Source organism: Muscardinus avellanarius (genome assembly GCF_963383645.1).
Source record: "Muscardinus avellanarius genome assembly, chromosome: 1".
NCBI classification, from domain to species: domain Eukaryota; kingdom Metazoa; phylum Chordata; class Mammalia; order Rodentia; family Gliridae; genus Muscardinus; species Muscardinus avellanarius.
Window position 1 is genome coordinate 87701019 of NC_137786.1, and position 144179 is coordinate 87845197.

General features: G+C 39.1%; 2 protein-coding genes across 2 annotated transcripts; one reads left to right on the forward strand and one right to left on the reverse strand.

The window, feature by feature from the left end:
• Window positions 1-4851: 4851 nt before the first annotated feature.
• LOC308271750 (methionine adenosyltransferase 2 subunit beta-like) lies at window positions 4852-10532 on the forward strand (the record flags this gene model as incomplete). The annotated part of the gene is made up of 2 exons (XM_080708290.1): window positions 4852-4990; window positions 10057-10532. 2 exons carry the CDS (start codon window positions 4852-4854, stop codon window positions 10530-10532), a joined length of 615 nt encoding a protein of 204 aa, XP_080564416.1.
• Window positions 10533-16744: 6212 nt separating this feature from the next.
• LOC308275927 (solute carrier organic anion transporter family member 4C1-like) lies at window positions 16745-95679 on the reverse strand (the record flags this gene model as incomplete). The annotated part of the gene is made up of 13 exons (XM_080714389.1): window positions 16745-16905; window positions 24685-24822; window positions 26928-26992; window positions 33205-33395; window positions 34981-35134; window positions 38941-39136; window positions 39520-39664; window positions 40202-40320; window positions 41451-41572; window positions 44621-44717; window positions 48025-48207; window positions 85566-85829; window positions 95343-95679. 13 exons carry the CDS (start codon window positions 95677-95679, stop codon window positions 16745-16747), a joined length of 2172 nt encoding a protein of 723 aa, XP_080570515.1.
• Between the last annotated feature and the right edge of the window lie 48500 nt (window positions 95680-144179).

The window sequence follows — 144179 nt, forward strand, 5'->3', positions numbered from 1 at the left end:
TAAGCCCTAGGAATGAGAGCTCCGAAAGGGTTAAAGAAAACCCTTAAAAAGCAAACTGGACACTTCAAGTGATTTTGGGTGTGACTTTTAGCCAAATAGAAGCCTCTGCAGCTGCAAGGCCAAAGGGGGCTGGGCTCCGGAGCACAAGGCCCACCTGAGATAATGGGACTGATCTCAATCACAAAGACCTGGGATATCCCAGGCCTTACTTTTGTCTTGTTCAGGGTTGGTAATCTGCATGTGTCTCTCTTTTGTACCTTGGGTGTTTTGCACTTTTTTTTTTACTAGAAATTCACTGGGAGAGGGGAATATATAAAAAATCTTGTGTCCAAAATAAAGTGTTCAATTGCACAAGAAGCATTGATCCATGTCAGGTTCTTTTCCAAAAGCGCCAATCATAGGATTATTTTCCTAGGAAAGAACTGCTACAGATAAGAATCTGTAGTACGTCACTCTATCTTTCCCCATCTTTACTGAGACTCTCGACCACAAGCAAACTCGCGCCCCGAGTGGACTGAGTTGGCTTTTGACACTCTTTGGCACTGAATTTCAATTAGAAGTATTCATACACGTGCACACATATAGATAAGTAGAAATGTTACCAGGTGATGATCTCTCCTTCTCTGTTCTTTCATTCTGAGAGACAAATTTCAAACAGAAAACAGGAATAGGGGAATTTAAGAGGTTTATTTAGAGAAGTGGAAGTACAGTTTAAGAAAAAGCCATGATAGAGGATTGTTTCCCAGAGAGACGTTCTGAACACTTTATTCCTGGTAATGGATAACGACATGGAGTCTTCCATGGGGCAAGTTTTATTCAGCCTGGAAATACTTCCCCTGAAGCACATGCACTTGGAGAGATCACTTTTTTTTTTTTTTTCAAAATCACCATCTCTTTTTGCACTGCACCTTAGTCCTTGGGCTCCACTTAGTGAGTCTGCTATCTCCTCCATTTTCTACAGTAACATGTGGAACATGTGGGTGGCTGAGCCTTCTGAGAGCCCTGCAGTTTTCTAACCTCAGCTGTTTTTACTTATTTTTTAATACTTTTATTGGTGCATTATAGTCTCATATTATATACTGATAATGATTGTGAAACACACACACAAGGCATTTGATGAGCTTTCCTCCTAATCCCTCCTCCTCTGCCTCTCCTCCCCCATACAGGGTATTGAGATTGACACTGGTATTCTCACATATGTACATACTATCAGTGAAAGTGATTCTTTCATTGGTCCTTCCTTTCTCTCCTTCCCGTAGACAAAGTAGACACTTCACAAAAGAAGAAATACAAATGGACAATAAATTCATGAAAAAAATGTTCAGCATCATTAGCACTCTGAGAGATGCAAATTAAAACTACACTGAAGTTTCATCAGACCCCAATCAGGATGACAATCAAGTCAAACAATTGTAAGTGCCAGTGAGAATGTGGAGAAATAGAAACTCTTCTACACTGTTGGTGGGATTGCCAATTAATACAGCCACTATAGAAATCAGTGTGGAGATTCCCTAGAAAACTGGAAATGGATCCACGGTATGATCCAGCTGTATTACTCCTGCATATCTTTCCAAGGGAACTGAAATCAACATATTATAGTAATACATGCATATTTCTGTTTACAGCAGCACAGTTCACAATAGCCAAATTATGGGATCAATCTAGGCATTTATCCACAGATGAATAGATTATAAAATGATGTGATATACACACAATGGAGTTCAACTCAGCAATAAAAAAGAACAGAATAATATACCAGGAGAACATTATGCTTAGTGAAATAGCCAGTCACAGAAAGCAAAGGGTTATGTTTTCTCTCATATACTAAAGATATGGAGTAATCTGGATACCAGAGTGACTTCATATAATGGAGCTATTTTCATTTAAAAGGGGCTGATTAAGCCAGGCGTGGTGGCACACACTTGTAATCCCAGCATTTTGGAGGCTGAAACAGGAGGATAGTGATTCATGGACAGCCTCAGCTATTTAGTGAGACCCTGTTTCAAAATAAAGAAGAAAAAATAGGACTGGGATAAAACTTGAAGGTATGATGCCCCTTTGTTCCATCTCTAGTACTACAAAAAAAGAAAAGGGGGCTGTTTAATCTCTTCTCTCAGGTGCTTCAAGTTTTGTCCCATTTTAGCCCACCTACTCCTCTGTTTGACTACCTAACAGACATAAATGTGTGTATGTGTATTGACATAAAAATTTTGTTTCTTAGAAGCCATTTTTTAATTAAAAAAAAAAGAGCTAGAAATCTTTGTAGAAGGAAAAGTACAAGAGGATTAAGAAACTTCTTATTGTGCTAACACTATGGATATACTCAAATAATAATGTGCAGGGAGATTCAAAATGGTGACTGCAAGAAACAGCACATCTCAGTAGTGGAAACAAATAAAATTTAACTACTGAGAAGGCAGAATCTTGACAAACAAAATAAATACAGCTCATGAACCAAAACAGAACCAGGAACCATGGGTGGAAGGAATACTGTACTCTGAACTGCGAGATCTATAAAAAGCCCGAGCATGTGACAGACCTGCTGTGGACACAGCCCGGTTTCTGGTGTCATCATGGGCTGTGGGCCAAAACCATGAGTTCCAGCTCTGGCCGACATCAGTGAAGCAGCCAAAAAAATTCAGAAAAATAATCCTAGAGCTTGAAAGTGGCCCCAAAGCTTCAACACCTTAAGTGGCAAGCAGAGCCCAGCATCATGCTTCAGGGAAGTAGAAGACCCAAAAGCCAGCACACTCACAAAAGTTGGCACCCGCAGCTGCACAGAGACCCCTCAAGAGACCTGGAGCAGGGTATCCAGGTAACCACTTGTGTTACATGGTACTCGGTGAAACACTGCCAAGAGAAGCTAAAGGACCAGCAGGCTAGTCCAGTTAGAACCTCCAGAGACACAGAAAAGGTGCTTAAGGCATGGTACTTACACAGGGTAACAGGGTCGTCCCAAGACTACAATGGATGCCCTTTACCCCTGTGGAGGGGGAAGCACAGGCACAGTGAGAGTAGGAAAGCTCAGGCCTGAGCCTGGGGTAAGAGTACAGATTAGAGAAACCCAGCTCTAAACTAAAAAATTAGTAGAACTCTTTCTTTTTTTTCTTTCTTTTATTTGGATTTTATGTTTGTTTGTTTGTTTGTTGTCTCACACTGTCATTAGTTCTTTTTTTATTTTTATTTCACAAAAGAAGAGATACAAATGGCCAATACATGAAAACTAAATGTTTAACATCAGGGAGATGCAAATCAAAACTATGCTGAGATTCCATCTAACCCCAATCAGAGTGACAAGCATAAAGAACTCAAATAGCAACAAATGCTGGTGAGGATGTGGGGAAAGAGAAACTCTTTAACACTGTTGGTGGGAATGCAAACTAGTTCAGCTGCTATGGAGATCAGTGTGGAGATTCCTTAGAAAACTGGGAAGGGATCCACCATTTGATCTGGCTATACCACTCCTGGGTATCTTTTCAAAGGGTTTGAAATCAGAGAACTACAGTATCATATGCATACCCATGTTCATAGCAGCACAATTCGTAATAGCCAAAATATGGAACCAACTTCGGTCTCCATCAACAGATGAATGGATTGCAAAATTATGGGAAATATACACAAAGGAATTCTACTTATCTATAAAGAAGAAAATCACTTCAATTGCAAGAAAATGGAAAGACCTGGAGAATATTATGTTATGTGAGATCAGCCAGGCACAGAAAGAGAAGGGACATAAGTTTTCTCTAATATGCCCAAACTAGGGAGTATTAGGAATACCAGAGGGACTCCAGATAATAAAGGGGATACCTCAGAAAAGCTAGAATGGAAGGATAGGAGAGAAAGAAAGCTGAAGTTGATTAATGGAGGAGCTACAAAATATGTGGAAAAGTATGAATATAACATGATTAACCTGGACACTCATTGTTGGAAGGAGGAAGGGGTGAGGGGGGAGGGCACCAAGCACAGTCTGAATGTATGCCATTTTTAATATGTTCCACATAAAAATAAAAAAGTAAAAAAAAAAAAAAAAAAAGAATTGGGGCCGGGTGTGGTGGTGCACACTTGTAATCCCTGTACTTGGGAGGCAGAGACAGGAGTATCGCACAGGTTTGAAGCCAGCCTTGCTGGCTTAAGAGACCCTGTTTCCAAATAAAAATATAAAAAATAGGTGTCTGGGAGTGTATCCCAGAGGTAGAAGGGTTTCCAGGAACCCTAGTACCACCACCAAAAAAAAAAAAAAAAAAAAAAAAAAAAGAAAAGAAAAGAAAAAAGAAAAGAAATTGGGGAAGGGCTAAATAAAAAATAAATACTAATGTACGTATCTTAAAAATAAAAGATAGTTATCAACTGGATAGTGCTCTCAATGACCCAATATAAAACAGTTTGACTAAAATTTAGTAATTTTAAATAAGTGGGGAAAATTGAATAACTCTTTTTTTCTAATTTATAATACCAAGAAAGTGTTGGAAATAGAAAATCAGTCTCCAAAAACACTTTAATGATTGCATGAATCATCAAGTGATACCAAAAAAGTTGGTGGGTTTGCAGAGAATTGAAATTTTTGGTGGGGAGTTGGATTGAACCCAGAGGCATTCTACTTCTGAGCTATATCCCCATTTTTTTTCTTTAGAAACAGAATCTCATTAAGTTGCTGATAGTCTTGCTATATTGCTCAAGCTAATCTTAAACCTGCTAACCTCTCTTGTCTTAGCCTAAGTCTGAGATTACAGTCATACACCACTATACCTGGCTAGAGAATTAAAATATTTTTATGATCTTCAAGTATATATCCAAGAGATATTTCTTAATAGCAAAGGATAAAATAAAGGTAGTGCTGTCATTCCTGGAGACATGTACCTTAACCAAGAGATCAAAGCCCTATCACATGGGGCTGGGGGCGCCAGCGGCCACTGCCCCGGTGGCGAGAAGACTGCGGGCATGGTGGGGCAGGAGAAGGAGCTCTCCATCCAGTTTGTGCCGGGAGCTGCCGGCTGGTGGAGGAGAAAGTAAACATCCCCAGTAGGCGGGTTTTGGTTACTGGTGCCACTGGGCTTCTTGACAGAGCTGTGTACAAAGAATTTCAGCAGAATAACTGGCATGCCATTGGTTGTGGTTTCAGAAGAACAAGACCAAAATTTGGACAGGTGAATCTGTTGGATTCTAATGCCATTCCATCGCATCCCTAAGGCTCTGACCAGCAGAGCCTAGGGAAGAAACAAACGAACGCCGACTCTGTTGATGAAGCTACTTCCTCTTTTAATGCTCCTTCTCAATAATAATGCTGCTGCTGCTGCTGCTGCTGCTTCTGCGCAGAGCAGGCAAATATATATCAGTCTCATAACCCCTCCCTCATCACTCCACCAACCGCTAGCTTCCCACAGCTAGGGCATGCGCATTTCTAACCCTCTCATAGGCGGGCTGGTGGTAGCACAAGGCGCTGCGTCACTGATCATCCGTAGGGCGCCTGATAGGGCTCACTGCGCAGGCTCAGGGCACCGCCATCCTCGTGATCCTCGTGACTTGGCTGCAAGCCTAGGCGCCATCTTGAGTCCACGCTGGCAACAAGCCTGGGTGCCATCTTGGTCCAGCCGAGTGGGCCCCGACATCTCCCCCTTTTTGTTTTATTAAAAATAAGGCTCGGGATCGTGCCTGTCTTAGGTTGTCGACCCTCAAGGATCATTCTTACCAGTCTTTGGGAGAACAATAGCATGATTGTTTCCCTGTCTTAGGTTGATATGATCCCGGGGACGATCTTACCCATCTTTGACTACCGATCCAGCATATTGAGCCAAACCTGAGGAGATGAGCCAACATCAAGGGCTGCCATATCTTTCACCAATATGCGCTGTTGTTGCAGTGTGCGTTGTCGAGTTCGCCTGATATATCCAACCAGGAAACAGCATGCTACCACCAGCAAGAATGCCCAGAATGCCATGCCACCCCAATCTTTTAAGAAACCCAATGTTCCATGTATCAAGTCCATCCATTGTTGTACTGTGGCAACTTCTACATGGGTAGAATTAATTGCAACGATAGATGCTCGAAGCTCAATCATTGCGTGTTCAAATTCACGGCTCCAAGTTCCTAGAAGCATCTTGCTTAATTGACGAGACAAATTGCCTGCATGGGAGAAATTTTGATACTGCACATACGTTATACATAATCCAGATAATTTATGAATACATGGTACCATGGCCATTTGCCCCAGAATGTCAACCTGTTCTTGTAACAGGTCTACTCTTTGATTTACCATTAATATGCCAGCTTTAAGTTGTCCATTTATTTGAGCATGCTGAGCCATGGCAGTAGCCACATGTGAGGATAAAGCATTCATAGTGGCTGCAGTATTTATAGATGTCGCCAAAGCGGCAGCAGCTGTAACTGCCGCGGCCACAGAGGCCACAATTACAGCAATAAGAGCAGAAATTCCAAAGTCTCTCTTTTCTCATTTCAGCAAAACTAGAAGGGAATTTACATTCACTCATATTGGCCAAGGAACTGCTATAGGCAGTCACATTGTTACTGCCCAAGGGTGCATAGAAGCATTCCAGCAGAGAGTTAGAAAACAGGTATCAATAAAACAACCTAGACTATCATTAACCAAGGAACTATTAGAAACAAGCCAAAAAAATGGAGTAGTTACACAAACAGGAGTGGGCCCAAATGGGAATCGTGGTCCCATTGAACAAATTACCTTGACGCTAGCCTCAAAAGTATCGGAAAAATTTTGAGAAGAGCTGCAATTTTTTACAGTTCACCCTGAAATCATAGAAAAATGGTGGCAATGGTGGACACAGGTAAAGGAAGAGGGAAAGCAGAAATAATTCCCCAAAGATCTTTTTCACCCATTCCAATATGAAACATTACCAACAGAGTTAGCAATATCCATTTGTTGCTTGCCATCTTCCATTGGCTCCTGTACATGGCGCACCAATCTTTCAGGAACCCAAAACGGCGAGTCTTTGTCCTGTAGGAAAACACACACCGACCCTCGAGCCCACCTTAGCACTGGATCTGGACCATTCCATGCTCCTCTAAGAATATCTTTCCACATTGCCCCTGCATAGCGCTCATGAGGCCTGTAATGTCTTTCCGCTGCCGTTCGTCCATTGGCATCCAACGTTAAAAATTTAGAATAAATAATATAAGATTTAGTTTATCTTTTGTTGTGCTCCATTTAGCCTCTATTCCCCCTTTTTGTTTTATTAAATCAGACTTAATAGTGGCATGGGTTCGTTCTACTATGCCTTGGCCCTGTGGATTATATGGTAATCCATGATTTAAGTGTATAGCCATTTGGGCACAAAAAAGAGAAAATCTCTGAGAAACATAAGCAGATCCATTATCAGTTTTAATTTGGTGAGGGATGCCCCAGGCAGCAAAAGCCTGCAAACAGTGGGAAATTACATGTTGGGCCTTTTCTCCAGTATGAGTAGAGGCAAAGATGACTCCGGAACATGTATCCATGGAAACATGTACATATTTAAGAGAGCCAAATTCAAGAACATGCGTGACATCCATTTGCCATAGGTGAAGAGGTCGCAGACCTCGAGGATTTACTCCTGTAGTAGGCTGTGGCAATAATGTCAAACAATTTTTGCATTGCAATACAATGCGTCGAGCTTGTTCTTTAGTGATTTTAAATTTTAGTCTCAGCGTTTGGGAATTTACATGAAATTTATTGTGAAATTCTTGAGCCTGTAACACTTTGTCCTCATTTGAAAAAATAAGTACAGTTCGAGTATAAAAATCTGCAATAGCATTGCCTTCAGCAAGCGGTCCAGGAAGTCCTGAATGAGCTCATATGTGTGTTGCATAGAAGGAACATTTTCGGTTCCAAATATATTGTTGTAACTTAGCCAATAATAAAAGAATAGTAGATTGTCCCTTAATATGTCCTACACATTCAAGGCTATTAAGTGCCTGTACTACATATAAGCTATCTGAAATTAAATTGAATAGAGTGGAATCATAGAGCATAAATACTTGAATCACTGTCAAAATCTCTGCCTGTGCTGATGAATGGGGAAAAAGAAAAGTTTGTGGATCTGAGCCCTCTTTGAATATCACTCCCATACCTCCTTTGGATCCATCTGTAAAAATATTTGGTGCTCCAGCAATCGGTGCAGATCGAGTGATTTTAGGAAAAATAATAGGATGAGCCAAAACAAACCTGAGCCATGGATGTTGTGGATAATGATTATTGAATTGTCCTGTGGCCATTACATGGACAATGGCCCAGTCAGAATTGGTGGCAGCTAGAGTGGCAAGCTGTTCTTTAGTATATGGAGTGATGATAAGATCAGGCTGCATCCCAAATGCAGTCAGAGTTGCCTTTAGTGCCTTAATAATTATTTGTGCAACACAGGCTGGATACCATGGCAACACTTTTTTGGGAGAATGAGGGAGGTGTACCCACATTATGGGACCCTCTTGCCACAACACTCCAGTGGGTGTGAGATCTGTGGTAAGAATACATAAGAGCAGTTTTTTCTGATAATCTATACGATCCACTTGTGCTTCAGATAATCTTTCCTCTACAAGTTGAATACATGTTTGCACCTCAGGTGTTAAAGATCGTGAAGAAAGTAAATCTGAATCCCCTTTTAGCAAATCAAACAAAGGTTTTAGGTCAGCATTACTAAGTCTGCAATATGGTCGAATCCAATTTATATCCCTTAAAAGTTTTTGTAAATCATTTAAAGTTTGTAAATTGTCCACCCTCAAGCTAACCTTAAGAGGACGAATAATAGTATCTTCTAATTTGGTGCCAAGGTATTGTTTAACATTTCCCTGTTGTATTTTTTCTGGAGCTATAATTAAGTTCCATTGTTTAAGACATAGTATAGTTTTTATAAGCATTTCATCCAAAATTTCTGGGGTTTTAGCACATAATAAAATATCATCCATATAATGACAAATCATGGAACAGGCAAATTCTCTCCTAATAGATTGTAGGGCTTTATCTACATATATTTGGCACAACGTGGGACTATTAGCCATATCCTGTGGTAGCACTGTCCATTCATATCTTTGATCCACCTGCTGATGGTTAATGGACGGTATTGTAAAAGCAAATTGAGGGGTATCTGCAGGATGCAGTGGGATAGAGAAGAAACAGTCTTTGATGTCCAACACAACAGTGGGCCAATTGGCAGGGAGGGCTGATATGACTGGTAGCCCCAATTGCACTGGTCCCATGATCTCCATACTATTATTTACTGCTCGGAGATCATGTAACAATCTCCATTTACCTGATTTCTTTTTGATAACAAAAATAGGGGTATTCCATGGAGATGTGGAGGACTGTAAATATCCTGCCGATAACTGCTCCTGTACCAGCTCGTGGGCTGCTGTAACTTTTTCTTTAGGAAGGGGCCACTGAGAGACCCACACTGGCACATCTGTTTTCCATTTAATCTTTAATTGTTCAGTGGCCCCATAGAAAAACCTAGTCCTCTTTTATCTTTAAGATTGTTTCTTCCCATCATGGGAACAGGGGACTTTTGACCTTGTTCAAATCGGCCAAGCCCACCTGTCCCTAAATAGCCTGCATCATGCATAAGTTGTTGACTTTGAGGGCTATATACAGATTCAGTAGTCAATTTTACTCCCATTTGTTTTAACACATCCCGACCCCACAAGGATACAGGAAGCTCCAGAACAAAAGGTTGGAATGTCCCTGAATGACCTTCTCGATCTGTCCAATTAAGGTGAACAGCACTGCAGCTTGGACTATTTGCATATCCTAACCCCTTAAGTAATTGATCTGTCTGTTGTAATCCCCAATCTTTTGCCCACAGCTAGGGCATGCGCATTTCTAACCCTCTCATAGGCGGGCTGGTGGTAGCAGGAGGTGCTGCATCACTGATCATCCGTAGGGCGCCTGATAGGGCTCACTGCGCAGGCTCAGAGCACCGCCAGCCTCGTGAGCCTCGTGACTTGGCTGCAAGCCTAGGCGCCATCTTGAGTCCACTCTGGCAACAAGCCTGGGTGCCATCTCGGTCCAGCCGAGTGGGCCCCGACACCGTTCATCACATTGTTCATGATTTTCAGGAGCTGCAGTGTTGAGGATTCCTGTTCTTTATGAAGAAGTTGAGAAGCTCGAAGAAAATGCCATGACTGTCATGTTTGATAAAGTGCAGTTCAACAAGTCGGCCAACATGGATCACTTGCAGCAGAGGTTCCCCACTCATTTCAGAGATGTAGCCACAGTCTGCCGGCAGCTGGCAGAGAAGAGAATGCTGGACCCATCAATTAAGGGAACTTTCCACTGGTCTGGTAATGAACAGATGACTAAGTACGAGATGGCGTGTGCGATTGCAGATGCCTTCAACCTGCCCAGCGGTCACCTAAGACCTATTACTGACAGCCCGGTCATAGGAGCACAACGCCCACGAAACGCTCAGCTTGACTGCTCCAGATTGGAGAACATGGGCGTCAGCCAGCGAACACCGTTTAGAATCGGGATCAAAGACTCTCTCTGGCCATTCCTCATTGACAAGAGACAGAGACAAACAGTCTTTCACTAGTTGTGTTGTTTTTTTTTTTCTTGTTTTCTTTTTATGAAAAATATAGCATGTGGCACTTTTAAAGAAAAAAAAAGGAAATCGTTTTGTATGAGTAATTGTGACTCTTATGATCTTTCAGGTAAATGATGCTCTTGCACTAGTGAAATTATCTAAAGAAACTATATAGGGCAATGATGCTTTGTTTGCAGTAAAGATTTTTCCGTTTATCATTTTGTCCTGGCGTAACTTGCATTTTGAGTACGTTATGATTCCTAAATATTTGAGAACCAGGACAAAGACCTGATGTAGACTTATTTTGGATGAAATGCATTGTTCATTCCTGTAACTTCCATATTTTTAGTTTCTTTTTAAGCTGTTGACTCTTGTGTGTTGTTTAAAAATGTGTGAAACCATAGGAAAATCATTGTGTATGTTCTTTGCTTTGCTTGAGCCGAGATCAAAATATTTGAAGAAAGAAACTTTATTTTTGCAACTTAAGTACAGCTTTTATGCTTGAGATCCTTGGACATGTTATGTATATCAGAACTGCTCCAGCTTGATGCCTCTTTTTGTAGCAGTATATGGTGAACACCGGAGAGAGTGTGTGTGTATTCTTTTAATGTAAATATATAACTGTCCTTTTCACTCCATGTTATGTGGTATTTCATAAGTGCAGTTGTACTAAATAATAGACCTTGTCTTTTGACCACTCACGAATAATATGTACTGCTAGCATGTAAAAAAAAAAAAGTCCTATCACGTATAAGCATGTACTCAAATAGATATGATGTACTTAAAAGAACATGACGTTTCTCTAGCATCTATGCCTAAAATGTATGACGGTAACATAAATCATAAGAAGTATCAGGAAAACTGAAATCAAGGAATATTCTACAAATTAGTTTTCCAGTATTTCCAAAACATCAAGGTCATATATAGTAGCTAGCCTCTAAATTGACCACAGTGATCTTGCCTCCTGCTATTAATACAGATTTTGTGGTTTCCTCCCACATTAAATAAGTCCTGGAAGGCAGAATTTTATAGATGTCTTTCTCTTCCTGGCTGATTCAACAAAACATGAATCAGGTGCTATGGTGAGGCATCTTTGTAGATATGATTAAGACTCCAGGGTAGACAGGCATGGGGTGCACACTTGCAATCCCAGCATTTGGGAGGATGAGACAGAAGGATAGAGGTTTGCCGCCAGCCTCAGCTACTTAGTGAGGCCCTTTGCAACTCAATGAGACACTATTTCAAAATAAAGAATAAAAAATAAGGCTGGGAGTATAGCTCCGAGGTAGAATGCCCCTGAGTTTCATCCTCAGTACTGAAAAAAAAAAAAAAAAAAAAAAGATTCCAGGGTTGTCTTTATTATCTGCAGGATGTGGTTAAGATGGTTGCTACTTTTCCTTGTATATTTATTCCTGCTTCCTCAACATGCCCTCCTAAAAACAGGACTACATGCTGAGTAATGAAGTGCTTCTGGAATAGCCACAAAAGCACAAATTTGCTGTTTGTTTTTATGGTATTAGGGATTGAACCGAGGTTTTTTACCGCTGAGCCACATCCTCAGGTCTTGATTGGTTGTTGAGTGTCTATTGCTGAGACAGTTCTCGAACCTGCAATCTTCCTGTCTCAGCCTCCCAAATAGTGGGATTACAGGCATATGCCACCATGACCAGATACCTTTAGATGATTATAGTCCCAATCTACATCTTAACTCTAACCTCTTGTTAGATCTAAAAGCAGAACCAAGCCGGGCATGGTGGCGCATGCTTGTAATCCCCACGCTTGGGAGGCTGAGACAGGAGGATCGCATAGGTTTGAAGCCAGCCTCAGCTACTTAGTGAGACTCTAAGCAACTTAGTGAGACCCTGTTTCCAAATAAAATATAAAAAAGGTCTATGAGTATAGCCCAGAGGTAGAAAGCCTCTGGGTTCTACCCCCAGTACTACTACTACTACTACTACTACTACTAATAATAATAATAATAATACCAGAACCACCCAGCCAGCTGCTCCTAAATTGCTGACCCCCAAAACTGTAAGAAAATAAACATTTGCCTTAAGCTTCTAAAGTTTGGAAGTATTTGAGACTGAGCAATAAAATAGAAATACATCATGGAGAGAGACAGAGTGCCAGTCCAAGGAGTTGTTTTGGATTGGAAAAGACTAAGAAACTATAAGAAATAAGCTTAATGATCCTTCATTATTGGCTGGGTCCAGACCATATAAAGAGCACTAGTGTACAATATGACTTATTTACAAGCATTGTAAATGAGTATTTGATAAACCAAGGTAAATTAAAATATAATCCAAAACATATTACTTTTTTAGTATCAGATATTTCACAATAAACCATCTGCAATATGTAGCCTATTATAAATATTGTGTGCTGATGTATAATCCACAGAAACTAGCATGTTAAGAATTATCTTAGTGTATATATATATATATATATATATATATATATATATATATAGTGATTTATATTTAATTAAATATATCTGGTGATACCCAAAGTCATCAGATTCATTAAATTATATTCAAGTTCAAAAATACACCAATTTCTTTTCCATCATAAAACTACTTATATTAGCCAATAGAGGTAAGTCAAATTTCAAGATCTGTGTCATTTAATAAGGTCAAACATTAAAAATAATCTAATATAAACATTCTTTTTAATAAAATATATACATTTGCATAACTGTTTACAATAAAAATCTGAAAACATAGATGAAATGTTTAATTTAGATTTTCTTCAATTTACAGTGAAGTCAAGTATATACAATTCTTATGTAAAAGCTTTACATTGTATTTTCTGTACTTAATGAAGTCAAAAGTTTTAAAATATACATCCAACTTTGTACACAATAGGTCAATTTATAAGTTTAAGCCTTCTAAAATTTGTAAATTGTGAAAAATATATAAAATATTTCTTAAAGTAGCATATCAACCCATATCTTCTAGGTGAAACCCCCAAAAATAATGATTATAAATTATAGTAGTGTCTGTATCACCCTCTTTGAAAGAAAGTATTCTAACTAAGTATAAATAAGAGTCTCATTTTTTTTTACTCAGGCATGGTGGCTCATGCCTATAATCCCAGTATTTGGAAGGCAGAGACAAGAGGATTATAGGCTCAAAGCCACCCTCAGCAACTTAGTGAGCCCTTTTTCAAAAATAAAAAAAGGCTAGGGGTGTAGCTTAGAAGTAAATACCTGATTTCAGACCTAGTAACACACACACACACACACACACACACACACACACACACACACACACACCTGACTTTTTATTGTGGTGCTGGAGATTGAACCCAAGGGCATTCTACCTCCAAGCTATACCACTAACCCTGTTTGTTAGTCTTTATTTTGAAACAGGGTCTCACTAAGTAGCTGAAGCTGGTGGCAAACCTGAATCCTCCTGTCTCAGCCTCCCAAGTACTGAGATTACAGCCAGCCACCACACCCTGAGTCTGAATTCTTTTAATTGCCAACATTATTGGTTCACGTCAACCATTTTCATTAAAAAATTTGTATAAAAATATAGCATTTATTAAACTGAATATGTTGAATACAATGTAGCCCTTGATAACTAACAGTCTTTATGAATGTGAATTAGTTAGTGACTTGTTTATTAAACTATTTCTATGTATGGGGTGATTTTTTTCTTCTAAATTAAGTGGACCTAGAAATAGTATGTTTACAAAGTTACTGTTTCTTTCCTTGATCTATTTTCACATTTCTATCAGTGTATTTCTCAGGATTTGCCATTAGTTTTTGAAATTCTATGAACTTTCATGCACTCTGTTGCTCCACATGTAAGATACAGACATCCTCACTTCTTCGTTAACCTTGTTCCCACAGAGTAGCAGCATTTAAACTGTTTCTAGCTGGGTGGCAGAAAGATTTTCAAGAAAGCTATCACATGTTTACCACCCTTTTTTCATGTCTGACATTTCCTGCTTTCCAAATACAGCTCTCTTTTTGGCTTTAATTTTTGGTGCTTAAATATTTCTACTTTAGCCAAGCATGGTGATACATCCCTGTAATCTCTGTATTTGAGATGGAGATGGGATGATTGCAGATTCAAGGCCAACTTCGGCAAAAAATATAGCAGCACACCTATAATCCCAATACTTAGAAGACGGAGACAGGAGGATCGCAGGTTTAAAAGCAGCCTCAGCAATGTAGTGAGACTCTCAGAAGCCTATTGAAGCCCGGTTTCAAATTTTAAAAAATGGAAACAGCTGAGGGTAAAACTCAGATCAAGTCCCAGTACCACAAAAAAAAAAAAAAATTATATACATTAGGTCTAGTAGTATAGCTCAGAGGGAGAATGTTCCTGGGCTGACTCCTCAGTTCCACAAAAGAAAAGAAAAGAAAAGAAAAGAAAAGAAAAGAAAAGAAAAGAAAAGAAAAGAAAAGAAAAGAAAAGAAAAGAGAAAAGAAAAGAAAAGAAAGAAAAAAACACCTGTTCCTAGTGTAAGGTGGGCTGCCTGTCTGCTTCCTGGCCCACCGTTCCTCTCTTCTAATATGCAAAAGGGCTTGCCTGCTAACTCCTCATTCCTTCTCTTTGAACCTCAGATTATAAGTGCTACGAGCTTCTTGAATAGTCTGACTACAGATTACATTCAAACATAATCTCTCAAATTCTGTGAGTTTCTAGTTTTTCTGATCCTCACTAACTTCCTACCAGGTCCTTATTCTCAGCTGTGTCATACTGATCAGAGTGTACCTAAGATACCACTTGTAAAACACTGGCCAAGGGAAAGGGTGGTGAGGGAAACCTGATAAAAAAAATATTATTAAACTAGTCTTTATTTTGAAAAACAATTATATATAAGTGTAAACATCTCTAGGTTTCGGCTTCAGCAACACACCCTCCCCCCCAGCAGTACTGGGGCTCAAACTCAGGGCCCTGTGTTCTCTAGATAAGCACTCTACCATGGAGCTATACCCCAACCCTTCATGCTTTTACTAATCAGAGAATTTTTTAACAATAAAGTTTTGTTGATGTCAACTACTCTATTTCCTCTATATTATAAGTAAATAAGATATAAATCTTATCTGAATAGTTAATTAATGATGTAATGAGGTTTCTGAAATATTTGAACTTTCTAATAAATGCAAAAAGTAGAGCTTAATTTTTAACCAACTAACAGTAAGATAAATACTGTGTGTAAAGCTTTGTTTTAGGGGCTATAAATAATGTACTAGGTGATCAGTCTTTAAATAAGAAAAAATGAACCAGTAGATAAATATTAATGATGCATTCAGAAATGTTTTCATGTCTAATTGTCACTTTTCATTACAGAACCTGTTGTTTCTTTTGTGTGTGTGTGTGTGGTACTGAGGATGGAACCCAGGGGCATTCTACCTGTGAGCTACACCCCCTGCCCTGTTTTTTCATTCTTTATTTTGAAACCGGGTCTCACTAAGTTGCGAAGGGCCTTACTAAGTAGCTGAGGCTGCCCGCAAATCGTGATCCTCCGGTCTCAGCCTCCCAAATGCTGGTATTACAAGCTTGCACCACCACGCCCACCTTGGAAGCTGCTTCTTTCCCCTCAAATATATGAAATCGAATAATACTCTCACAGGATCATGGAAGTGTTAAAAATCAGCAATATCAACACCATTTACCTCAGGTTAAAGTGAAAATACGTGTATTCAATGCTTATGTTTCCTTCTTTGCTATAAAATGGGACACAAAAAAGATAACCTATATTCTGATAATTCAGTAATTTACTGTGATAAATAAGGACTAGACTAAAATGCATATATATATATATATATATATATATATATATAATTTTAAAGCAAATTGCATTATAAACCTATCTTTAAATTCATGGATTCAAAAATCAACACATAATTAGGTTAATTTTTAGACCTCTAGCTTTTCCACATAAGCTCAAATTACTAGTAATAGAAACTAAAATGCAAACTTCCATTAATTTTTGCTGTTTGTTGGGGACTCCATACTTAGAGAGTGAAAATGAGTGGGTGTGCATGATTTTTGAGGCTTTGTTGAGATTTTAAGGCACAGATCTGTTTCTTGCATTAAGACAAAAAGTAGAGTCCATACATATAAAAAAAAAAGACACTCAACTATAAACATCAATTTTCAAGATATCATTGTTTGTATTAGGTAGATAATGCTGCCATGGCCTTGTGTACTTAGAAATGAAAGTCAATTTCTCCAGCTGTAAAATAATCTCCTTTTTCTTGTTTACTCTTCATTTCCTGCTTTGTTAAGATCCCCTGCTACAGACTCAGCAGTCACAATCGCATTCTGGTTATGAAATGCCACATCTGTGCCCGGTGGTGGTGGTTTATACAAAAAGATTGCAAATCCATTGAAGAACATGGTAATGATTTTACAGGTAACACCTAAAGATAAAAATAAAATTAGTCCTGTATTCGGGCTCTTCATAAAGTGAAACACACTACTTTAAAGAGAAACAGTATATAAGCATTATTGCTCACAGTTAGATACCCATGAGTTCAATCCCCAGTATCTCAATCAATCAATAAAACAACAATAGCTAGGCATGGTGGTGCAAGCCTGAAATACCAACACGTGGGAGGCTAATAGAGGAAGAATGCAGGTGTGAGGCTAGTCTCAGTGACTCAAAGAAACTGTGATTCAAAATAAAAAATAAAAAAAGGCTAAAAGGTAGAATGGTAGAATGCCCCTGGGTTCAAACTCCTGTACCAAATAATAATAATGACAATCACTGCAAGCATGCACACACGCGCGCACACACACACACACACACACACACACACTCAAGATTTCCCTATTTTTAAGTATTTTAATTTCTTGGGTTCTTTTTGAAGTTTTAAATTTTAAATTTCATTCTATTGACACAAGCTAGCTGTGTTGCTCTACTTTTCATTTATTGTTTAACCACAACTACATAGACTATAAAAGGTAAACAGTTAAACATCATGAGTAATACTCTACACTATATGATTTCTTATAACAACATGTCTTAGAGTCACAGGACATCTGTTTCAGCTTTATGTGTTTACAAAAGCCCAGACACCTAGATAACCACCATTCTAGAGTACAACTCTTGGATATACTCCAAAATAAAGGTTGAAAGAAGTTTTTAGAAGAAAATTATACAATATATGATATGATGAAAGTTAAAATTTCATTCTCCAGCCGGGCATGGTGTTGCCTGTTTGTAATCCCAGCATTTGGGAGGCTGAGACAGGAGGATTGCAGTTCTAGGACAGCCTCGGCTACTTAGTGAGGCACTTTGCAACTTAGTGAGATCCTGTTTCAAAATAAAGAATAGACTTCCGGGAAGATGGCGACGGAGGAAAGCGGCACTTACAAGTCCCGCTAACAATACAACTCTACTACCACAAAACCAGCGCCTTTCAGAGCAGGAAAACACCACCAGCAAAGAAATAAAAACAGTAAATACAAGGGACAGAGAAAAAGGACTGGAAAAACAAGACACCGGAAAAAAACCAGCCCGAAGTGCTGAGCCCACGCGGCGTGGAGCGGCCGGAGCAGCCGGAGCAGCCGGAGCAGCCAGAGCCGCAGCGTGGATTGGGGGGAACCGCGGAGCAGAGCGGCCTGAGCAGCCGGAGCAGCCAGAGCCGTGTCGCGGAACGGCCGGAGTGGCCAGACCCGTGGTACAGAGCAGCCGGAGCCATGGTTCAGAGCAGCCAAGCAGAGCGGCCAGAGCAGCCGAGCGGAGCGGCCAGAACAGCCGGAGCAGCCAGGGCCGCAGCGCGGATTGGCTGGAGCGGCGGCGCGGAGTGGACGGAGCCGCGGAGCAGAGAGGCTGGAGCAGCCAGAGCGGAGCGGCCAGAACAGCTGAGTGGAGTGGCCAGAGCAGCCGAGCAGAGCGGCCAGAGCAGCCGGAGCGGAGCGGCCAGAGCCGCGTCACGGAATGGCCAGAGCAGCTGGAGTGGCCAGACCCGCGGTGCAGAGCAGCCAGAGCCGCGGTGCAGAGCGGCCGGAGCAGCTGGGACGGCCAGAGCCGTGGTGCGGAGCAGCCAGAGCCACAGTGCAGAGTGGCCGGAGCGGCGCGGCCTACATCTCCCCTAGCAGCACCAGGCTCCAGAGAGGAGGGAGACTCAAAACAGAGCTCAAATCCAGAGAGGAGGTACTCTGGCCTCGCGGCCTAGGATGCAGAAGCAGCGTCTTACTGCTGGTGGCATCAGCGAGTTCACCGGATGGCCCTAGACCAACCCACTCAACCAGCCACCAGGCGCCTGAGAGGAGGGGTGGACAGCGAGCCGAGGTGAGCAGGTGCAGAACAGCCGGGCGGCAGTCAGCAGTTTTGTTGGTGCAGGGAACATCTAAAGCTCCCAAGGGCCGGGCACAGCACAACTGGCAAGGACTCAGAGCGGAGTTCAAAACCAGAGAAGAAATACGCCTCATCATGGCCGAGCGCATTGTCAGTGGTGCCATATTGCCAGTGGCGGCAGCAGCGAATCCACCGAGTTCACTACAGCTCCATCAGCGCACTCAACAACTGTGAGTCAAATTGCGGCCCCTAGGGGATAAATCCCAGTACTGCACTCCCAGGGACTTGCGCAGATGGTCTCCCTGGGTTGGAGATTTTAGCAGTGCAGCCCAGTGGGGGAGTGGCAATGGCAGAGATATCATACCATAGTCATAACTCCCCGCTGGAGAACGCCCAACTTGGCAACCCCCACGGTCTAAGAAGCCTTGATTGACTCCCTGGGTCTGAGACTTTGTGATACAACCCAGTAAAGGAGTAGTGGTGACTGAGATACCACAGACTCGAGATCCAGAGCATCTTAAGTGAACTCGTAGTGACTCAGGGAAGAACCCAGAGAAGGCACAAACTTCCAAAATCATGGGAAAGAGAAATAACAATGGAGCAGTGAATGCCGAACAACCCCACAACATCAGAATCTGATAACACAGAAATCCAAAGATCTCTAGAAGATCAAATTAGGAAAATAACTTTAGAAATAATAGAGGACTTTCGAAAAAAATTTAGAGAGAGTGAAAAAAAGATAAAGGATGCAAGTAATGAAGTAAAGGCCTCAATTCAAAGTATAAACAACAGATTAGACAACATGGAGAATAGAATCTCGCTTCTTGAAGATGATCATTCTAAAAATGAACGCATAGTTTCTAATTTAGAAAAAAAACCCGACAGCAGGAATCTGACATTGAAGAAATATGGGCCCATTTCAAGAGAGCTAACCTAAGAATAATTGGAATAGAGGAGGGAAAAGAAGGTGAAACCAAAGGGATCAACAATCTCTTCAAGGAAGTAATAGCAGAAAATTTTCCAAACAGAGCAAGAGGTCGATACACAGGTCCAGGAAACTTATAGAACTCCCTTTAGACAGGATCAGAGAAGAGGATCCACACGCCACATAACTGTCAAAATGACTAATGTGGAAGCCAAGGAGAGAATCTTAAAGGCAACAAAAACAAAAGGCCACGTGACATACAGAGGCAAACCAATTAGAATCACTCCAGACTTCCCAAACCAAGTTATGAGAGCCAGAAGTGCTTGGAGTAACATATTCCAACTCTGAAAAAAAACAACTTCCAGCCAAAAATTTCCTACCCAGCAAAACTATCCATCAAATTAGATGGGGAAATAAGAAGCTTCCATGACAAACAGCAACTGAAGGAATTTATGTCTTCAAAACCAGCGCTAGAGAAAATACTCAAGGAGATTAACTGCAAAGAGGAAATGGGTAATACACGCCAGAACCAAAGAAACAAGAATTCCCATCCAGCAGACAACTAAGCAAAGAAGAATAAACAGTATCTCAAACAGAAATAAGATCTTAACATGTTGGGAATTAAAAATTATCTCTATAATCACACTGAATGTAAACGGCCTCAATTCCCCAATAAAAAGACATAAAGTGGCAAAATGGATTAAAAGCCAGAATCCATCCATCTGCTGCTTACAAGAAACACACCTTACAAGTAAAGATAGGAACAAACTCAAAGTAAAGGGCTGGAGCAAGGTAATCCATGCTAATGGTATTCAAAGACAAGCAGGAGTAGCAACTATGATATCAGACAAGTTAAACTTCAAACCCAAACTTATTAGAAGAGACAAAGAAGGTCACATTTTACTGGTAAAAGGAATAGTCCAGCAAGAGGAAATAACAATAATCAACATCTATGCCCCAAACATAGGGGCAGCTACTTTCATAAATCAAACTCTTTGTGACATGAAGTCACACATAAATCCCAACACAATAATACTGGGAGACTTCAACACACCTCTCACAATACTAGACCGATCTTCCAGACAAAGGGTCAGTAAAGATGTCTCAGAACTAAAGAACACCATTAACCAAATGGACCTGTTGGACACATATAGAATATTTCACCCAACTACAGCGGAGTTTACATTTTTCTCAGCTGCTCATGGAACCTTCTCCAAAATAGATCATATCCTGGGACACAAAATGAGCACTAGCAAATTTAAAAAATGTTACATACTTCCCTGTGTCATTTCAGACCATAATGGAATGAAACTAGAAATCAACTATAAGAAGACCCAGAGAAACAACATAAACATGTGGAGACTGAACACCACATTTCTGAATGAAGAATGGGTCATAGAAGATGTAAGAGGTGAAATCAAGAAATTTCTAGAAACAAATGAAAATAAAGAAACAGCATATCAAAACCTCTGGGACACTTTGAAGGCAGTATTAAGAGGAAAATTTATAGCACTGAGTGCTCACATAAGAAAAACAGAAAATCTTCAAATAAATAGCCTCATGACACACCTCAAAGCCCTTGAAAAGCAGGAACAATTGAACCGCAAAGCCAGCAGAAGATGGGAAATTATTAAAATTAGAGCAGAAACTAATGAAATAGAGAATAAAAAAACAATACAGAAAATCAACAAAACCAAAAGCTGGTTTCTTGAAAAAATTAACAAGATTGATATACCACTAGCCAACCTAACTTAAAAAAAAAGAGAATCAACCCAAATTATGAAGATAAGGGATGAAAAAGGAGACATTACTACTGACAGCGTAGAAATCCAGAGGATTATCAGAAACTACTTTGAAAAACTATACTCCAACAAAATGGAAAATCTGGAGGAAATCGACAACTTCCTAGATAAATACAACCTTCCTAAACTGAGTCAAGAAGATATAGAACACTTAAACCAACCAATAACAATCAAAGAGATTGAAACAGCAATAAAGAGCTTCCATCAAAGAAAAGCCCAGGACCAGATGGTTTCCAAGTGAATTCTATAAAACCTTTATAGGAGAACTAATCCCAATACTACTCAAACTATTTCGGGAAATAGAAAAAACCGGGACTCTCCCAAATACATTCTATGAAGCCAACATCACACTAATACCCACACCGAATAAAGACAGTTCAAGGAAGGAAAACTACAGGCCTATATCTCTGATGAACTTGGATGCAAAACTATTAAACAAAATACTAGCAACACGCATTCAAAACCACATCAAGAAAATCATTCACCATGACCAGGTAGGGTTCATCCCAGGGATGCAAGGCTGGTTCAATATACGAAAATCAATCCATGTAATTCATCATATAAACAGAATCAAAGACAAAAACCACATGATCATCTCAATAGATGCTGAAAAAGCATTTGATAAAATTCAACATCCATTTATGATAAAAACACTGCAGAGAATTGGAATAGAAGGAACATATCTCAACATTATTAAGGCAATCTACAATAAGCCCACTGCCAACATCATATTAAATGGGGAAAAACTTCAAGAATTCCCCCTAAAAACTGGAACAAGACAAGGATGTCCACCATCACCACTTCTCTTCAATATAGTACTAGAGACTCTAGCCAGAGCAATAAGGCAAGAAAAGGAAATCAAAGGAGTACAAATAGGAAAAGAAGAACTTAAGCTTTCACTATTTGCAGATGACATGATACTATATTTAGAAAACCCAACAAACTCAACCAAAAGGCTTATAGAACTGATCAACCAATTCAGCAAGGTATCTGGATACAAAATCAATCTTAAAAAATCAGAAGCTTTCCAGTACACCAACCATAAATCCACTGAAAAAGAAATTCAGAAAACACTTACACTCAGGATCTCCCACAAAAAAATAAAATACCTAGGAATAAACTTGACCAAGGAGGTAAAAGATCTCTACAAAGAAAATTATAAAACACTGAAAAAAGAAATCGAAGAAGATCTTAGAAGATAGAAAGACCTTCCATGTTCATGGATTGGCAGAATAAATATCATTAAAATGGCCATCCTCCCAAAAGTGATATACAGATTTAATGTAATGCCCATTAAACTACCAAGATCATTCCTCACAGACATAGAAAAATCAGTCCTTAAATTTATCTGGAATAACAAAAAGCCCAGAATAGCCAAGGTAGTTCTCAGCAACAAAAACCACGCAAAAGGAATCACAATACCTGACTTTAAACTATACTACAAAACCATTGTAATAAAAACAGCATGGTACTGGCAAAAGAACAAATATATAGACCAATGGAGCAGAATAGAAGACCCAGAAACAAGTCCACACACTTTCAGCCAATTGATTTTTGACAAAGAGGCCAAAAACATACACTGGAAAAAAGATAGCCTCTTCAACAAATGGTGTTGGCAAAACTGCTTAACCATATGCAGAAAATTGGATGTTAATCCCACTTTTTCACCCTGTACAAAAGTCAACTCACGATGGATCAAAGACTTGGAAATTAAACCAGACACCTTGAAGCTCCTTGAAGAGGGCATAGGTCCAACACTACAACACATAGGCACAGACAAACATTTCCTCAACAAGACCCCAAAGGCACAACAAATTAAAAGAAGAATCAATACATGGGTTTGCATGAAACTGCAAAGGAAACTATCAAGAATCTCAATCGAGAGCCAACAGAATGGCAGAAGATTTTTGCCACCTACACCACTGATAGAGGACTAATATCTAGAATATACAGAGAACTCAAGAAACTCAACACTAAGAAAACAAAGCATCCAATAACAAAATGGGCAAATGAACTAAATAGACACTTCACAAAAGAAGAAATTCAAATGGCCAATAAATGCATGAAAAAATGCTCAACATCACTGGCAATCAGAGAGATGCACATCAAAACTACCCTGAGATTTCACCTAACTCCAACTAGAATGGCCATCATTCAAAACACAAACAACAACAGATGCTGGCGAGGATGTGGAGAAGTGGGAACTCTAAGACATTGTTGGTGGGATTGCAAATTAGTGCAACCACTTTGGAAAACAGTATGGAGAATCCTCAGAAGAATGGGAACAAATCTACCATTTGATCCAGCAATACCACTGTTGGGTATCTACCCAAAAGAAAAGAAACCAAACTACCAAACTAATGCATGTGTATCTATGTTCATAGCTGCACAATTCACCATAGCCAAACTATGGAACCAGCCAAGATGTCGATCAACAGATGAATGGATTACAAAACTGTGGGATATGTACACAATGGAATTTTACTCAGCCATCAAAAAAAAAAAACTCAATTACATCACTTTCATGGAAATGGATGGAACTGGAGGACATTATGCTAAGTGAGATTAGTCAGGCACAAAAAATAAGAAATCGAATGCTTTCCCTAATATGTGAGAGTTAGGGAGAAAAGAGGATCAAACAAGACAACCTAAAGGAGGAGAAATGAGGGGGGGAGAGGAAAATCTCTAAAGCTCACAATGTACTTAAACATATCAAAGTCAATCACTAAGCCAAGCAAGGGAGGGAGGGACAGGGAGGGAATGGGGTGGGATTTGGGTAGGGGTTAAATCAGCGATGAGTACATGTTTGTACACACAAGTTTTTTTACCCCAATAAGTTGTATGAATATAATTCACCAATAAAAAAAAATTTAAAAAAAAGAATAAAAAATAAGCCTGTGGGTGTAGCTCAGAGGTAGAATGCCCCTGGGTTTCATCCTCAATACTGCCAAAAAATAAAATAAAAATTCTCCATATTTAATTTCAAGTCATGTAGATTCTATTCAAAGTGTCTTATAACATGGTGTGATAATTGGCCTCTATTTCAGGACTGGAGGATGGTTCATCAGTGTGGAGTAAACACTCAAAAAGAGCTATGACCTAAGTAAAAAACAGGAGTTTTTGACTTGACATTAATTTGCTTCTCTAAAGTCATCAAGAAGTCACTTACTTATAGCTACTAGCATGTGGGCCATCTTGATGTTATCATAAATCCAGCAAGCTCCTTTAATTCCACATTCATTAATATCCCAAAGAACACACGTGCTGTCTATTGTGAAACCAAATATAATTGGTCCAGGTATTGTTCCTAGAGGTTTTTTAAGCAAAATACAAATGGGTGAAGATTAGTTGATAATCTTAAATTTTTAATATACAGTTATGCATATATTTATATAGATATAAATAGGCATTAATCTGTCCACATGCAAATTAATTCATTCATTTACATGTTGAAGGGATGTAAAGACACACAGATAAAATGTTTTTCAATAGTCGATCCTGGTGGTACATGCCTATAATCCCAGTACTTGGGAGGATGAGATAGGAGGATCACAGGTTTAAGGAAAACAGCCTCAGCAATGTAATGAGACTATCAGTAATCTAGCAAGACTGTATTTCAAAACAAAAAATGAAAAAAGGCTGGGAGTTTAGCTTGGAGGTAGAATGCCCCTGGATTCAATCTCCTGTATCACATAAATAAATAAATAAATAAATAAATAAATAAATAAATAAATAAACTATTTAAATAATTATATGTAATTATACATTTCTAATAAATTCAAAACATTTTTAATAAAATATCTAGCATACATTGGATTATTAGTTTTAAAATGTTATTAGCCATTGTTTTTAAATTGTGAATGAATATTCCATTGAAATAGATATTACAGATTTGAAAATCAAAATAAATTATTACTAGACCAACTTTGGTGGCACACACCTATAATCCCAGTAGTTAGAAGGCTGAGAAAGGAGGACTGAAGATTCAAAACCATACTCAACAACTTAGTAAGGTTCTCAGTAACTTAGCAAAATCATGTTCCAAAATAAAAATATATTTGGTGGTGTACCTGGGAGGTAGAATGCTAGAATACCCCTGGGTTCAATCCCCAGTGCCATAAAATAAAATAAGATAAAATAAAATAGTAAATAAATTATTCTTGATGCACAAATAAATCTTCTGAAATACGGTATATATGTTCTGAAAGTGTGCCATGTATGTAAATGACTATATTCTCATGTGTGTATATAAGCTTATGAATATATGTGCATGAGTACATATGTATGAATATCAAGAGGTTAAGTTTATATTAATGCCAACATACATAGGAGCATTTCTTAGACACACCCAACATACTCCTCTATGAGACAAGGCGCACTATGCTTCCACTAGAATTGACCTCTGTCTCTGTAGGTTCCACATTGCTGGAGTCAACTACAAATTGACAATAATTTTTAACAAATGCATCTACACTGAATAGATTCTGACTATAATTATTGTCATTCTTACCCAAATAATACAATGTAACAACTATTTCCATACCAGTTACATTGTTTTCTTGTATTATAAATAATCTACAGATAATTGAAAAAATGGGAGGGAAGAGAATGTGTATAGATGAAAATATCTGCCATTTTGTTTAAGAGACCTGAGTGTTTGAGGGTTAGAATCAATCCCCCAATGACTCTGAGTGATAAATGTCATTGAGGAACTTCTAGTTGTCACAAAACACATTCATGATTTGAGGTAGTATTTCTTAAAAGATTTAAGCTGTATCTGATCATAGACCTTAGTCATGTTTCAACCATTAGTTGGATAACTATGGGCAAAACCTGAATCTTGGCCTTGGTTTACTTATCCAATATGTGAGAGAGTTGACTAGGTGATCTCTAATGTTATAACTTTTGTATTAATGATTTATCTTAGTAATAGGTTTATTATAATCATTCTTCCTATATCTGGAACCATATAAAATTCTATAGTATAAATTATTTATGGCACCAATTCTTAGCTTGTGACAACATCTACACCAGAGTTACTCCTTAACTGTTTAACTCATTAATGTTCACTGCAAATGCAACACAATAGTGTCACAAATGGAGATAAAGAAGGGAGAAATAAAATTGTGTGGAAGGTCATATTTATATTTCTGTTAAATCAAGTGCACCTCATAAAACTGTATGTACAACAGGATTAGAACAAATAGTAACTAACTGCGAGATGAAAAGTTATCATTATGTTCTCATGTGATATGTAAGTAATGCTACATTTTGAACATTGGAAAACAGCTTTCAATGACAATGTAGTCTTTCTTTCTAATTATTTTCTTGGAACATACCATATCTAAATAAATCAACACTAATGAACCACAGTAGCCAACAGCTACCAAGGGACTTTTTAAAATTACATACCCAATAATCGAAGCAACATGAATTGTATTCCCAATGCTAGAGACCGTTGCCTCTGGTTAACACACCTGAAAATGGTAAATGCGAATGAGATTTTTAAAAAAGAGTTGTATTATATAATCACTCTGAGCAAGTTCATGTTCATATCAGTTTAATATTCTGATGCTAAATGAGCACTCAAATTCTTTATAAATTCTTATATAATTTACTGCTTCTGGGATTATAAAATAAGGAAAGGTTATCAGGCCTAAAATATTCAAATAATAACAATAGTTAACACCATCAGTCAGTAGTCGTATGAATTTTAACAAAGGCAAAGGAGAAGAGACATTCTTTAACCAGACTTATTTTTTTTATAAAAACCTCACAACAAATTAGGTATAGAGGGAATGTATTCCATTATAATAAAAGCCTGTATGACAATCCACAGCTAGCATCATACTGAATGGTGAAAAAGTTGAAAACCTTTCTTTTGAGATCACAAATTAAAAAGATGTGAATCCTCATAACTTCTACTCAACTTCTAATCAGTATAGTATTCAAATTTTTTTCCAGAGTACTAGGTAAGAAAAGAAAGAAAAGGAATACCAGTTGGGAGGAAAGACGTAAAATTGTCTATTTGTAAATGGCATAATTGTATATTTAGATACAAAATCAGCATAAAATCAGTTACATTTTATTACGTTTTATACAAAAATAAATTACCAAGAAAACAAGCTAGGTCAGTAATACCCTTACAGCAGCATTGAAAACTAAAATACATAGGAATAAAATTATGAAAGTATAAGTCTCTTACATTAAAATATTTAAAATGCATTAATGAAAGACACTGAAGATACAAAAATAGAAAGACATCCAATATTCATGAATTAGAAAAATTAATATTGTTAATATATCCAAACTACTGAAAAAAATTTAGATTTCCAAAAGTAATTCCTATCAAAATACCAATATCATCTTTCTTTTTTTTAATGTATTTTTATTGGTGCATTGTAGTCAAACATCTCAATGGAATACAAGACTTGTGAAGATATACAAGCACACATCAACCAATGAGCCTTTATCTGATCCCATCCCATTCCTTCCCCCTCCCTCAATCCCATCCTTGATTTAATGATTGACTTTGATATATTTGCTTAAGTACATCATGTGCTTTAAAGAGTTCCCCTCTTACCCCTCCCATCCCCTCAGACAGGTCACCTTAATTGCTCCTCTATATGGCCCTTCTTCAACTAGAGTTTCCCCTATTACCCATTTCTCCCTAGTTTTTACATATGAGGGAAAGAACCTGAGTGTGTGTGTGTGTGTGTGTGTGTGTGTGTGTGTGTGTGTGTGATATTTCCCTGTGGATGGCGCCCTGCAGGCTCGGATCCCAGCCTCAAAAGCCCAGGCACCAGCCTAGCGGCACAGCAGGCTCTGATCCCAACCTTGCTGCTCAGCAGGCTTAGATCCCAGCCTCGCAGGCCCCACCACCAGCCTTACTACATTGCAGACTCTGATCCCGACCTTGCTAGCCCCAGAACTGGCCTCGCCACACGGCAGGCTATGATCCCGGCCTTGCAGGCTTTGGCACTGACCTCATCAAAAGTTAAAAGTTTTTCTTCAAAAGTTAAGTTGAATTGGATAGGATCTCTGCCTCTCTCAAATACTGGCCGCCACCTCCACCACCGGTGCTGCCATCCTGGTTCTCCCCTGAGCAACTTCCTTACATCGTATGTTGTCCAGAATTCCTAAGCATGTGCAGCAGGAGCAGTCCACCTTCGGGGAGATTTCTTCAAAAGTTCAAGGTGGATTGGCTAGGATTTGTCTGCATCTCCTGAATACTGGCCACCACAAACACCGCTGCCATCTTGGACCCTCTTCAATATTTTTTAATAAAAGAAAACAGTACATGTCTTTTGCAGAGGTTGTGAGCTCCAACATCCAGTAGCAATGGTTTTTATCTCCCTTCTAAGAGCAGAGGCCCACAGCATCACAGCATCAAACAGAATCTGCTGTTCTGAGCACAGGATGGCCCCCAGTGCAGCATAGAGAGTGTGGCAGCCAGGCACACTGAGTCTCCTGGGACACTCAGCTGGGCATCCCTCCAGGCACTGCTGGGCTCCCTCCAACATGCCTAGAACATTTTTCTTTCTTTCTTTTTTTTCCATTGGTGATACTGGGGATGGATACCTTCTACCTCTGGGCTATACTCCCAGACCTATTTTATATTTTTATTTGGAAACAGGGTCTCTTAAGCCGGCAAAGCTGGCTTCAAACCTGCATGATCCTCCTGTCTCTGCCTCCCAAGCGCAGGGATTACAAGCATGTGCCACCACTCCCGGCTTCAAATTTTCTTACAGAGTAAGTTGTTAAGAATTCTCGAGCATGCACAGCTGAAGCAGTCTACTCTCTAATCTCTTCTGGGATGTTCTTCCAAAAATCACTTTTCTTGTGTGGCGGGAGCCTCACTGTCATCTTGCTTCTAATTCCACCATTATCCACTCTCTCTTATATTCTAAATAGGAAGTCATGACTGGAAATGTCTCTGTAAGTTGCCCCAATCAGATCTTAAACCCAAATCTGCTGTCCAGGGGTTCTCAGAGGAATGCATGTCTTATTTGGCAGCCGAGGTCACCATTGCGACCGTGGCCACTGCCATCCTGTCCCTGTTTTTTTTTTTTTTTTTTTTTTTTTCCTAGCATCGTTCACAGAAATAGAAAATATAATCCTAAAGTTCACATAGAACTACAGAATACCTAAAATAGCTAAATCAACCTTAAGCAGAAAAATTAAGCTGAAGGCATCACACAATGAAATTTTAAAATATATTGCAAAGCTATCACAATAAAAATCATGGTTCAGCAGGGTGTGGTGGCACAAGCTCTATATTATTTCAATTGATCACTGACATATAAAAAAATACAATGGAGAAAAAAAATTTCAATAAAAGAAGTTGTGAAAGCTGCATTTTCACATGTAAAAGAATAAACTGTACCCTATACATGGTATGTATACTATATACAAACTAAAGTCTTAACTTGATGTGCAAAACTGAAAGCAAAGCACAGCACACCAAAACAAGAACAACAAAAAAAATAAGGTTAATAATGCTTTTCTTTCTTTCTTTCTTTCTTTCTTTCTTTCTTTCTTTCTTTCTAATACTAGGGATGCTGAGGATCCTGCTAAATTTCTAAAGTTGGTCTCAAACGTGTGATCTTCCTATTTCAATTTTCTTAACATTGGGATTATAGGTGTGCACCACTACACCCAGCTTCATACTTAACTACCTTTGAGACAGAAATTATACCTGTTGGATAAGGGTAAAGATTTGAGGCAATGTAAATGCCTTCAGAAGCTCGATATGACTCAATTATAATTCTTTAATTAACTGTCAAAGATTAATGAGACATGATGTTGACACACAAGAAACTCATGTGACAGATAAGAGGTCAACGAGTATTTTAAAGCAAATAAGTAATGTAAAAGTGAGTTATGTCCCAAGTGAATTTATACAACCTTTTTGAAGAGCTAATTCTAAAACTGTTCAATTTCATGAAATAGAGAAAAACAGAACTCTCTAACATTCTATTAATCCAACATCACATTAATACCAAAATTAAATAAAGAAAGCTCAAGGAAGGAAAATTACAGGCCTATATTTTTGATGAACTTGTATGCAAAACTGCTAAACAAATTACTTAGCAACATGCATTTAAAAACACATCAAGAAAATCATACATGATGACTAGGTAGGGTTCATTCCAAAGATGCAAGGCTGGTTCAACATACAAAAATCAATGTATATAACTCATTATATAAACAGAACTAAAGACAAAAAGCACATGATCATTTCATTAGACACTGAGAAAGCATTTGACAAAATCCAACATCCATTTACGATAAAAGCACTACAGAGAATTGGAATAGAAGGAACATATCTCAACATCACAAAGGCAATCAATCTACAATAAGCCCATAGCCTACATCATATTAAATGAGGAAGACTTCGAGAATTGCCCCTAAAAACAGGAACAAGACAAGTATGTCCATTATCACAACTTCTCTTCAATATAGTACTTGAGACTCTAGCCAGAGCAATAAGGCAAGAAAAGGAAATCAAAGGAGGACAAATAGGAATAAAAGAATTCAAACTTTCACTATTTGCAGATGACATGATACTATACTTAGAAGACTCAACAAACTCAGCCAAAAGGCTTATAGAACTGATTAACAAATTCAGCAAAGTGTCTGGATACAAAATCAATCTTAAAAAAAAAAAAAAAGCTTTCTAAGCCAGGCATGGTAGCACACGCTTATAATTCCAGCATTCAGGAGGCTGAGACCAGAGGATCACAGTTCCCGGACAGCTTCAGCTGCTAAGTGAGGCCCTCTGCAACTTAGTGAGACCCTGTTTCAAAATAAAGAATAACAAATACAGCAGGGAGTGTAGCTCAGAAGTCTAATACCCTTGGGTTCCATCACTAGACCCGACCAAAAAAAAAAAAAAAAAAAAAAAAAAAAAACCTTTCTATGCCAACCAATACCAACCATAAATCAATTGAAAAAGAAATCCAGAAAACACTTCCACTCAGGATTTCACAATATATAAACTTAACCAAGGAGGTAAAAGACCTCTACAAAGAAAATTATAAAACATTGAAAAAAAATTGAAGAAGACCTTAGAAGATGGAAAGATCTTCCATGTTCATGAATAGGCAGAATAAATACCATCAAAATGGCCATACTTCCAAAAGTGATCTACAGATTCAGTGCAATACCCACTAAATTACCAAAATTATTCCTCACAGACATAGAAGAATCAGTCCTTAAATTCATTTGGAACAACAACAACAACAACAACAACAACAACAACAACAAACAAGAATAGCCAAAGTAGTTTTCAACCACAAAGACCATGATGGAGGAATCACAATACCTGACTTTAACTATACTACAAAGCAATAGTAATAAAAACAACCTGGTATTGGCACAAAAACAGATAGACTAATGTTGCAAAATAGAAGACTCAGAAGCAAATTCATACACTTACAGCCAATTGATTTTTTACAAAGGGGACGAAAACATACACTGGAAAAAAAAATAGCCTGTTCAACAAAAGGTATTGGCAAAACTGGTTAACCATATGCAGAAAAATGGAAATAAATCCCACTTTCTCACCCTGCACAAGAGTTAATTCAAGATGAATCAAAGACTTGGAAATTAGACCAGAGACATTGAGGCCCCTTGAAGAGGGTATAGGCCCAACACTACAACACTAGGCACAGGTAAAAACTTTCTCAATAAGACCCAAAAGGTACAAGAAACTAAAAGGCGAGTCGATATGTGGGATTGCATAAAACTGAGTTTCTGTCCAGCAAAGGAAACTATTAAGAACCTCAACTTAGAGCCAAGGGAATGGGAAAAATGTTTGCCGACTACTCCTCTGATAGAGGACTAATAGCTAGAATAAAGAAAGAATTCAAGAAACTCAGCAATAAGAAAATGAATAACCCCTCCCAAAAAAAATAGGCAAGTGAACTAAATAGAAACTTTATGAAGGAAGAAATGTATTTGTTTGTTTGTTTATTTATTTATTTATTTATTTTCTTTTTGGTGGTACTGGGGATGGAACCCTTCTACCTCCAAGCTACACTCCCAGACCTATTTTATATTTATATTTTATTTGGAAACAGGGTCTCTTAAGCCAGAAGGCTGGCTTCGAACCTGTGTGATCCTCCTGTTTTCCCTTCCCAAGCACTGGGAAAAGAAAAAAATTTAAATGGTCAATATTTATTAAAAAATGCTCAACATCATTAGCAATCAGAGAGATGCAAATCAAAACTATCCACAAAATACTGGCAAACAACCAGGTGCCAGTCAGCTTCTTATTCATACCATGTTTATAGGAAGATTTACTACAATGGCACCTGATATTTAAGGCAGAATGCAGGTCATTCTGATTCTGGTATATATGGAGTGCACTTAGTTTTCATGATGCTCAAAGAGAATTGACTATCTCTAGCTCACAACTGCAGCCTCATGACATAGGCAGAGAATCTAACACCAAGTACATGCTAAGGATGCAAAATCATGACACTTTCATGTTATCTTATCTAAACCTCACACATCTGGAGTTTTACGAGGTAGCTTTTCCATTGGCACAGAACTAAGGATCTTAGAAGCACTGAATTTACTTAACCACTGGTCAATATAAGCTCTAACTGAACCCTGTAGTCCCATTGTGCTTCACCTTGACATGTAGCCTTAGAAAATGCAAATTTCACAGAATAATACATACCTTAATATGGACACAGTTATAGGAGTTCCTGCCATAAAGGTAAAAATAACTGTGATAAAGAAAATGCCAAGGAATACGGGCAAGTTTGCACAATGAGTTTGACATTTTCCAGCTTTAGCTTCAAAACCAAAACTTTCTTCAGCAGATGTAAGTTGTGCTGTCTTCTCAATACAGGAACAGTTGTAATATACCTGAAAACATCAGGTGAAGAATACTTAGTGTTCATTTTGGAAATATATATTTATTATGCTATATAAGGTGATCTCTAGACATGGTAAAAACTCTTACACTATCTTAATCTATATGAATTAATAATGCTAAGAGTATTTCTCCGTAAGAAATTAAGTAAGAAGAAGAAAAACATACTTGTGAAGTAGAATATTCAATATTTGACTTTTGTGGCCATTGCTTCAACTTATAACCTAGAAGTGGCTCGTGGTTTATAAAACATATTGACAATAACAGTCACACATTCTAGATTATTTTTTTGTATTGGTGCATTTTACTCATACATCTTTATTTATTTATTTTTTCTTTGTAGTACTGGGGATGGAACCCAGGGGATCCGAGCTACACCCCAACCCTATTTTTTATTCTTTATTTTGAAACAGGGTCTCACTGAGTTGCAAAGGGCCTCAGTAAGTAGTAGCTGAGGCTGTCTGTAAACCTGGATCCTCCTGTCTCAGCCTCCCAAATGCTGGGATTATAAGCATGCGCCACCACGCCCAGCATACTCATACATATCAGTGATTAAGAGGCATACATGCACATATCACCCAATTAGCCCTTACCCAATTTTTGCCCCATTCTCTCCCTCTCATGTTTGGCTTAGTAATTGACACTGATATGTTTGTTAACATACATCATGTGCATTAGAGAATTTCCCTCTTCTCCCTTCCCATCCCTACAGTTAGGTCCTCTAATTTGCTCATCCATAATATCTCCTTCATCTAGAGTTCTAGACTATAATGGTTCCAATAATGTTTTCCGGCTAACTTATTTTCCCTCATAGGAGGTAAAGAGGCATCTACAGTGACAATCTTATCATCTGTACCAGTTTGAGAAAGCAAACACTAGAATTTTGTCAAGTCCCATAGTAAAATTATCAAATACATCCTATGACTTTGAAAAAAACTTGTATTTAACTACAATTTCCTGAAACATTTTTTAATTACTTTACTGAAAGCAAATTATATTCTTTTTTTCTTTCTTTTTTTTTTTGCAGGTCTGGGATGAAACTCAAGGGCATTTGACCTCTGAGCTACACCCCTTGCCCTATTTTTTATTTTGAAACAGGGTCTAAGTTGCAGAGGGCCTCACTAAGTAGCTGAGTCTGTCCATGTACCATGATCCTCAGGTCTCAGCCTCCCGAATGTTGGGATTACAAGAAGTGTGTGCCACCATGCCTGGCTCAAACTATATCCTTCTCAAAATGCTATGTTTATGAAAATAAAAAGTAGGAGTTTCCATATCATTATCCTGAATGCTACTTTGTCTGTAAATAATATATTAACGAATTCTCACATATATGTGAGAATTTACTTATACATATTCATAATGCAAAGCATTGAAAGTTAACATGATAAAAACTCACAAGGTTTGTCTTTATGAAAAAAGAGTTTAGATATTTAAAAAGTTGGCTAGGCAACTGGTAGTTCATAACCCTTTTTATACATTAAAATCACAACTGTTTAACTCCACTAGAGGGGTCAAGAGGACCACCAAGAATGCACAAACACATCGCCTCATAGACAGTAAAGGCGCAAATGCAGTTACCTTTGTTTTCCTACTAGAAGCAGAGTGTGAACAACCTGCAAAGCAGGGAGAGAAATACTGGACTCCATCACTTCCACAGAGCGGATAGTAATAGGATCGCAGACAATTGCAATTGGCATTACACGGGGCTGTCAAGTTTCCCAGCTGCCCTGTCCTGTAAATAAGAAAGAAGATTAAGCTGGGCATGGTGGCGCATGCTTGTAATCCCCACGCTTGGGAGGCAGAGACAGGAGGATAGCGCAAGTTCGAAGCCAGACACGCTGGCTTAAGAGACCCTGTTTCCAAATAAAAATTATAAAATAGGTCTGGGAGTGTAACCTGGAGAAGGGTTTCCAGAAACTCCAGCACCACAAAAAAAAAAAAAAAAAAAAAAAAAAGAAGAAGGAAAGAAAGAAAGAAAGTTAAATTATCTATTTCATAACTTATTTTCTCCCTGGTACTAGGAATTGAAGCCAGGGGCACTCTATCATTACATGGTAGAGTACATCCCCAGCCATTTTTTTAATTTCAATTTTCATTATTTTTCCATTTTGGTGGTGCTGGTTATTGAACCAGGGAACTTCTGCCTCCAGCCCTACTTTTTGTTTTTGTTTTGGAAGGAGTGAAGTCTTGCTAAGTTACCACATACTGGCCTCCAACCTGCTATCCTCTTATCTCAGCTTCCTAAGCATTGGGATTACAGGTATGTGTCATCTCTATAGGCTTATTTTTATTTCAGTTTCACTAAATTACCCAGGCTAGTTTTAAACTTGTAATTCTCCTACTGTAGCTTCCCTAGTAGCTAGAATTACACCACCTGCCTGGTTGTGTGTGTGTGTGTGTGTGTGTATGTGTGTGTGTGTTTTACTGGGGATGGAACCATCGAGGGTCATTGTACCTCTGAACTACACCGTCAGCCCTATTTTATTTTTTATTTTGAAAAAGGGTCTCACTAAGTTTCTGAGGACTTTGCTAGGCTGAGATCTGCAATCTTCCTATCTCAGCTTCCCCAAGTACTGGGATTACAATCATGGACCACCACACCCAGTTTATATCACAACTGTGGGGAGGGAAGATACTGGGGATTGAACACAGGGACGTTCTACATCTGAACTATAATAATCCCAAGCCTGATTTTTTATTTTGAAACAGTCTAAGTTCAGAGGTCCTCACTAAGTTGCTGAGACTGGCTACAATCTCCTGTACTAGCCTCTCATGTACTGTGACTATAAACACTGGCCACCAAATCTGGTTTATGTCATGACATTAAATGAAGATTTCAGAAGCATTGTCATTTCTTGCCATAAAGCCATTATTCACTAACTCAACATATGATTACTTAACAAGTTAGTCAAAATTTCCTTCCACATTATCTTAATTTCTTGTGAAAGAGAGGCAATAACAATAATTAAATATTGTCAGTCGGTGATAAGAAAAAGGCAACAGAGTACATGAAGAAAGCAGGGTTTCTCTTTGGTGCTGGACAATTCAATAGATCACCATTTAGCAAATATCCCAAAAGGTTAGGCAAAATTTTAAAGAAGGAAACATAAATAGTCATGTCACTCAACATATTCAATTTGCCAATAGGATAACTAAGACTTAGATCAAGTTACTCTCTTTGCCAAATATAATAGTCCTGATTCCCAGGCCTTGTGTTGTTTTAAACTGCCTCTTAACAGGAAGCTACATTTTTTATACTCTAAAGGGCTGCTCTAACCAAAGATGCCTAATGGCCACAAGTACCTCAAAGGGATATATCACACTTGCCTCCCTTTCTGATTACACTAAGGAGAGCTTACCCAGTAGTAAATTCTGTATACAGTAGAAAAATGTCGAATGTGTTTACATCTATTTGTTACTCAGGGTAATAAGCTATGTGCCAAGCTATCCCGAAACTTTTATTTTTCTTAAAAAGAATACAAAGAAAAAGCGCTTTGTTGGAATAGGTTTCGGCAAAATTTATAGGATAAATAACTTACCTATACCAACGTTTCAAGATTTCTAGATTTTTTTATTTTACTATTTTAAAATATATAACCTAAGTCCCATTAAAACTGACTCTTGAACTTAGCCTTCACTTTTTAAGGTATGTATACCCTTGGCTTAGCATACTCCCTGTCTATCCCTCCTCTCAAATCACCACATCTCAAAACTCCATGTTATCCTAAGAAATATTTAAATCCCATTTTGCCATAGGGCCATGAAGCTTTTTTGACTCTAATCAAATAATTGAAAAGCTCTCCTTTTGAACTCCATAGCACGCTGCCTGTTTCTAATTACTGAATTCATTGTTCATTCACTGTTATTTTCAATCCTTTCCTTTAGAACAGAAATTCTGTCACAGAGGTCTGCCAGAGGAATCATTCAGCAAGCCATGAATAAATGTAATGGAGCTTAATCAAACACTGCTTGGAACACTCAGCATCACAGTGACGCTACGGAATGACAGGCAGGTGAATAGCAACTACAAATCATGATTGTTGTTATTGGCAAACTTTTCCAAACAAATTACACTTCATTTATGCCATCTGAATGCTGCATTACACAGAATTATGGAGTACCTCCTCCCTCAACAGCTCCCCACCCATGTAATGAAATCATTAAAGCCACACTGTGAGCTATAAAGCACACTGCCGTGCTACACCCTCCTTCCTGATCCTTCCTCATGACTTAGGGTTTTGAAGCACAACAAATAAAGAAAGAGTGAAAGAATAATGGTCAAGCCAGTTACAAGCAGAAACATGTCTACAGGACAGAACAGCATGTTATCTATTTCTCTATAATAAATATAAGTTTCTAAGTAAATTCAGCAATGATATTATTTAGGACTATTTTTATTCTAATTTATTTTTCAGTCTATTTTCAACACACTTATAAGACAATTTTATCCTAGGGAATAACTGCCATTTAAAAAATTTAAATGAACAGGGATATACGATGTGAAATTCTCCCAGGATGCTCTCTTAGCTGGTTTTCTATTACTTTGATAAAAAAAAAAATCTGAAACTGAGTAATTTATAGAGAATATAAACTTATTTAGCTTACAGTTCTGGAAGGTGAGAAGGCCAAGAACAAAGTACCAGTGTGTGCTCTGCTAGGTATTGGTGAGGCTTCCTCCTACTGCAGAGCACAGCATAGGGCACCATGCGGCAAGATAGAAAGCAAGCTGGCTTGGAGTGCTTCCTCTTCTTATAAAGTCACTAACACCATCAGGAGGGTTCTGCCCCAAAACCTAACTCTAATTATCTCCCAAAAACTTCCAGTCTAAATACCATTAACATCTGAGTGGAGTCTGGGAATCATAAGCAATGCATGTACTTTGGGGGTATGTATTCAAAGCACAGCAGATGTGAATTCCTTAAAGGCAAAGATTCTGTTGTATTAGTCTTTATATTATTGAGCAAATTATAGTGCCCACATTGTACTTGCTCCTAAAAATTCTTTCTGAATAAATATCCACAACTTTTAAGACAATTAGGTAAACTAAAAATATTTAAGAAAATTATTTAAACTAAAAACAAACAAAAACCCCACATGCTCTTATAGGTATATATAATAAAAGGTCTCAGCCTGGCGTGATGGTGCACACTTGTAATTCCAGCATTGGGAGGCTAAGACAGGAAGATCTCAGTCTGCGGCCAGCCTCATCTATTTAAGTGAGACCCTTTGCCACTCAGTAAGACCCTCTCTTTCAAAGTGAAGAATAAAAAAGTGGGCTGGGGATGTAGCAGAAGCCCTTAACCACCCAGTGAAACCCTGCTTCTGAGTAAAAACTAAAATAGAGCAGGGCTGAGAGCAAAGATTGAAGATACAGTGCCCCTGGATTACAGTGCCCCTGGATTCAGTCTTCAGCACCAAATTAAATAAATAATAAATAAATAAATAAAATCCAATTCCACATCATTTAACAAATCATATACTTGGAAATACAGACATGATTACTCTGGTATTAATATAAAAAGCATTAAATATACTTACCCATTATATGATTCAGACACACCAGCAAATGGCTCGTTTTCACATTTGGCATAAATAAATACAAAACTCAGCATGAGTGCAATTCCAGATGTGAGCAACGCAAACTTCATAGTATTTTTGCATGTCATTTTGAATTTAGAAACCAGGACACCGCCTAACACCTGACCAAGAGCAGCTCCAGGAATTAAAACAGCCCCTAATGGGAAAGAAGACAATGAGAAAACACAAGAATGCTCAGTAGCTCATACCAATGACCAGAAAACATCAGAATCAAGTGCAATACTGCTTTAAGACATCAATGCATTCAGCCAACACAGATAAACATGCAAACCGACAAAGTAAGAGTTTAGTACAATTCATTATTGAACATTAAGATATTCTTTTTAACCTTATAGACTTTGTCTCCCAAGTTTATACAATAAATTGATTTCATAAAAGCTTTTATTGGAATCAGTATAAAGTATAAAATTCAAGGCACAAGATATCTAAAAGTATATATTATTTCAATAAAAACCTAGTATGGTAAATTAAGATTAGTAGATTAGATTAGATTAGATTAGAACAAAGAAAACATCTTACCTCCAAGGGTAGCCGCAAAGCTGGATGTCAGTCCAAACTGATTTTCTATAAATTTAGGTAAAAATGTAGCAAATCCAGTAGTAACTAAGGCTTCTGAAGAAGTTGATAAAACTAAACACATAAAGACAGTATTCCTCATCAAATTCTAAAGAAAAAGATACAGTTCACCAAATGAATAACTATGATTAGGCTGCAAAGTGCAGCATTAAAATGCTAACAACAATGAAATGGCAAAATCTTGTAATACACAACATTAACCTGAAAAGTTATAGCATTTTCTCCTGCACAAAAACATAAATATGGATAATGAATAGATCTGCATATACAACGATGAGAACATTTGTATTTGGGAGCACCTAGAGAACTGACAGATGGTTCCATAGTGTTTTGAGTATGCCTTCTAGATATTGATGTTGCCAGTAAACAACTCATGCTCCTTCATCTTCTCTGCTCTGGAACAGTTTTACTCACAGGACAATAAAACTAAATCTGAGTAATTTATAAGACTAGAATTTTTGTAAATATGCAAACAAAAATACATTACCAAAAAAGGGTTTTTTTTGTGTGTGTAAGCATGTGTGGTCATGTGTGTGTGTGATTTATGTATCGTGTGTGTGTGATTTATGTATGATAGAGAGGCTAAAGGAATTTAAAAAAGGGAGAGAGAACAGTTATATGTCACCTTTAAAGCAGCTGGGAAATCTTTAATACTTTTTCCAAAATTCTCATCTGTGTGCTGCAAGGAACTACTCTTGTTTTGATGAGTCTGAGAAGATTTTCCAGCTTGGATTTTTGCTGTACCTAAAAAATAATGATTGGAAATGAATTTTCTCATCATTTTAAAAACTACTTTTTAATTGACACAAACTTCTGTAAGTGCCTCTGGATTCCATTCCCAGTACCACAAAAAAAAAAGTATTAAATGTGAATAAATCTGGGTAAACAGTCAACATTTCAAATTTTAAATTAAATGGCCAAGGGTAAAAAGATATCAATAAGTCCACGTACTTTTATTTGTCTCAGCCTCCTAAGTACTGGGACTATAAAATTGCACCATCACACCCAGTAAGATTTTCCTTTCCAATATACTAGTATTGTTTAAAAAAAAATGGTAAAAATGAATGTGCCACAGCATGACTTTTGTAATAGCTGAAAAAATTTAAGTGCTAATACCTTCGATTATAATTAATTAACATGAATGATTTAAGACAGTTTAAGCCTTGAAATTAGTCAATAACTAAATATAAACTAATAGTTTAAAAGATATGATAAGCTGAGCATGGTGGCCGATACCTGTAATCTAGTATTTAGAAGGCAGAGACAAGAGGATTCCAAGTTTAAAACCAACCTCAGCAACTTAGTGAGACTCTCAGCAACCTAACAAGACCCAGTTTCAAAATAAAAAGTCAAGAGGCCTTAGAGGGCATGGGTAGCCTGGAGCTACAATGCCCCTGGGCTCAATGACAAGTACCCCCTACACCACCCACACAAATTATATATTGCATATGATAAAACATGAACCCAGAAAGAACATAACAAACAAGTTTAGTAAATCATAGGAAAGTGAATAAGTCTGGTTTTATTTATTAACAATTAGAAGTAAAAAAAAAAACAAGTCATGAATATTAAGACTGCTATACAACATTGCCTAAAATGAAGTTAGATATTCAAGACAGACAATTGAAATTATATAAAAACAAAGAGCATGAATCTATGTCTAATTTATATCCCCACCAATAGTGATTGAGGCTTGTTTGTTTGCTTTTTCATTGGAGGTACTGGGGATAGAACCCAGGGCCATTCTATCTCCAAGTGACACTGCCAGCCCTATTTTTTCTTATTCTTTATTTTGAATAAATACTAGTTATATAGAAAACAACTACTGCCCTAGGATTAGAATAAAGCCTTCTGGTTTTAAAGAAAACATTTACCTGGTAAATGTTTGGGAAAACAAGAGAAAGGTATTATCAAAGACCAGCCAAAGAGCCAAGATAGGAGGAATCCAATCCACCAAGCTCCCAACCACCGTGGGTCGTCTTCGGTGACTTCAGTGCTGAATGAGAAAAACAGGGATAAAGGTCAACTCAGTCTTGTTCATTAAAACCTAGTTATGATAATTGTATGCTCAATAGTTCAAGTGTATCTAGTAGACTGCTATTATAGCATCCAAAATTTCATCTAAGTCATCATGATAAATCAGACAATAGCTAGCAGACATGAGTTAATCTCACTATGATGTATGATACACTAATACAATTATAAAAATAATAATATAAAATGAAAATACTAAAAGGAGAGAATGGTTTACAAAGTATATTTAGATGGCAAATATGATGTAAAAGTTTAAAATATTGAATAGGAAATATAAGTATGATGAACATTTGAAAATAAACATAGAATTTGAGCATGTTTCTTTTTTATTGTATTAAGCTAAATATATCTCATAACTGATCTGTTAAAATTTACATGTACTTCAATTATGGTATTTATATAAATGTAAAATTATTCTAAGTGATTTGCTGAAGTTTTGATAACTGATTCATATTTTATATCAGTAGGCCCATTCCTACAACTCAACCCTGAAATTAAATGTCCTGATTCTGTTCTTAAAGCTTTGTCTAGATACTGTGTGTGTGTGGTGGGGGGGGGGGTGCCAGGATTCCTGGAAACACTTCTACCTCCAGGCTACACTCCCAACCCTATTTTATATTTTTATTTGGAAACAGGGTCTCTTAAGCCAGCGTGGCTGGCTTCAAAACTGCCAGGTCCTCCTGTCTCTGCCTCCCAAGCGCGGGGATTACAAGCATTCGCCACTACGCCGGGCCTCTAGATACTTTTTAAATATCCACTTTTACAAACATATATAAATTGTAGACATGAATAGGATTCACTGATGTTCATACATGCATACAACATGCATTGGTCATATCCACCCACCTCTCTTCCATCCTCTTCGCTGTCTCTCTCTTTCCAAGACTCTAGTAATCACTGTTTTAACTTCAAGTAGACTTTTTCTTTTAGTTTCCATATATGAGAGAGTATTTGATACTTGTCTTCCTCTGTCTGGCTTAGTTCACTTAATATCCTCCAGTTCAATCCATTTTATGGCAAAGAACGGGAGTTTATTTCTTATGGCTCAGTAATACTTGATTGTGTACATTTGCCATTTTTTTTTTATTCACTCATTTGTTGACAGGCAACTAGGCTAATTTTGTTTCCTAGCTACTGTGATAGTGCCATAAAAAAACATGGATAAAGCTGGGCATGGTGGTGCATATATTGTAATCCCAGTACTCGAGAGACTAAGACAGGAGAATTGCAGGGTTTTGGCCAGCCTACAAAACGTAGGGAGGCCCTCTTTCAGAAATAAGAATAAAATAGGCTTATGGGGATAGCTCAGAGGCAATAAATAAGTAAAGAGATAGATAAATAAATAAACATGGGTAAACAAAGATTTCTTTAATGTGCTATTTTCTTTTGATATATACACAGAAGTGAGGTAGCTGCATCATACTGCACTTCAACTTTTCATTTTTTGAGGAACCTGCATACTATTTTCCCTAATGTCTATTTTGAAACAGGGTCTCACTGAGTTGCAAAGGGCCTCACTAAGTAGCTGAGGCTGGCTTCGAACCTGCGCCATCCTCCTGGTCTCAGCTTCCAAAATGCTGGGATTACAAGTTTGCCAGCATTTCTTAAAAATAGCAATTCCAACATAGATATCTGTCCATGTTTTAATTAGATTACTTTTATGTTGTTAATTTTATTGAATTTCTAATATATTCTGTTTATTAATCCTCCAGCAGATGAATAACTGGCAAACCTTTTCTCCCATGCTGTGGGTTGTCGCTTTTCTTTGTTGATTGTTTCTTTGGCTGCGCAGAACATTTTTAGTTTGGTGTCATCTCATTTGGAAATATTTGCTATTGTTTCCTGAGCTTTCAGAGTTCCTTCCAGAAATCATTTTCTTTACCAATAGCTATATTTTTCTTAGATTTTCCTATAGTTGTTTCAGAGTTTCGTGTCTTATATTAAGATCTTTGATCCAATTTGAGTTAACTTTATACTTTTCATAGTCACTAAGAGTATCCAAAAATTAACAGCTCAGAAAAACAAGCACAGAACCCGGACAGTGTTTTCTTATTCTTTGTTCACTGTCATGCATGAAAAAGGTTGCTAACTTAGATTTCCAATGGTAAAATGAAATAAATATCCTCACCAAAGATCATTAATTCTTCTCCCCAGGGGGAAAAAAAATAGAGGGTGACTGTGGTTAGGGGGATTCTGAAGTCAAAGGATCGACCTCAATCCATACTCTGGCCACTTGACAACTTTATGCATTGACAGCTTTATGAGATATTGGACAGATTAAATAAAATGGCGTGTGATATGAGCACACATATAAATGTGTTGCCGGAGCTGGGCATGGTGGCACATGCTTGTAATCCCAGAATTTGGGAGACTGAGACAGGACGATCACAGTTTGTGGCCAGCCTCAGCTACTTAGTGAGGCCCTTTGCAACTCAGGAAGACCCTGTTTCAAAAATAAAGAATAAAAAATAGGGCTGGGGGTGTAGCTTGAAGGTAAACTGTCCATGGGTTCCATCCCCAGTACCGAAAAAAAAAGTGTTGCCTAGACTATAGCATAGAATAAATATTACCTATTATTTATTGTCAACGTTATAGAAGTGGAATCTTGGGATCCTTATGACATTATCAGAGCTACCAGGAAACTTATTCTGAGAATCAGCCTCTTTAGGATAGCTGTCCCCAACTAAATCTAATCAAAATAGAACTAATTTATGCTGAATTCTTGTTTTTTAACAATCCATGGACTCTGAAATGTTTTTTAAAAATACCCCAGATGGCCCTGTTAAACATCCTTATTTATAAATGAAGACATTTACAACAAGGGATGGCATGGTGTTGATTCATGAAGCAATGCAGCCAAAATAAGAAAGTATATAAAAAATGTGTATATAAAATTTCATTTCCTGAAAAATTCCTCATGTCATACTAAGTAAATATAGTGGAAATGCCTATGATGTTAGCATTATTGAAATAAAATAAACTTAAATGAAAGAAAAATAGACTGACTTGCCTTTGTCCCATGGCAACATCGATGTACATGGTTAACAACTGTCCTCCCAAAACATAACCAAGTGCTGGGCCCAGGATTGACATGGAGTAGCCAATTCCTAGAAGAAGAACAGACTCTCGAAATAGTCATATGCACACTTTTGTTTGCATGTCTACCAATAGTTATAAAAAGACAAATATTTTACTATAGAAAACTACAAGTGATTAGCCCTACATCAAAATTACAAAGAATTTCAATAAAATACTATTTGAATGTTATCATCTGGTAGCGAGGAAATGGAATTTAAAGTGTATGACTTTATGTAAACCTGTTTGACTGTAATATTACAATAAACCGAATGATTACAAGTTCATGGATAATTATTTTATGTTCACTGCAAGCAGGAGTAGTACATCTACTGTTATCCTTAACTGACAGTGAAAATTATTGTTTACAATCTCAAAGAAGAAAACAATGTGAAACAATAAGTCTTTCCCACTCTGAAGCTACTTGGAACACATTTATTCTGTCCTACACCAGATGTCAAAAACTGCATCTACGCTTGTAATCTCCGCGCTTGGGAGGCTGAGACAGGAGGATCGCACAGGTTCGAAGCCAGCCTCAGCTACCTAGTGAGGTTCTCAGCAACTTAGTGAGACCCTGTTTCCAAAATAAAATATAAAATAGGTCTGCGAGTATAGCCCGGAGGTAAAAAGCCTCTGGGTTCCACCCCAAGTACCACAAAAAAAAAAAAAAGAAAGAAAGAAAGAAAGAAAAAGAAAAACTGCATCTATTGATAAATGTTTCTTAAAATTAACCTACTGATTTAAACCTCGTGTTTCTAGACACTTACCCAATATTCATTACCAGCAAAATTAAGTTGAGCTTTTTTCTGTCACATATATACATTTTTGTCTTTTTTTTTGGTGGTACTGCCTGGGGGTGGAACCCAGAGGCTTTCTACCTCTGGGCTAAGTAGCTGAGGCTGGCTTCGAACCTGCGCAATCCTCCTGTCTCAGCCTCCCAAGCGCGGGGATTACAAGCGTGAGCCACCACGCCCGGCTACATATATACATTTTGCCATATATAATTTAGAGAATATTTTCAAAACCGAATTTACCATATTACTAACTTATAGACTTTTTAGTGTCGTTTCTCATTCTTATACACAAAAAAGGAAGCTTAGTTTGTACTTAAAACTAAATATATATCATAGTAAAAAATGACTTAGGTACTAGATAGTGTACAATGAAAGGCTCATACAAAATGATAGAAAATAATGTAACTTTTATTTACCTCTTAACCATCGTGTGTGTGTGTGTGTGTGTGTGTGTGTGTGTGTGTGTGTGTGTGTTACTAGGAGTGGAACCCAGAGGCTTTCTACCTCGGGGCTATACTCCCAGCCCTATTTTATATTTTATTTGGAAACAGGATCTCACTAAATTGCTGAGAGCCTCACTAAGTAGCTGAGGCTGGCTTTGAATCTGTGTGATCCTCCTGTCTCAGCCTCTAAAGCACGGGGATTCCAAGCGTGCGCCACCATGCCCGGCATTAGCCATCTTTTTCAAGATTATATTTTTAAAATGTAAAAAAGTGCTTAGTAAAAAATTAAACACTTTACAAATAATTGTGCTTATATAAAGTATTCTTTTTTCTTGCTCAAAATATTTTATGGATGAAAGTACATGATGAAAAATACTGAAGCCAGGCATAGTGGTGCACACTTGTAATTAAAGTACTTGGGAGGCTGAGACAGGAGGATCCAGGATTTTAGCCAGCCTCAGCTACTTAGTGATGTCCTCTACAGCTTAGCAAGACCTTGTTTCAAATGAAAAAGAATAAAAAATAAGGCTTGAGGTGTAGCTCAGAGGCAGAATGTCCCTGAGTTCAATCCCCAGTACTGCTAAAAAATAATTTTAAAGATCTGGAAATCAATAATTTATAAATTCTCTTTGTTGCTGGGCATGGTGGCTCATGCTTGTAATCCCAGCATTCAGGAGGCTAAGACAGGAGGATCCTGATTTGTGGACAGCCTCACTTACTTAGGCCCTCTGCAACTCAGTGAGATCCTGTTTCAAAATAAAGAATAAAAAATAGGACTGGGCATGTAGCTCGGTGGTAGAATGCTCCTGGGTTTTATCCCTAGCATTGCAAAAAATAATAATAAGTTGAACAGATGTGCCCGAGTAGATTTAGTAACCTCTGGTAGGGCAGCTTGAGTGGTTATGGACAGACCTATAAGATATAACAATAAAATGACAAAGATAAAATTTATGTGCAAATAAATTATGCAATAATTAGATGTAGGGCCTTGCATAAATTAGATAGCTCTAGAATCAGGGAAGAAATTTAAGGACAAACTTATGGTACCAGGATTCATTCATAAAGAAAAAGCAACTGAGTCATATAGCTGGGCGTGTGGCATATGCCAATAATCCCAGGACTTTGGAGACAGAAAGATAGCAGGATTGTGGCCAGCCTCAGCAACTTACCAAGGCCCTCTTTAACTTAGACCATTTGAAAATAAAACATAAAATAAGGCTAGGGGTGTAACTCAGAGGTAGAAGCCCCCTGGGTTCAATCCCCAAAACCATAAAAAAAAAAAAGGCTAAAAACGGTTGAGTGATTGATTGATTGGTTGCTTTTTGGTATTAGGAATTGAGTCCAGGGTCATTCTACATCTGAGCTACATCCCAGACCCCCCCCCACACACACACACACACTTAATTTTTTTTTTAGCTGTAATGGGTATTGAAGCCTTAAATCTGTGATCCTCCTGTCTCAGTCTTCCAAATACTGGAATTACAAACGTGCACCACCACTCCCCTTTTTATTTTTATTTTGAAAAAAAGAGTCCCAAAGTTGCTGAGGGCCTTGCAAAATTGCTGAGGCTGGCCTCCAACCTGTCATTCTCCTGTCTCAAGCTTTCAAGAACTGGGATTACAGGCATGCACCACCATGCCTGCAAAAAAGAGTTATTTTTAAATGACAAACTTCATAGAATTTATGGGGACTATCTGTGGATTTTTTGTGGACTCTAGTAAAGTCCTTGTAAAATGTAATAAGTCACAATTTCCATGCCATGTGTTAAGTTTTCCTGGAATTCAAGCCATCCAGATAGAAGGTCTCTCAGATGGTTCTTCCTATTCAAGAAAGTTAACGTGCCCAGAGCAGGACATTAACAAACAATCATTATGCATTCTATTCATCGACCATCATGGCAGTGCATACTTAAACAAGTGATTCTGCATTTATCTAACGGCAATACCCATGACATCACAAATAACTTTTGTACTACGCTTATACTTTACCTATAAGATGCAGTATCATTTCTCAGCCTTTTGGCTAAGATCTAGCATATGTATAAAGTTAGAAAATAATAAGACACAATAATTCAGGACAATTATATTAGAGAGTAAACTTACCTATATAGAGAGAAGATTTGTGTGTGGGCACAGAGTCATCAATGAAGGCCGTTCCCAGGGTGTAAAGAGGGGTTCCTCCCATGCCCAGTAACAGTTGTCCCAAGATGAAGACATACAAGTAGTTAGAAAGCGAAGACGTGGATGAGATGCAGCTGGTGTTATTCCTTGTTGGTAAGCACCTGTCTTTAAAAAATAAATAAAATAATTGTGAATCTACAGAAATTCAGATAACAATTTAAACACCTATCTTACAAATTATACTTATCTAGCTTTTTTTCCCAATCACTTCACTGTGATTATATTGAAATATTTAAAAAGAGTACTAGAGAAAATTTATAAATTATTACTATATTAAAATTTAAAAACATATATAAACTGGGTGTGGTGGTACAGTTATAATCCCAGTACTTGGGAGGCTGAGACAGAAGGATCACACAGCTTCGAAGCCAGCCTCAGCTACTTAGTGAGGCTCTAAGCAACTTAGTGAGACCCCCTTTTTTTGTGTGGCTCTGGGGATGGAACCCAGGGGCATTAGATCTCTGAGCTACACCCCCTGCCCTATTTTTTATTCTTTATTTTGAAAGACAGTCTCCCTAAGATGTAGAGGGCCTCACTAAGTAGCTGAGGCTGTCTGGAAATGTGATCCTCCAGTATCACCTCCCAAATTTTGGGATTACAAGCGTGTGCCACCATGCCCGGCTTGTGAGACCCTATTTCTAAATAAAATATAAAATCGATCGGGAGTGTAGCTTATAGGTAGAAAGCCACTGAGTTCCATCACCAGTAACACACACACACACACACACACACACACACACACACACACACACACACACACTATATATATATATATATATATATATATATATATATATATATATATATATCCCACAAAGAAAATTGACTGGTGTGGTAAGGAGGCCCAGACAAGCGGATTGTCAGTTTCCGGCCAGCTATCTTAAAGTTGAGAGGCCCTCAGGAACTAACTTATTGAGACTCTGTTTCAAAAATAAAAAATAAAACAGAATAGAGCTAAGGGTGTATCTCGGAGGTAGAATGTGTTTGGGTTCAATTCTCAGTACTACAGAAAAGTAAAGAAAGGGGGATGGAGGAAGAGAGGGAAATTAAATTTTCAGATAAACTTATCTAAATGCAGTTGAAGCAAATGAAAATTCAAGGAGTTTTTTTCTAAGTCTTAAGAACAATATTGAATTCATTAACCAATACCCTAAACACATTTGAAAAAATGTACTTTAGGTCAAAATACTAATCTTCAATATTCCTGCAAAATAGCAATATTGAAATTTTATAGTTTGTCAAGGAACAATGGATATCTTTAAGATTTTATCAAAATATTTTTAAAATTAAAAAAAAATTCAAGAAAGGCCTGCTACAGTGGTGAATACCCATAATCCCAGTACTTGAGAGGCAAAGCCAGGAGGATGGCAGGTTCAGGGCCAGTCTCAGCCACTTAGCAAGGCCCTCATCAACTTACTGAGACCCTATTTCAAAATAAAAATAAAATGAAACTGAGGTTGAGCTAGGATTGAGTTCAAAGGAAAAATCCTTCAGGCTCAATGGTCAGTACCACACAAAAGAAAAAATTACATTCAAATTAATAATGTATATTATTATGATTGATTCATGTCTTCTAAATGCACAAGTTAATATTAGAAAATGAAGATGCATGTTATAAACAATACTTCCGGCCCTCCTCCTTTGAATCTGTTGTAACATTCAGGAATCTCCTTTTTTGCAATGGCCTTAGTTAATTAATTACATTTCATTTCTCTTATCAAACCAAAATTTATTATTTTCTTATGGGTAAGATAAGGTTTCTAAAGCACCAATCCTGAGATTATTTTTAACTCAAAGAAATGTGTTGAAATAAGGATAGAAAAATCATAAATGGGCTGGAAGGACTCAGAAAATCATGTGAAATAAAAGAACCAAACTATTAAAAATGAAGGTCACAATGGGAGACAAAAGAGAATACAGAAAAAATTATAAGGAAAGAGAAAATAAATAAAAAATGAAGAAAATTAACTAAAAAGACATCAAGATATAAAAGGTTAGAAAGAAAATTATAGAGATTCAGACAAATGCAATCAAATTAACAGATGCATAATCAACTAAGACAAAAATATGTTTCTTATTTGTATATTTCAAAATATGTAGCCAGGCGTGGTGGCGCACGCTTATAATCCCCACACTTGGGAGGCGGAGACAGGAGGATCGCACAGGTTCGAAGTCAGCCCCTTTGGCTTAAGTAAGAGACACTGTTTCTATTTATTTATTTATTGATTGATTGATTGATTGATTGGTGGTACTGGGGTTCCTGGAAGCCCTTCTACATCCGGGCTACACTCCCAGACCTATTTTTACATTTTTTTAAATTTGGAAACAGGGTCTCATAAGCCCGTGCATGCGGCTGGCTTAGAACCTGCATGATCCTCCTGTCTCTGCCTCCTAAGCATGGGGATCCTCCTGTCTCTGCCTCCCAAGTGTGCCACCACGCCCGGCAAGACCCTGTTTCTAAATAAAAATTTAAAAATAGATCTGGGAGTGTAGCCTGGAGATAGAAGGGCTTCCAGGAATCCCAGTACCACACACAAAAAAAAGTATATTATATGAAATATCTATATTTCAAGCTAGTTGTGAAAACTTTCTTGAAACTGATTTTTTTTTTCTGGGATGAAACCCAAGGGCATTCGACCTCCAAGCAATACCCCCTACCCTATTTTTTATTCTTTATTTTGAAACAGGGTCTCACTAAGTTCCTGAGGGCCTTACTAAGTAGATAAAGCTGTTCCCAAACCACGTTCCTCTGGTTTCAGCCAGATGCACCACCACACCCAGTTTACAGGATTTTTTTTTTTTTTAATGGTACTGGGGATGGAACCCAGGGAATTTCTACCTCTGGGATACATTCACAGACCTATTTTATATTTCATTTGGAAACAGGGTCTCACTAAGTTGTTTAGATCCTCACTTAAGTAGCTGAGGCTAGCTTTGAACTTGCGTGACCCTCCTGTCTCAGCTTCCTAAGCACTGGAATTACAAGCATGCGCCACCACACCCGGCTTCCTTACCGGATTTTAAAGGTGAAGAAATACTATTTTGAACAGCCAGACAAAAAGATAAAATCACTTATGCAGGAGATAAACAAGCAAAACAGTAAATTATACTTAATCCTGTAGAGGCAGTAAAAGAATGACAAAAATGTAATCAATGAAAGATAATGTGACTCACAACTTTTATGATTGAAATATCAGTCAGATATAAAGACAAAAACAACTATATAAACATTTTAAATTGCATGGTATGAGCAATTTCTGGAAAAAAATGTACTAAAGTATGATTTGACCTATCAAGAAATACTTCCTTCAGAGGGCATGTGAACAGAGACCATGAGAAGCAAGTGGAAGCAACTTATTAAATTGTATTGTTATAATATAGTTTTATATAATATTAAAAAAGATTCACCTACTCTCTGAACGCTGTGGTATATTATTTGTTGAGAAAATTATCTGAACCTAGGATTTTGATTTCTTATGGAAAATCAGTTTCTGAAAAAATACTTTCAACATTATGTAATAGAAGTTGGACAACGGCTGCCACAAAACAGTTCGATTGGAGGAATAAATGCTAGGCTAGTGTCCTAAAGCACAGTAGAAAGACTATAGTTTACAGCAAACTATTAGGAGTTCAAAAGCCCCAAATAAAACTGAATGACAAACGTAGAACATGGAAATGCTAACTTATCATTACACGCCGTATACATGTATTGGATTATCACATCATACCCCACAAAGATGTGTAATTATGTGTTACTTAAAAAGAAAACCAAAATTTCTTAAATGGCATGTGACTTGACAATACGCCACAAGAGGGCGCCCCTATGTTGTTTATGATTTTAGTGGATGGTGGACAATAAAATTACTGGTAGAGTTTCACTTGATAGAAAAAGCAGTGGCCAGTCCTGCCTGCTACTATTTGCAGAGTCTGCAGCAAAAGGACAAAACAAAATCCACACACCATATGTCAGGATATTTAGAAGTTAAATATAAACTCAACCCAACCCTAATCCCACTCAAAGGTTCACACTTGGTCCCAGGCATTTGACCTGAAGACATAGTTTTCCTATGTGCTGATCCCACTGACCTCCAGGGGTAGAGAAGGGCAAATCCTGAGGCTGAGCTACGGTTCCACTGCCCTGGCCCCACTCTTGGAGGAGGATTTCTATGAGGTGCTTCAGTTTCCTGGGGTGGAGACTGAAGAGACAATGTTTTCCAAAATACCTAGTGTCCTTAATTACCCACACCAAGTACAATGTGGAAGGTAACTTTTAACAAAAGTGTACTGGTTTTCTCCTTTCTTGGAAACTGGCTGTGACTTCTTTGCTGGGTCCTCGCCCACCTTCTCCCCATGAGGAGGAGAAACAGGAACAGCCCCACATCTGTTTGTGTTTGACCACCCCAAGAAGTCATGGTTTACATCCTCTAGACTAGGGAGCTGAGGTCATTTCCATTACCTCCTCTACAATCTTTTCTCATGTCTCCTGGTATCTATCTTTCAACCCTTTCTTATAAAATTTGAAAAGATCCGGGCGTGGTGGTGCACACTTGTAATCCCAGTACTTGGGAGGCTGAGACAGGAGGATCGCACAGGTTTCAAAGCCAGCGTCAGCTACTTAGGCTCTCAGCAACTTAGTGACACCCTGTTTCCAAGTAGAATATAAAATAGGTCTGGGAGCATAGCCCAGAGGTAGAAAGCCCCTGGGTTCCATCCCCAATACCACAATAAATAAATAAATAAATAAATAAATAAATAAATAAAACTTGAAAAGAAGGCCAGGTGTGGTGGCTCATGCTTATAATCCTAGTACTTGAGAGGTTGAGACAGAAGGAACGCAGCTTCATGGCTAGCCTCAGCTACTTAGTGAGGCCCTTCACAACTTAGTGAGTCCCTTTTTCAAAAACAAAGTATAAAAAATAGGGAGGGCTGGGGATGTAGGTCAAATGTAGAGAGCCCCTGGGATTAATCCCCAGTAGCACAAAAATAAATAAATAAATAAATAAATAAATAACAAAACTTGAAAAGATTGGGAGACTGATACAGGGCGATTGAAGGTTCCAGTCTAGCCTCCGCAATTAAGTCAGGCTCTCAGCAACCTAGTGAGACCCTGTTTCCAAATAAGAAATACAATCGGTCTGGGGGGTACACCTCAGAATTAGGATGACTCTGGATTCAATTCTCAGTACCACAAAATAAATAAATAAAATGTGAAAAGAAAAATAAACAAACTTGGAGTGTTTGTGGCATGCGGGTCCCTCTAAGGGGTGGCCTTTGAGCAGGGCCCTTCTGGCCCAGGCCAGGAGTAGGTGGTTAAAGAATAAAAAACAGAAAGAAAGAAAGAAAAAACATCTCCCCAGAGGTGAGAAGCAACACTCCTATGTCTACATTGATATACTTTATCTCTAACAGGAAGTGAGCCAGGTAACAGCAAAGCCCTCCAGGGTTGCTTTGAATCATAAAATAGAGAGGATGGAGGGGAGGACTCTCACAAAAGATCTTACAGGAAAACTCAGCCCTGGGAACTGAAAACCCAGATCCTTTGCCTCCAGGCCTGCCTTCCTGGAATGCCAGCAGGGCCACTCAGTTCCTCTGGGCACCCAATCTCGACCCAGACAAAGAGGTGATTTTCAAAAGGAGTTACCACCTCATCTTAGAAAAATCAGCACCATAGTTACATAAAAATTAACATTAGGGCATTGTCCACAAAACTATTTTTATAAAGCAGATAAAAATGTTAAAAATAAATTTTGTCATGAAAGAAAGCAGCAAAAGGGAAGTAAAATAGAAAAGAAGTGGTGGGAGAAAGAGATGAAATAGGAGCTGGCAGAAAAAGGGAACTGAAAAAGTTAAAACCCATAAGCCCCGCACTTGGGAGGCAGAGACAGGAGGATGGCACAGGTTCGAAGCCAGCCATGCGCGCTGGCTTAGGAGACCCTGTTTCCAAATAAAAATGTAAAAATAGGTCTGGGAGTGTAGCCCGGAGGTAGAAGGGCTTCCAGGAACCCCAGTACCACCAATATATAAATTAATTAATTAATTAATTAAACCCATAAGAATGACCATACAAGGAAAGAGGCCCAGAGGGGAACAGACCACGAAAACAGTGATGGGCATAGGAATAGAAATTTTTTTTAAAAAAGTGAGAAAATGAATGATAAGGGGAAAGAGAAAACATTAAACAAATTATTTGGCCAAAGGATACAGATACAGAAATGAAGTACCCAAAGAAAAAATTAAAATCACAAAACAAACACTCGAAGATGTGATTTAGAAAAACGACACTAAAATTTAACAAACATGAGTATAAATCTGTAGATTTCAATTCTTTCTAACTGGGTACACTGTTGAGATACAGCACAGACTGGACTTTGAAGAGACTGCAAAAGGTATACACACTTGGACTAGTGAGGTTCTTTTTTTTTTTTTTTCTTTCTTTTTTTCTTTTTTTGTGGTACTAGGGTTGGGACCCAGGAGCTTCTCTACCTCTGGGCCATACTCCCAGACCTATTTTATAATTTATTTGGAAACAGACTCTCACTAAGCTGCTGAGAGCCACACTAAGTAGCTGAGGCTGGCTTCGAACCTGTGTGATTCTCCTGTCTCAGCCTCCCAAACACTGGGATTACAAGCATTCACCACCACACCCAGCACTAGTGAGGTTCTTTGCAGACAACAGCAGCACTCCACTCTCCTGTGTCACAGCCACTTACTTACTTCTCAGTGATGTCAGAAGAGGCAGTAGAAAAAGGCTGCTGAGAAATTTATGCTTCCCATTCCAGGATAAAAATGGAATAAGTATTCCTTTACGTATAACATAACATGGTTCTATACAATATTACCTGTCATTTATCCAAATTAATTTTTTCTCCTCTAATGTCTAATACCTCACAGACCAATGATCTAGCAAACTTTTGAAAAAATACTGTTTAAATATATGACAGAGAGGTCAAGTAAAACAAAATAGTCCAAGGTAATAAAGATATTTAAATTTAGCCCATTTAGGACCAGGCGTGGTGGCATGTACTTTTACAAGCATTTGGGATGCTGAGACCAGAGGATCGCGGTTCATGGATAGCCTCAGCTACTTAGGCCCTTTGCAACTCAGTGAGACCTGGTTTCAAAATAAAGAATAAAAAATAGGGCAGGAGTGTAGCTCAGAGGTCGAATGCCCCCTGGGTTCCATCCCCAGAGCTTCTAAATAAATAAATAAACAAACAAACAACTTATGATATATGATTGTACAGACTTTCGTGTGTGTGTGTGTGTGTGTGTGTGTGTGTGTGTGTGTGTGTGTTTACTGGGGACTGAACCCAGGGGGGCATCCTACCTCTGAGCTCTACCTCCATTCCTACTTATAGATGCATATCTATTTATCTTTTTGTGGTGCTCGGAATTTAACCCAGGGGCATTCTAACCCTGAACTATACCCCTGGCCCTATTTTACTTTTCATTTTTAAACAGGGTCTTGCTGAATTGCTGAAGCTTTGAACCTCTGATTCTCTGTTTCTGCTTTATAAGTTCTGAGATTACAGGCAAGTGCCACCACACTTAGCTCTATTTTAAATTTTTAAATTCTGAAACAGGATCTTACACAGTTCCTGAGGACCTCACTAACCTGCTGAGGCTGTCATCCAACTTGTGATTCTCCTGTCTCAGTGTCCCAAGTACTAGGATTACGTGTGTGTGTGTGTGTGTGTGTGTGTGTGTGTGTGTGTGCCACCACTCCTAGCTCAGAATTTCCTAATATTTAAAAAATATTTTATGCACTTGAGTTCACTCATGCCCACTATATTCATGCTATTAGCTATTTTTTTCTTATATGTTAAAATGTTTCATCTTTTCTTATCAGTTTCTCAACAGCCCAATTAAGCTAACGGCTTATATTTTAGATAAGCAAATTGTTAGATCTTACCTCAAAAATGTCTTGATTTAAATGTTTAAATTCCCAACCCAAAGTATTTATGTAATCTATCAAGTACACACACACACACACACAGACACACACACAGACACACACACACACACACACACACACACCTTTTTCTTTTTCTTGCAGGCCAGGTTGGGCTCTGGTCTATCAAGAAAAGAAAGGAAAGGTTGGGGGTTTTACTAGGACACAGAGAGAAAGATCTTGAATAAAGTTTCTGAGCAATCCTGATGTTCCAGGGACCTGGTCAGCTCTTGGGAGCAGCAGAACATGATGCAAAAACTAGTTTTAAGGTCATAGTTAGCAATTCCATAGCTGTTGCTAAAAAATGTAAAGAAAGAGAAGGCTACTCATTAGATTTGTTCTGTGAGATAGTCCCTGGAGCTGGCATCAGTGACCTGAGTTTCATTCTCTGCCCCAGGGCCCCTCAACTTCATTTTAGTGCAGTGTGACAGGACTTAATTTTTTATAATAAGTTTTCACAAAGCTATTAGCAAATAACCATCATGACACAATGGCAAATCAGTCATTTTCTCACATGAAGCCAACATTGAAATGTTAGGTACCACAGGTCATCTTCATTTAAGAGTGAGCAACTCCACTGGAGGGAAGGAGGTGGTCTAGGTGAAGGTGAATTCATGAAGGAAACACTTCCATGGACATTATACACTCACTAAATCGCAGAGGCCTCACTAAGTAGCCGAGGGTGGCGCGAACCTGTGATCCTCCTGTCTCAGCCTCACAAGTACTGGGATTACAAGCATGCGCCACCATGGCCAGCTACTCTGAACATTCTTGACATGAAGAACCTCCTACGAGAGTCATTTCTGCTTTAATATATATGCCATGCTCTGTTGGGAAGCACATTTTTTTTTTTTTTTTTTTTTTGGTGGTACTGGGGATGAAACCCAGAGGCTTTCTACCTCTCTGGGCTATACTCCCAGACCTTTTTTTTTTTTTTTCCTATTTTTTTTGGAAACAGGGTAGGGTCTCACTAAGTTGCTGAGAACCTCACTAAGTAGCTGAGGCTGGCTTCGAACCCGTGCGATCCTCCTGTCTCAGCCTCCCAAGCACAGGGATTACAAGCGTGCGCCACCACGCCCGGCAGGAAGCACATTTAATTCTTCAAGTTACACTTAACAGATGCCGTTCTAACAAGAGGCTTCTGGGTGTTGGGGTATATGGCAAAACAAGTGAATTTCATGAGTAGTCTGTAATCGTACTTCCCTTTTTGCAAATGAACTTCTCGCTCAGAAGTGATGTTGTCTGTGATACCATGATAATGAATAAGATATTATGTGAGTCAAACAATGTAGGGTATTGCTAGATGCATTGCAGAAGTGAAAATATTCATATCTAAACTATATATGCTTCCAGAAAGAAAAATTACAACCACCACAGATATTTATTGGCTGGTCTGGGGAATGTTGATTTCTCCCAAGGAATGTAAGTCAAGTAACTAATTTGCAATTTGCAATGGAGGCAATTAGACCAGTTTTTCTTTCTCTTTCTGTTTTTTTTTTTTTTTTTTGTACTGGAGATTGAACCCAGGGACACTCTACTTCTGAGCTACACAGCTAGTGCTATTTTATTTATTTTTTTTTTTGGGGGGGTGGTGGTGGTACTGGGGATGGAACCCAGGGGCTTTCTACCTTGGGATACACTCTCAGACCTATTTTTATATTTTATTAGAAATAGGAATTTACTAAGTTGTTGATAGCCTAAGTAGCTGAGGCTGGCTTCGAACCTGTGCAGTCCTCCTGTCTCAGCCTCCCAGCTCTTTTATTTTTTATTTTGAAACAAGGCAACTTCTCATTAAGTTGCTAAGTGTCTTGCTAAATTGCTAAGGCTAACCTAGAACCTGCAGTCCTCCTGATTCAGCCTCCCAAGTACTGGGATTACAGCCATGTGCCACCATGCACAGCTACTAGGCCAGTCTTGTTGAAAAGTGCAAGACACTGAACCCACACCTGACTTCCTTTAATGCCATTATGGCTATGGGCCATTATGGGACATTTCCACAAGCACCACCATTGTTGGAGAAAGTCACTGATTGAAAACTGAATGATCCTGTAAACCTTTCTGAGGGTCTGTTTCAAAACAGATGCCTTCAAGTAAGCATTGACAAATAACAAAATTAGATTTACATTCTGGGACCTTCCAAGAGGCATACTCTACTCTCTCAGCTGGACATCCCTTCTAAGTAGCTTTCATTTTTGTGTTTTCCAAGCTTCTGACTGGCCACTAATCTCTCATCCCCCATCCCCCCCCAGTACTGGAGATTGAACCCAGGGGCATTCTACCCAAGGTACACCCCCAGTCCTATTTTTTATTCTTTATTTTGAAGCAGGGTCTCACTAATTTGCAAGGGCCTGGCTGAGTAGCTGAGGCTGGCCAAGAGCCTACAATCTTTCTGTCTCAGCTTCCCAAATTCTGGGATTACAAGCATATGCCACCACATCCAACTCCTAGATCATCTCTTAGTGCTGTGCCTGAATCAACAGGGGTCTGAATCCCAGGTCTTTTCTCCTTCTGTCAAAACTGACTGAGGCTGTAATTTAGAGCTGTGTGCTTGTGGTGCGTGCCCACACAGTTAACTGACAAACTCTCTGTAAAACAAGCTACACTTCTTCCTCTCTTAGCCAGTGATGGGGAGATCTCTGTGAGGTCCTCACAGGGAGGACACCAGCTTCTGTGGTAAGGCCACACTTACTCCTGCCTACAATGATGGCCTTCCGTATTTCCTTAGAGGGAGGCTAAGGGCAATATAAGCAGTATGGTGTGAGATGCCGGCTCATGTATTTACATGTGTTTTCCATGACTACTTAGGTCTACCATTTTATTTAACAATGAATGCCATGTTTGTGTGTCAGATTTTATGATGTTACAACAGACAATGCATACTTTATCATGATAACTACAGGTCACACAGTGTCGTTAATCATGTTTATGTTGAACTCACCAAGAGCTTGGAGTAACCTAGACCTGCTTCACAAATGAAGCATAGTTGCAGACAGGAGGAACTGTGTGGTCTTGCTACATCAACTTAGATGTCCTCATTGTAATTTTTCTGTAGAAACTAGCCAGAGGCGTCCTACGCCTTCCCTATTAGCCACAGACATTACCTATACCTGGTGCAGAAAGTTTCTTTGTTCCAGTTCCCACTACAGTCTGGCACCTCATGCATTCACCTAGTAAAGGAATTGGGAGTATGTGCACAAATAACATGCAGGCTGTCTCCGAAACCTCAAAAGGTACACTGAGTACTGTGCCTCTTTCTAACTGTGCAAGAAGCATAGTGAAACTAGGCGTGGTGTCACACATGCAGAATCCCAGACCTTGGGAGGCTGAAAAAGGAGGATCACAGGTTCAAGACCAGCCTCAGCAACATAAAGAAACCCTATTTAAAAAAAAATTTTTTTAAAGTTGCACATGGTGGCTCATGCTTGTAGCCCCAGTACCTGGAAGCCAAGACATGAAGATCGCAGATTCATGGTCTGCTTTAGGGATTTAGTGAGGGCCTCTGCGACTTAGTGATACCCTGTTTCAAAAATGAAATATTAAATAGGGCTGAAGGTGTATCTCAGAGAAAGAATATCCCTGGGTTTATCTCTAACACAAAAGAAAAAAAAAAAAGCACAGTAAATATTGTGACATGACCCAGACTGTCAAAATTCAAGAAATTGAACTGTTATAGTAGATCTCTAAATGACTGATGGTTTATATTCTGTCCTCTGGCATTCATAGGTTTATCTAATGACTCTAAAATACTTTTGAGTCTTAGTAATATAATGAGTTTAATGCCATCAGTGTCAAATCCAGTATAATTTTCTATGGGCTAATAAAAGGATCATGGTACCTATATACCACAGTCACAATCTTGGCACTATTGCCATTTGGGGACAGAAGACTCTGCTGTGGAGCACCTTCCTGTGCACTGTATGATGACTGCAGATGTCCCTGGCCATGACCCATTAGATGTGGAGGTATCCTCATCCCCAGATGTAATAGTCAAAACAGTTTGCTGAGGGAAAATTGATCCCAGTTAAGAACTACTGCTCCAAACTACATTACAACAGAGATCAGGATTATATAGTACTGAGATAAGATGAGATGTTGTAATCTTATTCCTTCACAGAAAAAAAAGTGAAGCATCTAGCTGACTCTAGAGTTAAAAAGTCAAAGAAAACATCAGCAAGATCCATAGCTGCATTTTAGGTGTCTATTACTGTATTGATTTTTTACAAATCTAGAACCACAGCTGTAGCTCATATCACCATCCGAATGCCTGTACAGCGACCTCTGTTGTGCTCCATTACTTCACCTTGCATTTACACTAGGCAAATATGTGAAAAAATAAGGGAATTTTTTTTAGGGATCAACACTTCTAATCAACCTTTGACAGTGTTACTGAGCTCTTGAATTCCCTGAAGAATATAGTAGTACCTCTGTCTTAACGACTTGTTCAGAGCCTTCTACTTAGTCCTTCTAAAAATAATAGCTCCTAGCTGGGCGTGGTGGCACACACTTGTAATCCCCACACTTGGAAGGCAGAGACAGGAGGACTGCACAGGTACAAAGCCAGCCTTGCTGGCTTAAGAGACTCTGTTTCCAAATAAAAATATAAAAAAATAGGTGTCTGGGAGTGTAACCCAGGGGTAGAAGGGTTTCCAGGAACCCCAGTACCACAAATAATAATAATAATAATAATAATAATAATAATAATAATAATAACTCATAATTCACAGATTTTGCTTAGCTAGACTATCTCTACTCTTTCTGTATCTTAAGACTAAGGGATGTGTAACCAACCTGGGGATTCTCCCTAGCTAGTCTGCCTTTCTTTCTTTCTTTCTTTCTCTCTTTCTTTCTTTCTTTCTTTCTTTCTTTCTTTCTTTCTTCAAGTCTGAGGATGGGACCCAGGGGCATTCGACCCCCAAGCTACAACCACTGCCCTGGTTTTTATTCTTTATTTTAAAACAGGGTCTCACTGAGTTGCAAAGAGCCTCACTAAGTAGCTGAGGCTGTCCGCAAACCACAATCCTCCAGTCTTAGCCTCCTGAATGCTGGGATTACAAGCGTGCACCACCACACCTGGCTCCTAGCTAGTATTTCTTATAACCTTTCTATGTCCTACAAGTAAAGAGAGACTATAGAAGGTGTATATCTGGACCCACTGTGAAAAAAGAATAATCTTGGGCCAGCTATATCACTGAACCTACATGAGTCCCCATCTTACAATTAACCATGGCGATATTCTAGAAATCCAAATGCCAGCTTTAATTCAGATCTAGAGAATATACTTTATTTGAAAGTATCCAGAGACCTGTCACCAAAGTTACATTCTGAAAGTTGTTATATTTCGCACTAGTACATGGATCAGTATTTTATGCTGTTTCAGACAACAGCATTATAACACTCAAATAACACTTAAACAACACCTATAAAGTTGAAACCTAAGTGTTCAATCACATCATTATGATTTATCTTAACACCACAGTTCCATAGAAAAATCTAGAAAAAGGTTAAATACTATTGATTATAGATTTACTAATTGTTCTTATAAAATTGAAATTGGAAACCTGACTAGATTTATATAACAGGTAGATGACATGAAGTATTATTTACAAAAAGAAAATGGCATGGGTATAGATAATTATTTCCATTTTACTTCTTGTACTTGGGTTTGAACCCAAAGGCATTCTACCTCCAAGTTATTACTTTAAAACAGGATCTTAAGCTGTATTTTGAAACAGGTCCTCAGTGGCTGAGGGCCTCACTAAATTGCTGAGGCTGGCTTCAAACCTGCTATCCTCCTATCTCAGTCTCTCAAGTACTCGGATTACAGGCATGTGCCATCATGGCCCAGCTGCTCAGAGGAAATTATCCAACAATTATTATGCTCTCAGTAGAAGCTAATAGGATTAGTTAACTACTGAGAGCCAAGTTTAAGAAAGATATATTTGTACATACAAATATAAGAGGTATCCTTAAAAAACAAAATAACAAATCCAGGCGTGGTGGTGCACGCTTGTAATTCCAGTACTTGGGAGGCTGAGACAGAAGAATCACAGATTCAAAGCCAGCCTCAACAACTTAGCGAAGCCCTCTGCAACTTAGCAAGACGCTGTTTTCAAATAAGAAAATAAAATTTGGCTGGGAGTTTAGCTCAGAGGTAGAATGTCTCTGTGTTCAATTCCCAGTTCCACAAAAAAAAAAAAAAAGAAAGAAAGAAAAACAAGTCAGACATGGTAAAAACATGCCTGTAATTCCAGTATTAAGAAGGCTGAAACAGGAGAATCATGGGTTCTTAGACCAGCCTCAACAATTTAGCCAGACTCTCAGCAACCTAGAGAGACCCTGTTTTACAAAAAATAAAAAAAGGCTGGGAGTATAGCTCAGAGGTAAAATGCCCCTGGGTTCAATCACCAGTACTACATTAAAAAAAAAAAAAAAAAAAAAAAGTATGTGTAGGCTTGACTCCTGAAATTAGATAGAAGTTGTTTTTGAAAGAACTGTATTAAAAGCTACACCAACATCCTCTAAGATTCTGATTGAATGTGCTTATTTTTTATTTATTTATTTATTTTGGTGGTACTGGGGGTGGAACCCAGAGGCTTTCTACCTCCGGGCTATACTCACAGACCTTCTTTATATTTTATTTGGAAACAGGGTCTCACTAAGTTGCTGAGAGCCTCACTAAGTAGCTGAGGCTGGCTTCAAACCTACGCGATCCTCCTGTCTCAGCCTCCCAAGTGCGGGGATTACAAGCATGTGCCACCATGCCCGGGATGATTGAATGTGTTTAAATGACCCAAGTTCCTAATTCTCTAGAGGCAAGAGACAGGCTGATAGTGCTTCTCAGCACAGAGGCATATGTTCTTCATTTGCCCTTCTCAAAGGTAGCCAAGGACAAAAAAGAACCAGAAAACACTGAGCTATGAAGCTCCTCCTAAGAAAGAGAAGTAGAGCTTTCTTAAGGAACAATCATAACATCCTTATGATGGGAATTTAGAATTTCTCTAAACCAGTGATCTTCTCTTTTCCATCTGGCAATGATTATTATAATAAATATATTTCTCACATGTTTGAGCTATTAAGAGAAGGAAACAGAATGCTAATTGGGAATAAAAAGAAAGTCAACAAACATTTTGTTTTTGTTTTCTAACATGTTAAATATTTATGTATAGTACTTATTGATCAAGGAATATAGTTAGTAAGGAGAAAAGTAGTTAAAGATACTTAAAAGAGAAAAGGTAAGTAAATATAGAGAGCAAGCTTACTCTGGAAAAAAGAAAGTGGTAATGTATAATGGAAAAATATTAAGGATGCTCATGGTTTTGTTACATAGAAGAAAAAACTGGAGGATGAAGGATAGAAAATCCAAGCACTTTATGCCCTATAGCCACTATTATCCTGGTTATTCGTTCATTAATATTCCTCAACTCTACAACTTTGGTGTAAACATGGTGTACTGATACATCACAAAGGATGTTAAAATATTTTTTAGTGATATATAATTGATTTCTTGGCTGGGTGTGGTGGTGCCCTATTATAATCTCAGTACTTTGAAGACTGAGACAGAAGAATTACAATTTCACCACCAGCCTCAGTTACTTAGTGAGGTCATCTTAGTGAAATCCTATTTCAAAATACAGAATAAAAATAAAAATAATAATACTAAATGTTTCTTTCTTTCTTTCATTCTTTCTTTCTTTTTGGTGGTACTGGTGTTCCTGGAAGCCCTTCTACCTCTGGGCTACACTCCCAGACCTATTTTTATATTTTTATTTGGAAACAGGGTCTCTTAAGCTAGCGTGGCTGGCTTCGAACCTGCACAATCCTGTCTCCACCTCCAAGAGCGGGGATTACAAGCGTGCGCCATCATGCCCAGCTAGTTGTTTTCTTCTATAATCCCTCTCGGCATGGTGTACCTAAGCATCAAGTACTTACTTTGTATCACACACAACTGTATTACATTAAAAAGTAAACAAAAAAATTACTCTTCCTAGTAGCAAAGAAAGAGATAGGTTCCATTGAAATTAGATTCTCAAGCCTGGCATGATGGCACACACCTGTAATCCCAGTATTCGGAAGGCTGAGACAGGAGGATCCCAACAACTTAGTGAGACCCTGTTTTAACATAAAAATAAAAATAAAAAGGGCTGGAGGTGTAGCCCAGAGGTTGAGCATCCCTGGATTCAGCAGAATATTTTTAAAAACAAATTACAGATTTTCCTCTCCAACAATGGTAAATTCCTAGTATTTTATCTAAAGTGTATAAGTATTTTTGAATCTTAAGTGCACAAGAAGTTATTCATTTAAAAATTTTTATTGAGCACCTATTTTCTATGCTATCCTAAATGCACGGGAAATACAGCAATGAACAAGACTGATCTTATTCTTGGTTCCAATAAACTCACCTTGTAGCAAAGGTAAGATGGCATATGGCACACTCCAAAGTCACTAACTACATTTGTTTCCTCACATAGGAATAAAGCACTGCACAGTCCCCCAAAGCAGGAATCAGAGAAGGCAAACCTGACCCTTGGGCATGCTCCAGACTACCACTTCGTGTGCGCGTGTGTGTGTGTGTGTGTGTGTGTGTGTGTGTGTGTGTGTGTGTGCGTGCGTGCATGTGTGTGTGAGACTAGGAATTGAACCTCTGAGCTACACTCCCAGGCCTATTTTATTTCTTATTTGAAAACAGGGTCTTGATAGGTTGATGAGAGTTTCACTACATTGATGAGAGTGTCGCTACTTGCTGAGACTGTCCTCAAACTTATAATCCTTCTGTCTCAGCCTCCCAAATACTGGGATTATAAGCATGCTCCATGTCCGGCTCCTGACCACTACTTCTGTAAATAAAAATTTACTGAAATGCAATTGTGTGCCAAGCAAGGTGGCTCATATTTATACTCCCAGTACTTGAGAGGCAGAGACAGGAGGATTGAAGGTTCCTGGCCAGCTTCAGCTACTTAGTGAGGTTCTCTGTAAGTAGTGAGACCCTATTTCAAAATAAAGTGTAAAAATAGGCTGGGAGTATAACTTGAAGGTAGAATGTTTCTGGATTCAATCCCCAGTACCTCAAAAGAAGGAGGAGGAAGAGAAAGAGGAAGAGGAAGAGGAAAAGAAAGAAGAGGGTGAGGAGGAGAAGGAGAAGGAGGAGGAGGAGGAGGAGGAAGAGGAGGAGGAGAAAGAGGAGGAGGAGGAGGAGGAGGAGGAAACAATAGGAGGGAAGGAAGGAAGGGCCAATGTGCCCATTTATTTGTGTTGCTATGTCTGCTTTCATGCTATAACAGAGTTAATTGCAACAGAGACAGAAAGGCACATAGGTAAACAATATTTATTATCATGCATTGAATAGAAAATGTTTGCTGAACCAGGCATGGTGGTGCACACTTATAATCCCAGTACTTGGGAGGCCCAGACAGGAGGATACAGGTTCGTGGCCAGCCTCAGCTACTTAGTGAGGCCCTCTGCAACTTAGTGAGACCCTGTTTCAAAATAAAATATAACAGGTCCGGGAATGTAGCCCAGAGGAAGAAGGCCACTGGGTTCCATCCCCCGTACTATAGGGGGAAAAAAATGTTTGCTGATCTTGTCCCTTTTCTCACGAAGTCTTTTCTCACTATCTTTCCCATCAGTTCCCGTATGTGTTAAAACAAATATTTTTTGTTCTGTATTTGCTTTATATTACAGAAAGATTAAAACAAAATGGAGTAGGGTGGGTGTGGTGGCACAGGTTTTAAATCCCAGTAACTTGGGAGACTGAGAATAGGAGGATCACAGGCTCATGGCCAACCTCAACTACTTAATGAGGCCCCTTGCAACTCTGCAATGAGTTTTAATGAGAACCTGTTTAAATATAAAGAATAAAAAATCAAGGTGGCGTTGTAGATCCAAGGTAGAATGCCCCTGAGTTCATTACTCAGTACTGAAAAACAAAAAAGTAGAGAAATAATAAACTCTCTTGAGTTTATTAAGCTTCAACAATTATCAGTCATGACCAATCTTAGATCATGTCACCTTATTTCATTTCCTTTCCCATTGATAAATTATTTTTAAATAAATCTAAAATATTATATTATTCAACCTTAATATTTTATTATGGGTAGACTGTGCTATTACTCAAAAACCATTTGCTGTTCACCTGGGGGAAGATTAGACAAATGGTAGTTATAAGTCATCTCTAAAGGTAAAGAGGAGGAAACAGGCTGGCCAGTGATGTTGGTTACCAAGGAACAACACGACAGTGAGGTCCCGAGGTTTTATTTTTGTTTCATCTATCCCACATTTGTAGGTAATTGTTGAAGGGTATAGGCAGAAAAAAATGAAAAAAGAAAGCCTCAAGAAAATCCTGACCATTCTGATCAAGAGATCTATAAAGGGAGAGCCTGAACCGGCTGTAGTGGCGCACATCTATAATCCCAGTACTTGACAGGATGATCCCAAATTCATGTCTAATCTCAGCAACTTGGCAAGAATTTCTGCAACTTAGTGATACCTTGTTTGTTTGTTTGTTTATTGGTGGTACTGGGGTTCCTGAAAGCCCTTCTACCTCCGGGTTACACTCCCAGACCTATTTTATATATTTTTTTAATTTGAAAACAGGGTCTCTTAAAAGCCAGCGAGGCTGGGTCTGAACCAGTGGGATCCTCCTGTCTTTGCCTCCCAAGCGTGGAGATTATAATAAGCATGAGCCACCATGACTGGCGTGATACCTTATTTTAAACTAAAAACTAAAATAAGGCTGGGGGTATAGCTCTGAGATAGAACACCTCTGGGTTCAATCCCTAGTGCCACAAATGGGGGCAGGAGGAAGCCTAGCTTGTCAAAGCACAAAACTTTAGACAATAACCATTCTACTCTGGTCAATACCATAGGATGCAAGCTGTGGACACACACACACACACACACACACACACACACACACACACACATACGCGCGCGCGCTGCGCCCTCAGGTGTGTCTGTAGGCTGTAACAAGGTGCCCCACTACCCTTCCAGGCTGTTGGCAGAGGCTGAGAAGGCATCTAGGGTTTTCACTCTGAGCATGTGGTAATGAGCCCCACGGCTAGTACCAGTAGAGTCCACACTGGTAGCCTAGATTGCTTTCTCCATGCAGCAGTGAGGTACCCCTTGGCCCTCTGCTCCGAGGGTGATGTAAGAGGAAGCCTGGTGAAGTCCAGTCTTTCAGGATGGCCCAGTGCTAACCAGGCACACACTTTCTCTGTGATGTCAGAGAGGTGGCATAAGAAAAAGTAAAAAGTCACTCCTAGCTCTTTCAAAGAGGGTGGAATTAGTGATGTTATATTGGAGATTCAGAACAGTCCCTACTGCTCTACGATAACAAGGAGTCTGTCTCCATTTTAGGTATCAACTGGGCCCCCCATGAGAATTTAGACTTCCACCCAATCTGGCAATCCTAACAAGGTATCTCCCACCTCACCTCACCTCACCTCACAGCCTCAGAGCAGACAGCTAGAGCAGAGCTTTTGAATAAAGTCCAGAGCTGAATAGTATCAGGTCAAGACTGTTGAAACTTACCACACAGAATGTAGTACCTAGCGCATGTACTCCAACTACACAAAGAAATACAGTGCAAAAGCCACAGTGAAGATGAAATATAATTCTAAAACTGAGCAAGTAACACACAGGACAGCAGGAAGCAGAAAATAGGATAAAAAAGAAAAAACACATAAAGCAAAACAGAAAGTATATACTTTAATGGATCAGAAGGAGTGGGATGGAATGCTGAGGGAATACACCAAGTGACATGTGCACGTATAATTTTATCACCATGAATGTCACTATGCTGTATAAGTATAATGCACCAATAAAACTATGAAATAAATATATAAATACGTACATACATAGACCTTAACGAATTAGCATTTATATTACATTTAACTGGTCTGAATACAACTAAAGGGCAGATACTGGCTGAGTGGATAAAATAAGCATATTCAATCCAGGTACAAGAATCTCACTCAAATGTAATGGCATGGGTAGGTTGAAATTTAAAAGATAAGATATTGAGGTATAGCACCCAAACATTAGTAAAATAATATTAGCTACATTACCAGTGAAATAAAACTAACTTCAAAGCAAAAAAATTTACAAGACATAAAGGACATAATGAAAAATAGATATTCTACCAGAAAGACATAGTATTCACCAGTCAAATATATACTCAACCACAACAAAGCTATAAAATATGATGCGGGGGGCTGGGATGTAGCTCAGTGGCAAAGCGCTTGCCTGGCAAGTACACCACCCTGGGTTCGATCCCCAGTCCAAAAAGACAAAAAAAAAAAAAAAAAAAGACCCCCTTTAAAATATGATGTAGAAACTAATAGAATGAAAAGAGAAACAGACAAATCATACAATTACCCACTGATAAGTAAAATAAAAAATTAAATGCGAGTAAAATAAAAATAAGTGAGTACGGCGGAGTGTGAAAAACACGAGAGAGGTCCGGTACACATGGCATGTAAAGTTTTAATGGCACGGCTCTCCCGGGGATCAGGGCGAGGCACCGTGGGGCCCGCGCGCCTGTCCGAAGCTTGAGGACGCGGGCTCTCCTTTTAAAGGCATGCATCTCGCGAGATGGGGGTTTACTCGCGGGAATGCCCAATTCTCGCGGGTTTTCAGCCCCTCCCTTGCCCTGCAGAGGTCATGTGACACAAAGTCACATGAGTGCAGGACCCAACTTAACACCCACCCCTGAACAATTTATAGAACTAGACCAGAAATGAGCAAGTATATAGAATAACTTAACCACAATTACAATTACCTAAAGAATATAAGTGACATTTACAAAACACTCCAAACAATGGCAGAAAACACTTTCTTTTAGTACCTAGAGAACACATAAGAAAAACCTTAATTTAAGCCATGAGGCAAATCTCACAAAATTTAAAAGAATTATAGTCTTACATAATATATTTTCTGACAATAGATATCAATAACAAAAGAGAAGAGGAAAATCTCCAAGTTTTGCAAACCAAACAACAAGCTTCCATATAATCCAGGAGTAAAAGAGGTAGTCTCGCCAGGCACACACTTATGATCCCCGTGCTTGGGAGGCTGAGACAGGAGGATCACACAGGTTCAAAGCCAGCCTCAGCTTATGCAGTGAGTCTCTGAGCAACTTAGAGAGACCCTGTTTTAAAACAAAATTTAAAATAGGTCTGGGAATGTAGCTCGGAAGTAAAAGGCCTCTGGGTCCCATTCCCAGTATCACACACACACACACACACACACACACACACACACACACACACACACAAAATAAATAAAATAAAATAAAATAGGGATTCTCTCAAACCAACTTGATTTTTGACAAAGATAAAAATACAGTTCAACGTTGAGAGAACTATTCAAAATTCGGAGCTAGAGCAACTGAACATCCATAAACAAAAAATGAACCTGAATATTAACCTCACATCTTACATTAAACACAGTTTAAAATGTATCATAGACTTGAACATAAAGTAGAAACATTTGGCAAAAAATAATAGAAAAAATCTTTTGTGTGTGTGTGTGTGTGTGTGTGGTACTGGGGGTGGAACTCAGAGGCTTTTCTACCTCTGGGCTATACTTCCAGACCTATTTTTATACTTTATTTGGAAACAGGGTCTCACTAAGTTGCTGAGAGCCTCACTAAGTAGCTGAGGCTAGCCTCGAACCTATGCAGTCCTCCTGTCTCAGCCTCCCAAGCACAGGGATTACAAGCATACACCACCACGCCCGGCTAGAAAAAAACTTTTGAGATCTATGGCTAGGCAAATGATTCTTAGACTTAACAACAAAGATATAACCTGTACCAGTATTGGGAAAGGCCTAGGAAGATTTGGGAAAGCTCTGATTATTAATATATTTCAAAAGAAAATAATTGATATATTTCAAAATAGTTGTGTCAAAATGGCAGCAGACATGGGTAAAGAAAGGACTTGATTTCTGCCTAAAACAGGCAGCTATTCCAATGCAAATTAACCTAGCTCAAAGTAATTAACCAGTCAATAGGAGAGGAGAACTAGGCTTTTCTCTAAAGACAGATCTACATGATTGTATAAGCCAGCTAAAATGGTAGGAGGGGTCGACCTTCATGAAAGGAGACACCCTGCCACACCTTACTGGGGGAGGTACATTACAGGGTTAAGGGGAGGTAGCTTACAGGGACGGAGTCATGCAAACAAGATGGAGGTCATGGGAATAAAAGGCCTAGTCTACGTGCAATCCCTTTGGTGTATTCATTTCGAGTCACCCCCTCATGCCATTTTGGCATGGGGCTGTATTTCTATTTTCTGTATTTCTATCTTTTAATAAACTTCTTTAAATCTTCAGCAACTGCCCAAGCTATGCATATTTATTCTTAGCTTTGGACAAGAACCCACAGTAATTTTGTTTTTGGTCGTTTTGGATTTTGTTATGTGTTGGGGGAAAAGTGTGTCGGGACCCTCGCAGGAGTTCCTGGGGAACAGTTTCTTCAAACCATATTCTCCCAATCCGTAACATAGCCCATAAAAGAGAAATTGATAAATTAGTCTTCATCAAAATTAAACTTACTTTAGGAATTACACCGTTGAAAAAGGATGAAAATATATGCAAATTACTTTTGTGACTAAGATCTAGTACTGAGAATATGTAACTCTCAAAAAAAAAAAAAAATCCAAACTATCCAGTCAGAAAATGGGCACAAAAATATGTACAGCTATTTTACTAAAGACTTACAGATGGCAAATTAGCAGAGACAAAGATACTCAGTATCATCAGCCATTAGGGAAATGCATATTAAAACCCATGAGATTTTAGTACACACCTATTAGAATGGCTAAAATAGAAGCAAAATAATAATGCCAAATAATTGCAAGGACACAGATAAATGTGATTACTCACATGCACTGCAGATAGAAACATAAAATGACAGAGCAACTCTGGAAATCAGTTTGGTATTTTCTCATCAAACAAAACACATAATTATCAATGTGACCCCACACTTTTACTCCTGGGTTTCTATTCTGGAGAAATGCAAGCTATGTTCACAATAAGAAAAAATAAAATCTGTACAATTGTTTATAGCTCTATTTGCAGTAACTAAAATCTGGGATAAGGCAAATGCTTAAACAAATCATGGCATGTCCAATGTTCATAACACAGAATTCTAATCAGAAAGGGGCAAACAGTTGATAAACATAGTAACCTGATAAGTATTCAGGAAACTACTCCGAACAAAAGATCTGGTTCTGAGGCTGGGCGTGGTGGCACAAACTTGTAATCCCAGCCTTCAAGAGGCAGAGACCAGAGGATCACAGTTCGTGGACAGCCTCAGCTACTTAGGCCCTCCATAACTCAGTGAGACCCTGTTTCAAAATAAAGAATAAAAAATAGGATAGGGGTTGTAGCTCGAGGTCGAATGCCCCTGGGTTCCATCCCTAGACCTGCAAAAAAAAAAAAAAAAAAAAAAAAAACCCACCGGAAAAAAAAAAACACCTGGTTCTGAAAGGCTGAGTATAAGTATCAAAAAAAAAAAAAAGGGAAAAAAGATCTTTAAAAGTTTGAATGTTTATTATGGGGTAATTATTTAAAAGTTTTAAATATAAATCTTAAATCTATGAAAATGCTTAAAATGAAAAATGAAATTCTATATAATAAAAATACTAAGTTTATTAAATATTAACTTTATAAAATATTGGCACAGTAAAAGCATTAAGACAATCCCCAAGTTGTTTTCCTTGAGGAAATAGTAAGAATAAAGTTTTTCTCTTCCCACTTACTATTATCCAAACTGTCTACAATGATTAATAGAACCTTTCTAACAAAAAAACACAAAATACATTAATCAGAAACATAACAAGGGGAAAGTTATTAAACTATCTATAAAATAGTATAATATGAAATCATAAAGAATCTACCACTCCACTCTGCTTCATGGCACATGCCTTTAATTCCAGCTACTCAGGAGGGTAAGGCAAGGAGATCATAGGTTCAAGGTCATAATGCAGAAACTTAGCAAGACCATGTCTCGAAAATAAAAAGGACTAGGGTATATGTAACTCAGTCGTAAAGTTCCCCTTGGGTTCAACTCCAGCACCACCACAAAATGTAAAAATCAATAAAATAATCTGCAGCTCTTTTATTAATATAATGTCTATTATAAATAAGTTTAAAAAAAGGTCCTTAGGTTCAAATTATTGTTTTCTAAAATGTGGAGTTTTAAGCTGGGCATGGTGGCACATTCCTGTAATTCCAATGTTTCAGAGGCTGAGATAGGAGGATCACAAGTTCAAGGCCAGCCTCAACTTGGTAAGGCCCTCAGCAAATTAGAGACTCTATTTAAAAATAAACAGTAAACTGGCGGGGCGTGGTGGCGCAGGCTTGTAATCCCAGCGCTTGGGAGGCTGAGACAGGAGGACCGCAGAGGTTTGAAGCCAGCCTCAGCTACTTAGTGAGGCTTTCAACAACTTAGTGAGACCCTGTTTCCAAATAAATTATATATAAAAAAAAAGGTCTGGGAGTAAAGACCGGAGGTAGAAACCCTCTGGATTCCACCCCCAGTACCACCAAAAAATAAGCAGTAAACTGGGCGTGGTGGCACATGCTTATAATCCCCGTGCTTGGGAGGCGGAGACAGGAGGATCGCGCAGGTTCAAAGCTAGCCACACAGGTTTAAGAGACCCTGTTTCCAAATAAAAATATAAAAAGTCTGGGAGTGTAGCCCGGAGGTAGAAGGGCTTCCAGGAACCCCAGTACCACAAAAAAATTCATTAAAAAAATCATAAAAATAAACAGTAAAACAGGGCTAGGGTGTATTTCAGAAGTAAACACACCCAGGGCTTAATCTGAGTAACATATACACACACATTTGATTTTAAATATGTATGTGTGAATATAATGTATAGATGTGTGAATATGAATATCAGATATGTGTAGATCTGAGTGTGCACATAAATGTTTAATGCCTATGTAATATAATTACACTGATTTGTGCACACAAATACAATGCAATTATATTAATTACTTTTCTTTTTAGTCATTTCTTTTTGTGGCACTGGGACTGGAACCTAGGGGCATCCTACCTCTGAGCTACACCTGCAAGCCCTATTTTATTATTTATTTATTTATTTATTTATTTACGAGTCTGGGGATGGGGCCCAGGGGCATTCAACCTCTGAGCTATAGATGCTGACCTATTTTTTATTCTTTATTTTGAAACAGGGTCTCACTGAGTTGCAGAGGGCCTCACTAAGTAGCTGAGGCTGCCCGTGAACCATGATCCTCCAGTTTCAGTCTCCTAAATGCTGGGATTACAAGTGTGAGCCACCATGCCCGGCTATTATATATTTTATTTTGAAACAGGGTCTCACTGGCCTCTCAAGTATTGGGATTACAAGTATGAGCCTCCATGCCCGACTTAAAACCCCTCCTAATGATAACTTTGGAAAAATTTGAACAGACTTTGGTGATACAACAAGACTAAGTGGTAACTATAAAATACAAGTGTAATATATAGAGCCAGGTGTAGTGACGCAAGCCTATAATCCCAGTACTTGGGAGGCTGAGACAGAAGGATTGTAGGTTCAAGGTCAGCCTCAGCAACTTAATGAGGCCCTATTTCAAAACCAAAAACAAAATAGGGCTGGGGGTGTAGCTAAGAAATATAATGCCCTTGGGTTCAGTCCATAGCAACACATACATGCAACTGACAGTAATCAACAAAAAAAAGTTATTTAAATTATCATGCATAATAATTATTATTATTATTTTTTTTTTGCGGTACTGGGGATGGGACCCACGGCCATTCTACCTTCAAGCTACACCCCAGCCCTATTTTTGTTCTTAATTTTGAAACAGGGCTCTCACTGAGTTACAAAGGGCCTCACTAAGTAGCTGAGGCTGTCTATGAACCATGATCCTCGGCTCAGCCTCCCAAATTCTTAGATTACAAGTGTGCACCACCACGCCCGGCTTATTATTATTAATAGTTATTATTTTGTGAGAACTTAACATGCAACGGGCACTGCTGTAATGCTGCTTTTGTCTCATTTCCATGAGGCAGTGGTTATTATCATGATAACTTATGAAGAAACTTAACCAGAGTCACACAGTTCTGTTACGGTGTTTGAGCAAAAATCTAAAGCCACTTCTGCCTGACCCAAACATCTGTGCTATATTGCTGAATATTTTCATTAAATGCAACGTGCAATAGCATTAAAGTGAAATTTAAAAATGAATTAAAACTCACGTTAGCTAATTTGTACATTTTTAAGAACCATGACTAAGAAAAGAGAATTTCCTCATTTTTTTTTTTTTTTTTTTGGCCACAAACCACATTTTTACCAATCTTTCTGAGGAAGCTACAAAATAAAAATGTTGCTTAATCATTACTTTTTGTGCATTATATCTAGCTAGAAAAACTATACTTGTGGCCTACTGGAATGTCCAATTAAAGTACATCAAACAATATTCCTGCGTTCTAGTACTACCTTAAAACCACTATAGTGAAACATTTTAGCCATTATAACCCCCCCCAAAAAACCCCAAAAGACTATGAAAACAGTCTGCTATTATTTCTGCTATTGTTTCTGAATATGCTTCTTATTTTAGTTTCCTTCTACACACTGCAAATTTCTCATATCCCAAATCTTTTACTCCTGAAGGTAATTTCTGACACATATTTGCCTCTGATCACTGAATAGTCCTAATTCCAGGGAGGGAGGGAGGGAGGGAGGGAGGGAGGGAGGGAAGGGGAGAGAGAGAGAGAGAGAGAGAGAGAGAGAGAGAGAGAGAGAGAGGAAGGGAGAAGGGAAGGGAAGGGAAGGGAAGGGAAGGGAAGGGAAGGGAAGGGAAGAGAAGAGAAGAGAAGAGAAGAGAAGAGAAGAGAAGAGAAGAGAAGAGAAGAGAAGAGAAGAGATCAAATTTTGGAAGATATAGACAGACAGATGACCCTAAACTGTCTTGCTTATCTTCCATTACCTAGTGGAAAAGTAATTCATTAGACTTCTAATATGCCTCCAAAAAGAGATACATTCATTTAATACATACTTGAGAATTCAAGTAACATTCTTGAGCACCTTCTCCACCTTAGTGCTGTGCTAGATACTGGTCACAATAACATTTCTAAATTCAGTAAGTTCTCTAAAAAACACATACTTAAGCCTAAAACAGCAGCTGGGAGTGGTGGCACACCCCTGTAATCCTAGTATTCCGGAGGCTGAGACAGGAGGTCTCAATGGCAGCCACAAAAGCAACATAGTGAGCCAGGCGTGGTAGTGCGCGTTTGTAATCCCAGTGCTTGGGAGGCTGAGACAGGAGGATCGCACAGGTCTGAAGACAGCCGCAGCCAGTGAGGCTCTCAGCAACTTAGTGAGACTCTGTTTCCAAATAAAACAGAAAATAGGTCTGGCAGTATAGCCCTGAGGTAGAAAAGCCCCTGGGTTCCACCCCCTGCACCACACACACACAAAAAAAAAAAGTAGTGAGACTTTCGGCAACTTAGTGAGAACTTGTTTCAAAAATGAAAGAAAGAAAGAAAGAAAGAAAGAAAGAAAGAAAGAAAGAAAGAAAGAAAGAAAGAAAGAGAGAGAGAGAGAGAGAGAGAGAGAGAAAGAGAGAAAGAGAGGGCTAGGGGTGTAGCTTAGATATGGAATACCTCTGGGTTCAATTCCTACTAACACACAAAAAAAAAAATCAAAACAAAAAACTATGATAAGTTAGAGCTACTTTTCTCAAAGCCAATTCATTAAAACACTAACTTTGAAAAGATAAAATGAGGGATTGAAGAAATAAAAGGGACAAGCATGACAGTGGTGTTCCTTGGCTAATAAGTTCAAAACTCTGCATGGCATACCTCTAAGTAATCACAAGGTGCATTTGTCTTAACACTGGTGCAGTAAAGGCACCTGTAGAATTTTCATTTTTCCCCAAACTCATTCAACAGCAACATATTTTTCACATATTCTTAATATCTCTAGAAACTATCTCCTATAGAGCATACTTTAGGAAATACTGGGACTTTTATTTTTCTTTCTGAATGTTATTATTTTTTTTAAATTCCACCTAACAGCAAACGTGAGGAGCATTGAGTTTGTATTAACATCTTGTTAACGTATTTTTTTCTAATTTTTTCTGCAAGTTTCCTCTACCCCAGAAGTTTGGTCATATGAATTTCAACAACACAGGCTACATTCAAGCACACAATATTGCAGGACAGTTGTGAAACTCTTACTTTGAAGGAAGACATAAAGCAATGCTCCAGAGATGAAAAGAGACTTTTCTGTATGTATCCACAATAGAAAGATTCACAAAATAACCAGGCAGAGCCAGGCCTGGTGGCACAGGCTTGTAATCCCCACGCTTGGGAGGCTGAGACAAGAGGATCAAACAGGTTCAAAGCCAGCCTCAGCTACTTAGTGAGGCTCTCAGCAACATAGTGAGACCCTGTTTCCAAATAAAATATATAAAATAGGTCTGGGAGTATAGCCCGGAAGTAGAAAGCCTCTGGGTTCCACCCCCAGTACCACCAAAAAATAAAAATTAAAAAAAAAAAAAGAAATAACCAGGCAGGCCCTAACTATATGTGTATTTCCCAAGTTGAGTTGAGATAAACAGAATTATTTATTTAAAAATACTGATTCCTGATCTTACCCCAGACTATCTGAATCTCCAAAAGGCAGTGTTAATTATAAAAAGCAAACGTTGAGACTAATTTATAATACTTAAGAAGTTAGAGGAAGAATAAAGTGCCTCCAGTATATTTTTAAAAATGATAGTTTTATCTGAAACATTGCCTATCCCTAAAAGTTAGCTCTAACCTTTCTCATTGTGCATATTAAATATGAAACATTTGCTTATTATTACACTACTGCTCTTTCTTTCTTTCTTTCTTTCTGTACTGGGGATTGAACCCAGGGGCTTCTACCCCTGAGCTCCATCCCCAGCCTTTTTTTTTTTTCTTATTTTGAAACAGGGTCTCACTGAGTTGCAAAGAGCCTCACTAAGAAGCTGAAGCTGTCCACGAAATGCAATGTTCAGGTGTCAGCCTCCTGAATGCTGGGATTACAAGAGTGTGGCACCATGTCTGGCCCCAACCGTATATTTTGTTCTTTATTTTGAAACAAGGTCTCATGATTAAGTTGCAGGGGCTTTAAGGCTGGCTTTGAATTTGCAATCCTCCTGTCTCAGGAGAATCACAGGTGTGTGTGTGTGTGTGTGTGTGTGTGTGTGTGTGTGTGTGTGGTGTTGAGGATTGAACTCAAGGGTACTCTATAAATAAATAAAATGATTATTTTCCTTAACAACATTATAATGAAACTTATCCAAAATGAATTAAAAAGTGCTTGAATAAAAACAAAATGTTCAGCGAGGCATGGTGGGAGGCTGAAACAGGAGGATCATAAGTTCAAGGCCAGCCTCAGCAAGTAGTGAGACTTACCATCCTAGGAAGACCCCGCTTCAAAATAAAAATGAATATAGGGCTGGGGGTGTAGCTCAGAAGTTGAATGCCCCTGAGTTCAATCCCAGTACCAAAAAAAAATGTTCTATGGTAAATGTTTTTTATTACATGTTATATTTTAAAAGTTTTATGACTTATGTTATATGTGAAAAATGAGCATCAAATGTCATAACCTGAAGTAAAAATATCTTTTAAGTGTCAAATATGATTCATTTGAAAATTTTTTATGACCCTACTTCCTTTTCAAATTAACATGTATGGCCGGGCGTGGTGGCACACGCTTGTAATACCCGAGCTTGGGAGGCAGAGACAAGAGGATCAAGCAGGTTCGAAGCCAGCCGCGCTGGTTTAAGAGACCCTGTTTCCAAAAAAATAAAAAGTAATAAAATAGGTCTGGGAGTGTAGCCCAGAGGTAGAATGGCTTCCAAGAACCCCAGTACCACCAAAAAAAAAAAAACCAAAAAATCAAAAAAAATAACATGTATGATAACATAGCTATTAGAAATATTTACTTATTTACTTTTAATAACCCCTGGTTTTTTTGTATCCAATAATAAACAAAATTTCCCTGTGATAAATTTCCTCATCTCCACTCTAAGTTAAACATCTCCCTCTTATGTCTCACTTAAAAAGCTTTCCTTAAGAACTATCTCCCAGACCTACTTTATTTTTTACAAAACAATAGAAAACTCAAGCTGCTTCTAAAGACACCTTCCTACCTTTTGCTAACTCTTAACCTCCTTTTGTGATACTCAAACCTGCAGAAATTATGCATGCTTATCATATGTCATATTTTGTTTTCTCTGCTTACTTACTTACTTTAATCTCCTTTTATAGCGATTTCCTCATTCAATGTGAGCCCTGACCCTTCAAGTTCACACAGCAACAAAAAAGCACTTACGCATATTAATTTTCTCAGTGTTTGTTTCAAATTCAACTAACATATGATTTCAATTAACAAAGTGATTTCTTAATGGTATGCTCTTTGTGTTTTATTATATAACATTGTGTTTTATTATATTTGTTACTCAAGAATATTGTAGAGGCCCTTCCAGTTTATTTACAGGAAGCTTTCAACTTGTTTTTCTTTTCCTGCTTAAATCCCCAATTTTCTTCTCTACTTTTCTTGGAGTTAGACAGATAGTTCAGGGTTTTGGTTATTAGTTCCCATATTCACAAAAGTAGATTAACTTTCTTAGGAGGACAAGTTATGATGTTTCAACAGAAGTAAAAATTATACGTCTTCGATTTGGTTACTAAACAATTTAAATTAATAAAAATATTGAAATTAGTCAATATAGCTACTCAGAGCTATTATGAGTAATAATAAGAAAAAAAGAAAATATTTTTTTTAATTTTTTTTATTATTATTTTTTGGGGGTGGTACTGGGAGTGGAACCCAGAGGCTTCCTACCTCCGGGCTATATTCCCAGACCTATTTTATATTTTATTTGAAAACTGGGTCTCACTAAGTTGCTGAGAGCCTCACTAAGTAGCTGAGGCTGACTTCAAACCTGCGTGATCCTCCTGTCTCAGCCTCCCAAGCGCGGGGATTACAAATGTGCGCCACCACGCCTAGCTAAAATATTTTTAAACAAAGCATAAGAAATAGGTTTAGTTTTAGTTTCTGTAAAACATTTATGAAATATCTATGAAGTCACTTTATAAAGGTCTGAAGTTTATCCTAAAGTTTTACATTGTAGAGTATTTATAATGTCTAACATTCTTTCCATTTTTATCTTTCTAGGTTCTTTCAGATATGTAATATTTCAGTCCCAAATTCTGATTCTGTAATGTTGTAAACACACACACACACACACACACACACACACCCATAATGACATTTCTGTTGAGAACAAGTTTCAAGGAAGGAGAATGCAAAAATTCAAAATAACAGCTAGGCATGTTTGTACATGGACAGTGTGAGAATAACTGACATCCCTTCCTGAATGTCATTGTGACAATTTTTAACAAAAATTAAAATGAGTAGCCAGTCATGGTGGCGCATGCCTGTCTGTAATCCCTCTCTACTTGAGAGACTGAGATAGGAGGATTGCAGTTTGAGAACAGCTTTAGCAAGTAGTGAAACTCAACCTAGAGAGATCCTGTTTCAAAATAACAAAATAAAATAGAGCTGGAGGTATAGCTCAAAGGTAGAATGCCCTTGGGTTCAATCCCAGTACCACAGACAAAAAAAAATTAGGATGAGAAAATCTTTAAAATACAATGTTTGTAGCTGGGCATGGTGGTGCAATTTGTAATCCCAGCATTTGGGAGGCTGAAACCAGAGGATGGTGGTTTGCAGCCAGCCTTAGCTACTTAGTGAGGCTCTTTGCAACTCAGTGAAACCTTGTTTCAAAATAAAGACAAAAAAATAGGGCTGGGGCCAGGTCTGGTGGCACATGATTGTAATCCCTGCATTTGGGAGGCGGAGACAGGAGAATCGCAGGTTCGAAGCCACCCTAGCTGGCTTAAGAGACCCTGTTTTCAAATAAAATTGTAAAAAATAGGTGTCTGGGAGTGTAACCCAGAGGTAGAAGGGTTTCCAGGAACCCCAGTATCTCACACACACACACACACACACACACACACACACACACACACAAATTGGGGCAGGGAGTGTAGCTCGGAGGTACAATGCCCCTGGGCTCCATCCCCAGTACCCCCCACACACACACACACACACAAAAAAAAAATCCAATGCTTGTACTTCTAGAAATTATGCCAAGTGAATGACTTACACATTTAGGTAAATATTTTTGGAGATTTATATTGCAACACTGGATATATGATACACAGTTTATACTTAGCAAGTCCAACCTCAATTCTTGATTTCTATTCCAAATTCTTTTGTGCCTAGTCTTCCACATTCTAGTAGAAAGACACAGCTGGCCAAGACAAATACAAAGGAATCGATATTCATTTTTCCTTCACAATAAACCAGTGGTGAACCCTACCTCTTTTTCCTCTAAAATACACAGTCATCCTCTGGACCTCTACTGCTACCACCCCAAGCCCACCCACCTTTGTCTCTCACCTGACTTCAACAATTCCTGAGTGATTTTCTCCCATACATTTTTGTCTCTCAGAACCACAAAATCCAAAGTGACCATTTTGGAGGGGTTTGGGGGCGTAAACTGGGGATTGGACATTCTACTTCCTAGCTATACCCTCAGGCCTTTTTATTTTTTATTTTTTTAAATAGTGTCTCACTATATTGCCGAGGCTTTCCTCAAACCTGTGATCCTCTGGTCTTAGCCTGGGATTATAGTACTGGGATTATAGACAGCCATGCACCACCACAAGTAGCTCAAAGAGATAATTTTAAAAACACAGATAAGATCATGCACTTTCCTGTCTAAAACACAGCCAAAACTTTGCTCTGCTTATCAAGCAAACTCTAAATGTTTCCCTGGTATCCATCTGCCTCTCCAAGTTCACTTCCTGGCACCTTCACCACCACACCGCGTTCATTTTAGCCCAAAGTGCCGGTTCCTAAAACCTACCAGCTCTTCCCTGCTCTGCAGGCAATCAAGTTTTTCTCTAGCCTGGAAAGTACTTTGCAAGGCTCGCCCTCATTATGCAGTTATTGCCACAGTAGCCTTCCACAGCCTTCCCTGACTTTCTTTATATTAGGACTTTACACTGTTTCCTTCACCCACTAACCTCAATCTTCAGTTATCTTCCGGTTTACTAATTGTCTACTTCTTCCCTCTAAAACATAAAATCCAGACCACATGAAACTGTTGTACTGCTGTTATCTCAGTACAATTTATAGTCAGAATCAGTAAATTTTGTCCTACGAATGGCAGAATAACGTTAAGGGCAAGCTATTTCAATCTCTTAAATCCGAGCTACTAAGATAATGAAAAAAAGTCAACTAGATTAAGAACTTGCTGGGAAACTGTACTGTACACAATAATGTAGTAAAGGTTTCTGATCTGGCTTCAGTCATCTTAGCTTCCTCTCTGGCAACACATACGCACACTAATTTGTGGCCATGTCTCTTTGTAAAATACAAACTTTTCCGATTGGCGGTAACTCCAGGTATGCATGACAAAAGTGAATATCGAGATCACTAAAGACAGATCAATCTTCATACTAGAAAATATGTTAATGCTGTAGCTTAGAAAATCAGAAAGTTTCTAAGCCAAGTTTTTTCACTTTAAAAAGAAGGAAGTCAGCTGGGCGTGGTGGTGCACGCTTGTAAATCCCAGCATTTGGGAGTCTGAGACCTGAGGATGGCGGTTCACGGACAGCCTCAGCTACTTAGTGAGGCCCTTCGCAACTCAGTGAGACCCTGTTTCAAAATAAAGAATAAAAAATTGGGCAGGGGTTGTAGCTCGGAGATCAAATGCCCTTGGGCTCCATCCCAGACCCGCAAAATAAATAAATAAATAAATAAATAAATAAATAAATAAATAAAAAATAAATAAATAAAAAGAAGAAAGCCGGGTGTGCCGGCTCATGTCTATTATCCCAGTACTTGTACTTGGGAGGCTGAGACAGGAGGCTGCAGTTGGAGGACAGCCTCAGGAACTTAGTGAGATCCTGTTTCAAAGTCAAAAAGTAAAAGGGCTGGGGGCGTAGCTTGGAGGTAGAATTCCCCTGGGTTCAATCTCTAGTACCAACAAAACAAAACAAGAAGGGCATAGGATTAACTGAAAAGGTGAGAGCCTAGAGACAGTACAAAGATCACCACCTAAATGTTATCGTAGAATCAATACCATGTGTTCTTATGTGGCAGATTAAGATTTAGACATTTCCTTACTATTTACATTGTGTGTGTGTGTTACTGGGGATTGAACCCAGGGGCATTCTACCTCTGAGCTACACCCCCACCCCTAATTTATTTTTATTTTATTTTATTTTATTAAAGTGTCTCACTAAGCCAGGCGTGGTGGAGCACGCTTGTAATCCCCGCGCTTGGGAGGCGGAGACAGGAGGATCGCGCAGGTTCGAAGCCAGCTGTGCTGGCTTAAGAGACCCTGTTACCAAATAATAAAATAAAAAGAGTAGGTCTGGGAGTGTGGCCCGAAGGTAGAAGGGCTTCTAGGAACCTCAATACCAGCAAAAATAAATAAACAAAGTATATCACTAGGTTGATGAGACTCTTACTACTTGGTGAAGCTGCCCTTGAACCTGAGGCCCTCCTGTCTCAGACTCCCGAGTACTGGCCTTACGGGAGTGAGCCACCACATTTGCCTGATTACTTTTATGTTTTTATTGGTGCATGACAGTCTCACATCATAATGCAGTTCCTAATGATGGCGACAAACATGCACACAGCACTTGGGTTTTTCTCCTTTCCTTTTCTCCTCCCCACTCTCTTCTTCCCCTTACGGGGTTAAGGATTGGCATTGGCATTCTCACACATGTCGACTGAAGTTGATTCCTTCATTGATCCTCCCTCTCCCCCCATCCCCTTCGCCTAGACCACCTCCCTCACTCCACTGGAGTTCCTCCTCCATTATCTGAAGGCCCTCCAAGGTCCCCATTACTCCCCAGATTCCACATACAAGAGAAAAGATATGACCCTTCACTTTCTGTGACTGGCTAATCTCACTTATCATAATGTTCCCCAGGCCCATCTATTTTTCTATAAATTATGTTATGTTCTTTATTGCAACATAGAATTCCATTTTGTGTAAATTCTATAATTTTGTAATCCATTCATCTGTTGAGGGACACCTAAACCGGTGACATACTCATTCCAAACTCCAGATTTTAAGACATCCTCTATTCATCCATCTGCTTGCATATTTTTTACTTTTTTTTTTTTTTTTTTTGCGGGTCTGGGGATGGAACCCAGGGGCATTCAACCTCTGAGCTACACGCCCTGCCCTATTTTTTATTCTGTATTTTGAAACCGGGTCTCACTGAGTTGCAGAGGGCCTCACTAAGTAGCTGAGGCTGTCCGCAAACTGCGATTCTCAGGTCTCAGCCTCCTGAATGCTGGATTACAAGCGTGCGCCACCATGCCTGACTTATTTTTTACTTTTAAAATGAAGTTTACTTACCTAATAAGTAGACTCCTAAAACTATGATGCATAATATATTATCTAAGATTGGATAATATTTTGTAAGGCAAATTTAAAATAATTTCACTTTGGTAGTTTTAGAATCAAGGTGCATGTTGCAGCATGGCCCGTAGTGTAACAACTTTGAAATTTATTCAGCTGTATGACTATACTTTGTTAATGAGAATATGGCCCTATTTGTTGCCATATTAAAATTGGAAAAATAGGCCTTGAAATACATTAACACTTTTATACTTATTTTATTTTATTTTATTTTATTTGTTATGGTACAAGGAGTGGAACCCAGGGGCATTCTACCTCTGAGCTACAACCTCAACCCTACTTTATTTCTTTATTTTGAAACAGGGTCTCACTGAGTTGTAAAGGGTTTCACTAAGTAGCTGAGGCTGGCCGCGAACCATGATCCTTCTGTCTCAGCCTCTCAAATGCTGGGATTACAAGTGTGTGCCACCACGCCCAGTTTATACTGATTTTAATAATAACACAGAAATTAAAACTTTTTTTCAAAATTTAAAAACAATACCTGTTGCCAGGGAAATTCTACCTCCGATCTATACTCCCAGTCCTATTTTTTATTCTTTATTTTGAAACAGAGTCTCACTGAGTTGCAAAGAGCCTCGATAAATAGCTGAGGCTGCCCATGAACTGTGATCCTTCTGTCTCAGCTTCCCAAATGCTGGGATTATAAGTGTGTGTCACCATGTCCAGCTCTTTTATTTATTTATTATTTTTTTTGTTTTGTTTTGGTGGTGCTGGAAATTGAGCTCAGGACATTTTACCTCCGAACTATACCTCCAATCCAATTTTTATTTGGAAACAGGGTCGAAACAGATCTGCGCTACCATGCCTCGCTCTTTTATTTATCTATTTATTTATTTTGGAACTGAAGATTGAATTCCGGGGCATTCTACCTCCAACATACATCACCAGCCTAATTTTTATTCTTTATTTTGAAGCAGGATCTCACTATATTGGGGAAGGCCTCACTAAGTAGCTGAGGCTAACCACAAACCTGTGATCCCTCCTGTCTCGGCCTCCCAAGTACTGGCATTACAAGTGTTTGCCACCACGCCCAGTTCTGGCTCTCCTTTACCTCTTCTTCTAAGCCTTATTCTAATTCCTGAAGACTTCTTAATTTGTCATCATCTGATTTTATTCCTAATTATTATTTCAATATTTGCTATTAAAAGTCCCAGAAAAGCTGGGCGTGGTGGCGCATACTTGTAATCCCAGCGCTTGAGAAGCTGAGACAGGAGGATCGCACAGGTTCGAAGCCAGCCTCAGCTACTTAGTGAGGCTTTCAGTAACTTAGTGAGACCCTGTTTCCACATAAAATATAAAAAAGGTCTGGGAGTATAGCCCGGAGGTAGAAAGCCTCTGGGTTCCACCCCCAGTACCACAAAAAAAAAAAAAAAGTCCCAGAAAAGACATAAAAATATTAACTTGAAACCTCATTAGCACTTTTCCCTGGCCCTGTCACTTTTGTTTTCCGCACCTGTGAATAACATGCTCCATCTAACCAGAGCGATACTGTGGGTTGCCCCGAAGTTTTGTCTCTAAACCAGAGCCAAAAGTAGATCTACTTTCAGTTCTTAGAAAAAGTCCTGCTCCTACTAATGTCACCACTCTTTGTTCTCTCAAATCAGGAATCAACATGTTCAGGGCGGGCTCACAGCTCTAAGCACTGTAAATAATAGTAGAAAAGAAAAAAAAACCCCACAAATCTCAGGACCCCAGTGAGGTTAGGGTACCTGCAAGGGCAAGCAGATCGTTTCTTTTGAGGAGGACTGTGTATAATATGGGGAAAGAGAATCCGAGGATTAAGAACTTGGAGAACCACCAAAGTGACAGATGTGCCCTCTGTCTCTGTCACCTCCTGCCTTACACAGTTCACTTAAGGAATGAGGTAGTGAGCAGCAGAATAGATGCAAGCACACCTGTCCCCCAAGGTGCAAGTGAGCTGCGACAGAATCAATGACTTGGTGCCATACTACTTTTTAAAATTAAAACAAACAATACAACAATGGGAACTTACCTTCAAAAATAGACCCCAACTGATATTCTCCACTGAAGAACTGTGGCAAAGAAAATACCAGGGCTCCCAGTCCAATCATGAAGGATGCAAAGGCAAGCCATCGGGGCTTGTGTCCTCTTTCCCCAAAGAATGACACAAATAAAGAGAGCATGCAGAAGGAGATATCATAGCTCGATGATATCAAGCCAGTGAGGGAACTCTTCATTTCATAGCGCTTCTCAATAGTGGAAATGCTGATATTTACGAGGCCATTGACTACGATACCTAAGAAAAGAGAAAAAGAAATGTATGTGTATCATTATTTATTTTTGTGATAGTGGGAGTGAAACCCAGGGGCCTTCTACCTTTGGTCTATACTCCCAGACCTATTTTGTGTTTTATTTGGGAACAGGGTCTCACTAAGTTGCTGAGAGCCTCACTCAGTGACTGAGGCTGGCTTTGAACCTGCAAGATCCTCCAGTCTCAGCCTCCCAAGTCCTGGGATTACAAGTGTGCACCACCACACCCAGCTCGTATGTTGTATCATTATAACTTTATCTACATTGTGATTTTCTGTGTGTGTGTGTGTGGGGGGGGGTGCCCAGGAGCTTTCTACTTCCAGGCTACATTCCCAGACCTATTTTATATTTTATTTGGAAAAGGGTCTCACTGAGTTTCTGAGAGCCTCACTAAGTTGTTGAGACTGGCTTCGAAACTGTGCAACCTTCCTGTTTCAGCCTCCCAAGTACTGGGATTACAAGCATGAGCCGCCACACCCGGCTACATCATGATTATTAACTAGTTTAGTGCCTTGCTACTTTCCAAAGTCCCAAAGTTTTCAAGTTTGGCAACACAAACAGACTTTCTTGAAATCAGTTTGCTCTTTAATTTGTACATTTGTGAATCTCAGGTGTTCAATAGAATTGATGTTTGCTATATCTTAAATTGTAGTAAATTAGCATTAATCATTTTTTCTTTAAATGACAAGCAAAAGTCAGACTGGTCAAGTCCCCAAGAAGCCAGTTTGCAGAAATTTTTCAAGTACAGTGCACGTCCATAGACCTCCCAGGAAGAGTACAAAAAGTACTAGTGACCCTCAAGGCATTACATTAGAGCTCAACTGCTTCCTAAGCCTTATCTAGCATGAGTTCACCTTGACTAGTTTTATTTTGGCTTTTTGTGTGTGGTACTGGGGTTTGTACCTAGGGGCCTTCTACCTCCTAGCTACACCCCACCTCTTATTTTTGTTGTTGTTGTTATTTTTTAGCAAAGGTATCATTTTTTTAAATTTATTTTTTATTTTTATGTGAAACATATTGAAAATGGCATATATTCAGACTATGCTTGGAACCTACCCCATCCCAAATTCTACTTCCTTCCTCCCAACAAGGAGTGTCCAAGTTAACCATGCTATATTTATATTTTACACAAATTCAGATGTAGTTCCTTCATTAATCAACCTCAGTCTTCTTCCTCTCTTATCCTTCCATTCTAGCTTTGGTGAGGGTTCTCCTCCATTGTCTGGAGTCCCTCTGGTATTCCTAGTTTGGGCACATTAGAGAAAACATATGTCCCTTCTCTTTCTGTGCTTGGCTGATCTCACTTAACATAATGTTCTCCAGGTCCTTCCATCTTCTTGCGAATGACATGATTTTGTTCTTTATAGCTGAGTAGAATTCCATTGTGTGTATTTTCCATAATTTTGCAATCCATTCATCTGTTGATGGAGACCAAGGTTGGTTCCATATTTTGGCTATTACGAATTGTGTTGCTATGAATATGGGTATGCATATGTTACTGTAGTTCTCTGGTTTCAACCCCTTTGAAAGATATCCAGGAGTGGTATAGCCAGATCAAATGGTGGATCTATTCCCAGTTTTCTAAGGAATCTCCACACTGATCTCCATAGCAGCTGAACTAGTTTGCACTCCCACCAACAGAGTAAAAGAGTTCCTCTTTCCCCATATCCTTGCCAGCTTTTGTTGTTATTTTATTTCTTTGTGCTTGCCACTCTGATTGGGGTTAGATGGAATCTCAGCGTAATTTTGATTTGCATCTCCCTGATGGCCAATGATGTTGAACATCTTTTCATGTATCTATTGACCATCTGTATCTCTTCTTTTGTGAAGTGTCTATTCAGTTCCGTTGCCCATTTCTTGACAGGGTTATTTGTTTTGCTAGTGTAGACTCTTTTGAGCTCTGTATATTCTGGATATTAGCCCTCTGAGAGATGGCTGGTAAAGATCTTCTCCCATTCTGTAGGGCAGCCAGGTAATCCTTTTTATTTTTTTCTAACACTTTTATGGATAATAAAATTATTGCTTAAGCCAGGTGTGGTGGCTCACACTTGTAATCTTAGTATTTGGGAGGCTGAGACAGGAGGACCATCGTTCAAGGATAGCCTCAGCTACTTAGCGAGGCCCTTCTCAACTCAGTGAGGCCCTATTTAAAAAAAAAAGAATAAAAAATAGGGCTGGGGTGTAGCTCAGAGGTAGAAAGCCCCTGGGTTTCATCCCCAATACCGGAAAAAAAAAATTATTGCTTAAAAGATTTTGGATGAAAGCTGGGCGTGGTGGCGCATGCTTGTAATCCCAGCATTCAGCATTCATTCGGGAGGCTGAGATCAGAGGATCGAGGCTGAGATTGGAGGATCGTGGTTCGCTGACAGCCTCAGCTACTTAGTGAGGCCCTCTGCATCTTAGTGAAACCCTGTTTCAAAATAAAGAATAAAAAATAGAGCAGGGGGTGTAGCTCGGAGGTTAAATGCCTTTGGATACCATCCCCAGATCCGCAAAAAAAAAAAAAAAAAAATTCTGAATCAAAATTAACACAAGTTAAATCTTATTTTGACCACTGCCATTCTAAGTCATATAAAAAGTAAAACAAAACAAAAAAAAAATTGCTTGTACTTTATCTGCTTATAATTATAATAAAAAGCCGGGCATGGTGGTACAGAGACAGGAGGATCCGGGTTTACAGACAGCTACTTAGTGAAGGCCTTTGCAACTCAGTGAGACCCTGTTTCAAAATAAAGAATAAAAAAGTAGGGCTGGGGGTATAGCTCAGAGGTAGAATGCCCTTGGGTTTCATTCCCAATACCACAAAAAAGTTGTGTTTTTTTTTTAATTATAATAAAGAACTAGAAGGGGCTGGGATGTAGCTCAGTGGCAAAGTACTTGCCCCACATGCACAGCGTTCTGGGTTCGAGTTCTATGCCACAAATTAATAATAATAATAATAGACTATAAGATAAACAGTAAGACTAAGATACCCAATTTTGATTGGCTTGAAAGTGTCCTGTCCAAATATAGATTAAATTTAAATTTGGGGGTTATATAATACTATAAAATAGTAATATCTCAGGTCAAAAGCATCTGAATGAATTTTAATTAATTATAACTTTTTCTTAAGATGTATTAAGAATTGTTTCACCATTAATACAATGAGGTTACATATGCATCACTCTCTATACTCTTTAAATGTTCCTTTATCAAGACAGGAATTAAACATATATTTCAAGAAAATCAATATTACAACGTTCAAAAACATCAACATAATTTTTACTTTTATGTCAGTTTTAATAAGATTACAAATCAAATAACAATTCCTAGAATTTCATGGTAAGAGTAGTAAGGAGTGGTGGTGCATGCTTATAATCCTAATGTTTGGAAGGCTGAGAAAAGGGAGATCACAGGTTTGACATCAGCCTCAGCAATTTAGCAAGACCCTGGGCAGCCTAGTGAGAACCTGTTTCAAAATTAAAAAGTAGCCAGGCATAGTGGCCCACTTTTGTAATCCCAGTACTTGGGAGGCTGAGACAGGAGGATCTGGGTTCGCAGCCAACCTCAGCTACTTAGTGAGGCCCTCCGCAACTTAGTGAGACCCTGTTTCAAAATAAAGAACAATAAACAATAATAAGGCTGGATGTGTTGCTGGGAGATAGAACGCCCCTGGGTTTCATCTTCAGTACCACCAAAAAAAAAAAAAAAAGAAAAATTATGTTATCATTTCCCTTCAAAAATATAATTCAAAAGTTACTCTAGATTGATATCACTTTAACTGAATCGCTAAATGAAATCCAAGCTATGCAAATTCTAAGAGCACTGCTGTGTGTGTGTGTGTGTGTGTGCGCGCGCGCGCGCGCGCGCGCGCGTTTGTGTGTTTTTTCTGAGGAATAAACTCAAAGACATTCTACCTCTAATCTACAACTCCAGCCCTATTTTTATTCTTAATTTGAAACAGGATCTCACTAGGTTGATGAGAGTTTCACTATTTGCTGAGGCTGTCCTCAAACCTGTAATTCTCCTGTCTCAGCCTCCCAAGTACCACCATACCCAGCAGAACACTGCTTTTAAAAAATACTTCCATGAGCCGGGCATGGTAGCGCACGCTTGTAATCCCCACGCTTGGGAGGCTGAGACAGGAGGATCACACGGGTTCGAAACCAGCCTCAACTACTTAGTGAGGCTCTCAGCAACTTAGTGAGACCCTGTTTCCAAATTAAAAAAAAAAAAAAAAAAGGTCTGGGAGTAAAGCCCAGAGGTAGAAAGCCTCTGGATTCCACCCCCAGTGCCACCAAAAAAAAAAAAAAAAAAACAAAAAAAAACACTTCCATGAAATACCAATTACTACTTCTATCACAAATGAAGATAAGAAGAGCACTGAGAAACTAAGTGCTAGGATAAACCCTTTTTATCTCTGAGAAATGCTGACTTACATAATTTGTCAAGTTTTACTTTCTTTCCCAATTAAATATCTATAAGCTCATGGTAGAAATTTTCTTAAGGCTCATGTTTTAAAAACATGGCAACAATATTTCAATCATTGAAACTTAAATGGAAACATGAATTAATGTATTGGGTAACTTTCATCTCTGATTATGCCTTTTTTTATTTTATTTCATTTTATTTTATTTTGCTGTAGCAGGGATGGGAACACAGGGGTACTTTATCTCTAAGCTGCACCCCATTCCTTTTTTTTTTTTAAGTATTTTTATTTTTTTGAAGCAGGGCCTCACAGAGTTGCAAAGGGCCTTGCTAAATAGCTGAAGCTGTCTGAGAACCATGATCCTATGGGTCTCGGCCTCCAGAATGCTATTATTACAAGCTTGCGCCACCATGCCTGGGGCCTAGACTATGCTTTCTTTTTCTTTTCTTTTTTTTTTTTTTTCCAGTACTGGGTAAGGAACCCAGGGGCATTCTACCTCCGAGTGACACTCCCAGCCCTATTTTTAGTCGTTATTTTGAAACAGGGTCTCACCTGATTGTAAAGGGACTCACTAAGTAGCTGAGGCTGTCTGCGAACCGAGATCCTTCTGTCTCAGCCTCCCAAATGCTGGGATTACAAAGGGTGTGCCACCACGCCTGGTCTAGACTATTTATTTATTTATTTATTTATTTATTTATTTATTTAGTACTGGGGATGAAACCCAGGGGCATTTTACCTCTGAGTTACACCCACTACTCTATTTTTATTTTTTATTTTGAAACAGGGTCTCACTAAGTAGCTGAGGCTGTCTGTGAACCGTGATCCTCCCGCCTCTGCCTCCCAAAAACTGGGATTAGATTACAAGGGAGTGCCACCACGCCCCATAAACTCTGCTTTTGCAGGAGCCAGTTGGCAAAAGTACAGGTTCTGAAGAGAGGGGAGAGGATAAAGAATTTAAAACTCTGAATCCCCTAGTATCTTCTCCATTTTTTGCAGCCCGATTTATTGCTGCTTGAAGTGGTGATATGAAAGAAAACAATTCATCTCTATAGTAAGTACTGAGCAGCAGTTTCTTCCTTAGGAAGTTTAACACAAAGCATATCTTCTAACATATATGCTAATTTTCCGTCTTAGTTTCTTTTGCTGGGCATGGTGGCGCAAGCTTGTAATCCCTGCCCTTGGGAGGCAGAGACAGGAGGATCATGCAGGTTCGAAGCCAGCTGCGCTGGCATAAGAGACCCTGTTTCCAAATAAAAATATAAAAATAGGTCTGGGAGGTGTAGCCCGGAGGTAGAAGGGTTTCCAGAAACCCCAGTATCACCAATAAATAAATTAATAAATAAATAAATAAATTAATTAATTAAAGACCTTTAGTTAGATGTAGCTCCATGCTAAACTTGGCATATTTTTCTAAGAGTCCCAAATATATTTTATAATAATTTTAAATAACACCAATTATGACATGAAATATTATAAAATAATATAGAAACTTCTTTTCTTTTTTTCGGGTCTGGGAATGGAACCCAGGGGTATTTGACCTCCGAGCTACACTCCCTGCCCTATTTTTTATTCTTTATTTTGAAACCGGGTCTCATTGAGTTGCAGAGGGCCTCACTAGGTAGCTGAGGTCCGCGAACCGCGATCCTTCAGTCTCAGCCTCCCAAATGCTGGGATTACACGCGTGCGCCACCACACCAGGCAATAATATAGAAATTTCAAAATAAGTTTTAAGATAAAACAGAAAACAAAGAATTTGTCTTCAATTTTTTGAACTTTGCATTCCTTTAACACTGAGAGATAATTCACAATTACTGATTTCAGAAGACTAACATCTGGATATTGATAGAAGGAAATTTTTAGTAGGGACAGACAATAAGTAAAGAAAATAGCCGGGCGTGGTGGGGCACGCTTGTAATCCCAGCATTTGGGAGGCTGAGACCGGAGGATCATGGTTCGCAGACAGCCTCAGCTACTTAGTGAGGCCCTACGTAACTTAATGAGGCCCTATTTCAAAATAAAGAATAAAAATAGGGCAGGGGGCGTAGCTTGAAGGTTGAATGCCCCTGAGTTCCATCTCAGACCCGAAAAGAAAAAAAAGAAAGAAAGAAGAAAGAAAGAAAGAAAGAAAGAAAGAAAGAAAGAAAGAAAGAAAGAAAGGAAGGAAGGAAGGAAGGAAGGAAGGAAGAAAGAAAAACTTTTTGGCACAAATTTTCAGTAGAAAAGTTGACTTTGATCAGCAAATACTTAGCCCCTAACCTATTTAATACAAGGGACACCAGGAGTTTCTTAGAAAGGAGTAAACGCCGGGCGTGGTGGCGCATGCTTGTAATCCCTGCGCTTGGGAGGCTGAGACAGGAGGATCACACGGGCTAGATGCCAGCCTCAGCTACTTAGTGAGGCTTTCAGCAACTTAGTGAGACCCTGTTTCCAAATAAAATATAAAAAAGGTCTGGGAGTAAAGCCCAGAGGTAGAAAGCCTCTGGGTTCCACCCCCATTATCACCAAAAAAAAAAAAAAAAGAAAGACAGAGTAAAAGTAAGAGGAAGCATATAGTTGTATTTAAACCTTCACCCCCCAGTAGCACTCTGCAAGGAGCTATATATCTCCATCCCTCCTTATTTTTTCATCTACCACTGCATTACTCCCAGCTTTTTTGGTTTTTATTTTGAGAAAGGGTCTCCTTAAGCTGCCCAGGCTGGCTTGGAACTTGAGATCCTCTGGTCTCAGCCTCCCAAATAATGGGATTATAAGCATCTGCTGCTGGGTTTAGTTTTTTATTCATTTAGGGGGGAAAAAACTTTAATCTCCCCTTTCTTCTTTAGTATTTCTGTTAATCAGCCCTTGATCATTTACAAAATATTTTGAGACCATAACTCAAGTGAACAAAAATATAAAAATTCTACATACCAAATTCAACCTCCGCCAAGTCCTTCAAGATACTCTACCTTGTACCCATCCCTCCTCAGTCTGTCACCTGACTATAAATTCCCATTTCCTTAGTCCTTACATTAGAAGCAATACCAGCTATTACCTCTATGCTTTCAAGGAAGCCTTTCACCCTCCACCTTATCCCTCTCACTCCACCAAGTGGGCTTCAGATTACATACTCCTAAAGGATAACTCTGAACTTAATCAAATTCCCAAAAGAACCAGAAGACAACCTAGGGCACAACACAGACTGAACGCGTTTCTGTCTGAAGGGCTCAGTCTTCCTTTAATAAGGCGTGAAGCCTTTGCTCTTTCCATCACTGCAGACTCTCAAACTAAGTATACTAGTTACAAATGCTTTTCATCTAATAAATACTGCAGACTTTATGCCTTTCATTTGAAGAATCTACCTTCATCAGTAAATTTATATATCCTTCAGATGCTGTTGTGAGCATACAAAATATATGTCAAAAATATTGTGAGTATATGAAATATATGTCAGGATATAGGTATAGCATAGGGACAGGTGGACTGGCCAGATATGCAAAGAAAATGAGGCAGAAGAAGGATGTAGCTGACATGCCCAAGACAAATTAATGGACACACTCCCCAGCACACATCTGTAGGATGAGACAACTGGAAGACAAGATAAGGACGAAGTATGGACATACATCCCGGACATAGGTCCATAAGATGAAACAGCTGGGAAAACAAGTTGACGGTGGAAGTAATGAGCCTATGCAATCAATGACATCAATTTAGGGTATAAAGACCTAGCAGATGGCTAGATCGACGGCTCTGACCCAACTGTCTAAAAGGCCAAAAGTAAGCCCGGCCAGAAGGAAACATTCCTCTGGTAGCTGCTGGAGAATTCCTCTAAATGACAGTTGGGCTCATCCCCTTCTGACTCCCCAGACATCGAGCATCTTCTGTACCTCTGTGACAGGGTTTCTGAACCTAGGTTACCCGCGGAGACCCGTGTTGCCTCAGATAACCAAATGCTATCTGGCCAGTGGCTTAGTTAGAGAAGGATGGGAGTGTTATAAGCATTATAAAATAAACCGAGTATTCGTGAAAGACATTAATGTGACCTGTCATTCTCGCCACTTAATCAGTAAGACTCATAACAGATGCAGAAACAATGTCAAAAAAAAAAACAAAAACCCAGGTGTGGTAGCACATGCTTGTAATCTCAATACTTGGGAGGCTGAGACAGAAGGATCCAGGGTTTGCGGACAGCCTCAGCTACTTATTAAGGTTCTCTGCCATTTAGTGAGTCCTTGTCTCAAAATAAAGAAGAAGAAAAAAAAAAAAAAAACAGGACAGGGGGTGTAGCTCAAGGGTAGAATGTCCCTGGATTCAATTCCCATTAAAAAAAAAAAGAAAGAAAGAAAGAAAAAAACTTTAAATATGAGCTCTGAGAACATTATTTTATAATACTGAATGGATTGCCCTGAGGCATCTTTCCCAAAGGTTCTTCTAATCTTTCTGGAGGAATCCAATCTGTTAATCCCAGGTAGGACACAAGAGTGAAAAACTAAGCCAAACCGGCTTGGTGCTGCACAGTTGGAATCCCAGTATTTGGGAAGCTGAAACCTGAGGATCAGTGGTTCAAGGCCAAACTCAGCAAATTAGTGAGATCTTCAGCAACTTAGCTAGACCCCCTGAGAAACCTAGAGAGGCCCTGTTTCAAAATTCATTTATTTATTTATTTATTTTTGGTACTGGGGATAGAACCCAGGGACATTCAACCTCCAAGTTATACCCCAGCCCTATTTTTTTATTCTTTATTTTGAAACAGGATCTCACTGAATTGAAAAGGGCCTCACTTAAGTAGCTGAGGCTGTCTGCGAACCGCAATCCTCCTTTTCTCAGCCTCCCAAATGCTAGGATTACAAGAGTGCGCCACCACGCCTGGCTCTCAAATTTAAAAATTAAAAGGGGTGGGGGCTGGGGTGTAGCTCTGAGGTAGAGGAGAGAGAGGGGGGGGGGCGCTTGTACAGCAAGTTTTAAAATTTTCAGTAAAGGAGAAGCTACAATGTGGAAGTCTGAACCAAAGCCAAAGCCTCAGCGAGTTCCAAGCCCGGGGCGCCGGCCCGCGCGGGGAGCCCCCCGTACCTGCCCGCGCCCCCCAGGCCCCCGGGAGCGCGCGCTGGACTCTACCTTGCGTGAGGGCCAAGAGGCAGTAGTGAAGCAGGAAGCCTCGCGGCGTGTTGCAGCGCTGCAGACACCGGGGATGGAAGTTCCTCCACCCGCAAGGTCCCTCCTCTAACTCGGACCACGACTGCGGCACCGGCGGCTCGGGGGAGGCGGGGGGCGTTGATGGAGGCAGAGGAGGCTCGGGCGACTTGTGAGGCTCGGGATCCCCTCTCCGGGTGCAGGAGAGCGCGGCGGAGATCTGCACCTGGGAGGGCGATGCGGGCGAGCGGCGGAGGGTGCCTGGGCTGGAGGGGGCGGAGGGGACGAACGCCGGGTTCTCCAAGCCCGTGGCGCCCTGCATGGTCTGGAACGCGTCTCCCGACTCCTGCGCCCCGGAGCGGCCAAGACCCAGGTTCCTTTCTGGCTCCTCCCCCAGACAGGTGACAGCGCCCTCTGCGGGAAAACGTCTCACCTTCCGGACCTCCCCCTTCCACCTTTCCCAGCCCTTGCCACCGTCGGGACCCTCCTCCTGGAGCTCACGGCTGACGCTGGGCTGGGCCCCGCTCGCGTCTCCGGGCCGGGAGGGCCAACCCTACCGCGGCGCGGGCGATGCACCTGGGGCTGGGCGGGACCCACGCCACCCGGTCCCCAGCCGCCCGCGCTCTTCCCCTGAGCGCTGGAGAAAAGAGAGGCCGTGGGAATCTGCGGCCAGGAGCTCCCCCTGGGTGCTGATGTGAAAGCTGTACACATAGTTGCATCAGGGGATCTTTCAAGAACATCTTGCGGGTTTCTTCCTTTGGCTGCTCACGAAACCAAGAATCCGGGACTCCCAAGAATCGAGCAGTCACAGGTATAATACTTTGAATTCTGGAGACATCGTGTTAAGACTATCATCTGTCATGCTCCCTAGAAACGGAAATTCACCCCCTCCCCATCACCACCATCATTAATAGCAAAACGTAACCAACCACCTTTTTGGTTTTACTTCCCCAAAACTGAAGGAATAGAAATTTAAAAGCTGACGATATGACATCCTCTAGACTGCATTTTGCATGGTTAAGAGGCTGGTCATCATGTAAATAATATCTTTTTTTTTTTTTTTTTTTGCGGTACTGGGGATGGAACCCAGGCGCATTCTACCTCCGACCTACATCCCCAACCCTATTTTTTGGTTCCTTATTTTGAAACAGGGTCTCACTGAGTTGCAAAGGACCTCTTTAAGAGGCTGTCTGTGAACCGGGATCCTCCTATCTGAGCCTCCCAAATGCTGAGATTGCAAGCATGCTCCACCACGCCCGTTTTTTGTTTGTTTTTTGTTTCTTGTTTTTTTTTTTTTTTTTTTTTTTTTTTTTTCAGTACTGGGGATAAAACCCAGGGGCATTCTACCTCCGAGCTACAACCCCAGCCCTATTTTTTTTTTTTTTTTTACAGAACTGGACTCATATTTATTATCCATAGTTACAAATAGGGATGACCACTTGAATTATGGCATGTAAAGTAATTTACCCAAAGTTTGCTTTGATAAGATGTAGAAATAAACATGCTTAAGACTATTCTGAAGCTTTGAATTAACAAACAGAAGCAGGAGTCGCACACACCAATAATCTTGGAAGGGAGACAAGAATCACAGGTCCAATGCTAGTCATAGCAATTTAGCAAGACCCTCAGCAACTTAGGCCTGGTTTCAAAATAAAAAATAAAACAGGGCTGAGAGTTTAGTTCAGAGAAAAAATACCCTTGGGTTCAGTAACCAGAAGCTACACACACACACACACACACACACACACACACACACACACACGCAAAATATCCTAGAAAATTAGAGTATTATAATTAGAGTATAGTATAATTATCATACATTAAAATTCATACTGATGCCGGGCGTGGTGGCGCAAGCTTGTAATTCCCGCTTGGGAGGCAGAGACAGGAGGATCACGCAGGTTCGAAGCCAGCCACGCGCCCTGTTTCCAAATAAAAATGTAAAATTAGGTCTGGGAGTGTAGCCCGGAGGTAGAAGGGCTTCCAGGAACTCCAGGACCACACACACACACACACACACACACACACACACACACACACACACACAAAATTCATACTGAGAAGGGCATTGTGGCGCACATGGGAGGCTGAGACAGGAAGATTGCAGGTTTGTGGCCAGGCTCAGAAAGATAGTGAGGCCCTCTGAAACTTTGTAAAATCCTGCTTCAAAATAAAAAATTAAAATAAAATAGGGCTGGGGAGAAGGCCCATGGGTTCAAAAACTTCCTACTGTCCAAGGAGAAACCATTTTCACAATGTTAGAGTAGAAACACTTCTTTTGTTGAAAGATTAGCAAAAGTGCTATTGCTTCATTTTAAATAGCTCTTGCTGACTTGTTACCAATACCACTTTCCTGTTACCTTGCATTCTTTATGCAGCAATTATGGAAGGAAGAGAACTCAGGTTTGTAAGAAAAATTAAAAGTAATTTAGCTGGGTGTGGTGGTGCAAACTGGTAATCCCAGCATTCAGGAGGCTGAGACCAGAGGATAGCAATTCTCAGACAACCTCAGCTACTTAGTGAAGCCCTCTGCAACTTAGTGAGACCCTGTTTCAAAATAAAGAATAAAATATAGGGCAGGGGGTGTAGCTCGGAGGTCAAATGCCCCTGGGTTTCATCCCCAGACCCACAAAAAAAAGTAATTTGACTGATCTCATCTTTGATAATTCTATGAAAATTGATATATTTTAAATTAATAATCTGATTAAAGTATGGTAGATATGTCTCTAATGATCTTTGCAAAAATACACCATGTTAAATTTCAGAAGGTAATTGATACCTGGGAGTGGTGATGTATGCTTGTAATCCCAGTACTTTGGAGGCTGAGACCTGAGGATCACAGGTTCAAGGCCAACCTCAGCTACTTAGTGAGGCCCTCCACAACTTAGTAAAACCCTGTTTTCAAATTTAAAAAAATAAAATAGGCCTGGAGGTATAGCTCAGAGGTAGAATGCCCCTAGGTTCAATCTCCAGTATAGGAAAAAAAAAAAAAAAGGAAAAAGAAAAGGTAATTGATAAGTTGCTGTTTTTTGTGGATTTAGTTTGCTATATTTTAAGGGTTAGAGACTGGGAGAGAAAACTGTCATATGTTTATACTAAAACTTCAGCACTGAACACAGGAGCAGATATGCCTTTCTGTGGTTTTCATTCTCTGCTTGTATAATAGATCTTCCCTACCCAGAGCTGGATGAACCAAGGCAAAAAGATTTGATGAGAAAAGACTTCAAGATTCCTCCACTCGCCAGGCGTGGTGGCGCACGCTTGTGATCCCTGCGCTTGGGAGGCTGAGACAGGAGGATCGCAGGGGTTCAAAGCCAGCCTCAGCTACTTAGTGAGGCTCTCGGCAACTTAGTGAGACCCTGTTTCCAAGTAAAATATAGAAAAGGTCTGGGAGTATAGCCCGGAGGTAGAAAGCCTCTGGATTCCACCCCCAGTACCACACACACACAAAAATAATAAATAAATAAATAAATAAATAAATAAATAAATAAATACAAAAAAAGTTTCCTCCACTCATGCCCCTTTCTGATGGGGTGTGTCTATACAGCGCCTAAGGAGATTTGGCCTGAGCGGCCTACGGCCTAAGGCAAAACTTTAAGTAAAGTGATTCAGCAAAAAAGGGGCAAAGATGGCACCTGGAGGAAGCTAGGAAGGCGTGGTTTCCCCATTCATTTTGGGTGGGGAGACTGAGCAGTTTTTCCCTTTCTACCTTTAAAGGAGCTTTCTGCACACATGAATGGCTCATGTACTGGCCTGGGATTGGCTGTAAACTACGTGCTAGTGATCTTTATCCCCGATAGGCTAGGCTATTTCTCATGGGAATTCACCTCGTGGCTTGGTGCTATATAAAGAACTGCTTGGAGAGAAATAAATGAGATCATGCTTGACTTGACTCCCGGCTCGTGGGTTTGTGTTCGAGTTGTCGGTACTCATCATCTCGCCAAACCCCGTCACCTTTCTTTGATTCTCTTCCTAAGAGCAGTTCTGTGATTATACTTTCTACTTTCTAGGTACATTAGTCTACTGCATGAAAATGTCCTGCCATGCCTGTCTTGACTACTTTATCATTTTCTTTCTGTGCACTATATTAATTCCCTTCCAAATGTGGATTAAATAAGAGGGTTTTTTGTTTTTGTTTTGTTTTTGTGTTTTTGCGGGTCTGGGGATAGAACCCAGAGGCATTTGAAGCCCCCCCCCCGCCTTATTTTTTATTCTTTATTTTGAAACAGGATCTCACTAAATTGTGGAGTGCCTCACTAAGTAGCTGAGGCTGTCTCCGAACCTTGACCTCCAGTCTCAGCCTCCTGAATGCTGGGATTACAAGCCTGCACCACCACGCCCAGCTAAATATGAGTTCTTTAGCATTAAAACACTATGAGGCTCAGAATATATTAAAATCAAGGGAACTTGACAGTGTCCCAAAACAAACACAGCCAAATGCATATACTGAAGCTGGGCATGGTGGCGCACACTTGTAATCCCAGCGCTTGGGAGGCTGAGACAGGAAGATTGCACAGGTTTAAAGCCAGCCTCAGCTACTTAGTAAGGCTCTCAGCAACTTAGTGAGACCCTGTTTCCAAATAAAATATAAAAAAAATAGGTCTGGGAGTATAGCCTGGAGGTAGAAAAGCCCCTGGGTTACACACACACACACACACACACACACACACACACACACACACACACACATAAATGCAGATATTGTTGAGGTTTTTAAAAATCCCAATATTGCCATTTTATTAATACCAGGATCTTATATTTATTAAATAAAAGCAAATAAATGCAATCTAAGCAATTTTTGTTTGTTTGTTTTTTGTGGTGGTGGTGGTACTGGGGATGGAACCCAGGGGCTCTACCTCCGGGATACACTCCCAGACCTATTTTATATTTTTATTTGGAAATGGGGTCCCTTAAACCCTCGAGGCTGGCAAACCTGCTAGATCCTCATGTCTCTGCCTCCCAAGCACAGGGATTACAAGCATGCGCCATCACGCCCGGCTTCTAAGCAATCTTAGTATTCTTCATTTATCTTTCCTATTTAAAATTTTTACAGAATGCTTAATTAAAAATAAAAAATTGCCAGCCAGACTTGGTGGACCACTCTTGGAATCCCTCTACTTGGGAGGCTGAGGAAGAACTCAACTACTTAGTGAGGCCTTCTGCAATTTAGTGAGACCTTGTTTCAAAACAAAAGGATAAAAGTTAGGGCTGGGGTAGTAACTTGGAGGTAGAATGACCCTGGGTTCCATTCCAGTACTGAAAAAAAAAAAAAGGAAAAAGAAAAGAAAGAATGAAGCTGGGCTTGGTGGCACATACTTGTAATCCCAGCATTGGGGAGGCTGAGGACCAGAGGATCGCAGTTCACAAGACAGCCTCAGCTACTTAGTGAGGCCCTCTGCAACTCAGTGAGGCCCTGTTTCAAAAAAATAAAGAAAAAAAAAATAGGACAGGGGGTGTACCTTGGAGGTCGAATGCCCCTGGGTTCCATCCCCAGAACCACAAAAAAAAGAAGAAAGAAAGAAAAAACAAGAGAAGAAAAGAAGAGAAGAGAAAAGAAAAGAAAAGAAAAGAAAAGAAAAGAAAAGAAAGGAAAAGAATGAAAATTGGGTTGGGGATGTAGCTCAGAAGTAAAACTCCTCTGAGTTCAATCCATACTACCACTAAGTAAACAAATAAATAAATATTAAAACATTAGTGTTGCACTGGGAATGGTGGCACACACTTGTAATCTCAGTACTTTGGAGACTAAAACAGAAGGATTGCAGGTTCAAAGCTAGCCTTGGCAACTTAGTGAGCTTTCAGCAACCTAGGGAGATCCTGCTTCCAAATAAGAAATGAAATCAAATAGGCTGGGGATGTAGTTTAAAGGTAGACTGCCTCTGGGTTCAATCCCTAGTATAAAAAATAAAAATATATCTTTAAAGCCGGGCGTGGTGGCGCACGCTTGTAATCCCTGGGCTTGGTAGGCTGAGACAGGATGATCGCTCAGGTTCAAAGCCAGCCTCAGCTACTTGGTGAGGCTCTCAGCAACTTAATGAGACCCTGTTTCCAAATAAAATAGAAAATAGGTCTGGGAGTATAGCCCGGTGGTAGAAAGCCTCTGGGTTCCACCCCCAGTACCTCTCCCACACACACATACACACACACACACACACACACACACACACACACACACACACACACAAATATATATTTGTGGTACTGGGGTTCCTGGAAACCCTTCTACCTCCGGGCTACACTCCCAGACAGATATATATATATTTTTTTTTCTTTTTTCTTTTTTTTTTCTTTTTTTTTTTTTGGAAACAGGGTCTCTTAAGCCAGTGCGGCTGGCTCCAAACCTCCGTGATCCTCCTGTCTCTGCCGCCCAAGCGTGGGGATTACAAGTGTGGGCCACCACGTCTGGCCAAAAAATATAGTTTTAAATTAGAATATTTCAAATACTGTTTTTTTGTTGTTTGTTTGTTTGTGGTAGTGAGGATTAAGCCTAAGGGCTTTATACCTCTGAGCCATACCCCCTACCCTATTTTATTTTTTATTTTGAAACAGGGTCTCACTAAGGTACTGAGGGCCTCACACTAAGTTGCCAAGGTTGGCTTTAAACCTGACATCCTCCTCTCTCAATCTCCCAAGTACGGGCATGTGCCACCACATCCTGCTTGTCATATGTTGTTTTGAACTCTGATTTGTGTGGGTGTGTGGGTGTGTGGGTGTGTGGGTCTGGGTGTGGAATCCAGGGGTACTTGACCTCCAAGCTATACCCCCTGCCCTATTTTTTATTCTTTATTTTGAAACAGGGTCTCATTAAGTTGTGGAGTGTTTCACTAAGTAGCTGAGGCTGTCTGCAACCTCCTCCTGTCTCAGCCTCCAGAATGCTGGGATTACAAGCATGCACCACCACGCCAGGCTTTAAACTCCAATTGTACATAAAGATATATTTATGTTATGGTGAACTGTAGGTATACTTTTCTTTTCATTTTAATCATATATTATTAAGAGATATTATACATAAATAAAACTGATCATAATTTTTAAAAAAGTAAACATTTAATATCGCAATCTCACAAAAAGTTTAACACTTATTTATATAAAAATATACCCTACCAAAGCCAGGTGTGGTGGTACATGCTTGTAATCCTAGCATTTGGGAGACTGAAACAGGAGGATCCCAGTTCGCGGATGGCCTCAGCTACTTAGTGAGGTCTTCTGCAATTTAGTGTGAACCTGTTTTAAAATAAAGAATAAAAGGTAGGGGCTGGAGTTGGAGCTTGGAGATAGAATACCCCTGGGTTCCATCCTCAGTACTGCAAATAATAATAATAATAATAATAATAATAATAATAATAATATTTTAAAATAAAAAAATAGGGCTGGAATGTAGCTCAGAGATAGAATGCCCCTGGATTCCATCTCCAGTACCACACAAAAAAAAAGAAAAAGAAAAATACCCTACCAGTGCAAAAATTTCCATACAGTGTCAATATAAGCTTTTCACTGATACATTGTCATAATTTACTCAAAACACTGTTGAAGCCTTGCATGGTGGTGCCTGCCTATGATCCTAGTACTTGGGAGGCTGAGACAGGATCATAGTTTCAAAACCAGTACTAGAAATGTAGGGAGGCCCTCAACAACTCAGTGAGACCCTGTTTCAAAAAAACAAATTAAATAGAACTGGGGAAATAACTCAGAGGTAGAATGCCCCTGGCTTCAATATCAGTACCACAAAAAACTACTGATCTCTATTAAAACATACTTAAGATACAATTATCACATTCATGTAATCAGAGTGCATTTATGTATACCAAAAGATGTTTTAACTAAAAGAGATTATCTTATTGTAAACTATTAATAGGGAAATTATTTCTAAGATATATTTTTTTCTACTCAACATCTAATTTTGATGCCTAGGGGAGCCTTCGATATGCTTTTGTTCTATAGATTATATATAATCACAACATAATCAGAAGAGACACCACCAAACTTTAAGTTTTGATAATCCTACTGTACCCATAAATTATCACTTATTTCTTAGCAAAGGGAAGTAGTAGGATGGCAAAAGTTATTAAAATTCAGATTTGTAGAACTAAAGAGAACATCAAGGTGTCATTTGTTCCAGCAGCCTGCCTCCAAGAATTTAAATGGCAAATCCACCCACAAAGCTCAATGCACTCAGAAGCAGAAAAGAACCCAATTACAAAGAAGGAAAGCAAAGAGAGTGAGGCATGTTCACAGACTCTTTCCTAGTAAGCTCAGTTTGCTGGGAGTGGGAAAAAGTCTAATATGAAGGTGAAGGAGCTGGCAGGCCTTGTTAAACAAAACATCTATAAAGATGAATGGGAAGCTGGCAAGATGTTGCACATCTGTAATCCCAGTACTTGGGAGGCTGAAACAGGAGGACTGCAGGTTCAAGTCAAGGCCAGCTTCAGCATCTTAGTGAAACCCTGTTTCAAAAATAAAAAAGAAGCCCAATGTGGGTGGTGCATACTTGTAATCCTAGTATTTGGAAGACTGAGACAGGAGGATCACAGGTTAGAAGTCAGTCTCAACAGTTTAGCAAGACTCTGTTTCCAAATAAAATATAAAAAGGAAGTCTGGAGGGATACCTCATAGGTAGAATGTCCCTGGATTCAATCTCCAGCACCACAACCACAATAAAAATAAATAAATGAAGTAAAAAAATGAGCTGGGGATATAGATCAGTGGTAGAACACTCAGGGTTCAATCTCCAGTAACAAATACATATACATATTGGTTATACATAGGTTTTCAAAACACTTTACATTTCTATTGTACAATTATTTGTAGAATTTCTCAGGGAATTAAAGGACAAGGATAAATATTTCATATCTTACAAAAAAAGGTATGGGAACAGAGAATTGCATCAGAGAATGCACAGAAAAAACTGTCCACTCTTTAAAGAGAACGTAGAAACATCTCTATTCCATGTTATCAGAACATGCAAAAGTTTGCTAGACCAAACGACTTTAAGAAGTAGATGATTCTAGCCTAACGTAGTAGTGCATGCTTGTAATCCTAGTGCTTGGGAGGCTGAGACAGGAAAATCACAAGTTCAGAGCTAGTCTCGGCAACATAGCGAGGTTTTCAGAAACCTAGTGAGACCCTGTTTTCAAATAAATAAATAAAATGGGCTAAGGGTATAGCTTGGAGGTAGAATGCCTCTAGGTTCAGCCTCCAGTACCAAGAAAATTAAACACGTAGATGATTCTGAGTGACTTAAAAACAAATTTTTAAGAATAAATAAATCTGGGCTTAAAAATATCGCTCATGGAGGGATTTACATTTCTAATGTAAATGAAGTAACAGGGACCAGATTCAACTTCCATCTGAAACATGCAAAATAAAATAAAATAAAATAAAATAAAATAAAGAAGCAATATGAATGGAAGAAAAAGAGCACTGGATATCAAGTACTGAAGGACAGTGATTTCTAACCAATGAGAAAGGAAGTAACCAGTGCATATCCACACAAGATCTCTGGTGATTGGTGGGAGGTGAGGCAGACAGATCCAGCAGAAAACCGAGAAGAGGTCAGCCAAGGAGAAAGAGCTGAGGTCAAAGGAGACCAAGTATTGGAGTTTGTGGGGCAGAGTCCTAGAGAAGAGGAAGCTGCACAGAGGAGAGGCTCAAGTCCCTGTAAGTGTTGGGCAGTGTGTGGAGAGTGCATGCTTGTGAGGAAACTATTACAATGCTGGGAAAGAGTTATCTGAATGGATTAGAGGAGCAGAGGCCACGACTCCCACAGGCCCAACTGAAGGCAAAATTAAGAAGCTTTCAAACATTAACAAAAAACAATAAAATAATTCACAGTACTTAAACACACACACACACACACACACACACATTAAAGGAAGTCCTTAAAGTAAAAAAATATATATTTCAGGCATGGTGGCACATGCCTGTAATCCCAGTATTTGGGAGGCTGAGACAGGAGGATTGCAGGTTCAAAGGCATTCTCAGCAATTTAGCAAGACTTTCAGAAACTTCTAAGACCCTGTTTTATTTTTTATTTATTTATTTATTTATTTATTTATTTATTTATTTTTGGTACAGCAGATTAAACTTAGAGGCATTTTGTTTCTGTGTGTGTGGTGCTGGAGATTGAATCCAGGGGCATTCTACCTCCTAGCTACACCTGCAGCCCAAATTTTTATTCTTTGTCATGAAACAGGGTCTCACTAAATTGTGGAGGGCCTCATGAAGTAGCTGAGTCTTACACGAACCTGTGATCTTCCTGTCTCAGCCTCTCAAATACAAGGATTAAAATCGTGCACCACCATGCCTGACTAGTTGTGGGATCCTGTTTTAAAATAAAAAAATAAAAGATCTGGGGTTGTAGCTCAGACGTAAAGCACCCCTGGATTCAATCCCCAGTACCAAAGAAAAATATAATGCCAGGTGGAAATCCTGATTGATAGAAAAGAATGAAGGGCACCAGAAATGATACAGAGTTGAAGATGAATACATATATAAGAGTTTTCAATATTATTTCAATCTCTTTAAAAGATAATCGACTATTTAAAGAAAAATAATAAAGTTTTGTAGGGTTCAGAAAATACAAAAAGGTAAAATATATGACAACCATTGTGCAAAACTGGGCAAAGAGAAATGAATGTATATATTTATAATGTCATATATGAGAAGGGATGTATATATGTCTTATATAAAAATAATATAATATCAAAAATAGAATGTAATTCATACCATAAACTGGAATTGCTCATAACTCGTTTGAATTTCAGCATAGCATTTTGTCCAAAACTACCTTATATCATTGTGGATCTGATAACTAAATTCAGGGTAAGATAGAATACAGTTGGAACAGTTGACAAAGGCAATCTTAGTTGACTGAATGACTAATGTTAACAAAGAGAGAACTTAATAAAAACTGAGAACAATGTGCTAGTCAGCTTTTTGTTTCTGTGATCAAATATAACTTAGGGATGAAAGGTTTATTTTGGCTCGGGGATTTCAGAGATGTCTGTCCATGGTTGGCTGGCTTCATAGCTCTGGGCTTGAGGGGAAAAAGAACATCAAGGCAGATGGATGTGAACGAGAAGAGATGCTCAGCTCACCACAGCTGGGAAGCCAGCCGAAGGGTGGGAGGAAGAAGCTGGGCACAAGAATTTCCCTTCTAGTTGTACATCTCCAGTGACCTCGTTCCTCCCCAGAAGCTCCCACCTCCCAGAAGTCCATTCAGCCATTAGTAGGTTAACACATTGACAAGGGCAGGGCCCTCCTGACTTGCTCACTTCCCCAAAGCTCCATATCTGAACACAATTGCGTTGGGACCATGCCTTTAGCCCACGAGTCTTTGTGGGACACTTCATATCCAAACCATTGCAAACACATTAGGAGAGGTTATCAGCACAATCCCAAGCACTGAGCCATAAGTAAGTGCTCCTTTCTGGTTCATAGAAAGTTTAATGTGGTCTTTTTCCTTTTTAGGAGCCTTTCCCTAAAACTGAAATTGGTAAATTCAGGAATCCAAGTTCCTCGTACTTTCTGAGTCTCTCATCTCAGAGTTTTTTTCATTTCTTTAAGTAACTAGGAAGAGAGAGTGAAAATATTTGCAATGGGTTCTTCTGCCCAGCATTGGAATGGATTGCGTGGGACTTCTACTCATAAGCCACTGACAAGAACTCAGACACCTGCACTAACCTAGACACCAGTGAACAGGCCTTTGTCTGAACTGTATTCCCAGGAAGGAAATAAAACCATTTGGTGAACACAAAACATTAGATCTGCCAGGTGTGGTGGCACATACCTGTAATCCCAGTACTTGGGAGACTGAGACAGTAGGATCACAGGTTCATGGCCAGCCTCAGCCCCTTACTGAGGCCCTCCACTACTTAGACCCTGTTTCAAAAAAATAATAAAATAAAATAGGGCTGGAGTGCACTTCAGAGGTAAAAGGCCCCAGGGTTGTTTTTTTGTTTTGAGTTTTTTTTTTTTTTTTTTTTTTTTGCTGGTCTGCAGATAGAACCCAGGAGCATTCAACCTCCAAGCTACATCCCCTGCCCTATTTTTTTATTCTTTAGTTTTAAAACCAAGTCTCACTGAGTTGCAAGGGCCTCACTAAGTAGCTGAAGCTGTCCGCGAACCATGATCCTCCGGTCTCAGCCTCCTGAATGCTGGGATTACAAGCATGTGCCACCACACCCGGCTAGCCCCCAGGTTTAATCCCCAATACTACACACAAAAAAAATAGATCTACTACAAATAATATGAATGTTTTGTGTAACAGCATTAGGGCCAGACAAGTTAACATATTTTTTTTAATTAAAATCATTTATTAACTTGGACACTCAGTATTGGAAAAGAGAGAAAAGGGGAAGGGGGAGGGCACCAAGTACTGTGTGAATGTATGCCATTGTCAACATGATCCACATTATGATGTGAGTCTATAGTGCACCAATAAAATAAAATTTAAAAAAATTTAAATCATTTTAAGCTGAGAACTAGAATGTATACTTCTAATCCCATCTACTCAGAGAGCTGAGGTAGGGGGATCTCAAATTCATTAGACTCAAATTAGCAAGAGCCTGCTTAAAATAAACAATAGAAAGAACTGGGGCTGAAGCTCAGTGGTACAGAATTTGCCTAGTTGGGTGAAGCCCTGGATTCAATCCCTAGCACTACAAAATAAATAAAATAATAAATACATAAAATGGAATAAAATAAAGTCAGCTTAAATCAAAACTATAAGATAAAATTGAACAAACATCAACAACATAAAATATGGGCCCAAAGTATACAAATTTAACCAGGTGTGTACTCCTGTAATTCCAGTACTTGAGAGGTTCAGACAGAAGAATCACAGGTTTGCAGAGATAGCCTTAGCAACCTAGCAAGACCCTGTTTCAAAGCAAAACATTTAAAAAATGATTGGAAATATAGCTTGGAGATAGAATTCTCGGCAATCAGACTCTAGTGTCAAAAAAATTATATGAATTGAAAGAACATTAATTGAAGTCCAGAATCTAGGATAAGATTTTTCTGTCTGTGCCATTTAGATTAACCCCCAAATATTATAATCAGTTCTAAATGTGAACCAAAATAATCATTGACTAATGAGAGATGAACAAAGTAATACTAAAATAAAGAACTAATTGAAATTTGGCACATTTAGTTGAAAGAAATATGAGATTTATCCAGTATATAAGATACAGGGTTAACATAATAACTGTCATAAAATACTTGAGTGTTATTTACATGGAGATCTGATTTACTATTAATTTTTGGAAATTATTTCAAGGAACTTACAGACAAAAGGAAAATGTGGGCTAAATATAAAAGAAACTTTTAATAGTTCCCAAACATTTTTGCATTTATTATTTTGATCCATAAAAAGAAAGTGATCTATTATTTATGATCCCTGCTTTCTTATACAGATGATACTGAAATGTTATCTTTCTGTAATCCTAGAAAAATAAATACCATTTCTTTCTCCCTCCCCCTCTCTCTCTCTCTTTCTTTATTTTTTAAATAATTGTGGAGGGCCTCACAATTATTTAAGTAGCAGAGGCTGGGCGTGATCTAGTTCAGCCTCCCAAGTACTGAAATTGCAAGCATGTGCCACCATGCATGGCTAATTTTTTTTTATTTTTTTATGATACTGTGGTACTTTGGCATGGAACCCAGGGGCTTTCTACCTTTGGGCTACCCCCCCAGCCCTATTTTATAATTTATTTGGAATCAGGGTCTCACTAAGTTGTTGAGAGCCTCACTAAGTAGCTGAGGCTGGCTTTGAACCCATGCAGTCCTCCTGTCTCATCCTCTCAAGTGCTGGGATTACAAGCGTGTGCCACTATGCCTGGTTTACAGCTAAATATTTTTAAAGAGAATACTTTATTAATAAAATCTCCTAAACCAGGCATGGTACACTCCTAATCCCAGAGTTTGGGAGGCTGAGGTGGGAGGATCTCACAGGTTCAAAGCCAGCTTCAGCTACTTAGTGAGGCTCTCATCAACTTAGGGAGACCCTGTTTCCAAATAAAGTATAAGATAGGTCTGGGAGAATAGTCTAGAGGTAGAAAAACCCCTGGGTTCCACCCCCAATACCACCAAAAAATAAATAAATGAAAAACAAAAGTCTCCTATCCCAGCTGGGTGTGGTGGTGCACACTTGTAATTCTAAAATACTTGGGAGGGTGCAACAGAAGAATTGCAGGTTCGAGGCTATCCTCAGCAATGAGAGCAACTCTCAGCAACTTAGACCTTGTTTCAAAACAAAATAGAAAAATGGTTGAGGGATAGTTTAGTGGTAGAATCCCCCTGGGTTCAATCACCAGTACCAAAATATTAAAAAAGAAATGACAAGTTCTTCTCTGCCAATGGCCATCGAACATGCTATTTTTCTACCTAGACAGTTACTCCTGAGTATCTTGTAATGCTGACATCTTGTCAAATTCAACCTCACAATAAATGTTATCTCAAGAAGGCTTCTCTGACTCTGTTGAAATAGCTACAACCACACATTCTCTGCCACCTTGTCCGGTTTGCTTTCCTTACATCTTTGGCTACAATTCACACATACTCTGTTTACCTCTATTATTTCACTCCTAAACCAAAGAAAGTCTGTATTTGTAGTTCTAGCATAAGTACTCAGTAAACATTTATTGTATGAAATGAGTCAGTCTGAAAGTCCACAAAATAGTTGTGTTGCAATCGTCATCACATGGCTGCCATTTATCTTAACAGTAACAAGCTAAGTCTTTTCTGTGTACAGTTGAATCCTCGCCATGTAAAATACCACTTGGTGTGGTTGGCATCTCAGACGATAAATCACTAAAAATTTATCAGAGCTATGTAGGAAACAACCGGATGTATAAAATTTGAATTTGGCACTAGTAAGTGTAATTACTTGCAGACCACTATGAAGAAAGTGTTCAGGGGTCATGTAGGATGTAGGTTAAAATAAATGTATTTATTTATTTTTAATTTATTTTTGTTTGTTTGTTTCCATTGTGGGTCTGGGGATGGAATACAGGGGCATTTGACCTCCAAGCTACACCCCCTGCCCTATTTTTTATTCTTTATATTGAAACAGGGTCTCACTAAGTAGCTGAGGCTGTCCGCAAACCGTATCCTCCGGTCTCAGCCTCCTGAATGCTGGGATTATATGCGTTCACTACCACACCCAGCTAAATCATAGCTTTTATCAATTTATTTTTCTTTGTAGTACTGGGGATTAAACTCAGAGGCATTTAACTTCTGAGCTATACCTACAACCCTTTTAGTTTTTATTTTGAAACATGGTCTCACTAGGTTGCTGAAGCTAGTCTCCAAATTATACTCATCCAATCTCAGTCTCCCAGGTAATGAGATTATAGAAATGTACCACCATACTCAGTTATAACATTTATTTATTTATTTATTTATTTATTTATTTATTTATTGTGGTACTAGGGATGTAACCCAGGGGAATTCTACCTTCAAACTACACCCTCAGCCCTATTTTTTATTCTTCATTTTGAAACAGGCTCTCACTGAGTTGTAAGGGGCCTCACTAAGTAGCTGAGGCTGTCCTCTAATGGCGCTCCTCCTGTCTCAGTCTCCCAAATGCTGGGATTACAAGTGTGTGCCACTACGCCCGGCATAACCTTTATTCTTTAGCAGGTAATTTTTTTTTTTTTTCAGGTCTGGGGATGGAACCCAGGGGTATTTGACCTCCAAGCTATACCCCCTGCCCCCCCCCTTTTTTAAATTCTTTATTTTGAAACAGGGTCTCACTAAGTTGCAGAGGACCTCACTAAGTAGCTGAGGCTGTTGGTGAACTGGGACCCTCCTAGCAGGTAAATTTGAAGTAGCAAAGAAGAAATATTTGTTTAGGCACATAAGAATCTCAAAAGTGTGTGACAAAAATATGAGCCTCTTGCCAGGCATTGTTGTATGCTCTGTCCTGGGCGCTTCTGTGAATAATCTTCAGTACATGCAGAGACATAAAAATAAATAAATAAAGACTCCTGTGACTACATTCACCTGATCCAGAATACTATTCCTATTTTAGGGGTCAGGTGATTAAAGCCTTAGTTCCATCTGTAATTTAATTCTCCTTTGCCATGTAACAGCATATTTATAGGCTATAGATATTAGAGGAGTGATATCTTTAAGTGGACATTTTTCTGCCTACCAAAATAATATAAGAAAAATATTTGCATAATTTATGCATACCTGCTAATGACACTAATAATGTTGTGCAGTGACCTTTATATAAAATTCACATTTAAAATCTATAAGAACAAACAAACTTCCTTTTATCAATTCATGGGAATGAAGTAACACAAACACAAGGCATTTTCCTTTTTGTCTTAGAAACAAGGAAGAAGAAAAATAAATTCAGTAATGTATTGCCATAGGCATTTTACTATCAGTTTCTGAAACAAGTAAATCCTATTGTCTAAGGTTGTCTTATAATTTTCTTCTATTTGGAAATAATGCTTCCTGTGACATCCAGTGCTTTTTAGATGCACAAAAGTATTACTAAGTATGTTTACAGAAAATAAATGGTGGTAGCTGTACCAGTATTGGAATGGCCTAGAAAGGTTTGGGAAAGCTCTGATTATTAATATATTTCAAAAGAAAATAATTGGTATATGGCAGACATGGGTAAAGAAAGGACTTGATTTATGCCTAAACAGGCAGCTATTCCAATGTAAATTAACCTAGTTCAAAGTAATTAACCAGTCAATAGGAGAGGAGAACTAGGCCTTTATCTAAAGACAGATCTTGAGAGGAGAATTAGGCCTTTATCTAAAGACAGATCTACATGATGATCTAGGGAGGATGGAGCAAGGTTTGACCTTACCCTTCATGCAAGAAGACACCTTGCCACACCTTGCTGGGGGAGGTACCTTTCAGGGTTAAGGGGAGGTACCTTACAGGGACGTTCACTACAGGAGAGTCACACAAACAAGATGGAAGTCATGGGTATAAAAGGCCGAGTCCACGTGTAAGCCCTTTGTTGTATTCATTTTGAGTCATCCCCTCATGCCATTTTGGCATGGGGCTGTATTTCTATTTTCTGTATTTCTATCTTTCTAATAAACTTCTCTAAATCTTCAGCAACTGTCCAAGCTATGCATATTTATTCTTAGCTTAGGACAAGAACCCGCTGTAATTTTCTGGTTTTAGTCATTTTTGGCTTTTGTTATAGGTTGGGGGAAAGTGTGTCTGGGACCTTTGCAGGGGTTCCCGGGGAACAGTTTCCTAAACCATATTCTCCCTAATCTGTAACAGTAGCATTGTTAAAAAAAAAATAAAAGTTATAGAAAGCTGGATTCAAAATGAAAAGAAAAATAAATATTGACCATTATTTCTTAGAACAAACTTGTTCTTGTATATTATGTACAATAATGTAGAAAACATGACATATGTGTATTTGGAAGAAAAATATTCAGAAGAACAAAATAGTATCTCTTCTCTCAGAAACATAACATTTCTTTAAAGTTACAAAAACATGTACAAAAAAAAAAAAAGCCTGTATACATACAGGTGAGTTTGAGACAGGAGAATTGCAGGATTGTCTATAGCCTTGACAATGTATAAAGATTCTCAGGATTCTATTTTGAAACAAAAAATTTAAAAAAAAAAAAAGGGCTAGGGGTAAAATATCCTCCAGAATCAATACCCAGTACAAGAAATAAAAACAAAAGCAAACAAAGGTATAACTACAATTAGTAGAAAATAAACAGAAAAGTATCTTATAAAAATATTATGACCTGCAAAAAAAATATTATCAGTTGGATAAGGAAGAAAAGAACAAAGAATAATTATTTATATGTAGAAAGTCTGGTGGATCAAGAATTTCAGAAATATTTTGAATTAAAAAACAAAAGTTAGCCAAGCATGGTGGCACACTCCTGTAATCCTAGTACTTGAAGCTGACAGGAGGATGATAGGTTTTTGAGGCCAGGCTCAGCAAGTTAGTGAGATCCTGTTTCCAAATTAAAAATAAATAAATACAATAGGGCTGGTGGTGTAGCTCAGAGGTAGATTGCCCCTAGGTGCAATTTTCCACTACACACACACACACACACACACACACACACACACACGCGCGCGCGCGCACACACACATACGTGCACACACACACGTACACACACACACACACACACACACACACACACACACACACACACACACACGAGTTATTTAAGCCTGACTTACTTTTTTAATAAGCTGGAAGGTCCCAAATAAAATACAAGCCAACTAAATTCTCAATATATTAAAAATGTTATGTTCAAATAAGATTTTCAAACCAGAATTGCAAAAATGTTTTACTTTATGAAAAATGTATCAGTATGGTTCACACTGATGGATTAAAAGAGATATTAGAATGTTTATTTTCTGCTGGACATGGTGGCACTCGCTTGTAATCCAAGGACTTGCGAGGCTGAGACAGGAGGATCTCAGAGGTTTATGGCTAGCCTCGGCTACTTAGTGAGTGGCTACTTAGTGAGTCTCTCAGTAACTTAATGAGAAACTGTTTCAAAATAAAGAATAAAAAAATAGGGCTGAGGGTGAAGCTCAGAGGTAGAATGCCCCTGAGTTCCATCTCCAGTAATGCAAAAAGAATGTTTATATTTTTGTAGTTCACTCATATATGGAAAGTTATTCTTATCTTGTTTTTGAGATTTTGGGCTTTGAACAGTTTGATATGTCTAAGTTTATATGTTTATGTGTATTTTACTTGAAATTGGTTGAATTTCTTGGGGGTAAAGACTAATGTTTTTCATTAAGCTAGGGAAGTCTCTGACCATGGTTTTATCAACTATTTTTTCTGTCTACCATTTCTCATGGCAATGATGTCCAATAGATCTCAGGGGTCCATTGAGTTCTCTTCATTCTTTATCATTTTGTTCTTCAAAATGTATAGTCTATTGATCTCTTTCCTAATAACTGATATACTCTTTTAACAACTCAAAGATGATACTTAGAATTTCTAGTGATTTTTTATTTGTTATTCCAACTTTCTAAAGTCCACTTAGTTCTGCTCTATAATTCTTACCATTCATGATACTTTTTGGTTCTTAATTTTTCATAATTTCTTATAACTTTTTTTGATGTGTGTGTGTGTGTGTGTGTGTGTGTGTGTGTGTGTGTTGTGTTTATGTGTTACTGGGGATTAAACCTAGGCACATTGTACATCTGAGCCACATCCTAGACCTTTTTAGTTATTTGTTTCGAGATGGGTCTCACTAAGCTGCTGATGCTGACCTTTAACCTGAGATCCTCCTGTCTTGGTCTCCCAAGAACAGGGATTACGGGTGTGCAACATGCCTGGCTTCTTCTACTTTTTTTTCTTGCGGGTCTGGGGATGGAACCCAGGGGCATTCGACCTCCAAGATACACCCCCTGCCCTATTTTTTATTCTTTATTTTGAAACCGGGTCTCACTGAGTTGCAGAGGGCCTCACTAAGTAGCTGAGGCTGTCAGCGAACTGTGATCCTCTGGTCTTAGCCTCCCGAATGCTGGGATTACAAGCATGTGCCACCACGATCAGCGTTTTCTCTTCTACATTTTTAAATGATGATTTTATTTAGCCCTTTTAATGTATTTGTAACTATTTTGCTATTCTGATTTAATAAGTTGTACATCTGAAACCTTCATAAAAATTTTCTATGGACTGCTTTTTTTAATGTGTAGATCAACTTCTGATTTCTTTCTGCTAAGATTTGGATTTGATTTAAGTATGCTCTCCAAAGGCTTATGTATTAAGCACTTAGTCTTGCGGTGGGGATGTAGGGAGAGGGAGTAGGATCTTTAAGAGCTGTGACATGGTGAGAAGTAATTAAGTCACTGAGTTTGCTACCCTCAAATGGAATTGATATAGCTCTCCTGAGGCCCTGATAAATTCTTAAGAGTGAGTCATTATAATTGAGCAAGCCTCTATAGGGACATGCTTGTAATCCTCCTGTTGTAATCCTGCAAACTGTGATCCTCTTGTTTCAGCCTTTCAAAACCTGGAATTACAAATGTGCACCACCTTGCCCGGCTTTTATTTTTTATTTTGAAGTCAGGCCTTGCTAAGTTGCTGAGGCTGATCTCAAGCCTGTGATCCTTCCAAATATTGGGATTATAAGAGTGCACCACTGTGCCTGGCCAAAGTTTGCTCTTTTATTTTTCTTTTATGTGTGTGTGTGTGTGTGTGTGTGTGTGTGTGTGTGTGTGTGTGGTACTGGGGATTGAACTAGCGGTGTTCTCAGCTTTGCCCCCAGCTCTATTTTAATTTTTATTTTGAGACTGGATCTTGCTAAATTATCGAGGGTGTCTTTGAACCTGAAATCCTCCAGTCTCAGCCTCCCAACTACTGGAATTACATGTGTGTGCCCTCACACACAGCTAGCTTTGTTCTGGATTTTCTGGGCCTCAGAGAAGTTCAGTTCTTAACAATAGGGACCACCTCAACATATCCTCAGCATAGTAAATGTGTAATGTTCTGACTCCAAGGTGAAAATGATTTTTTATTTAAATATGAGCCTGGCTCATGCCCCATATTTCATCCATCTGTAAATTCTGTTGCCTCTGGTTCAAAGTTAATTCAGAGCTTGCACTACCTTTCACTCCTCATTAGCTACCCAGGCCCCAACATCATCTGTATTGCCTAGATTTGTTCAAAGCCCTCTCAGGTGGTCTCCTTAGAGCCAGTCTTGTTTTACTTTGTTCTTAAAGAGGGCTCAGAGTGAGACTTTTAGGATGTAAATATGACAATAAGGCTCAACAGTTCTGGCTATTTGCATATCACTAAGTAAAGGTCAAAGGTCTTAACAAATTCCTTCAAGATTCTTGTGACTTAATTTCTCACCATTTCTCTGATCATTTTCTTATTCAGCTTCCTGGGGATTCTCATAAAACTTGACCTTGGGCAGTTGCAGTGGTTTCTGCTGGGAAAATGGTTTTTCTTTGAGCAGCATACACTTTCTCTCTTCCTTTAATGGCCTTACTAAACACTCTGTGAACAGCACCAGCCTCAGTTATACCCTACTTCTTTACCTTCAATTTTTTTTTTTTGTATTCCCACTATTATTTACCTTATGATTTATTTACTTGCTTATTTATCATCTGCTTCCCCTCTAAAATATAAACTTCTTAAAAACTAGGACATTTAGCTGGGAATGGAGGCACATGCTTGTAACCCCAGCATTTGAGAGGCTGAGACAGGAGGATCACAGTTCTCAGACAGCCTCAGCTACTTAGTGAGACTCTCTGCAACCTACTAAAACCCTGTTTCAAAAAAAAAAAGAATAAAAAATAGGACTGGGGGGTGTAGCTCAGAGGTAGAATGCCACTGGGGTCCATCCTCAATACTGAAAAAAAAAAAAAAGGACATTTGCTTACTGCTGTTTTCCTTTTACTAAGAACAGTTCCTGGCACATAATATGAGCTCAACAAATGTTAGTTAAATGCCATAGTGAATAAATGTCTCCATATTAAGAACTGATAAGTTGGGTCCCTCCCCACATGATCTCACAGCGGAACTCCAGAAGCCAGAAGTGGAAATATCACGAGACTCCAGATGCCTCGAGACTCCAAACATCACGATGCTACAGATGTCGCAAGAGAATAAGCATGCCTATATAACAGCGGTGCCTCAGATCCACCACGTGACTCAGCCAGACGATCAGGACTCTGCACAACTCTCCAGACAGACGCATGACCCATCGCTCCCTTTCCCCTGGCCAGCTGACTCTCCAGAAGGTCCTAAGGTTGGGGCCTAATAAAACAGCGGTCTCTGATAACCCGGTTGTTGTTTTTACCTCCCTCCTAAACGCCCTAACTCTATTTGCAACTATTCATCTGGTGCCAAAACCCAGGAAGAGTTTTGGGTTTGGGGGGAGAAGTTCTGGGGTTTTTCTCTTTTTTTTTTTTACTATCTTTTTGAGCCCTGGACTCTCCGGCCTGCCAGCAGCTCCACTGCGAGGTCCCGCACCAGTGCTCCGCTTGCAGGCGTTATTCCCACTGCCGCTGTCACTGCTGCTGTGGTGTGCAGGCTCTGCTGGCTGCCAGGCTGCCGGTTGCACCAGCCCTGAGCCAGGATCCTTGGGAGTGCACGCCCTGCAGCCGCTGGTGCCTGCTCAGCCCACCGACCAGCTGCTTGGGCCAGGACCTCTGCCCGCTGCTTGGACCTCCCACAACCACCGTTTTGTTCTGCTCTGGTCACCGCCGGAACCTCTGGTACTTGGCCCGGCCTTGGCATCCAGCAAGTCACCCGCTCCAGGCTTGACTTGCAGGTGTAGCTCCACACACTGCTGCTGCTCCGTTTCATCTGCCCCTAAGCCAGGCTTGCTGGGCAGTGTGCCCCATGGCCCGGCCTCGGCTGTGCACCTGGAAGCCATTTTATTTACATGCGCTGTGGGCCTGGCAAGCTGTGCCACCGCTCATGAGCCATTGTTTGATTCTGCCGCACCCGCCGCCAGTGCCGCCCACACCAACCATGCACAGGTGCCGCACACCCCAACTCCACTGTGCCCCCAGCAGCTTCTCAGCACTTCTGCCGCAGCCGGTGCTGTCTGGCAACACTTCACTCCGGTAAGCTCCCTCTGCTTCCCTTGGTTAGCAGGTTTCGGATTTGGGTCTTCCAGTCCACTAGGACCCTGAAATCCAAGCGCTTGGTGACCCACTGACTCCCGGTCCACTGGGACCACCCTCCAGATGACCAGGTCATCCTCCGGTTTTTGAGAAGGGATGGAAACGTCTTTCCCTACCTCTTAACACCCCCCCCCCCCCGTTTCCGAATGATTGATCAGGAAAACGGGAACACCTGTTTCCTGTTCTTTGTTTTCACCTGCGAACCAATTATGGGAAGGCGAACCTCCAAACTAGCAGAGGTAAATGGGTCCTAAGTCTTTATGTCCAGGATTTTTTCCCCTGCACTCTTGGGATTACAAGCATGCGTCACCACGCCTGGCTTCCAGTGTCTAATAACTCTTGTTGTCAAAAATCTATTACTCGGCCGGGTGTGGTGGCACATGCTTGTAATCTCCACACTTAGGAGGCAGAGACAGGAGGATCGCGCAGGTTCGAAGCCAGCCATGTGCGCTGGCTTAGGAGACCCTGTTTCCAAATAAAAATGTAAAAATAGGTCTGGGAGTGTAGCCTGGAGGTAGAAGGGCTTCCAGGAAACCCAGTACTGTTGGGAATCCAGCCCGACAGCTGGCGGGGCTTGGCAAGATGATGAGTAACGACGACTCGAACACAAACCCACGGGCCGGGAGTCAAGTCAAGCAAGATCTCATTTATTTCTCTCCAAGCAGTCCTATATATAGCACCAAGCCACGAGGGGAATTTCCATGAGAAATAGCCTAGCCTATTGGGGATAAAGATCACTAGCACGTAGTTTACAGCCAATCCCAGGCCAGTACATGAGCCATTCATGTGTGCAGAAAGCTCCTTTAAAGGTAGAAAGGGAAAAACTGCTCAGTCTCCCCACCCAAAATGAATGGGGAAACCACGCCTTCGTAGCTTCCTCCAGGCACCAGCTTTAGCCCATTTTCTGCTGAATCACTTTACTTAAAGTTTTCCCTTAGGCTGTAGGCCGCTCAGGCCGAGGAAGGCTGCATCTCCTTAGGCGCTATATGGACACACCCCATCACAGTACCACCAAAATAATAATAAAATAATAATAATAATAATAATAATAATAATAATAATAATAATAATAATAAATCTATTACTCATTCAATAACATTCATGAAGCCTCTACTATGTGTCAAAATTCTTGCCCTCATGCTGCTTATTTTTAGATTTAAATGTTTGATGGAATGAAGTTGAAAACACATTTCTGTCTTTGTTACTTAATTTTTTTTCCTTTTTCTTTCATTTCCTTTATTTATTTTTTATGGTATGGCATGGGAACTGAACCTGGGGCATTCTATCTCTGACATATATACCCAGCCCAATTTTATTTTTATTTTTATTTTGAAAGGAAGTGATGTGAGTTAGGTTGATGAGAGTCTCACTACTTGCTGAGTTATTAGGCACTGAAAAAGGTAATTATAGGTAAAAGGAAAATAAGCTTCCCTGGGGTCTTGTCTAGGATATTGTTCTTTAAGACTATAAAGCTACTTCACAATTAATAAACCACAGTATAATGTAAATAGAAACTTATATGCACAGGGAAACAAAAAAGCTATAAATCTTTCTTTACTAATATCCACTTTATTGCAGTAGTCTGAAACCAAACACAGTATCTCCATGTATGCTTGTAACAGGCTTCCAACCATGACTATTTACTAAGCTTAATATTGTTCCTACAAGGAAATACATTTAATTTCTAAACTAGGAGTCCAGAAATATACTTCTGCCTCTTCACTCACTACTATAGGAAAAAGCAGGGATTCTTCCCATAGCTGTTGTGCCAAAGTGGATTTCTTGTGCATTAAACCAGAAGAGGCGCGCTTTCTTGTGCAAAAGAGAAACAACAAAATGATGTCACGTGCAGAAGAATGAGTGGGACCAGAAAATACTATAGTAAGTGAGATCAGTGAATTGCAGAATGTCTTGGGTCAAATGTCTTCTCTCATCTGTGGGTGCTAGAGACAAAATAGGAAACAAAAGTAACTTTAGATAACTGAGGAAATGAGCAGTCCATCAGTGCCAGGGGATGGGAAAGGGAAATGGGGAGGGGGAAATAAGAGCTGATGAAAGAAACACTTCAAATTATGCTGTGCCCATGTATGACGGTCTCACCACCAATATCATCATAATGTATGGGGACATATGGGGAAGCAGGGTGGGATCTGAAGGGAAAATACCAAGACCTGGGCACATGTTTATTTGTATAACTTTGACCCTCACTATTACATATAATTACAATGCACCAATAAAAGTATGTAAAAATATGTATTTACGGGTTCCTGAGGATGAAGAGGGAGGTGATGCTGTTGGGCATTAGCACTCCACCTGGGATCTTCATATGGAGTCTGTGGGCACCAGTGCTACTTACAGTGTTTCATAATAATTAAGGCAGCATATTTACTCCCACCAAAACATATACGATTTTCCTTAATAAGTGTACTGTGATTTTTGGATTAAAAAATCTGTCAAAATAACAGGCATGGGGGAGAAAGAAAAAAAATTTTAAACAGCCTTCTTAGTGAAATTTATTTGAGGTATCATAATCAGTTAGTACTTGAATGTTCTAAGAAGGGGACCATTAAAAACTCTGCTGATACAGCAGTTAACAGTGAGACCGAAGCTGGACATGATGGCACACACTTGTAATTCTAGTATTTGGAAGGCTGAGACAGGATGATCACAGGTTTGTGGCCAGGCTCGGCTACTTAGTGAGGCCCTCTGCAATTCAGTGAGACCCTGTTTTTTTTTTTTTTTTTTTTATGGTACTGGGTGTGGAATCCAAAGGCTTTCTACCTCCGGGCTATACTCCCAGACCTATTTTATATTTTATTTGAAAGCAGGGTCTCACTAAGTGGCCGAGAGCCTCACTAAGTAGCTGAGGCTAGCTTCGAACCTGTGCGGTCCTCTTGACTCAGCCTTCCAAGTGCGGGGATTACAAGCGTGCGCCCCTACGCCTGGCGAGACCCTGTTTTAAAATAAAGAATAATAATAATAAAAAAGGCTAGGGTTGTAGAATCATCCTGGTTCAATCCCTAATACCAGAGGGGGGGGACACATAATGAGACTGATTTACAAATATACTGCTAGTCCATAATATATGCTAATACATAGTCCTAAAATAACTTTCATTATAATGTGGAAAAGCTTTATATTTTCTTCTAAGATTAAAAAATATTAAATTTCTAAACAGTAATAAATCACATAATGAAAACAAAACAAATTAACATTTTTATAAAAATTTAACTTTTTATAATATTTAATAGCAAATAGAACCCCCAAACTATGTCTCATATAAATTATATTGCCTATGATTTCATTAAACCATATTAAATAACCAATTAAATACTAATCTTATCTGTTAGTGCATGACACAAAAACTCTATTTATACACTCTTATTTCAATACTAAACCAGCTGGGCATGGTGGTGCAGGCTTGTAATCTCAACATTTGGGAGGCTAAAACAGAAGGATTGTGGTTCGAGGCCAACCTTAGCCTCAGCTAATTAGTAAGGTTCTTTGCCACTCAGTGATTCTATTTCAAAATAAAGTATAAAATATAGGTCTGGGGGTGCCTCCAGGAGGTAGAATGCCCCTGGGTTCCATTCCTAGTACTGAAATAATAATAATAATAATAATAATAATAATAATAACAATTATTATTATTATTAATAATAATACCTCTGCATAAATTGAAATAAATGCAACATTCTAGGTACTAAAAAAGGCTATTTTTTAACCAACTTTAAGATGATAAAAGTGTTTTAAAGAAAAATCTAACTCAGCCATGTGCAGCAATGCATGCCTTTAATCCTAGTACTTGGGAAACTGAGACAGGAAGACTGCAGATTTGAGGCTAGGCTCAGTAACCTAGTAAGACTCTCAACAATTTAGTGAGCCCCATTTGAAAATAAAACAGAAAGGCCAGTAGCATGTCTCATAGGTAGAATGCTTCTGGGTTCAATCTCAGTATGTGCCCCAAAGGGAAAAGAAAGCTAACTTGTCTTTCTGTTATCTCCACATTAAACAAATAGAAAAAGAGTTGTACCTGCGTATTTTGAAAATAAACTCTCATGTAAGCTTACTTTGTAAAATAATAAAATAGTTTTAGAGTTAGAACATTTCAATTTTTACTTTTTTGTGATCTTCCTTAAATCTTTTAGCATGGAGAATTTTCCCAAGTGAAACTTATGTGAAGTCCTTAACTGGTGCCAAATCTTTTTTTTCTCTCACCTAGTTATTCTTACCTCCTAGGAGTTATTCATAGCAATTTAAACAGATTAATGTCATTTGGAATCTTTCCTCTTCTTCAAATAACAACATTGAAGTAGAAAAAGAAAAACAAAAAATCATAGAGCATATTTAAAAAAAAACCCACAAAGCTATGGGATAGTGATTTTTTGTTTTAAAGATCATAGTTAAAATTCGGGTTGGGTGTATAAATTTCACCTGGCAATCAATCCTGGGGGAGTAGAAATGAAAAACTTTAAAGAATTGAGTGAGACTTGTCTAGCTATTAGTTTTATACAATTCCTAAAAAATCAATCTAACAAGCAAACAGTATATTTTCTAGGGCTATCTTATTAAAGTTTCATAAACTGAATTGTTTAAACAACACAAATATATTCCCTCACAGTTCTGGAGGCTAAAAGTTCAAATTTAAGATATTGGCAAGGGCCAGAGTTTCCCCAAAGGTCACCAGAAAGGACGCTTCTTTTCCTCTTTCTAGTTTCTCGTAGTTTCCTACAATTCTTGGCGCTTGTTCCTTCGTTGGTAGATGCATTGATCCAGTCTCTGCCTCCGTAGTCACATGGTGTTCTCCTTGTATGCTGTGTCCAAACTTCCTTCTTATAAGCATGCTAGTCACTGAGTTAGGTCCCACCCTAACGCAGTATTACCTTATCTTTATTTGACTACTTCTTTAAAGATTCTAAAGTCACATTCGTAGGTACTAGAGGTTAAAAATTAAGCATAGTTTTTTTTTTTTTTTTTTTTTTTTTTTTTTAGGGCATACAGTTCAACCTACAATCGAACAAACTGTTAAAGTGGGTTCAAAACAAATAGTTTGTCAAAAGTGGGATAAAAGCAATTTTGGAGGAATTGAACAGAAGTCCAATGGTAATAGATTAAGGAACACACTGAAGATGAGTGATTAGAGATATCAAAGATAGCTTCTCTCTTAGGTCTGGCTGTAAACAGACAGTGTAAGACTGTGGTGGCCTGGAGTCCACTGTGGGTGAAGATGTAAGATGTAGTAATTCTGTTACTGTTGTGATGTTGAGTTGCAAGTAGGAAGAGGCTGCTGTATAGGAACAAGAACATAATTGATACAGCTAGATTACTCTACAGACAGAAGGTACCCAAAGAAAAAGAAATAGCTATAGTAAAGACAAAATATTACTTCTACTGCTGCAAAGAGCACAAAGGAAAAGATGGGAGCCATTCTATGTTCCATTCAGAATCAACATAATACCTCGCTTGGCCTTTCGTTCTTTTTTTTCTTTTTTTTTTTTCTTTTCTTTTCTTTCTTTTTTTTTTTTTTTTTTTTTGTGGTACTGGGGTTCCTGGAAGCCCTTCTACCTCCGGGCTACACTCCCAGACCTATTTTTTATTTTTTTTTTTTAATTTTTGAAACAGGGTCTCTTACGCCAGCTCGGCTGGCTTCAACCTGCGTGATCCTCCTGTCTCCGCCTCCCAAGTGCGGGGATTACAAGCGTGGGCCACCATGCCCGGACTTCCTTTTCTTTTTTTTTTGCAGTACTGCGGATGGAACCCAGGGGCATTCTACTTCCGAGTTACTACCCCTAGCCCTATTTTTATTTTGAAACAGAGTCTCACTGAGTTGCAAAGGACCTCACTAAGTAGTAGCTGAGGGTGCCTCGAACCTCGATCCTCCTGTCTCAGCCTCCCAAATGCTGGGATTACAAGTGTAAACCATCACACCTGGCTACAAAATTACTTTTTTGCTAGTGTTCCCTAATTAAGATGCCACTTGCCATGTCTCCTCAGCTTCAGATCTGTAGTTTCAAATGTCAAATGACATTTGTCTGGCTCCATTTGTACAAATGAACAAACAAAACCCCAACTTTTTTAGGTTTCTGTAAATCTACCTGTGGTCTACATACTAATGTTGCAGAAGTTCTCTGAAATAATTGATCCAATGCCAATTAGGGTGGAAAAAAGGAAGTTATTACACCAGTGGGCATGGTGTTAGGCTAGCTTCTGACAAGCTCGGCCACAAGCAGTTCTCATTTTATAGGACAAAGGGTATTTTATAGGACATGGGCCGATGGGCTTACAGAGGTTGAAACATGGCAGTCAGTGATTGGAGAAAATTACGGAACAAGTAACAACTTATGTGACAAAGACCTATTCTTCAGGAATTTGCCTGAATACATGGTCTTCATTTTAACATTTCTACCACACTAATAACACCCTGTGTCTAAGTGTGCAAGCCAACTAGAAGGCCATCAAGCTTAATTCTTTTCTTTGTTTTCTTGTCTCTCTCATTCTAATTTCTCATTTCTTACCATCCATATTCTACCACATTTTTTTCTTTCTTTTTTTTCTTTTTCTTCTTGTGGTACTGAAGATTGAACCCGGGGCATTCTACCTCCAAGCTACATTCCCAGCCCTAGTTTTTATTCTTTATTTTGAAAAAGGGTCTCTCTGAGTTGCAGAGGGTCTCTGCAACTCAGTAGAGTAGCTGAAGCTGGCCACGGACCTGTGATCCTCCTGTCTCAGCCTCCTAAGTACTAGGATTACAAGTGTGAGCCACTATGTCCCACCACATTCTACCCATAAGATCACACCATGATGACAGTCAGGCCTGGTGGCACATGCATATTACCTCAGTATTTGGGAGGCTGACACAGGGGGATCACAGGTTTGAGGTCAGCTTCAGTAACTTACTGAGGCTCTCAACTTGGTAAGATCCTGTTTTAAAATAAAAAATAAAATAGGGCTGGAGATGTGTTCTATCCCAAGTACAATAATAACAACAAAACCCAAACACAATGACTACTCTGACACTAGCCACTACAACATTAACTTCCACAAATTTTCTACCTAAAACAATTCGATTTTATTCATGACATATGCTTCTCCCAATTTATGGAACCTAGGAGCATGAGGCTCTCTGAAATTTAGCTAGACTCTGTTTAAAAATAAAAATAAAATAGGGTTGGAGATAAATAAATAAATAAATAAATAAACAAACTATCACTCATCCAAAGTGTGACTTTAAGTGTATGATTTTAGTTGTATGATTTCCATTTCAAGAAAGTAACATATTTATGTATTATCTTACGTGTTAGTATGTATATTGTTTGCCTTGTTTTACAACACAACCTGAATGCTTCTATAAACATTTTGAACATGTTGCTTTTGGAATATTTGTGAGAATTTTCTTTCTTTTCTTTTCGTAGTAATAGGGATTGAACTCAAGGCCATTCTACCTCTGAAAAACCCTCAAGGCCTTGTCAATTTTTCTTTTGAAAGTCTTCCTTTGTTACTGAGAGACTTGTTCTGTTGCTGGGGCTGGCCTTAAACTTGTCTCTCCTGCCTCAGCCTCCCAAGTACTCAGATTACAGGAGCGAAACATCACACTCAGCTATGTGAGACTCTTCTAAGGTATATATTCCCAAGAATGGGACTGTGGGGTATGGGATATACACCTTCAATTTATAAGTTGAATAAGATGAAATGACTATGCGGAATGCTTACACTACTTTATACTTCCACGAATGACCTAAGAGAGCTCTTGTTCTGCCAAATTCTCCACAAGAGATTTGTGTTGTGTTTTTAAATTTTTTATTTCTAATTAGTTTAAAATAGATTATCATTATTAGTAGTAATTAATTATTATTATTTTCTGTACTCGGGATGAAACCCAGGGGCATTCTACCTCCGAGCTAAACTCCCAGCCCTGTTTTTTGTTCTTTAATTTGAAACAGGGTCTCACTGAGTTGTAAAGGGCCTCACCAAGTATTAGCTGAGATTATCCTTGAACCGTGATCCTCCTGTCTCAGCTTCCCAAATGCTGGGATTATAAGTATGCACCACCAGGCCCGGCTGCTGTTGTTGTTGTTGTTGTTGTTGTTGTTGTTGTTGTTGGTGGTGGTGGTGGTGGTGTGTGTGTGTGTGTGTGTGTGTGTGTGTGTGTTAGTGTTCTAACTCCACCATATTTTTTTTTTTCTTTTTGGTACTGGAGATGGAAGCTAGGGTCATTCTTCCTCTAAACTACACTCCTGATATTTTTAATTTTTGTTTGAAATAAGATTTTACTAAATTGCCAAGGATTTAATAAATTGCTGAGGCTGCCTCAAATCTGCAGTCCTTCAGTCTCAGACTCCCAAGTACTGAGATTACAGGCATGTGCTATCACTCCCAACTCAACCTTATTTATTTATTTATTTATTTATTGTGATACTAGGGATTAAACCCAGGGGCATTCTACCTCTACCTCTGAGCTATAGCCCTTGCTCTTACTATTTGGAAATAGAGTCTCCATAGGTTTCTAAAGCCTCACAAAATTGTTGAGATTGGTTTCAAGTTTATGATTTGCCTCATTTAGCCTCCCAAATACTAGGATTACAAGTATGGCCCATCCACCATGCCTGAGTTTATTTTATATTTTGAAACAGGGTCTCACTAAATTGGTTGAGGACCTTGCTAAGTTCCTAAGGCCACCCTTGAACCTGCAATCCTCCTGTGTCAGCTCCAAGTAGTGGGATTACAAATGTGTGCCATCAAGCCCAGATGATATTTTTGATTAATCATACTGAATAATGAGTTTCATTGTGGCATATTTATTTATTTATTTATTTATTTATTTATTTATTACTATAGTGCTGGAGGATTGAATTCAAGGGGCATTCTACCTCCAACCTACACTTCCAAACTATTTTATTTTTTATTTGGAAGTAGGGTCTTGCTAAGTTGATGAGCGCCTCCTTAAATCTTTGAGGCTGGTTTGATTCTCCCATCTCAGCCTCCCAACTACTGGTATTACAGGCATGCACCACCACACCTGGCTCACTGTGGCATATTTATGTATGCAACAATTAATGTGATTTCATAATTGCTAGCTAAACATCTTTTCATATTATTAAGCATTTGTTTTTCCTCCTTTATAAAATGCCTTTTTTTTTCTATTAGGGATTTATCTTTTTCTGAGTTTTAGATTTTTAATATCTTATTTGTATGAATATATTCAGTATTGCCCTACACTCTGCCAAGAAGTTACCTATCTCCAGGTCTGGACTTCGAAAGCCCCACCCACTCTGGCCAGTCCCACCCTCCCGGGGCTGGATGAGGAGTCCAAAAGGTGAAGGAGATGTGCCAAGGATTCCAGGAACTAAGTTATCTGATTAGGCTTCCCTGAGCCAGTTTCCTTAACGTAATCTTTTCTGTTTCTCTTCTTTAAATCCATCTGCTGGAGGTAACACTACATCACCAGTGTACACACTCTTAAATCCACCGTGTGGTCAAGGAATTTAGTGAGGCACTCAGCAACTTACACCTTGTTTCAACTCTAAAAAAATAAAATAAGGCTGGGACTGTAGCTCAGAGGTAGACTACCTCAGCGTTCAATCTTTAGAAGGAAAAAAAAAAAAAGCACATGTGCTGTGTGGTCAAGGGACAGGTGTTTGCTGGAAAGTAACAATTGCATTATAGATCCTTGGGCCTGAGGATTAATGTGTCTTTAACTAAACATAGTGGTAGAAAAGCCTAAGATGTAATTTTATTTTATTTTTTGGTAGTACTGGGGATTGAACTGAGGGCATTCTACCTCCGAGCTACACCCTCAGCCTTATTTCTTGCCACGTTGATGAGAGTCTCACTACTTGTTAAGACTGTCTTTGAACCTTTGATCCTCTTGTCTCATTCTACTAAGTACTGGGATTACAAGTGTGCACCACCACGCCCGGCTTGGAATTTTATTTTTTTTTACAAAGTAGAAAATTCAAGGTAAATATAAAGCAAAAGCAAGGTAAGTAAAAATTATTAAAAATATACGTAAATATACTTAAGAATATGGCTTAAATTTGCCATTTATAATACAGATAGTATCAGGTTAGATGGAAAATATAATTAAGATATAGAGACAAAGAAGATTAAAATTAAAATGTAGAAAAATTTATATCAGACAAATATACAACTATTTTAAGTCAAAGATAATTTAAAGCAGAGAATATTAGAAAGGATATAAAAAGATAAAGACTCAGCTGGGTATAATGTCACATGCCTATATAATCCCAATATTCAGAAGGCAGAGACAGGAGGATCTCAGGTTCAAGGCCAGCCTCAGTAACTTAGTGAGATCCTGTTTCAAAATAAAAAGTAAAATAGGGCTAGAGATATAGCTCAGAGGTAGAGTGCTCCTAGGTTCAAAACCTAATACTACCACCAAGAAGAAAAAAAAAGTAGAGGCCAGGGACTTTTATTGTCTATGGGTATTTTTGTTTGTTTGTTTGTTTGCAGTACTGATGGAACCCAGGGACATTCTACCTCTGAGCTACATCCCCAGCCCTATTTTTTAAAAATTATTTTATAACAGGGTCTCACTCAATTTCAAAGGGCATCACTTAAGTAGCTGAGGCTGTAATCTATCTCAGCCTCCCAAATGCTGGGATTACAAGTGTGCACAACCATGCCTGGCTTGTTTATGGTTATTTTGATTACTACTGCTACTACTAAAATTACCATAACTATTCTGACTCTTTATTATGCCAAATTTTCTTTTCCTTTCTTCTTCTTGTTCTTGTTATTATTTTTTGTGTGTGTGGGTCTGGGGATGGAACCCAGAGGCATTTGACCTCCAAGCTACACCCCCTGCCCTATATTATTTTTATTTTGAAACAGGGCCTCACTAAGTTGCACAGTGCCTCACTAAGTAGCTGAGGCTGTCCGCGAACCGCGATCCTCCCGTCTCAGCCTCCCCGAATGCTGGGATTACAAATGTGCACCACCACCTCCGGCTTTGTTCTTCTTCTTGTTGTTCTTCTTCTCCTTTTTCTTCTCCTTCTCCTTCTCCTTCTCCTTCTTCTTTTTTTCTGGTTGTACTGGGGACTGAACCCAGGGACATTCTACTTCTGAGCTTTCAGAGCTACACCCTGAACCCTACTTTTATTTTTTTATTTTGAAGCAGGGTTTGCTACTTGTTGAGGCTGTTCTTGAATTTCCAATCATCCCAAGTACTAGGATTACAGGTGTGCACTACCATACTGGTTTATGTCAGTATTTTCTGAGTGAACTATGTTCTCTTTTCTTCATAATTTCTTCTTGCCTCCAAGAATCATTTTCTTCTTCCTGAAGGACATTTAAGAAGTTAAGTGATAGTCATTATGTAGACAAATCTCTCAATTTTTGTTTGTCTGCCTGAAAAGAAAATTGCATGTTACCCTTGTACCTTAAATATATCTTTATTTAGTATGATATTCCAGGTTTTAGTTATTTTTTGACATAAATTTGAAGATAAGAGTCAACTTTTATCTGCTTTCTTTGTTGCTATTGAGAAACCTTTTTTTTTTTTTTATTGTGGTACTGAGGGTAGAACCCAGAGGCTTTCTAACTCCGGGCTATACTCCCAGACCTATTTTATATTTTATTTGAAAACAGGGTCTCACTAAGTAGCCGAGAGCCTCACTAAGTAGCTGAGGCTGGCTTCGAACCTGTGCAATCCTCCTGTCTCAGCCTCCCAAGCGCTGGGATTACAAGTGTGCGCCACCACACCTGGCTGAGAAGCCTATTTTAAGTAAAATTTATATCCATTATATCTAATCTGTCTTTTTACCATTGTTGCAATTTTACAATTACTCTTTTAACCTAATTAATTAATTAATTAATTAATTTTAAATTTTGGTGTTACTGGGGTTCCTGGAAACTCTTCTACCTCTGGGCTACACTCCCAGACCTATTTTTTTATATTTTTATTTGGAAACAGGGTCTCTTAAGCCAGCGAGTCTGTCTTCAAACCTGCGTGATCCTCCTGTCTCTGCCTCCCAAGCGTGGGGATTACAGGTGTGCGCCACCAAGCTCAGCTTTTTTTAATTAATTAATCTGGGTGTGGTGTTGCATGCTTGTGGTTCAACTGACAAGTACTTGGGAAGCTATAACAGGAGGACCCCAGATGCACAGCCAGGGTCACTGAGGCCCTCCACAACTTAGTGAGACCCTGTTTCAAAATAAAGAATAAAAAATAAAAATAGAGCTGGGAATTTAGCTTGGAAGTAGAATGCCCCTGGATATAATCCTCAGTACTGCAAAAAAAAAAAAAAAATTTTTTAGCCAGGTTTGGTGGTACATGCCTGTGATCCCAGTACTTTGGAAGCTGAGACTGGAGAACTGCAAGTTCAAGGCCAGCCTCAGAAACTTTGGAAAACCACTTCAAAATAAAAAATAAAAGCCAGGAGTGGTGGCACACACTAGTAATCCCAGCATTTGGGAGACTGATATAGGAGGATTGCGGTTCGCGAACAGCCTCAGCTATTTAGTGAAGCCCTCGGCAACTTAGCGAGACCCTGTTTCAAAATATAGAATAAAAAATAGGGTTGAATAAAAAATAGAATGCCCTTGTGTTCTATCCCCAGTAATGCAAAAAAATAAAAAATAAAAAGTGTTGGGAATGTATTTCGGAGGAGAGCTGACTGTGGGTTCAATCATAGTGCCTGAATAATTAAATAAATAAATATTGAGAGGCCGAGACAGGAAGATTGCAGGTTCTTGGCCAGCCTCAGCTACTTATTGAGGTCCTCTGCAACTTAAGTAAAGAGTAAAAAAAAAAAAAAAAATAGGGCTGGTGATGTAGCTTGAAAATAGAATGCCCCTGGATTCTATTCCCAGTACAACAAACAAATAAATAAATAAATAAATAAATAAATAATAAATAAATATATAAATAAATAAAATTTACTTTTTATACTCTTCAGTTTTATTTTAAAGGATATATGCATGAATTTGAATGTGAAAATTCATATCTTTCATGACTCCAGGCATCTTGGCGTGTGTCTCTGATCCCAGTACTTGGGGAAGCTGAGAAAAACTCAACAACTTAGATATCCTATTTGTGTGTGTGTGTGTGTGTGTGTGCGCGCGCGCGCGCGCGCGCGCGCGCGCGCGCGTGTGTGGTACTGGGATTGGTTTTTTATATTCATTCATTCATTCATTCATTCATTCATTCATTTTTGCAGTACTGGGGATGGAACCCAGGGGCATTCTACCTATGAACTACATGCCCAGCCTATTTTTTAAAATTATTATTATTATTATTTTTATTTTGAAACAGGGTCTCACTGAGTTGCAAAGAGCCTCACTATGTAGTTGAGGCTGTACACGAACCGTGATCCTCCAGTCTCAGCCTCCTGAGAGGTATAATAAAGTCTCCAAACTTATTATACCCTTATTATAACCTAGACTGGGCTATAATCCCAGAGCTATTTTATACTTTGTTTGGAAACAGGGTCTCACTAAGTGACCGAGAGCCTCACTAAATAGCTGAGGCTGGCTTTGAACCTGTGTGATCCTCCTGTCTCAGCCTCCCAAGCGCTGGGATTACAAGCATGTGCCACCATGCCCGGGATGATTGAATGTGTTTAAATGATCCAAGTTTCTAACTCTCTAGAGGCAAGAAACAGGCTGATAGTGCTTCTCAGCACAGAGGCATATGTTCTCCATTTGCCCTTCTCAAAGCCTGAATTATACTTGCTGAATATGAGTTTTTATGTTTGATCAATAGTGGGAAATTCTAATCCATTACCTTTACCATACTGCCACTCTTCCTCCTGAGACTACACCACCATGCCTGGCGTAGAATTTTTTTTAATTATTTTTTATTTTTCTGGTACTGGGGGTATAACCGAGGGGCTTTTCTCCCTCTGGGCTATACTCCCAGACCTATTTTATACTTTGTTTGGAAAAAGGGTCTCACTAAGTTGCTGAGAGTTTCACTAAGTAGCTGAGGCTGGCTTCGAACCTGTACAATCCTCCTATCTCAGCCTTCCAAGTGCTGGGATTACAGGTGTGTGCCACCATGCCCGGCAGTACTGGGTTCGAACATTCTAATTTCTGAGCTGCATCTCCAACCTTATTATTTTTTTCTTGCAGTATTGGGGATGGAACCCAGGGGCATTCTACCTCTGAGCTATACCCTCAGCCCCATTTTTTATTCTTTATTTTGATACAGGGTCTCACTGAGTTGCAAGGGGCCTCATTAAGGCTGTTTTTGAACCACGATCCTATCTCAGCCTCCCAAATGCTGGGATTATAAGTGAGTGCCATCATGGCCGGCTCCAACCTTATTTATTCTTTATTTTGAAACAAGGTCTAAGTTGCAGAGAATCTCATTATGTAGCTGAAGCTGTCAGGGAACCAGAGATGCTTCTGTCTCAACCTGAGACTCTGTTTTAAAATAAAAAAATAAAATAGAGCTAGAAGTGTAGCTCAGAGGTTCTAGGATAGCCTCAGCAACTATCCTAGCAGTTCTAGGTTCTAGGATAGTTTTTGAGGCTATCCTAGAACCTGCAATTCTCCTGCCTCAGCCTCCCAAGTACTGGGATCTCAGGCATGCACCACCATAACCTTAATGCAATTATTATTTGTCAATTTAAACTAGATTAAAGCCAGGCATGGTGGCACACACCTGTAATCCTAGTACTTATAAATAAATATATATATATATATATATATATATATATATATATATATATATATATTTTTTTTTTTTTTTTTTCTGGTATTGGTGATTGAATCTAGGACTACACCTCATCTCCTTGATACTGGGGATTGAACCATGAACTTTCTGCCTCAAAGCTACACCTTAATCAATTAATTAATTATTTTATTTTGAAGGAGGGTTTCCATAATTTGCTAAGGCTGGCTTTGAACCTGTGATCTTCCTGTCTCAGCCTCTCAAGTACTGGAAACACAGGCTTGTTCCACCATGCTTGGCTTTTAAGAATAGCCTTTAATAGATCTTTCCCCAAAGGTCTGTGGGTGGTAAATGCTCTGTATAAAACTTTCTTTACATTGCTTTTATTTCATGGTGTGTGTGTGTGTGTGTGTGTGTGTGTGTGTGTGTGTGTGTTGTTGCAGGGATTGAACCCAGGAGCATTCTATCTCCCAGCTACACCCCTAGCTCTTTTGTATTTTTTTTTGTTTTGAAACAGACTTGCTAGGTTGCTGAAAGTCTTACTGTGTTGCTGAGGCTGGCCTTGAACCTGCAATTTTCCTGTCTCAGCTTCCCAAATCCTAGGATCACAGATGAGTAATAATTATCTAGCAGTTGAATTCTTGAATGGCATTTCTTTTTCTTCAGCATTTTGAAGAATTTATTCTATTTTCTTCAAGCCTATAGAACTAGTCCAATTCTCCTCTTGCAAGGAATTTATCTTTACTCCCTGTTTTTGGTATTCTGCAGTCATACTCAAAATTTTCTAAGTGAGAATTTTGAGGTTTTTTTCAAGCCTGAATTATAATATACTTGCTGAATGAGATTTTATGTTTGATCAATAGTGGGAAATTCTAATCCATTACCTTTACCACACTGCTACTCTTCTAGTTTCCATTTTCTTTCCTTTTAGAAATTCTATTAGACACATGCTGACCCTTCTTACTCCATTTTCTGTGTTTTTTTTTTAACAATTATCTCACATTTTTAACAATTTTATATCTATGTGCTGAAATCTTGGAAATAGCCTTCACTCAGTCTTCTAGTTTATAAATTTTCTGCTCAGTTGTATCTCATCTGCTTTTTAAATTTTCTCTCTCTCTCTCTCTCTCTCTCTCTCTCTCTCTCTCTCTCTCTCTCTCTCTCTCTCTCTTTCTTTTTCTTTCTTTCTGCGGTACTGGGAATGGAACCTGAAAGCAATCTGCCTCTGAGTTACGTCCCCAGCCCTATTTTGTTTTTTTCTTTATTTTGAAACAGGGTTTCACTGAGTTGGCAAGGGCCTCACTAAGAAGCTGAGACTGTCCTCAAACTTTGATTCTCCTGTCTCAGCCTCCTGAATGCAAGTATTACAAACGTGAGCCACCATGTCCAACTCTATTTTGTATTTTTGTAAAATTATTTCTTTTAATGTCAAAGGTTATTTGGTTTTTTAATTCTAGTTACAATTTTGTTACAATTTTAATTTTATATCAAAGGTCATTAGATTCTAACATTTTTCTGTAATTTCAAATTTTATGTAGTAATTCAAACTGTATTTAGTTTTTTTAAATTAAAGATTGAACCCAAAAGTTCATTCTTTCTTTTCCCTTCCTTCCTTCCTTCCTTCCTTCCTTCCTTCCTTCCTTCCTCCCTTCCTTCCTCCCTTCCTTCTTTCCTCCCTTTATTTTTTTATTTATTTATTTATTTATTTATTTATTTATTTATTTATTTTAAATTTCAGGTCTGGGGATGAAACCCAGGGGCATTTGACTTCTGAGCTACAACTCCTGTCCTATTTTTTATTCTTTATTTTTGAAACAGGGTCTCACTAGGCTGCAGAGGGCCTAAGTAAGTAGCTGAGGCATATAGGAATCTGATCCTCAGGTCTCACCCTCCCAAATGTTGAGATTACAAGTGTGCGTTACCATGCCCTGCTCTTTCTTTATGTCTTTATGTTTTGGTACTGGGGATTGAACCCAGAGGAATTCTACCTCTGAGCTATACATTCATCCTTATTTTATTTTTATTTTGAAACGGGGTCTCATTACTTTGATGAGAATCTCATTACTTGCCGAAGCTGTTCTTAAATCCGAAACCCTAAAAAAACAAACTGCAGCCCTCCTATCTGAAGCTGCTAAGTACTAGGATTATAGGTGTGCATCATCTTGCCCAGCTCCTTTCCCCCTCCCTCCCTTCCTTCTTTCCTTCCTTCCTTCCTTCCCTTCTCCTCCTTCTCCTTCTCCTTCTTCTTCCTCTCTCTTTTTATTTTTTATTTTTTGCAGTACTAAGGATTGAGAGAGTCTCACTGCTTGGTGAGTCTGACCTTGAACCTGAGATGTGCCTGTCTCAGCCTCCCAAGTGCCGGGCTTACAGGCATTCACCACCAAGCCCATCCGTTTGTTTTCTTTATTTTTTTTTTATTTTTTTTAATGAAACAAGGTCTTATTAAATTGCTGAGGCTGGCCTAGAACCTGCAACCCTCCTGTTTCAGATACTCAAGCACTGGGACTATAAGGATATAATCCCACACCTAGATGATGTTCTTAGTGTGTGTGTGTGTGTGTGTGTGTGTGTGTGTGTGTGTGTTGGTACTAGGGATTTAACTCAGAAATATTCTACTGCCAAGCTATACCTTTAGTCCTGTTTTTTAATTTTAATTTTTAATATTAATTTTTTTTAATTTTTTTATTTTTATTGGTGCACTGTATTCATACATCATAGTGGGATACAAAAAACTTTTGTAGACATACATTCACACATCGCCCAGTCAGCCCCCACCCGATCCCCACCCCATTCCCTCCCCAACCCTCCTTCCCATGCTTGGCTTAGTGGTTGACATCTAGTATTATAGCAATTTATCCAAAATTAAAAATGATAATCTCACATAACAGTTTCATTTGTTTGATACCAAGCTTTTGATAACTTAAAGATAACATTTCAATATTTCTTTTTGCTTTCTTTCTTACCAGAGAATTTTTTTTTCTTTTTTTCTTTTTAGGTGAAACTATCATATATTTATATATTTATTTTTCAGAAAAATCTATCCTAATATGGAATATGGACTCTAGATACCAAAACAATCTTGAAAAAGAACAAAGCTAGAAGATGTATATTTTCTGATTTCAAACCATATAAAGCTACAATAATTGAAACAGTGTAGTACTGTTCTAAAGGCAGATATATAAATTAGTGGAGTAAAATAAAAAGCCTAGAAATAAATTCTTCCATATATGGTCAAGTTATTTTTGACAAGGTTTCCACAAACATTTGGTGGAGGAAATAATTATCTTTTAACTGAATATTATTGAAAAATAATAATTACATGAAAAAGAATAAAATTGGACCCTTATTTAACACCATATACAAATATTAACTCAAAATAGATAAAAGACCTAAATATAAACCTTAAGACTATAAACTTTTAGAAGAAAATCTGGGTCATAAAACCTCACAACACTGAAATTGGCAGTGATTTCTTGGATATGATTTCAATGGCACAGGCAACAAAAGGGTATACAAACTCCCTAAAAAATAAAAACATATTGTATATCCAAAGACAATGTAAACAGAGTTAAAAGTTACTGATAGAATGGGATAAAATGTTCCCAAATGCTATATCTGAAGGTATATTAATATTCTAACTAGAAATCCTAAAAATTAGCAACAATAAAAGCAAACAATACAATTTAGAGATAGGTAAAAGACTAACATAAATAATGAATCCCCACAGATAACCAATCTTAGTTGTGTGTTGGATGGAAAATCTTGTTTCTCTGGTTCTGGTGTGTGTTACCTATTTCTTCTTTGTAGTTAATCTCTTTGAGTATTTTCTCTAGTGCTGGTTTTGAAAAAAAAAATTCCTTCAGTTTCTGTTTGTCATGGAAGCTTCTTATTTCTCCATCTAATTTGATAGAAAGTTTTGCTGGGTAGGAAATTTTTGGCTGGAAGTTGTTTTCTTTCAGAGTTTGGAATATGTTACTCCAAGCCCTTCTGGCTCTCATGACTTGGTTTGGGAAGTCTGGAGTGATTCTAATTGGTTTGCCTCTGAATGTCACTTGGCCCTTTGCTTTTGTTGCCTTTAAGATTCTCTGCTTGGCTTCCACATTGGTCATTTTGACAATTATGTGGCGTGGGGATCCTCTTCTCCGATGCTGTCTAAAGGGAGTTCTATAAGTTTCCTGGACCTGTGTATCGACCTCTTGCTCTATGTTTGGAAAATTTTCTGCTATTATTTCTTTGAAGATATTACTTATCCCTGTGGTTTCACCTTCTTTTCCCTCCTCTATTCCAATTATTCTTAGGTTAGCTCTCTTAAAATGGGCCCATATTTCTTCAATATCAGATTTCTGCTGTCGGATATTTTTTTCTAGATTAGAAACTATGTGTTCATTTTTGGATTGCTCATCTTCTAAGAGTGAGATTCTATTCTCCTTGTGGTCTAATTGGTTGTTTGTACTTTGAATTGAGGCCTTTACTTCATTAATTGCATCCTTTATCTCTTTTTGGCTCTCTCTGAATTCTTTTCAAAACACCTCTATTATTTCTACAGTTATTTTCCTGATTTGATCTTCTAGAAATCTCTGAATTTCTGTTTTATCAGGTTCTGATGTTGTGGGATTGTGGGCATTCATTGCTCCATTGTTATTCCTCTTTCCATGATTTCGGGAGTTTGTGCCTTCTCTGGGTTCTTCCCTTGGGTCACTACGACTTCACTTAAGGTGTTTTGGATCTCGAGTCTGTGGTATCTCAGTCACCACTACTCCTTTACTGGGTTGTATCGCAAAGTCTCAGACCCAGAGAGTCAATAGAGGCTGCTTTAGACTATGGGGTGTGCCAAGTTGGGTGTTCTCCTATGGTGTGATATCTCTGCCACCGCCACTCCCCCACTGGGTCAAGTCCCTGGAAGTCAGTACTGGGATTTCTCCTCTGGGGCCCACAATTTGACTCCATGTTGTTGAATACGCAGATGGAGCTGCTGCTGCCGCTGGTGGCAATATGGCGCCTCTGCCACGCCCTCTGCTGTGAGGCTGGCATATTTCTTCCGTGTTTTTGAGCTCCGTTCTGAATCCCTGCAGCGTGTGCTGAGCCCAGCCACTGGGATTCGGCAGATTTTTCGGCGCGGGGAGCATCTAAAGCTCCCAGTGGCTGGGCTCAGCACATGCTGAGCAATGCGCTGAGAAATGCGCATGCCCTAGCTGCGGGAAGCTTGGGGTTGGTGGAGTGATGAGGGAGGGGTTATAAGACTGATATATATTTGCCTGCTGTGATCATTGAAGGGGAAGCATTAAAGAGGAAGCATCATCAACAGACTTGGCATTTGTGTGTTCTTTCCCAGGGCTCTGCAGGATGGAGCCTTAGGGACAGGACAAATGGTGGTCCATACGGGGACGCGACAAGTGGAGCCGAGACCCAGGAACACCGTGGGGTAAGTTCGCAGGTAAGTGACGAAGGGACAGAGCTGTGTAGGTTCGTAGGATTTAGTGACGAAGTAGAAAGCTCTCGGATTGCGACGAAGCAAGACTTATCATGGGGTCTAAGGTTACTACTATGAAAGTCAAAGAGGCTCTCTGTAAGATTCTTTTTAAGGGAGGAGTGAAAGTGAAAGCAGCCACCACTGAAAATTTTCTTAACACTTAATAATTATGGCCTCCGTGGCTGCAGCAGCAACTGCTGCTGTGGTCTTAGCAACATCAACTAATACGGCTGCTGCTGTAAATATGATATCCTCAAATACAGCTACTGCCATAGCATAACAAGCTCGAATAAATGGGCAGCTTAAAGCAGGCATAATGATGGTAAATCAAAGAGTGGACCTATTACAAGAACAGGTCGACATCTTGGGACAGATGGCCATGGTACCATGTATTCAAAAATTGTCTGGATTATGCATAACCTCTGTGCAGTATCAGATTTTTTCCCATGCAGGCAATCTATCCCGACAGATAGGCAGAATGCTTCTGGGAAATTGGAGCCATAAATTTGAACAGACTATGACAGAACTTTGAGCGTCCATTGTCGCGATCAAATCTACCCGTGTGGAGATTGCCTCAGTACAACAATGGATGGACCTGATACAGGGAACAGTGGGCTTCTTAAGAGATTGGGGTGGCGTGGCATTCTGGACATTTTTTGCTGGTGGTAGTATGCTGTGTCCTGGTTGGATATATCAGGTGTATTTGACAACAAACTGGTGCAAGCTCTGGCTGCCCTTGAAGCTGACTCATCTCCTCACGTATGGCTCAATATGCTGGATCAGTAGTCAAAGATGGGTAAGATCGTCCCCGGGATCATACCAACCTAAGACAGGGGAGTAATCATGCTATTGCTTTCCCGATGACGGGTAAGAATGATCCTTGAGGTTCGACAACCTAAGACAGGCACGGTCCCGAGCCTTAATTTTAATAAAACAAAAAGGAGATGTCGTGGTCCGCTCGGCTAGACCGGGATGGGGCAGTGGCTCAAGATGGCGCCTAGGCATGTTGCCAAGTCACGAGGCTCACGAGGCTGGCAGTGCCCTGAGCCTGCGCAGTGAGCCCTATCAGGAGCCCTATGGATGATCAGTGATGCAGCACCTCATGCTACCACCAGCCCGCCTATGAGAGGGGCTCTGCAGGTCAGAGACCTAGGGACGTGACAGAGGGCTTCTACGTTCTCTGGGGAGCAGAGCAAGAGAGTAACATAGGACTGGGTTTGAATTACTGCCTTGGAGCTGACTGTCAAGCCTGCTGTGGTGATACCCAGTACCTGGCTGAAAACCAGTGTCCTGGTAACCAGGCAGTAGCTCATAGATAAAGCCTTATATCAAGTAGAGACCAGGGCCCCAGCAAGGTGTATTTATGTTTCATTCTGCATCATTGCAGGTTTGGAGTAAGCCTGGGGCGTGCCTCCTAAGACTGTGCAGGTTGCTGTAGCTGTGGGACTCACATGTGATGCAGCTTGGTGTCAGCCTTTGTGGCCAGAAAGTACTTTCAGTAACATTACCCCAACATCAGTGTAGCATGAAGATTCTTTTAGCTGAATGTAAACCAAGTGTGGTGGTGCAAACTTGTAATTTCAGGATGTGGGTACTGAGGAGGATCATGGTTTGGGAACAGCCTCAGCTATGTAGTGAGGCCCTTTGCAACTCAGTGAGACCATGTTTCAAATCTTGCAACTCAGTGAGATCCTGTTTCAAGTTAAAAAATAAAAACTAAAAAATAGGAATGGTGTGTATCTAGAAGGTAGAATGCCATTGGGTTCCATCACCAGTATTAAAAAAAAAGACAAACCAACACAAAAAATCCTTTAGATGAATATAGGACATGATAGAAATCATGGGCTTGTGCTTGAAATTTGGTGGCATGCTACAGAAATATAACACTGTGTTGATCCCTCCATCCCCCTTCTCCATGTTGGTGCCCCAAAACAGAGTCTCTGGCACAACTTCAGTGCCAGGGAGACTCACGGCCCTAGTCTGTCAGACTTCAAAGCCACTCAGCATCACCTGTGACTGGTTGCAGTGGTCTTGGGCCATGAGGTGGCCTCAGCAGGAAGCAGCCAATAGCATTGTGGCCTTTCGTTCTCCCCCAGTGCTACACTGGCCTCAGCAGTCCTTGGGTTTAAGTAGTGGCCCAGCATGGAGGCATTTGTTGTCACAAGAATGCCATGCCTCTCTGACCTCAGGCAGCACAACTTGAAAGGAGTAACTCTGCTTGGAGAAAGAAATGGGAGGAAGGAATCAAGAAGTGACACAGGAGGTTGGGGATGGTTCCTCAATAGTGAATCTACCTAGAACAGTGGGACTCCTGCAGTGCCCAGTCACAGGCCAGTGACTACAAATGAGACATCCAGGCCTACCCCAGCCCCAGAGAGGGGCTTGTGGACATCTCCCAGATGATGCTGGAAGGCATGCCAACAGCAAATTTGGGATGAACCTGGGTTTGAATCACTGTTATTTAAACAAGGACATCACACAAACCTCAATTCAGGGTGCCATCTGGTCATGAAATAGTAGAAGTGACTATATGCCAAGAGAAACAGGCTGCTTAGAATTTCTGGAAAGACGTTGTGATGCCTCCAGCATTGCTTATTACTCAGAATTGCTTTGATTATTCTGGGTCTTTTGTTTTTCATGTATACATTTTAGGATTCTTTTCTAGTTCTGTGAAGAATATCATTGGAATTCTGTTGCAGATTGCGTTGATTCTGCAGATAATTTTTGGTACAATGGACATTTCTTTCCTTCCTTTTCTGTCTTTTCTTTCTTCTTGTAATGAGGATTGAACCTAGGGGCTTTCTACTTCTGAGCTACACCCTTAGCCCTATTTTATTTTATTTTATTTTATTTTGAAATAGGGTCTAAGTTGCAGAGGACCTCACTCTGTTGCTGAGGCTATCTGTTAACCTACAATCTTCCTGTCTTAGCCACCAAGTACTGGAATTATAAAAGTGCAGTACCAAGGTAATATGACTGTTTTGACAATATTTGTTATATTCATCAAAGAACACAGTTCTTTCCTTTTTTGTTTTCTTCAAAGACTTTACTTAGTGTTCTTTAATTTTCCTAGTAAAGATTGTTTACCTCTTTGATTAAATTAATTCCTAAGTACTTTATTTTTCTAATGCTACTCTGAATGGAACTGTTTTTCTGATCTGTTAGCAGAGTGATAATTGGTGTGTTAAAAAAAATCTATTGATTTGCCAGGCATGGTGGCACATGCTTGTAATCTCCGCATTCGGGAGACAGAGACCTGAGGATTGCAGTTGGTGGACAGCCTCAGCTACTTAGTGAGGCCCTCTGCAATTTAATGAAACACTGTTTCAAAATAAAGAAATAAATAAAAAATAGGACAGGGGGTATAGCTCTGAGGTAGAATGCCCCTGGGTTTCATCCCTAGACCCGCAAAAAACAAAACAAAACAAAACAACAACAACAAAACAAAACAAAACAAAACAAAAACAGAAAAACTATTGATTAGCTGGGCAAAGTGGCACATGCCTGCAATCACAATATTTGGGAAACTGAGACAGGAGGATTGCAAATTTGTGGTCAGCTTCAGCAATTTAGCAAGACCCTCCACAACTTAGAAAAATCCTGTTTCAGAATAAAAAAGAAATAAAAGCTATTGGTGTGTGTGTGTGTGTGTGTGTGTGTGTGTGTGTGTGTGTGTGTTACTGGGGATAGAACCCAGGGGCTTTCTACTTCAAACCTACATGCTCAGCCCTATTTTCATTTACTTATTTTTTTTTAATTTAGAAACAAGGTCTCACTAAGGTGCTGAAAGCCTCACAAAAAACACTATCAGAAGTGTTTCACAAGAAGGTACTTTATTATAATACAATCACCAAAATACTTTTCTGTTCCTTAGGTAAGCGTTGTGTGTGATTTTCCTTTTCTGAAAGTAGGATACAGAAATCACTCTTGGATAATCTTTAGAGGAGCTCCTGTTTACACTCTGACCCTCAGATATTTTGGAATCCTGTTGGTTTAAAGAGAGAAGAGTCAATAGTCAAAAAGGGTTTCATAAAGAATATGGCATGGTGGCACATACCTAGTACTTGGGAGGCTGAAACAAGAGGATCTTAGATTCTGAGAAGTCAATCTTAGCACTTTAGCAAAACTGTTTCAAAGTAAAATGTAAAAAAGGACTGGAAGGTGTACCTCAGATGTAGAATGCCCTGGGATCAATCCTAATTACAAAAAAAATGTTATGCAGATTGTCATAACTATGTTGATGTTAAGAAAGAGACAAACATGGCAAGATGTGAAGATTCCCAGCTTAACATTTCCTTCTACCAGCTATGACCACATTAGGGTCACTCTTCCACAACAGGCCATTAGCTGCTGGGGTGGTAGTGCATGCCTGTAATCCCAGTACTTGAAGACTAAGACAAGAGGATCATAGGTTCAAGTAGTAAGACTCTTGGAAACCTAGATAGACTATGTTTTAAAACAAAAAATAAAATTGGGTTGGGGGATAGGTATAGCTTAGAAGTAGACTATCCCTGGGTTCAATTCCCAGCACCAGGGGGGGAAAATGTCATTAACTAATATGAGTAAAGAGATATTTTTTTCAGTTATTACTTCTTTTAGGAGAAGAAGGAAACATTTTTAAAAATGTTTTTGTTATATAACAATCAGATTTTTATACAACATTTGGAATATATAATTTGGATAAATGTAGACCGAGCCATGAAAAATGTCTAACAAAAGTTCCTTGGAACACATTTTAGCAAGGAAAAAGTTCGTAAATAATTGACACATTTTCTACACTCATATGAAAATATTTCCTCTCATGTAATAGTTATGATTAATACTAAAATATAGTAAAAAGAAGCACAAAAATCATACCAATTTATGTTATCAGGTACTCTATCAATAAAATTTAAAGGAAAGTAAAAATGTAGAGGCATATGATTATGTTGAATTTTATGTCTACTAAAATAAAATGGACAGAAAAATATGTATTGAAAATTGGTAAATTGACCAGAGAAACTTTCTGTAAAAACATCTCTGTGTCAAATCATTGATAAATAAAATTTTAGCTGGGAATAGTAGCCCATGTCTGTAATCCCAGTACTTGGGAGGCAGATTTGAGGCCAGTTTCAGCAACTTATGGAGACCCTATTTCCAAATAAAAAATAAAATAGTTCTGAGAGGGTAGTTTAGAGGTAAAACACCCCTGGGTTGAATTTATACCACCAAAACTAACAAACAAATAAATATAAAATGGAGGTGAAGTTATAGTTCATAAGTAGAACACTCTTGTGTTCAATTCTTAGTAAGACACAATAAATTAATCAACCAATTAATTAAGTTAGGATACAGGAGATTGAACCCAGGGACATTTTATCTCTGAGTTACACTTCCCAGTCCTATTTATTATTATTATTATTAGTATTATTAATTATTATTATTATTTGCAGTACTGGAGATTGAACTCAGAGGCATTCTGCCTTCAAGCTACATCTCCAACTCTTTTACTTTTATTTTGAAACAGGGTCTCACTAAGTTGTGGAGGGCCTCACTAAATAGCTGAGGCTGGCCAGAAACCTGGGATCCTCCTGTCTCAGCCTCCCAACTACTGGGATTACAAGCATATGCCACCACGCCTGGCTCCCAGTCCTATTTTATTTTGAAACATGATCTCACAAAGTTTCTGAGTCTGTTCTTAAACCTGCAATCCTCATGTTTCAGTTTCCCAAGTACTAGAATTACAGGTATATATCACCACAACCAGCTGAATTAAATATAATCTTAACTTTTAAAAGTCTTATAATAAAGTTGGGTATTGTGTTGCATTAATCATAGTACTTGGAAGGTTAAGACATGAGGATTGCATGTTTGAGGACAGCTTTAGCAAGTAATGAGATTCTCAGCAACCTAGCAAGACTCTTTCAACAATAAAAAATAAAATAGGGATGGAGGCATAGCTCAGAGGTAGAATGTCTCTGGGTTCAAACCAGAGTGCCCCACTCCCCACACGACTTTAAACAGACTCTTTTTGGAAGATAAATGTGACATTAATTAAAATTTTTACTTCAGCCAGGCGTGGTGGCACATGCTTATAATCCCAGAATTTGGGAGACTGAGACAA